The sequence below is a fragment of the Borostomias antarcticus genome (assembly GCF_949987555.1).
Source record: "Borostomias antarcticus genome assembly, chromosome: 10".
Lineage (NCBI taxonomy): Eukaryota > Metazoa > Chordata > Actinopteri > Stomiiformes > Stomiidae > Borostomias > Borostomias antarcticus.
This window is the reverse complement of record NC_140243.1, coordinates 18,979,375-19,106,874: the sequence shown is the minus strand read 5'-3', so window position 1 is coordinate 19,106,874 and position 127,500 is coordinate 18,979,375. Positions and strand designations below refer to the sequence as shown.

Here is a 127,500-nt window from a genome sequence, read left to right as displayed (position 1 = left end):
TATGTAATCGGAAATTAAAGTCTTTAAATCGAAATTATTCATAAATAGTTTAAAGACGATTTAACTATGTAACTAACTAATTTAAATAACCTAGTCTTTCTAAATCTTCAAGTTTTCATAATTTCAATTCGTTCCAACGAACTTTCCACCCTGACACCGTTGATGCAGCCACTCACCATGCTGTCGTAGTGAATGAGCTCCAGCTCATAGTCGGGCAGAATGTCAGTCCTGTTGTTCACTAGGTCCAGGGCCATCTGCGCGGAGGGCCAACATGCCTGTCCGCCCGGCCAACCGCCACTCATGGGGAACAGAGCGCCGATGTACAGTTTCTTCTTGCCTAGGGACGGACATGGCCAGAGGACGAGTAAGGTGAACAGTGCCCGGAGGCACAAAGCACGGCCAGACGCGACTTGGGATACATGTCGCCGACTCTTCTCAAATACCATGATGGTCCAGTAAGTTGAACAGGAGCAATCTCAGCAATGCTGCAGTGGTGTGAAGTTCTTTTGAGAGTAGAATAGCCTAGTGTTCTATTGGATGTTTAGAGTAGCTAGAAGTTGATGCGATATTAGTGTTGAATAAATAGCCGAAAGAATTGAAGTCCATGTAAAATGAGCTCAACACGTTGAGCTCACGTCATATGTTGAAGTTTGTCAGTGAACTAGGCTATTGATTTCGATTAATCATGAGCAGGGATGCGATTCTGTCTTCAGTCTGTAGCACAGATTATATAGTTTTAGGGGCTAGCCTACTTTGTCCGTTTGCTGTTCTTGATCATGAGGGCTTTCAAAGAGCATCCTATTTGGTGAATTGGGCTAGTCAACTATAAATACGATGCCGCCGACGCGAATAGAGGTGACATCCTACTCTCCTATCATTTATGTTCCGGTTCTGGACAGAAACTAGCCTACACTATCCTGTCCTAGAGCAAATAACACAGGTCGAGTATTTTTCCCATCCGATTCTTAATTGAGACTTTTCATAGACTAAAGGCTATGCGAAAATAATGCACCGCTCGAAATCGCAAACAGCACACGGGTGAGAGAAAAAGCGTAGCCTGAATTTTCTGTCACTAATAAGTTAATAATGTGAGTCTATTTTAATAGACATTTAAGCTTTTGAAGATCGTTGAACTCCGCATTCCAAATGACGAAGATGAGGCGTACGCCGCGGAATAAGGCGCGAGAGGTTTACATCCACTGCAGCACTGACCACGAGTGTGTGAATGTGAGCGCGCGCGCGTGTGTGTGTGTGTGTGTGTGTGTGTGTGTGTGTGGGAGGGGGGGCACGAGGAGCTCTGCCTCTGCTGAAATGTGCTAGTCCATCAAAATTTGCTAAAGCTAGAGATAGGCTATTTACTCCCGTGTCTGTGTGTGTGTTTTAATGAGAGAGAGAGAGAGAGAGAGAGAGAGAGAGAAAGAAAGAAAGAAAGAAAGAAAGAAAGAAAGAAAGAAAGAAAGAAAGAAAGAAAGAAAGAAAGAAAGAAAGAAAGAAAGAAAGAAAGAAAGAAAGAAAGAAAGAAAGAAAGAGAGAGAGAAAGAGAACTGGACCCTAGGACCCGAGGCTGCGAAGTTTTAGATATGGATAGGCTTCTCAAATATATAATTTAAATGTGATCCGAACTAGCCTATATAAAATCTGCATGCTCAATTTTGTTTGTGCATTTAACTGCTCCAGCCCTCCATTGAGAGACTATTCATTAATATGATCTTCTCACTATGTTGGCATACCTGCCTTAAGAAGGTTGCATCGATCATTTAATGTGACTGACAGGGAGCCAAAGCCTATGTTTTGGACCACAACTGCAGTAGCCACACAATGCCCCAAGTAGCACATTGGGTGGTAAGTAGACCGAAAGGTCGCTGGTTGAAGACCCGGGCCAGGCATCTTGACAATCATTGTGTACCGTTGTGCCCTTAAGCAAAGTGCTTAGCACTAACTCAAAAACATTGTAACTTGCTTTGGATAAAAGCATCTGCTAAATGACCAAATTGTAGCACATGTTCCATTGCTCTCTTATACAACGCAACCTCTCAATAACAAACAATCGGCCAATCATTCACATCCACGTGTAAGCCTGTTAAAAGCCTCCAGGGGCTCCTGTGAAATCAGCAAAAACCAGTGGACTGCATTAACCCCCTGCTACAGAATGAGTGATGTATAACACTAGCTGTGCTTCTAGAGCTACCTGCTGTTCGAACCTTCTGGCAAGTTTAAAGTCTCCCCAATCTCTATGGCTTTTCAGCAGGCAACGCAGATGGCTCCCTGCCAAATAGAAAGCAATGGCCATAATAGAATTAGAGTTGTAATAGAATTATTATAGATCATTAGTTCTACCCTTCTGCCTGTCTCAACTGCTTGAACGTGGTGGTTTGCTGGCTATAGAGCTACCATTATCATCTCTCTGCAGTGTACCATCAGTACAGCTGCCCTCCTGTCCTGGTAATAAGACCACACAGGTCTGTGAACCTACACCAAAACACCGCAACAATGCTTTTATTGATTAAAGACATTCAGGATTGGATCGTTACCTCGTCCACGCAGCTCAATCAAGACTACAGACATTAGTACAACCCGACCCTGTGATGACATACAGTATAAGAATCTCTCTGTGAAATGTGAGCAGGCAGAGATGGACTGCCCCACTAACAAGTCCCAGGAGACGGAGGTGAGAGCAGCGATCTCCTGCTGGCATTTTGGTCTCCCTCTTTTCCTCCCAGCTCTCTGATCTCACCCTCTGACCTATCCAGCACGGCATCTATTATTCACAGCTGAACTTTATTATGTTGTGCTGTTCGACAGCTCAGCTAATCCTGACACCGACTAGCACGACTGGCTCCGAGGCTGCAGTCCTAGCTCCTCTAGCTATAGGGCACTGGGGACAGATCCCGGTATGGTCAAGGATGCTTACTCTTCATACGGACAAGCACAGGTACATGCTTGAGAGTGCTATGGTACAGTAGCTATGGTGTTTGTGTGCAATCAGTGGACTAGTGACGATCGAAGACGTGGCTATGTATACTCTAAGAGTTAATTTGCTTTATTAAGGTGCTTTATATAGCACCTTGCATGGCAGCTACCGCCATTGGTGTGTGAATGTGTGTGTGAATGGGTGAATGATAGGCCATTGTAAAGCGCTTTGAGTGCCGCTAAGGTGGAAAAGCGCTATATAAGTGCAGTCCATTTACCATTTATTTGTAAAATATATATAATCGGGAACATACAGTTACTGTGTGTATAACCTCTGCGTAACCTTGTCTACACCACCGAGTCCAATAACATGCAGATTTTCTATTGAGGTGAATCTGCTAAGCATTGGGTTTTGGTCACTATAGCAACTATTCTATTTGTTTCCTCACGATAAGACACTGTCTTGTCACCTTTACAAGGGGCTGCATGTCTGTGCTGCTGGCGTCTACTCTAGAGATGAGCCAGGCTTTCCAGATCTCCGCCACTGAAAGTCTGGAGACATCGCCATTGAAAATCGTCGCTAGAACCGATCAGAACCACACACTACATCTCCAATAGGGTGAAGGACCCGCCTTACCCGTAAATGATGTCCTCCAAACAAACTGGAGTGGAGAAACAAAACATTCACTGCCCCATTAGGAAGGACCGCCATAAAGACGTTGGATTGGTTCTGCAATGCAGGTTTTTTTCAATCTCTCAAATTGTTTCCACCCACTTTAAGTGACGAAACCTGGATGGAATGTCTTCAGTCTCTAGTTGAGCGCAACATTTAGAGACGGATTTGTGAGTCTAGAGATGAGCAGAGATCTGGTCCAGTTGAATCTGTCTGTGCTGGCGTCTACTCTAGAGACGAGGAGACATCTGGTTCAGTAGAATCTGTCTGTGCTGGCGTCTACTCTAGAGATGAGGAGACATCTGGTTCAGTAGAATCTGTCTGCTGGCGTCTACTCTAGAGAACAGGAGACATCCGGTTCAGTAGAATCTGTCTGTGCTGGCGTCTACTCTAGAGACCAGGAGACATCTGGTTCAGTAGAATCTGTCTGTGCTGGCGTCTACTCTAGAGACCAGGAGACATCTGGTTCAGTAGAATCTGTCTGTGCTGGCGTCTACTGCAGCGATAAGCAGATGTCTGGTTCAGTTGAATCTGCAGAACATGAGGCCCTGAGATCACAGAGGAGAATGTATATTCTAGGTCAAAACATTTTTTTCTGTATCTTTTGACTGTGGGTGCCCACACAGACACACACACACACACAAACACACACACGCACGCAGACAGACAGACAGGGACTCATTATTAACCTTTCTCCCTCTGCAGAGGCAGCTTGCGGGTGGTGGTTCCATACCGAGTGGAGGGAAGGAGGGAAAGGGGGAGGGAGGGAGGGAGAGTGGGCGGTGTGGAGTGAGTGAGTGAGCGAGAGAAAGTCGCTGGATTTTCACAGAAGATGGGGATTTCTGGGGTGTGCGTGTGTGTGGGGGGGAGGGGGGGGGGGGGGGCGGGGGCGGGAATCAGTGCATCGAAAGTGAGAAGTACTATAGGAGGCATGTCTACTCATGAGTGAGTATTCATTCATTAATATAATAATTTAATTAAAGGAGTAGTAAAGGGAAAATGCATGTTTAGCCCTGTTTTAACGTTACTTATGTTCATATACAATGGTTCAGATCAAAACGTTGACAAAACTAGCACTTTTGAGAAAGTCTGATAATTGCTCTACCACCGTTTTGGTCATACAATGGATGTGGATGGGCACCGTGAAATCATTCATAAAACATGTTAAACACTCAATTTCAAAGACAAGAAACTCACCGAGGTGTTAGTTGGCGTTCTGACATATAATTCGCCATAAAGTAAGATTCTAGTTCATCTGGAAAGGCTTTTAAAAATATTTAGCATAGAACTATTTAGTCGCAGCACATACGTGTGTAAACTTCCGCAAACTAGGTAGCCTAGCAACATAAACAATAACAATAGCTACCGTAAGTAGTTCCGCTTCCTGAATCCCCTCTGCGGATTGATCTACACATCTACAACGGTCCCGTCAATACAAGTCAATGGATTTCATAAAATGATCAATAAAACCCTACAGGATTCATACTTTGCGGCGAATTTGATGTCAGAACACCAACAGACACCAATTACCCCCTCGGTGAGCTTCTTGTCTTTGAAATCGAGAGTTTAACATGTTTTTGAAAGATTTTTCAAGGTGCACACCCACATCCATTGTATGACCAAACCGGTGGTAGAGCAATTATCAGACTTTCTCAAAAGTGCTAGTTTTGTCAATGTTTTGATCTGAACCATTGTATATGATCATTAGTAACCTTAAAACAGGGCTAAACATGCATTTTCCCTTTACTACTCCTTTAATTGCCAAAAGAATTTAATCGGTTCCTGTCAATATTATGCATTCGAAAAGTCAACTGAGTTGTGAAATTTGGGGGGGTTCGGGCATGTAAGAACAGTTGATTGAAAGTTAAGATATTTTATTCTGGCAATTAATAATTATGTTGGTGTCTATAGTGGGTACTGTTTCCAGTACCAGGCAGGAAAGCATAGTCTTTCAAAAATGAGTAACCATCACCCCCTTGTGTTCTTTTGAGACATTGCACCATTTTAACACCGCCTTCATCACTCACAGTCAACCGGGAAACAGACATTGGGTATAAATTAGCTGAGAAATCATCTTTTTTTTCTTCATGATAGACAGTCAGATATGAGACAGATTACATCCTCAATTGAAATCAGAAGTTGAATACAGAGTTGCTGTTGCTATGGCTGCAGGCATAATGCAAATCTCTTACCTGTATAGTTTTTGTCGTCTTTGAAAGCAAAAAGAAGAGGACAGAAGTTGATTAGTAAACAGCAACAGAAAAAGACATACTTCCTTGTCAGTATGCCTATACATTTGCTGTACAATACTGGCCTCACTAGATGGCAACATGCACCAATGCCGTTTCAGACAATATGTTATTTATTGTAGATATGTAAGTACCGTAGGTATAGTTTTACATGGAAGATTCCTAATCTTAATTGAGTTAAAACCATTGTGTCAGAACACATAAAAAAGTGTACTTTTATACAAAGTACTGATCTGAGTTATATTATGTCAGCTACTTGTATTTGTCATAAGTAGATTCCATGAAACAGTGTTTACTCACGGATGCAGGATGGTTTGGGGGAGTCCCACTTGCCCAGCTTGGTGCAGTGGGTCATATTCCTGCCCTCCAGGATGAAACCAGCATTGCAGCTGTAGTGGAGCACGCTGCCCTCTACTGGTGGCCCTGGGGGTTTCACTGTCTCCCGGCCGTTCTCCAGGGAAGTCCGAGCACGAGGGCACAGCATTACTGGGGGAGGGTGTTGAAAGAAGACTTTTTTTCAGTGGTGTAGCTGGTTAGAACAGTGGTTGGGAGTAAGGACTCGATTTTGAGACCCAGCGTGAGCAAAAAGTAGGGTTCCTTACAAAATTGACACAGAAAAGGTCCCAAAGTATCATCAGCATACATTGTAACAATGCGGTACTGAAAGGGCGACAAGGGGGAACTATCAGGGCTTTAGATTACAGCCTACAAACCCTGTACAGCCTGCATACCATACATGTCCTGTAATGACTTTTCCAGTGCAATCAACACCATCTCACCCCTCTGGCTTGTAGAGAAGCCCCCAGCCACGCAGGTAGACCATGACATGATGGCCTGGATCACAGATTACCTCACCAGTACGTCCGGCTGCAGGGCTGCCTGTCTGATGTGGTGATGAGCAACATTGGTGCCCCCCCCAAGGAACCATAATGTCACCTTTCCTGTTCACGCTCTAAACCTCCGACTTCAGCCACAACTCTGGAACGTGCCATCTCCAGAAGTTCTCGGATGACTCCTCTATCGTGGGCTGCATCACCCAACTGCGTCCAAGACCCAACCTTCTGGCTGATGATTTTAGGTTATCCTGAAGAATTTGGAGGTAATCCTCCTTCTTCATTATTCCATTGACTCTCTGTGAAGCACCAGTTCCCTTGGCAGCAAAATAGGCCCAGAGCAGAATACTACAGTACCGCCACCATGCTTGACGGTAGGCATGGTGTTCTTGGGGTTAAAGGCCTCACCTGCTCTCCTCCAAACATATTTCTGGTCATTGTGACCAAACAGCTCCATTTTTGTTTCGTCTGACCACAGAACTTTCCTCCACAGATCACAGAACTTTCTTTGTCCATGTGATCAGCAGCAAACTTCAGTTGAGCCTTAAGGTGCCTCTTCTGGAGAAGGGCTTTCTTCTGGCACGGCAGCCTCTCAGCCCATGGCGATGGAAAACATGCTTGACTGTGGACACTGACACCTGTGTTCCAGCTGCTTCTAATTCATTGCAGACCTGTTTTTTGGTGGCTTGACCATCCTGACCAATTTTCTCTCAGCAGCAGGTGATAGCTTGCGTTTTCTTCCTGGTCATGGCAGTGACACAACTGTGCCATGCACTTTGTTTGCAATTGTTTGCACTGTTGATCTTGGGACCTGTAGCTGCTTTGAAAAAGTCAATGCTTTTTCAGATCCATGCTGAGCTCCTTTGACTTCCTCACTGTAGTGTTCGTGGCTGAGTCTAATGATTGTATCAAATGAGCTCTATTTAAATAGGCTCAGGGAAGTCATCAGCTGTAGTCAATCACAATCACTCACAAGAAGTTAAGAGGCCATGCCACAAAGCTAATTTGATTGACACAACTTACGCTACATCGCCACAATTGATAATTCATGTTGCTGTATGTATATTTTTGACCAAGCAGATTTGGTCACATTTTCAGTAGATCTATAATAAATTCATAAAAGAACCAAAATTCATGAATGTTTTTTGTAAAAAGAATAAAAGAACAAAAAAAAGAAGTATGTGCTCTGATCCCAGTGATCAGTGAAGTAATAGTTCTAAACCGTAAGCCAGTCTATAACCCAGACTATAACTCAGTCTATATTTAACCCAGTCTATAACCCAGACTATAACACTGCGCTCACACGCTTGCGTTTGATGTGTGTCCGTCAACGTATGGCAGAAGGCGTGTCTGCCGCACGCAACAACAACCAATCACATTGTCCGAAACTGCGCTCGCAACAGCCAATAGATTATCTGAACCTGCTAGCGCGCACTATTTTGAAAACCCACACGGCTTTTCATTTAGTGCTGTCATGGATGCTAATCTGGTCGAACGTGTGGCGATCGTCTATGCATTGTGGTTGAGGCAACGTGAACGTGGTGCCCGCAGGTTTGGGTACATCCTATCCTGCAAACAAACAGCGATTGTCCTCCATCTTGGTATCGAAAAATGTGAAATTCCCGCCTTGCGATTACGTCTTTCTCCGTCAAGACATCTGATTGGTCGGCAGCTCCAGCAACGCATCTGAAAGTTTAACATTTCTCAACTTTCGACGCTAGCAACGCAACGCACCGGGACAACAACGGAATCAGAATGCCATTCGGCTGCAGCCATTGAAAGTGAATGGCATCCGTCAATGTTGGCGCATCAAACGCAAGCGTGTGAGCGGCCCGTAACGCAGTCTATATTTAACCCAGTCTATAACCCAGACTATAACCCAGTCTATATTTAACCCAGTCTATAAACCAGACTATAACCCCCAGTCTATAACCCAAAATGGTGGCAGAGATGGTAATATCCAGTACTGTATTTCAGGAACTTTAAGGATGAAGAGAGAAAATGGAAACAGCAAATGAGCCAGCGATTTACTTACGACATCTGCTGTGCTGTGTGATGTCTGTCCATGTTCCGTTGGGGAGGCACTTCCTGACTTTGGGCCCCACTATAACCTTGTTGCCCCGACAGATGTACTCAATCTCATAGTCCGTCGGAAGGATCCGGACACTCCGGATCTGCAGGCCAGAAGACAGAGAGGTGGGGGGATGAGAGAGAGAAGGAGAGAGAGAGAAAGAGGGAGAGAGAGAGATGGAGAGAGGTGGAGAGACAGAGAAGGAGGCAGATGGAGAGAGGAAGATGGAGAGAGCGAAATTGATGTGAATACATAGCATTTGTCACATACTTGTGGGAGCTGAACAGAATGTTATATTAGATCTGTTATATTAGACCTGTTTCTAGAACTAGAACCCATGGTCTGCAGATGACCATGCTAGAAACCAAGATGAGCCGGCATTGTTACTGTATATCTTCAAGGTTAGCATTAGGATTAGTAACTGAAATCACTAGCTTCTGTGGTTCTGTGGTTAGAAAGACACACCGCTGTCCTTCCAGAAGATCATGGGCCACTTTATCTCCGGACCTGACCGTCGATGGACCCTCTGTCCATGTCTGTGTTCCTCTCCCATCCATATTAAAGCATGGGTCACACTTTACAATAAGGGTCACAAAAAACATTAGCTAACTGTTAACTAATGCTTATTTAGGGTTAGGTTAGGTTACTAATGTTAATTAATACCTTAGTTAAGGTTAGGGTTAGGGTTAGGTGAGTTAACCTTAGTTAACACAAATAACATAAATAAATGGTTAATAGAGACATTAGTTAACTGTTACTTAATGCTTAATAATGCATTAACTAATGCTTATTAATGTACCCTTATTGTAAAGTGTTATCAAAGTATGGTTTACACAAAACCGTACTGTATGCACAGTATGTGGATATCAAGTCAGTATTCGCTCCTGCTATGTAAAAAGGGTGCGGCTGGAGATATTTTGAAGGTGCATGGTGGTCGACGGACATGTACAGTACCTGTTCCTGTGTCAGACCCCTGTAGCGAATCCCTCCATCCCTGGGGGGACGAATGATGGCACAGCCTGAAAAAAAACAAAAAACAGGATGAGAACAGAGAATTGTGATGATGATGGACGATGGAACATGGCCACCCAGATCCAGTATCCCTGCGGAGGACATTACAGCTCTATCATGTCACGGCTTCATACAACACCTTCCTCTGCGCACACAGCAAGATTGAATTACTCCCCATTTAGGTCATTTAGCAATCGCTATGGAATAACTTCAAACCATTAACTCACACACAGACATAAACACACACACACACACATACACACGCACAAACAAATTACCTCCAGCTGTTGAATTATGTATGGGCACAACGAGAGCTGGAAGAGCATACAGTATTATCAGAAACAATAGCTGTGCCATCACTGGATCTGGAGAGAGAGAGAGAGAGAGAGAGAGAGAGAGAGAGGGAGGGAGGGAGAGAGAGAGGGGTGGATGGATGAGAGAGGAAGAGAGGGTAGTCAGAAATAACCTTCATACCGTGTGCACATAATTGTGGTTCTGTGTAGTGCCGTTGAGTGTGGTGCTGGCAACACAATAAAGTGGTTGGTTTTATTCAAATTAGAACTAGGCCTTGTGTTGTAAATGGCTCATTATAGGCCAGACACCTGCTAAACATATCACATAGTCAGTCTGTCAGTCAGTCATTTAGCCTTTAGCATGTATAGTACGCTACATATAGTATAGTATTTCAATGAACATGTATCATGCAGAGACTGTTCACCACAGAAGGTCTCTATCAGGGACTACCACTGCATAAAGTAAACATTTCATGAGCTCTCCTCACAGTGGAGTGGTGTAGTTCAACACATCCCCTCCTGTAGCAGTACAGCGCCTCTAGTGGTCAAGCACGGCCATGCCGGTGGAGTTTAAATATAGCCGCTCATTTGCTGCATTCAATAATGAACGCAGCTTCATCACGTTGTTACGGGCGATGAGGGAGAGGAGTGTGGCAACAAAGCAGCACGGGACAGATGGTGGGGAGGAGGATGAAAGACACAAACACGCTGCTGACTTTATCAGCATTACACAGAGCTATTTTTAGAGTACTATCAAGAGTATGCAGGAGCTAGACAATAGTGTGTGTGCATGTGCGTGTGTGTATGTGTGCGTGTGTGTGTGCGGAAGAGAAGTGGAGACTGGAAGAGAAAGAGGGACAACGCAGCCACACAGAGAGATAAAAGAAGCAAAGTCAGTCAGTGTGAATGGAGCGTAGCCTAGATCAGACGGCGTGGACACGTAACTTGCCCGTAACAAGCGGAGTAGATGCGTTGCGAGTAGCCAATTTCAGCACCATGGACAGTAGGCTACAACTGTCCTGACAATGGCCACGCTGGTCTGACTCAATAAAAAAGCATACAGTTTAGTAAAGTAACTGCAAATATTAGACATGTGGGACTACCACTCATTTCAGTACAATATTATTCGAATATAGATACTCGATTGTGAGCATCATGTATAAAGCCGATTGGACAAGTCTCGTTCATTTATAAGTCAGTGACGGCTGACGGAACAGTAACACGCGCATCGGCCTATAGGCCTGCTCTGAGAAATAGCCTATGTTATCCCTTCAAAAAGCGCAAACCCAAACCCACTGGTAAAATAAACATACAGGCTTCAATAGTTTGCACGTGAAATGGGCCTGTTTGTGTCTTCCAAAGGTTTCCCAGTGGGGGTCGTAGTGAGGGTGCCACCCACCGTATGCTGCCGGTATTAGCTGGTCCTTGTTGGCACCGAGATATTTTAACATAGGCTATAGGTTGACACGGGAATCCGTGATGGCCTGTCGAGGAGGGCTGACCGTGCGTAGACCACATCTGATCAATTCCGATTAGAGAAATTCCAGTTAGCCGATCATTTTAGTTCTGTCATAGCCTACATTTAGGCCATGAGCAGAATACATAGGCTAGGCCTATATGATCGAAATGTGAAATTCAAACGCAATTATATCCATGTTTATCCAAGACGGGCTGTGTAGTTTCTAATAGACTAACTGAAAGACAACTGCCCGTTGAAAATGCTTTCATTTCAAATGCACCACATTATCGCCGGTAACAGCCTATCTTGAAAGATCATTCAAATCCATTAAATCGCATTCGTTACCCACAGTCATGCTGCTGAATGATAGATTGTAGGCTAGTATGTATCAGACTACTTACAAATACTTTCGGTGAGCTCAATCAAGATGACAGTAGGCTTATGTCCGTCCGGTGCGTCTCGTTTGGGAATACACAAATGTCGGATTATTTGGTCAAGTGTGCTTCCTTGCGAATTATATGGCTATATAGTTATGGCTATAAATGTTGACATCGCTCCGCCATGCATATACAAAACAAACCTATTGCATCTGTTTCAATTTAGTATGGGGACGGCTGAGAAAGCAAAAATGTTTATATAAATATACATCCACTATATACAAACGCTTCCCCGTGAACGACGAAACACGGATTTCTCACACTCATCCTCCTTCCCTCTCTCTTTCCCTACAATCTCCTGCAAACTCACGACGTCATGATGTGGACGTACAGTACGTAACAGCCCCTTTCTCACGCATACATTCATCTTCACCAGACGTACGCTCAGGTCTTGGCCCAACCACCGGGACATTATCATCACATAATACATCGATCAGGAGCTTTAACTTTAAAACATGATAAGCTTAGAGACTTATCCCTGATAATTACATCAAGGCGACACGATCCAGATGAAGGTTGAGTGATGGAAGGAATATGCACTATTGACAGTGACTGTTCCACGTTAAGCCTGTAAGCCTATTAGGGCTTAGGTCAACGAAGCACGTTTTTCTACAACTGCCTATTTCAGCACCAGCAGCCTTCCTTTCCTTCTTACTCTAGTAGGAGAGGGGCAGTGCAGTGAGGAACCGACTGGTCTTCCTCGCGACATCTATTCAGAGCACCAGACCTCCTTCGTATTTATATCACTGCTGAATAATTGAAGCATGGTGATAAAACATGACGTCTCCCCTCCGTTTTTCTACACATTATGCAGATAATTCTAAATTCTAATTCTAAATCTGATCTCGCGAGGTTCCAAAACTGAATAAATAAACATGATTTCAATCAAATGCCAATTGACTATTTATAGAGTATATTTTATTGATTTATCTTGATGATACTGCATGAACATGTCAACAGCAAATTACTAGCTGAATGACACTACACAACTACACCTCTATCGAGAAGATGGTGCAGTAAGGAGGGTACAGAGGGAATGAGATATGGGGAGAGGTAGAGAGAGAGAGAGAAGGGCATCGAAAGTGGTGAGGTAGACAGAGAGAGAGAGAGAGAGAGAGAGGTTTAGAGTGTGGTGAAGTGGAGAGAAGTAGGGTGGTGGAGAGGTACGGTAGAGAGAAGCAGAGAGAGGTGGAGAGATGGAGAGGGGTAGAGAGGCAGAGAGAGGGGTAGAGAGGCAGAGAGAGGCAGAGAGTGCAACAGCACAGTTGGAGATAAACAGAAAACAGTTAAGTTATTCAGATTTAAATAATTGGTTTCTCAAATAAACTACACAACTGTACATTTCATTATTTCCAGCATAGTAGATACACTCATGTACAAATCACTTGATTTTTTTTGTCATGCACTTTGGCCAATCAAAGCACACGCTGTACCATATAAAAACAAAGAAAGCATTAGAAAACAAAAACAGCATACAGAAAGTCAATCTGTTCCAAGTCTCAGTAATATAACTCTAGGATAATTCACAATAAAATAATTATAATTTAGGGCAAACATCCTTCTTGGGGATATTAACACTATAATCTCACAAGTCATGGGGCTGAACCCCTTGTGGTGAGATGAAATAGGCTACTATAGTTTCAGTGATGTCACTGAAGAGTTGACTATGGTGACTATGGAGATCTCACATGTGCCTTGTTAGGCACACCTCGAACTAATCAAGGAAGTCCAATCAGGAAATACAATGTGGGTTTGCTTCTTTTCTTTCTTTTTTTTTTACAAAAAGTATTGTAAACCATATCAAAACCAGGAAGTGATGGAAATGGGGTTGAGTCGTTTAAGAACAAAAAACAAACAAACATGATATTCCAGCTTGACGATTTGAGCGATCTGATCACACAGCCCTGGATACTTCACATGTATTATACAAGTCTAAATAAATAATCTGGAGTGCATGCGGTCATTGTTTTCAGTAGTCAGTATTGAGCCTGCGTGTGTATGTAGTGTCTTGGGACCCTGTTCAATTAAACCTGGTAACGTTTCATTCTTCTTGTGCAGCAAAAATGCATACTTGACGAAACACAAAAATAAGGAAAATCAATGGCAACTGAAACAGGCTTTATGACTGCACATGAAGACATTTTCTTTCTTTTTTTCGACAAAATCTGGACCACCCAGTTACCAGGTGCGATTGTAGACGGCCTAAATGTTCCTTTGTGCAGCATGAACTACATCTCCCAGGATTTCTTACACCCAGAATAAGAGAAGTACACTATTTGCAGCTAATCTCAGAGGCCTGTTAAGTAAAGAAGCTCCAGTAGTACCCTAACAGTACACAAAACCTCAGTCTGTGCTTCTTGAGTATCATACACACTTGTATTTTACTTCCGATCGTTTCATATTAGATCAGATTTTCATTCTCTTATAGTTTTGTTTTTACCACTATATGGTGAAACTGACTAACTTTTTTCTCATCATTTCATCTTTTCTCACTTGCGTGGATGAGCTAGGATATCACAAACTGAAGCTCCGGTGGTGCTGCTTGAGAAACTGCTGTTGGCGTTCTTTCGCTTGGGTTTCTGTCTGCCTGTCCCTCCCGCCGGCCCCGCCCCTCTCCTTCTCCCCCTCCTCGGTCACGCTGCCCACGTCGCTGAAGTCCCCGAGGTGTTCCACCGAGTCACATTTCTCCAGGTCGGAGGCGATGGTCTGCAGGCTGAAGACGGAGAGCGAATCCGACCCCGCCCGCTCCCCTCCGTTCTCCGTCTCGTTCTCTCTCTCCCTGTACTTCTCCACCAGCTCGCTCGTTTTATCCTCCCTTCCACTCCCGTCCACCGCATCCCTCTCCGCCGTTTCCCCCCCGCACGCTCCTCCCTCCGCCACTGTCACGCTGTCTGACTCCGCCCCCACAGGCGGGCTCCGCCCACCGCAGGTTGAGGTTTTGACTCCGTTGGCTTGGTCACGCCCCCTCTGAGCGTGAATGTGCTCGCTGATTTGCTCCAGGTTGCGCAGGGCGACGGAGTAGCAGCCTTTCACCTTCGACACCTTCTCCTCCAGCTGCATCACTTTGGTTTTGTGTTCCTGAGGCGATACAGACCCAAAAGAGAGATTTACAGTAGAGAAAGATTTAACAGTGTTACAGTAAGACCTCACTTTACCTGCAGGTGTTGCATGGGGGGACATAACCATGTTGAACCAACTCAGTTCATGTGTGATTGGCAATTAGGGTACGTTAAAATAGCTGGACGTGAACATAAAAACCAGCGATATACAACATGTACCTCCAGTATGTAGTTGAACTGGGCCTTGAGCTCAAAGTAAGGCTTGGATTTGAAGATGACCCTCTTGAGGGATTTCTGCAGGGTCTGGACCCGGGCCTCGGCCTCCTGGCAGGCGTGCGTGACGCGCATGTGCTCCCGCTCGCTACGCAGCCTCTCCTCCTCCGCCTCGTTCACCTAAATCAAATCAGATCAAACTTAATTTGTATAGCACATTTCATACACAAAGGCAACACAATGCGCTTTATAGAGAGCAATGGGAGGGTGGGCATAGAAAGCACACAAACACACAGTCAGTCACAACAGTCATGGGCTGTTTGCGCAATCCGAGACAACATCGCGTTACACAATTGCCAGCCTACATCAGCAGCAGCGGTTTCAGACACACACACGCGCCCACGCACGCACACGCACACACACGTATAGACGTATAGTTTCTATGGGTTCCTGTGTGATTAAACCTGCCGGGATGTGACTTAGTCAAGGAGTGCCTGCTACCTTGGAGGTGGCGTGGTTGAGCATCTCCTGCCAGGTGGGGTCCAGGGTGTTCTTGCCGTCGGCCAGCAGGCCCTGCTCCGCCACGTACACCATCTCCCTGGCGGCCGTGTGCATGGAGACGGCCCGCTCGTAGCTCAGCGCAGCCTTCTGCGTCTCCTGCTGGGCCTGGGGGACAAACGGCCAATCAGATGCGGCGACGCAACGGGGGGGGCATGGCCCGACTAGACAACTGATCATCTGAAGGACCACCCAACGAATCACGATAGAGAGGAAGGTGGGAACACTGACTGAATTCTTTCTGGTTAACTATGAATTAATGTCACAATAACAATTCCTTTGACTTTCTAGCAGTGAGGTAGGTTGCTTTTTATAAGGCCATGTAGCTGCAGGTTTCATTGGACAGACATACTAGATTATTATACCTCTTTGGCAAGTCTGCGAGACTCATAGTAGGGCCTGGCTTTCTCTATACAGGTACCAAGCTGAGAGATGTGGGCATTCAGCTTCCTTGCAGAGTCTGTGAGGATCTTCCTGTACCCGGATCTGGCATCCTAAAGTAAAAAAAACAACAATAATAATAATAATAATGATGCTAATAATACAAGATTTCAGATTTAATTGTACACTGTATTTCTTTAACCAATCACAATTGTCTTGGGGAGAAGTTTGAATAGTAAACTTTTTCCATTACCAGTGGGCAAACAAGTAAATACATTCCTATTAGACAGCAAATGTTGTAAACACATTCTTTGTATATCTTTCCAATCATCCACCGAAAAAAACAAGCAGGCCTGCTTTATTGTACAATCCAAATCTTTGTCAACACTTGCGTGTAGGTTGCGAGCTTGTTGTTGTTGTTGTTGTTGTTTCATGGAGTGAAGAGGACATGCAGATAGCAGAAGGGGAGGTGAGAATCTCCCGTTGTCACTGATTTGTTGTGATCTATTGTATTTTATTTATTTTTTACTCTGTGACATCGCAAATGAGGGCTTGGTCACCCTCAATGTATTTTCATGCATGCATGCATGCATGCATGCATGAATGAATGAATGAATGAATGAATGAATGAATGAATGAATGAATAACGCAGGGAGATTCGTCTGCCTCCTAATGACGAGGCTCATCTCCAAAACCAACATCCGGTGAGTCAGACTAGGTCTAGAGTGACAAGGTTCACACTTACTTAATGGACATATTTACTTATGAACAGCTTATGCTTGGACAGTCTAGGCATGTTTACTGCTACACTCTTCTCTTGTACAGTAGAACCTCAGAGATCCAAGAAGTCCGGTCAACCGAACAGGTGTCAAAACTGGAAGTAGCTGTCAAATTGAACATTTGACTGTATCATGACAAAATGGCTAGCACAAAATGCAAGTGTAGTTGGTTATTTGATTGCAATTTCAATGTTTTCCGATATGTTATAGAGGGTATTTATCTATTTATTCTGAGTGTAAACTAAATAAATATTCTATTTTTTCAATTTGGTGTATTTTAAGTTAAGAACATTTCAGAGGTCCGAAGGACCCACATTCACGATGGGTTCAAATCTCTGAGGTCCTGCTGCTGTGATCATTGAATTTCCACTTTGGGATCAAAGAAGATATGATTGGGTGTGTGATACACTTACATCCAACTGGAGTTCAAGTCTATTAATCTCTGCACTGGCTTCATTGAGATGCTCCAACTCTTCCTGCAAAACAGAGGATTTGAGTTGCTTTCATTAGTCCGTGGCAGCGTCATAAATTAGCTCTTGGTACAACTGTGGATAATTCCTCAACCTGGATTTTCACAGATTATGGCATTATGATATCAACTGCAGTTTACAATCGAGTAGTTTAAACAGTCAGCAATCAAGTGATGACTTCACATCATAACATTGCTTATTGATGATTGCACGATGCGCCAAGAATAAATCAGATTGCAAAAGCATTGAAGCTAAGCTTATTCAAAGTCCTACATTCAACACTAGGTCCATTTTAACACCCGACATTTGCTCACTTGAATTCTGGGGTCTAATTCTTCGTCATAGGGAGGACTGTGTAGTTCACCCTCTTCGGTCTTCTGTTCTCCCTCACAAGTGTCTGCTGTTCCTTCGTCTTTGCCAGAAGGCTCACCACCACCCTTCATCTTAGCATCTACTCCAGGGATTTCTTCCCTCCATTCCCCGACGGCGGGGTCCCCGGAGCCGGCGGGGCTCTCGCGCAAGTCTCCTGGCTCCATTCCAGGCCAGGAATAAGCACTTTTGGCTAACGTTATAGAGCTAAGTTAGCTAGCTGCCCAACCTGGCAATCGGTGCCTCGCTTAGCAGTTATATTCTCCTATGTCCAGGCAGCAAAATATAACTAGCTAACTTAGTTAGTTGATAACGGCACATATAGGAATACAATTGTTTGGCATGACAACTAAGGTTAGCTAATCGTAGCTAGTGCTAGCTATCTAGCCACAAACCTAGACTAACGTGAGCAAGTAGCTAATGCTAGCGTTAGCACCAATTCAAATGACATTCAAAACGGGGGATACTGCAAGTGACATCTGTTAAATTTAAATCTGATCTGAGGTATACCGCTGTGTTTTCTCATCATCCGTAGGCTCTCCTCCATCTCTCCAGTCCCCCACCGCCTGACAAGCAGGCTGGCTTCCCAGTTCCCACACTAACAAAAGGTAAACAGACGGAGCGCGCTATGGGCCTACGCGCGTGGCCTCTTGCGGCTACCGTAGCTTTATGCAGTAAATCCGAGTAAATTGTTTTCAAATATTTCTTTGGCTCCCTGATTCAAAATAGATCATTACGTAATTGTAAATACACCAACAAGGACCCACGCACCAATTTAGCAGACAGGTGAATGGTAACGTTTATTAAATCTGTACATAATTTGTGATAAGTAACGTTATAGAATTTACACTACAAAAACGAAAGTGAACTCTTTGGACGTTAAGGATATGTGCTACACTATTGTAACCAGTTAAAATTATTTCCACAATACAATAATTGGTCAAATGCCTGGTTATTAGGATTAATAAAAAACAAGTGTGCATTAAGTATATTTAGGACAACATGAGATTACCACCACCAATCACACCACAAAAGGACAGGTGTACCCATTATGACACATTTTAACAGATAGGGCCCCACAATTGCATAATATACTGAACTTATGTATTTTTTTATAATTTCAATTGCATTAAATACATGAATGTCATGTGCATGATTTGCAAATATAAAAATAAATATCTGTATAATGAAATATGTGTCGCCATACCTTCCCATCCCCAAAAAAATATTGAAAAAATAGACCTTTTGAAATCATGAGAGACCTGAGAATTTAGGGTTGGATATCCTACCCCAGAAATGGAAGAGATCTCAGATATTCTGATATAGCACAAAGGTTTCTGTATGCCTACAATCTAGCTTCATGCTAGGTGCAAAAATACACTTCTAGTACCATAATCTTTGGTCTGAAACAGTCTCTTCAGTTTCACACGTAAAGTCAGATTACACTCTCTACACCCCATTCTGGCTCTTTATTACTTTTATCAACTCCAGCTCGTGTCATAATGACTCCATCCAGGAGGTGGCGCCAAGTAGATTCTTCTCCCCTTAGACAAGAAACTGACCACACCTCTATATCCTGCCCTTGGTACACCTGACTTTAGGTCCTCCATGATGCCCAGATTTTGGGCAAATAATTTGAAACTGTCCTTGCTACTGTACTGCAGACGGAAGGGGCCTGGTCCAGTCAGCTGGCCCTGCCTCACCTCCTCATATTTCACCAGAGGTGCAGTGTAAACCTCCTTCTCAAACACCTCCTTATACTTCTTCTCCTCCAAATATGTGAGGTCCAGTTTGGTGAAAGGCACAAATTCTGAGTTCAGCTTTATGTAGCGTAGGTACCGGTCGTAGAACTGGCCCAGGCTCACACCCTTCCGACCAAAGGTGAAAGTTCGGGAGATTTCTGGGCGGATGCAAGCTCGTTCTCTCCGCTGCTCAGGCTGCCGCATCCAATCATCCCAGAATGCACTGGGCCACTTGGGCTCCAGCTCTAACCACAGTTCCCTAAGCAGCATCCAGCCCAGCCCAGGGAAGAAATCTGTCCTGTACAGGAGGTCTGCTTTGCCAGGGTCCACATAGCCATCTCGACCGTTGTCATTCCAGGCAGACACACACCACAGAGATGGGTCAGACTTCAGGAACGGGTGTAGGGCTCTGAAGTAATCAAAGAAATCAGGTGCCACCTAAAGTAAAATAAAAAATAAATAAAAAATCACAGAGAACTGCACAAATACCTATGTCATTGTAAGAAAGATGTCATTGTATGAAAGATTGTAAGAAAGATTCAACATTGTAAGAAAGATTCAACATTTCAATGCTGATAAAAAAAAAGTTCTGTTTTACAGAACTTTTTTTTTATCAGCATTGAAATGTTGAATCTTTCTTACAATGACATGTCATTGTGTACTGTGTTATAAAATTCAGTACTGTGTTATAAAATTCAGTAAGTTAGGGTACAGGCTGGTAATTACCTCCAAATCATCCTCCACAATAACCACAGTGGAATAGGACAGGACTTTGAACACTTGGTTCAGTGCCCAGCGGTAGTGTCTAGAGATCTTGTAGTATCCCTGAAACTTCCTGTGTTCTGGTCTCATGGGAATATCCTTACGATCTGGTTGCTTTAGGCGAGTCACCAGACTTCCATAAGAAGCAATCACCTCTGCAGTCTCAGCATGTCCACAGTCCTGGCTGACTATAATGGGATGAAGTTCAGCTGAGGGACGGTACTCAAAGAGCTTGTCCAGGCAGCGTTTAACGGTGACCCGGTCACAGGAAAGCACCAAAATAGGAATGACAACTTGAGGAGAGCCATCTTTATCAACATTTTCCTGCTGTGGCCCCCACAGTGATTGGTGGCTTTGTATCTGAAGGAGGATGTTTCTCTGCACTTCAAGCTCTGATTCAAATGCATCGACCATACGGAAAACATCCTCCGCTATATCAGAGCCACCTGCTGCTGGGCCTCCACCCAGCTCCCTCTCCTCTCTACCCCGTGAGCCTAGCTGGCCGGAGGGGGGACGCCCCCAGAGAATAAGAACCAGTATGGCATTCCAGGTGACAAATAGGAAAGCACCACACAGAATGAGAGAGCCTCTCTTACGGAGCATGGCCCAACAACTCAAACCGTGCCAGATAGACAAGGTTTGAACAAAAATAGTGAACTCAAAGAGAACATGGAGAGTGGGGATTCTGTGACAAGAAGCTTAACAGATGCATGGGACCATTTTCAGGTATTTACTGCAGCTACAAAAACATTCTGCCAATCAGAATGAGTGTAACCGCGTGTCAAAAAATACCAATAAAACGTATACTGTGTAGGAAAAACTGAAGGAAAGCGAAATTCATATTAAACAAATAGTAAAAGCAGACAGCTTGTGTCAATGTGCCTTCCTCTTCAATCTGAAATAAAAACAGAAAAGCACAAATCTCAACATTGTCTCCATATTCAAACGCAGATCCCTAGTAAAGGAGTAACTTAGCTCAGATACGGCTAGCTAGCTAATCGATTTATCACCTGTAGCTACACGTCGTGCCCGCAAAAGAAACTTAAACTAGCTTTATCTCTGAACAAATCCGATTAAGAACGGTTGCAGACTGATTTACGTCTGCTACAAATTATTGGCTAAGTTAGCTTTAGTGTGGGTGAAGTCTAAAAAGCAAAACGTTAGCAAGTAGCTAGTTAATCACTGATAGAAATTAGCTCTCCGTTACCTTACCTCCTTGCACGAGCATTTCGTTCCTTTTTTGGCCATTGTCTTCGATGACAACACATAAACATGACCGAGGTAGGCGAAGGTGCAAAGATAACACGCCGTGCGTTCCTTTACTTTTCCGATAAAAGCAACTTAATTTCGTTAGTTTTGTCTTTGCCTTGCTTTGAGCAGCGTGAATCTAGCCCATGCGCATAACACACGTTCACAGGAAGTTCCGCCCTAATTATAAGGAACATTCAGATATTAATCACAACTTTTGAGGTGTGGCTTTTTATTTGAGAAAAGGTAATGCCTAAATACTTGAATGCAATTTGGTCCTAACTCGGTGAAATCAGTTGTAGCCTTTATTCCAAGAGGTAGCCTACATAATTGAATTGAATAAAATATAAATACAGCAGCAAATCGAATCATCAAGTTTGCGGACACCACTGTGATAGGCCTGACCTCCCCCAATGACTCATCTGAATCGACCTTCCTACGGGAGCTGCAGACCTAGTAACTTGACCCTAAAGCTAACTTGACTAGCAAGACATGGAAGATGATTGTGGACTTCAGGAGAGGAGGGAAAAAATACCCATCTACTTTCTGAGGTTCCTGTGGAGATGGGGCATGAGGACACTTGTGAACTTCTACCGCAGCATCATCGAAACTCTCGATTCGAGAGTATCCTGACTGGATGCATCAATCAGCCTGGTATGACAACACCGCCGCCCACGACAGGCATGCCATCCAGATACAGGCTACTGCAGTTGCTCTAAAAGACTGTGCCCATATCAGTCGACTACATTCCAAAGAAGACAAGGGGAAGATTAATATAAAACATCAGTAGTGCAGAATTTATGTAATTCAGAACAAAACAGCTGGAATCATTAGGCCTAGATGAAAAATATAAGTAGCCTAGGCCCTAGTACCCTTCAAAACATTTCAGGTAAGCATCAGTCATGTTATTGACAACAAAAAATCATCATCATCATCATCATCAACAACAACATGGTTCATTCTTATAAGGCAACCTGGCACCACTATACAAGAGGAATAGCAAATCAATGTTAATCAAATATTAATCAAATCATTATTAACTAATTATGAGTGCCAATACAGTAGAAAACAGCAGGACCCTAACAAATGGAGCATCACTTTGCAAGGGTTATATTTATGTGATACCCTGTAAATTAAATGGGTTGCATATACACACAGTCATGACCTCAGCAATTTACCTGTAGCCTAATTATTATCATGAAAACAAGTTATTTTTAAGGATTACTCTAGACCTCCGTGACTAGGCAGGCTAGGTACGTTATTATGGCCAGGCTACTACTGTATAGCGGTATGAAAGTGATGCAACATTCCTTTCAGACTATTTCAGACTACCACAGGATAAATATACCTAAGAAGTATTATCTTCTTTTTTTTCAGTGACTCTTCCGAAGTCAATAAGTAGTCTGTCAGTGGATGGGGGCTGACTGCGAGTCAGAACACATCACCCTCTACCCAGCAAGCCAAATACACCTTTTACCAACTAATTATTTGGTTACACCCTTGGTGAAGCACATTCGTTGGAGCCAAAAGGCATGCCCCATAGGCAATAGGACAGTGATTAATAGGACTGATGACCATCAATGATGAGAGGGCCTACCTGGAGGAGGTGAGGCTCCTGATCCAGTGGTGTCAGGAAAACTACCTCAGTCTGAACCATGGATGTATTACTGAACCCTCCTCCGCAGCCAGAAGCTCCTCTGCTGATGTGCATTCAGACCCGTCAATACAAATTACCACTAGGTGGCGACAAAGCTCCAGCCTTTTTCTTTTACATTTTGTATGGGGGGTGTTCACGGAAGCTTTGACTGGACATCCATGCTGGACACTGATAAAATCATACCTCCATGGGACAAATACACTGTCGCTGGGAATCTATGCGCTATTCCAAAATGTGACACAACCTTACTTGTTTGTGCTATTTATTTTAACTTGACTGGTTTTGATTCGGTCATCTCTCGTTTCCTATTGGAGAAACGTTTTATCACGTGACATGGAAGCATAGTTTACCAGTTTGTAACGTTCCAAACTGATAATTTTAGATCTTTGACAAACCCACAAGCAATGTAATTTGTGTTTTTAAATGCTAATTATGCTACTTGCTGGATTTCACATTTTGAAGCAAAGTGGTGTAACCCTGAACACTCGCTACATGGCTAAGAACGACCCCCTCTCTCCGCACGGTTTAGTGGTATCGCTTCTCGGCCTTTTGGCTAAGATCAAGTGTAGTATCTGTTCTTATCAGTTTAATATCTGATACGTCCCCTACCCGGGGACCATATATTAAATTGATTTTTGGAATAGGGAGATGGAATAGGGGCTTGCTCCGTCCACTCCACGCATCGACCTGGTATTGCAGTACCTCCAGGAACGGTGCACTTCCCCCTGGGAAAATTATATTGTTGAAAGGATGATATGGAAAAGATAAGCTTTGTAATTCACGTTTGTAATTAATTAAATCTACAGACCGAGAGAGAGACTACGGTTCTTTCTGACACTGGAATACACTGTTATGTTTTATTGTTCCTTATTCATTAACATGGCATAGCCTACTCCTGATTGACTTGAATGGACCCATACGGTAGCCTGCTGATTTATTGACTTTGTTGCATAGGCTCATTTTGTATCTTAACTTGTATATTTGGTGTACATATTGTAATTAGTCCCTGAATGTGCCTTTTTTGATGTCCAACCTGGGATTGTAAAAATTGCTTTATTTTTTTTTTGTACATCTTGCATACAGTATGTTCTTCTTCTTCTTCTTCTTCTTCTTCTTCTTCCTAGGAAGTCTGACTTCTCATGCATGAAAAATCACCAAACTTTGCACATAGGTCCAGTCATATGACAGAGGTCCTCAACTGGCATTGTGGGCCAATAGTCTGGGCTGAGTTTCCCAGAGGCATCGTAGCGCTACGTTCATCGTAGCGCTATGATGAACGCCATAGCTTACGATGAACGAAGCGCCACGATGCCTCTGGGAAACTCAGCCCCTGATCTGTGAAAATCCAATGATTTTCACAGATTTAGAAATATCAAAAACTGAGCCCACGTTTTACTGTAAACAGTAGGCTACTGTTACAGCTACTGCACATTCTTGCTCAATAAATAAAAATGTTCATGCCATGGTAGATGAAGTGTGAGATTTTTCAGAATTTAATCTCAAAAAATGAATTTGACAGTATTTTGAAGTTTGTCCTCATTTTGTCTCCTCAAACTACTGCTGTTCATAGAGGAAAAAATACACTACCCACAATCCTATAGTGGAACAGCAATGTATCCACCAACGTTGTTGTAGGACTACATCCGACCAAATTGATTGATTGGCTACTGATTGAGCACAGCCGCAGTTACTCTGCAATTAGGAAGACAAGCCAAAAAATGTTTCAAACCCCAGCCAGTTTGTCACTCATGAAGATGATAAATAGATACATATATACATACATGAAGGCTGCCACATATCTCGTGTGATTAGAGAACGTTATTTTGTAGAAGACGTTCTTAAGATCCTAAGAAGTTTTATAAGAAGATCAAGTGAAGGCCAAACTGCCAGCTTCTCACTTGACTCAAGAAGAACATGACCTTCCGTTGGTATCTATGTTTGTGACTTCAAGTCCCTGGTGATGCAGAATAAACACTCAGGCTTCTCCGGCCCCAGGCGTTGTACTGTTTGTATTTCAGACACATGATTTTAAAGATATTTTTTAAGTTAAGTTTTAAATAATTCGGGTTTGGGCAGAGACCCTCATGTATTTGTCATTTGTCTCCTTCCTCTTCACAACGCCCGGCTCTGACCCAGTGCTGCGCAGCAGCTAGAAGTAGGTACCTTTGTTATACCCAAGCAAAAGTTGGGACAAAAGTTATTCAAATTTTTCAATATTTTAGATGCAGTATGTCACCCATTTTCTATATATTAACACGATTATGCCACAGTGCTGTGCACTTCAGAGCTCAATAGCTCCCTTCAATACTTTGCCACACAAATAGGCCTATGTCTGGTAAAAAAAAAAGGGTAAGAGTTGAGTGATTTAATATTATACTATTTATCTTTATGTTAAATTGATTACGTCGGGACACCAAATTTACACATCTTGTCTTTGACCCTAGTACATGCCTATAACCAGTCAGTGTATTGTAAATTTTAGCACATGCTGTGTCAGAGTTCAGGTGTATGTTTATTTTGCCAACTGGGTGGGTCGTCAATTTCCACTATAACTCTTCCCTGTGGATTCCCCGAAAATGCTGTGAAGCATGAATGGTGCTGTTTGTCTACCACCAGAGAGCATGTAGTGATAAAACAGAATGTAAATAGATTTAGTGAATCATATGGGTTGATAGTGAGAGATTATCTTCAATGCAACTACGGTGCTTTGATAAAGACATGGAATTTTCCACCAGATAAAATCTTTTCAGAAATCACACCAGGAAATGGCACTGGTAGGAATTTCTTATTTTCCGACAAATCATTGTTGGGCACAAAACATATTGAACTATGTTTTCACACTTCATAACTTCATCCTGTCAAAATAATGGAAACTATTTCAATCTATTCATGTTTGTGTCCATTTGTATCTCATCAACGTACTTTCATTAGAGGAAGGAAATACTATTATGAAACAGATGAAAGGAATTTTTATTATATAGAAATATATCATTAATATATGTGCTCTCTATATACTGTACACATTTATATATTCATATACACAAGTAATACAAATGAAAAGTTAAAAACCTAAGCTTGAAATTTCCACTGTATATAGTGATAGATGTTTTTGTCAAGATCCTGCAGATTCTTCATGGCATAGTTCAGTGCATTTACAGTACATCTTATCAGAAAATTCAAATTCATTTATCCTCAGACAACATGTACATACCTGTCCCATTCACATTCATGGTAAGTTTTTCTCAATTGTGTTCTTCAGAATTTCAGGAAGGGGGATCACAAGGTGATTGATGGGAATCTCTCTTCCCATTCAACTCATGAGACCGAATTCAGTTCCAGAAAACTTTCTTTTTCGTTTTCTTATTCACCATATTGCCACAGCATTTCAATGGTACAGAACCAAGTTCAAAATGTCCCAGTGCTTTCAGTGTTATCGTTGTCTGGATACCTACTTCCTCATGTCTGTTTGACAGAGTGAGGGAGATGAGATAAGAACCTTTAAGGGTCACTGATAATCATGCATTCATCGACCCTCTTCCCAATGCATCTGAGCGACTCTTCCCCCTCTGGCCACACCTCCATCTTCCTGTCCTTCCACCCCTCTTTCCTCTCAGGGCCCTTGATACTCGGAGGAATCCGGCCCCCCCGAAAGATGTCTTGGTGGGTCTCCTGTCCCGGGCAGTGATTGGCTGCTGTTCCCAGGAGGGGGTCTGATCATCACGTTGGGTATGACCACGAAGGCCAGGATGCCCACCAGCATCAGCGAGACGGTGATGGCGATGATGGCCGCCACCACGGTGTAATAGCACTGGTCAGAGTGGAACAGCCGGCGCAGACGACCTCTGACCCTGTTGGGCGGGCGGCCCACGTCTACGATGGTCGCCGGGGTGATGCCCTGCTCCAAGGTGCCCAGCTGGAGGTCTTCACCGCCCGCAGGGTGTCCCTCCTGCTTCTTAGGGGGTAGAGTGAGCTTGTGCTTGGCATGGCCAGCGGTTCCAGGAGGGGGCTTCTTCAGCATCAGCTTGCCTTTGTTGCGCTTGAAGCGGACGGACTGCGCCCTCTGCATCTCTGGAGGGAGCTTGCGGAAGATGTCCTGGTTGTTGCCCAGGTGGGGCAGGTCTCGGCCGTGGGGAAGCTCCGTGATGTCGCGGCACACAGGGCAGGACAGGGACTTGAGTTCGGGGGAGGTGACGTTGATGCGAGCCAGGCACTCCAGGCAGAAGGTGTGGCCGCAGGAGAGCAGCTTGGGCGTCTTGAAGATGTTGTCGTAGGAGCAGAAGCACACCACGCACTCCGTGTCGTCCACATCGTCCTCAGGGGCCTTGGGGCCCTGGCGTCCGCTCTCGCCCTCCCTCACCACGCGTCTCCGGCCCTCTTCGCTCCTCCCGCGGGTCCGCCTCTCCACGCGCTCCCCTCTCCTCCCACGCTCCCTCCTCTCCGAGTCGGAGCTCCTGGACCTCCTGGCTTTGACGGGCTTCTCCTTCTTCCCCTGCTCCTGGCTGCTGCTGGGCCTGTGGTCTGGTCGGGGTTTGACGTTGGTCGGCCATTTTACGTTTGCCCCGTGGCCGCCGCCGTCCTGGGGTCCGTCACGCCTCCCTCGGTCCCACTCGTCACTCATGGCGACGTCGGGCAGGCGGAGCTCCTGTAACCGCTGGGTCAGACGGAGACTGACACCTGCCTCTCCAAGGGACTGTTGAGGAATGTCGATTTTAGTCAAGGTTAGACAGGTTCCTGTCAGAAAGCCAGTGAAAAAGGAGGCGCTTTAGGAGGGTGGCTCCTGAGAAAACACTTTATTGACTTAAGCGACTTAATGCTAATGCCATGTATTGACCAAGCTTCTTCGTTTACTTAGCAGGCATGTGGTAATTTTGAGATGATAAAGGGAACCGTTTATTTGCTATATAGGCTTCCCTGTTCTACAGACATCTACAAACACGTTTATGGGGCCTTAGATAACTGGAGGTATGTGAGGTACATTTTAACTTATTGATCTGGTTTGTGATTTAACAGTATTGGCTATCCTGACATGTAAAGCTGATACTATGCAGCCTTTGGCTGCTGTTAGCTATTAAACATTCCAGCTTGACTATGCATGCACAGTTGATCTTTAATATCACCAGGTCACATTCTATTTCCTTTTTATACTGACATGTCAATTATCACATTTGGCACCATTTTAGAATTTTCAGAGAAAATAGCAAGGTAAATATTTAGCCAAGTGAAGGTTCCTTCATATTGTATGTTGAAGACAGGTTTTCTCACTATTGCAATAATGTAATGAGTGTCATCATACACACTGACCTACCGAGGTTTAAGGCTAGATCAGTCTGTCAAAGATAGTCCAGTTCCCCAGTGAGCTCATAGATCCACTCAGAAACTCCCCAGTGAGTCACCAACGAGCCAGCTAGACTTCAAACCCTCAGTCGTCTCATCTCCTTCTGTTCACCCACTCTTCTTGTGTGCAGGCTTGCACACATCTGCTCCTTCCCTCCACTTTGTCTGTCTATTTGTGGCTCTTCACCGTTTCTTTTCCTGATACCCCCCCCCTCCCCCCTAGCCTGCAGTCTCGTCCTCCCTCCCTCCCTCTCTCTGGTCTGACCAGTTGGACCAGTGTGGCATTAGAACTACTGCCTCAGTTTGCATGTCTGGAATGTGTGGGTAAACTCATTCTGTTATCTGCTGAGGTGTATGTGTACCGGAGCGTGTGTGTGTGTTTGCGTGTGTGTGTGCATACATACGGTATCTCATGGCGGTGGAAGTGTTATGAATAGGGATGTAGAGGAGGGTGAACCTAAGTAAACTCAGTTCACCCACCTCTTTAAAGCGAGGCTGAGACTTTTACTCACCTATTTTCGGATCAAGTGTATTAATTACTGCACTCAACAGTTTACCCACCTCTGTATTTACCACGACACCCCTGGTTATGAAGGCGCCACTGTCAGAGAACGATAGCAGCAACAATAGGACTTGCATTCATATTAAACATGTATTCAAATCTCCCCTTGCTGTATTTGCTAGCATTCATATATTGAACATGTTGTGTAAACTCAAATGTGTCCTCTGTCCCTGCACACCTGGTTTAGAATTGAAATAATACTTGTCAATACTCGCTCACTATGTTGCTTATGTGTTTCCTTCTATGGTATAGGACAGAGATCGTTTGGATGGAAAGTTCCACTGTACTGTTGGGACAAGGGGACCAAACTGTCAACAATGTAAATCACAAGATGCATACCTGTCATACCTGGGCTGGTCCGCTCTGCATGGCTCGGGGCTTTCCAATCCAACAAGCTACAGTACAACTGTTACCTAAAATAGACACGTTCAGCTAGAAGGATGTAGCTTTCGTGATTCATATAATACTTCTGTTAAATGTATTTGAATTCAATTCTAGATCCTTCCACCAAAATTTCAAGTCCAACTCTGCATGCTAGAGGTGTTCAGTTCAATTTCATTAATCGAAATGGAACTAATTCCAATGTTCTGACACCAACACACTGAAAGACACCGAACAGCACCATCCTTAATAATTAACTGACTTCCTCCTTGATGAAGTCTTCCTCAGAGAGGAAGACAGGAAGTACATGTACACAGACAGTATGGTGGTCTCACTGAGGGAGGATTCAATTCTTGCTCGGTCTGCCTGGACAAAACCTGGAATCCTAGTTTCTCAGCACTTAAACATGCCCATTGATGGCCATTCAAATGAGCCTGACCCCGGTGTAGTATATTAATAGACCAGACTGTCAATGAAGTTCCTCATGAAAATCAAATGGAGAAGTAGGCCAATTCTGTCATGCAGCTAATGAATAATGTTATCCATGACCGTGTTAAGTTACTGATCAAACAGTTACGGACACTCCCAGAAAAGCACACGCACACAAAGTCACAGTGACGGTACAAATGTGCCTGAAAACATTTATTACCGTAGAAAAATAAAGGCGTGGGAAGGAGCTACACTCAAGTCAAAATACATTTTAATGATCACTCTTTTCAGTGTAATAGAGACTGCCATTTGTATTGTGTATTTACAGTGTGATGTGTGACAGGTGTGATTAACAATGACATGTAAAAAATAATAATAATAAAAAAAAAGATTAAAAAGTAGGGCAAGCAAACAACCCCCCTTTGCAGGTCATTCAAGAGCGCTGATAGACAGAGCAATAGTCTCTGCTTGTTTTGTTTACACCAACCCAGAAGTTCCTATTGCTTCGGCGATGCAGGAAACTCCAGTTTCAAGTGCATGACACTTCCTGGCTGTTGAATCTGGCCTCACTCCTATTGGTGCTTTGTGATTAAGCCCATCCGCATTAGCCTTTTGGACACTTCCTGTTTGACCGTGTTGCATTCCTGGGTTCCTGCTGCTGCAGCAGTCCCCTACCTCTCCGGCGGTCGAGCTGTCCCGTCGGGTGGCTGCGAGGGTCCGGCCGGCGGTCCGGTGACCCGCGGTCCTGAGCCCAGCGCTCCGGTCAGCCCAGCTCCTCCTTGGCCTTGCCCTGCTTACGGGGCATCTTCTTACTGCTGCCGTCCTCCAGCTCCTTGTTCTTGTAATAGTGGGGAGCCACCTCCAGCAGCCAGCCACTGTCTATCTCTATCACCTGAGAGAGAGAGAGAGAGAGAGGGGGGGGGGGAGGGAGAGAAAGAGAGAGGGAGAGAGAGGGAGAGAGAGAAAGAGAGAGGGAGAAAGAGAGAGAGGGAGAGAAAGAGAGAGAGGGAGAGAGAGTTAAGCACAAAGCACACAGCATTTCGTGTCAGGCTGGGTTGTAGAAATTGCACCACAACAGCTTGGAAAACAAAACAGATTTAATGCCCCCTGGTAGAAGTCGTGGCGCGGACAGCCTTTTTTTTCCTTCATTTGACGCTTGTCATGTGCTTTGTGCTTTTGGTTTCACCTACACCACAACCGGTGTTGCTAGCGGCGGTGCAGACGGACCTGTCTCATGAACTCCTTGGTGGTGAAGACCAGCTCGTGGTAGATGAGCCAGCGGGGCTGCTCCTCAAACAGGGAGCTGTTGGGGTGGACGTACACCGTCTGCTGGTGCTTCACCGTCTTGTAGCCACCTTTGCTCAGGCGAGCCGTGTGGTAGAAGTAGCCTGCGGTCACCGCCTGAGGGGGAGGGGGAGAGAGGGGAGGGTGGACAGAGAGAGGGAGAGAGAGAGAGAAAATGAAAGAGTGTGGCAGGTGGAGAGAGAGAGAGTGTGTGGCGGATGGAGAGGGAGTCGGAGGTGAAGAGAGTGTGGCAGGTGGAGAGGGGGAGAGAGATAAGAGAGCAAGAAAGAGTGGTGGATGGAGAGGATGAGAGGGGGAGTCGGAGGTGGAGAGAGAGTGTGGCAGGTGGAGAGAGAGAGAGTGGCAGGAGGCTTTATCAGTTTCACTGTTGGATAGGGTTTGATGACGTGATGTGTACAGCACAGGACCCACCTAGATGCTTATCAGCTCTGCAATGTGGATCTGACCTCGTTTCAAACGCAAGTGCTCCGAACGGAGCACCTGTCAGTAGATAAGGGTGTGACCCCACCGTCTAAAAGGGTCCATTCAGGAGCCCAGATTGTGTGAAGTGCATGGTGATAGATGTGCTAGAGCAGTGGCAACTAGCTTAGCCAGAGTCCTTTAGACAACCCATTCACAGATATAACTTGGCCTAAGTGGTTTCAATTGTGTATCCGATCACGAGATCGGTCCCTGGTCAGTTTCACTCAGACACAGATGGATACCATAGCTGCGAAGTGGTTTCAGTCAGTTCACGTTCACACACTCACACTCACACTCACACACCTTGCGTATGGGCACCATGTCTCCCTGGCAGCTGCACACCTCCACCTCGATGCGGTCCATCAGCCCCTCCAGCTGCTCACGCACGTCCCTGGCGCGCTTCATGGAGCGGAACTGGATGAAGTTCTCATAGCACCACTGGGTGGAGTAGCCACTCTCCACCCACTGACAGGCAGACAGACAGGCAGACAGACAGGCAGACAGGCAGGCAGGGAGGGAGACAGGCAGCCAGACAGACAGGCAGGCAGACAGGCAGACAGCCAGACAGGCAGGCAGGCAGGCAGGCAGGCAGGCAGGCAGGCAGGCAGGCAGGCAGACAAGAGACAGACAGACAGACAGACAGACAGACAGACAGACAGACAGACAGACAGACAGACAGGCAGGCAGGCAGGCAGGCAGGCAGGCAGGCAGACAGACAGGGACAGGCACACACACACACACGCACAGGGTCAGTGTCAATCAGGAGGTCCAAACAGAACCAGCCCACTACTTCCTTCTCAACTTCAATCAAACAGATGGAAACTAACTGATCTATGAGATCACTGATAATCTAAAAGAAGGTTTGATCAAGGTAGGTCAGTAGGTACTTTATTGCAAAATAGCTAGCTATAATAAATAAGATACCATTGAATCTTTGAGAGGCGTTAACAGGAATGGGCGTATCTCTCAATTACCTCAAAAGAGGGTTGAGATAAGAGGAGAGTTGACCTCTGACCTGTGTGTAGACGTTGAGCAGCACCATGTGGTCGCCCCCCGGCACCACGAAGTTCATCCTGGCGTTGTCGGCGTGGACCACCTTATCTTTGGGCCGGTAGAAGATGGAGTTGTTGACCGACAGCATGGCCGCTATGGTCAGCACCTCCTCCGAACACTTATACCTACAGAGAAGGAGGGAGTGGAAGAGTGGTGTGGGGAGAGAGAGAGAGAGAGAGAGACAGAGAGGATAGAGTGAGAGAGATGAGTGAAGAGAGAGAGAGAAAGAGTGACAGAGAAAGGAGAGAGTGAGAGATAGAGTGAGAGAGAAAGGAGAGAGACAGAGTGAGAGAGAGAGGAGAGAGAGAGAGAGAGAGAGAGAGGAGAGAGAATAGGGAGATAAAATAGGTGGGTGGGAGAGGGGTTAGGTAATATAAAAGCCCATAACATTCCCAGACAACTGGTGCCAGCGCTAGCGTGGCCATGGAGACCTACTGTTCCGAGGCCAGGATCATCTTGCTGAGCATGGGGTCCACCGGCAGCTCCGCCATCCTGCGGCCCATCTAAAACACCAGACAAGACAGGGGTCAGGGGTCATATACCGGACAATACGCATATCATATAACATCCCTGTTCAAGTACCCCGCCTCCACAATTTCTACATTGGGGAAAGCAATATGTTAACACCAGACCAAGGAGGGTAAGAATAGAGGAAAGGAAAGGAAGGAAGGAAGGAAGGAAGGAAGGAAGAAAGGGAAGGAAGGAAGGAAGGAAGGAAGGAAGGAAGGAAGGAAGGAAGGAAGGAAGGAAGGAAGGAAGGAAGGAAGGAAGGAAGGAAGGAAGAAAGGGAAGGAAGGAAGGAAGGGGTAAGCATAGAGGAAAGGGAGGAAGGATGGAAGGAAAGGAAGGAAGGAAGGATGCAAGGAAGGGAGAAAGGAAGGAAGGAAGCACTATTTCAGTATTGGAAACAGGCCCGTGGTACCTTGGTGAGCTCCCCCAGGTGGTTTAGAGCGCCCAGGGCGTAGAGCTGCTCCAGAGCCAGCACCAGGGTCTCATGAGGGGGCGGGTCCATGAAGTCAAAGTGGATGAGGTCATTGATGCCTATGATTGAGAGATAGAGAGCGTCATTAGAAATTAAAAGTATATTTATGTTATATTTTCACTTATATCTTTGCGAGATTTTAGCATACACACATAGCAAGCATTCACAGAAACCTTAGAATCGTGACTTTCCTATTTGAGCTCTGGCGAAAACATGTTTTTTAATTAGGTTAGACAAAAAGTAAACCTTGTATTTTATTCTCTGCCAGCCCCCTCCTACCTGGCCACTTCTACTGATATGATAAATGGCTGCTAGCACCTTTATTCTGATTTGCAAGAATATTTAGAAATCCTTACATAACCAAGACCTTGATGAACAACTTTCATATTGACAAAACAATTAGTCACTGTAGTTTAGCATGTGTTTTGAAAACATTTGTGGAGGCACAAATAATTCCTCTTTATAACTTAAATGTTAGTCGATCTATTTAAAAGCTTCATATGATACTGACCAAACTATTGATGGCATATAAGTAGCAGTGATTGTCCTTCAGATAAAAATGTCAATCACTTTGGAGTAAGCACACAGAAGCAACCTCACCATACAAGAACAGGATGCCATAAAATGGCTGTCAGACAACAACAGCGTGATTGTTGGCAGCTGATAAAGGAGGAGCTGCTGAGTCATGGGGAGAGAGAAGTATGAGCTGGAGGCCGACAGAGTTCAGACAATTCCATAACACACAGTACTGCTCTCCACTACCCTCCAGGCCCTAGGGAAAGTTGAACCATTGTAAACATCGTATGGAAGAGAAGTGGATTTCTAAACATGAACGTGACTTTCTCTTTCCCGCCTTCCTCAGGTTGGCTGTTTTTTACGTTACCAAAGGTGCACCAGGACGCCATCAACCCCCCCCCCCCCAGGCCCATTATCAGTAGCAACGGCACCATCTCAGAGCCAGGGTCCAAGTATGTTCACCATCATATCAAGCCTTTTGTGTCCAAACTACCCTCTTTTCTTCAAGACACCACCCACACACTCAGTCATTTATCAGACCGTCCAGAGGTGGGCTCATGTTATATGGTGACCATATACGAGTAGCCTTGAGAGAAACGTGGTTCTCGGGCCTTGTGGCCTATAGGGCAGGAGCCGTTCTCTTGATTCTGTAGCGTGAGGCAGCTTGATGTACAAGTACACCCCCTGGACATGACGCTAGGGACCTTATATAGCATGTACATAATCCATCCACACCCATATCTATCTTTATTACCCTTATTCTATACTGTATATAAATAGTACTTATTGTGTAATTTGTAACTTGTAAATTATTAATTTGAGTATTGGAGTCTGTTACTGAGCATAATCTTAAGAGTCGGCAGCCAGATTTCACATGACTGTACACCGTATGTTACATGTGACAGATAAAGAAATCTTGACCATGGATGCGGAATCATTATACACCAATACTGTACATCATGAAGGGATCTTCATCTTAGGCCAGAGGAAACGATGCCCCTGACTTTCTTGTCCAACTGACGGAGTGGACTTTAAACAATAATGTTTTCCTCTTTCAGAACAAACTACCTGCAACAACCTGTACCTGGGACTGTGGAAGGAGAACTTCATGCTCAGCTCTGCAAACCCCTTTTATGATGAGATTAAACGGTATGGAACGTATACTGATGACATTCTATTGCTGTTTTCTGGGTCAGAAGAGGAACTGTTACAGTTCCACAAGTATGTCAACTCTCTCAGTGAGACTCTAAGACTGAGCATTGATTACCGAGCACAGACCGCCACACCATCCTGAGAGTGACAGCTTCCACCCTTCCAGCCTGATCATAAACATACCTTTTGGACAGTTCCAAAGACTGTGCGTGTTTTTATGCAGTGCATTAGTCATTTAATAAAGGCTTTTTAACCTTTTCTACAATACAAGTGTCTTGGTTTCAGCCTTTTTGGTAAGTCTGTGTTAAGTTGATGAAATTTAGATGAATATTAGAAAACACCAAAATCACAAAGCTGCTGAATTCAGCCCACACCTTAGTGACTACGGACTACAGCTTTCAATAGTAATATTGTGGCCATCAAGCACACAAGGTAGCCCGAAATGTATGTTTTTACATGTTGTGTCTCACATTATTCCCCCATGGGAATAAAACCAAGTGCCGGGTTCATTACCCAGACTCTTGAGGAGCAGAACTACATTTCCCAGGTTGGTCCTCTGGATCTCGGGCACCGTGGTTTCCTCCATCTCGTGTTTGAACGCCCACGCCGTGTAGAGACGGAAACACTTCCCAGCAGCCACTCTGCCCGCCCTGCCCGCTCTCTGATTGGCCGAGGCCTGGTGCGGGTCCACAAAAAACACAAGACATTGGGTCAGCCAAAAGAAAACCACTAAATCAATTTAAAACCATTAGACCAGGCATTCCCAGTGAGATGGGCCTCCCCCGGGGGCCCCCAAAGAAATTCAGGGGAGGCGCGGAGGGATGGTTAGAAAAAAAAGAAAAAAAATTGAAATGTATTTTTGAAATGTCTGGTTTTTATCAATTAAACGTGATTTTAAAGGTCAGAAAATCGAAATAAATAATGGGAGAGATGTATACTAAATTTCTGGATAGTGCAGAGAGAGCATCCCCCCCCCAGGCATGAATGTATTGTGCGAAAACGTCATAACATTAACTAGCAACAGGTGCCACCGAGGTAACTTAGCTGTGTAACGTTATGGGCTAGCTAACGCTGCCTTGCAAAATGGACAAATTTGAGGGGTTGGGGGGGCGCGGGTGTGTCACTGTTTTCAGAGGGGAGTCCCACAGTTTGGGAACCCATGCATTAGACAAACAGGCGACAGTACTAAATTCCGTTCTGTTACCCGTGAGCAAGGCGTGACGATCAGAGACTCCATCCCAGTGCGGGCGTTGTAGCTCTTCTGCTTGCAGAAGCCGGGGTCGATGACGTAGATGATCCCATCTATGGTCAGAGACGTCTCTGCAATGTTGGTAGCCACCACCACCTAGACACACACATACCGACGGGACACAAAGCCAAGTAAAATCAATCAATCAGTCAATCGTGCATATTTGTCATAGGCACATGTCACGGGTACCATATACAATGAGATGCTTATCTGCTCCCAACGTTGGGCTTGAACCTACGACCCTGAGATGAAGAGCGCCATAGTACTGAGTAGACAGAGTTAGCCGGGCAGCTGTGTGTGTGTGTGTGCGTGTGTAGTATGCAATACACATTGTTCCATATTACATAACCCATGGGGTGATGGTGAGCAGTCCTTTCCTCTGACATGTTGAAGAGAGGAATGTGCAGAATGAGATCTAATATGATAAAATATTAAAGCAGCAGCATGTACTTTGTTGCTCCAATGACAACAGTTACATAACTACAGTGGCACGTAGCTCAGGAGGTAGAGCAGCTATCTGGGGATCACAAGGTCCCCGGTTCGATCCCAGCCTCCGGAGTGTTCCGAAGTGTCCTTGAGCAAGACACTGAACCCCAAAATCCTAGTCCTAATCCTAGTCACAGCAAGAAGGTCTCCGGGCCTTTCTGTGCGGAGTTTGCGTGTTCTTCCCGTGTTTGCAAGGGTTTCCCCCATAAAGAACCCAATATGGAGAACAGAACAGAGATACTGTCTGTCCCTGGCGAAGACGGACAGGAGCACTTGGTTGGCCCCCGGGCGCGTCCCCTGCACGCTGCCTACTGTCTGCTCCCGGCTGCCCTTGGGGGAAGGATGGTGGGATGGGTGAATGGGTGAAATGTCATCGGTGGACACTTCTGTCTCTGTGTGTGTGCCTCATCACCGTGTGCTGTGCAAAATCCACCATATGACAATAAAAGTTGTTTGGTTCTTGTTTTGTTTTTAACCCTTATTATAATCATATTATAACCCAAAGTAAACACAGTGCTGGTTTTATGGCACCACAGCACCCCCTAGTGGCAGAGACTGGAATGAGGACGGGAGGAGCTCGGACCTTGCGAGCTCCAGGGGGAGTGGGGTTGAAGATCTTGGCCTGCATGTCCGAGGGCAGGTTGGCGTAGATGGGAAGGACCAGGAGCTCAGAGATCTTGGAGCCCAGGCGCCTGCACCTCTCCTGCAGCAGCTCGCAACAGGCCTCAATCTCCTCCTGCACAGAGAGAGAGAGAGAGAGAGAGAGAGAGAGGATGGGAGAGAGGGAGAGAGAGAAAGACAGAGAACGAGAGAGATAGAGACAAGTAAGGTTTGACAGAAATGTGCCATTACTTTGTGCTCTGACAAAAAAAAACAACATGGGACCAAATAAAGCTATTTATATGGGACCATCTCTACTGTGGAGCACCTGTCCAGTGAGGAAGACCAGCACGTCCCCGGGAGACTGAGTGACGTGGATCTGAAGCACCGACACAACGCAGGCCTCCAGATAGTCTGCTTCAGGAGCCTGGGGAGGGAGAGAGGGAGAGGGAGGGAGGGAGAGAGAGAGAGAGAGGGAGGGGGAGGGAGAGAGAGAGGGAGAGAGAGAGGGGGGGGGAAAGAGAGAGGGGGGGGAGGTAGGGGGAGGGAGAGAGAGAGAGAGAGAGAGAGAGAGAGGGAGAGAGAGGGAGAGAGAGGGAGGGAGGGAGAGGGAGAGAGGGAGAGAGAGAGGGGGAGGGAGAGAGAGGGAGAGAGAGGGAGGGAGATAGAGAGAGAGAGAGGGAGGGAGAGAGAGAGAGAGGGAGGGAGGGGGGAGAGAGAGAGAGGGAGAGAGAGAGATAGAGAGAGAGGGAGAGCGTTAAGCCCAAAGCACACAGCAAGGGGGTGAAGGTGACATGTTGTGGAAATCACCCCCAAAAAATGGAACAAATTCTTTTTGATCCAGGTCTGTGATGCGCTCACAAACACCTTGATATTGTATCTAGGGGTGTAATACTACATGTGATGACAGCACCTTGTTGCCCTACCAGTCCTGTGCTTCGTATCTTAAATGGTACATAATGAACAGAGGGGTAAACCGTGCCTTGGTGTAGTAGATGTCTACAGGGAACCTCCGGCCGGGGATCCTGAAGACCGGCGCCTCGTCGAAGAAGCAGGAGAAGCGCTCCGTGTCCAGGGTGGCGCTGGCCACCAGCACCTTCAGGTCGGGCCGGAACCGGGCGATGTCCTTGATCAGGCCGAACAGGATGTCGGTGTGCAGCGTGCGCTCGTGGGCCTCGTCGATGATGATCACGCTGACGGGGGGGGGGGTGGAAACACGAGGCTGAGTATCAGTTTGATTATGTTATTTTTTACTGAGCTCAACAATCTATTAAAGCCAGGTTTTAAAATGTCTGTCTCGTTAGTCTCTCCATAGGATTTCAAGATATTCAATGTTGAAAACAGCAGTTTTATAGCATTCAATGTCTTAATGTGTGTTAAGAGCACAATCAAGATAAGATACAAATTTACAAGATACGCAAAAAATACAAAATACAAAGATAAAAATATACAAGAGTGCAAAAAAGCATCAACAAAAAAATTAACCCCAGGAAGAGGAGGTAGTACTGGTAGCTGGCTAGGTCAGAAGAGCCTGAGGTAGTACCTGTAGCTGGCCAGGTCAGAGGTCAGAGGAGGTAGTACCTGTAGCTGGCCAGGTCAGAGGAGGTAGTACCTGTAGCTGGCCAGGTCAGAGGAGGTAGTACCTGTAGCTGGCCAGGTCAGAGGAGGTAGTACCTGTAGCTGGCCAGGTCAGGCTCTGTGAGGAACTCCCGGAGCAGCATGCCGTCTGTCATGTACTTGAGCACCGTCCTCTCTGAGGTGCAGTCCTCAAATCGGATACTGTAGCCCACCTGAGGAGCAAGACACTCGTTAGACCCTCTTTCCTCCAACATATAGGCCTGGGCCTTATGCTATAGAGAGAGAGGGAGAGAGAGAGAGAGAGGGAGAGAGAGATAGGGAGAAAGAGAGAGAGCGAGAGCGCGTGTGAGAGAGAGAGGATCATGTGCCATAATCACCTCATTTCCCAGCTTGACGCCGACTTCCTGTGCGACTCTGGCGGCGACGGACATGGCTGCCACCCTACGCGGCTGAGTACAGCCGATCTTCATCCCTCCCTCGTTGTAACCCTGGAAGGCAGAGCCAGGTAGACAGTGAACACCAGCATACGCAGGGTTAAAAACACAGCCAGGTGCAGCACTGAACGTCTAAAGGGTTCTGCACACGGCCCCAACCAACACCAACCAACACCAACATTCTAAAGTTGGCAGTTGTTGTTAGAATGTTGGGAGTTTAAATTTCAGCTGCAAAATGCATCCAACCGACACCAGCAACAGTCACCAACAAACATGGCGCACCAATCCAACATTGGTGTTGGTTGGTGTTGGTAGGTGTTGGTTGGGGCAGTGTGCATATACCTTAATAACGCATACCATGGTAAATGAGATGTGCCGAGTTGCCGTTCAACCCGTACAGACTGAGACCGAACGAAAATGAGCCCGAGCAGAGGAGCGGACTCACGTCTTCCATGAGGTACTGTGGGATCTGGGTGGTCTTGCCGGAGCCCGTCTCCCCCTCGATGACCAGAATCTGGTGCTCCCTGATGGCGGAGAGCAGGTCTTGTCTGTAGGGGAACACCGGCAGACTGCGCCGCACTTCCTGGAGGGACTGTCTCTGCACCTCTGCCTGGGACAGGGCCGAAGCGCTGTCCTCCTGCACAAACACACACACGCAAACACACACACAAACACATACACACACACAAACACATGAAGCATGCATGCACACATACTGATACTGGCATATTCTCTCTGGCATATTCTGTAGTGATAACAGAGCAGGTGAGTTGGCTCCACCAAGAAACCAAAATGGACTCCAAATTATTGTCTGTACTGTTTTGTTGCTATACCTCTCTTCCCTTCATACGACTGTACTGTACTGTTCTGTACCTGAGTGTATAAAAAGTATAAACGCACCTTCTCTGACAGGGTTCCTTTCATAGTGACGGCACTGCTGACAAAGTTGATCATCTCGTCCTCCTCCAGGATGAGCTGGTACTTCTCCCTCTCCTCCTTCATCCCTCGCTCCCTCTCCTTCTTGGCCCCGAAGCTGAGGGAGGCGGTCTTCAGACGCTCCTCCTCCCAGCGGCCCTGTTCTCCTCCCACCTCCATCGGGACGTCCAGCTCCAGCTCCATGTCCCTCTGAGGCACCGTCTGGAGAGAGGGAGAGAGGGGGAGGGGAGAGGGAGAGAGGGGGAGGGGGGGAGAGGGAGGGGGGGAGAGGGAGAGAGAGAGAAAGAGAGAGAGAAAGAGTAAGAGAGAGAGAAAGAGAGACGGAGAGAGAGAAAGAGAGAAAGAAAAGGAGAGAGAAAGAGAGATTCAAACGGGAGTGTAAAAGAGATAGAGAGATCGAGAGAGAGAGAAATAGAGAGATAGAGAGAGATGGAAGTGTAAGAGAGATAGAGAGAGAGATCGAGAGATAGAGAGAAATAGAGAGAGATGGGAGTGTAAGAGAGATAGAGAGAGAGATGGAGAGAAATAGAGAGATAGAGAGATTGGAGTATAAGAGAGATAGAGAGGGGTGATCAAACGATCAAACACTCCACCGAGCACTGATGACCCGATTTCCATTTTGAACGACAAAGCCAGCGTCCAGACCCGCGTCCTCCGAACGCGCCGTCTCTCCTCCTACCTTACTCCTCTTCTCCTCCGGCATGTAGTATCTGTTCTTCCGCTCCTCCTTCTCCCGGGCTCCGGCCGTCTTGTAGTCCTTGGCCAGGTCTCGGATGGTGCGCTTGTAGTCCAACTCCTTCCTCTCCCTGTCCGTCAGGTTGTCGTTGGAGAAGAGGTACTCGTCGTCGGCGATCTCCGCCTCCAGGTCCTCCAGCTTCTCCGCCTCCCTCTTCTGCAGGTACTCGTAGCGAGACTTCTTCCTCAGCTCCGGGAGCTTGGAGGGGGAGGAGGAGAACGTGTGGAGATGAACAACGAAATGCTTGTGTGAAGATACGGAGCGTTGTGAACGAAGACTATGGCGGTCAGGACAGAACGATGCTCTTATCTTTTGGCCAAGTGACGAAAGAGATGTACGTCTTAAGGTCTTGAACTTAAATGAACAGCAACAAAAACGACATAAGATTTAAAAAGATGAAAACAACAATAGAACATTGTTAGGTTTAGTCCAGTCAAGACTGATGTGTGAGGTGATTTCGCGCTAATAATTCTAATAGTTTAAACGACTAGTATTTCCTAACCGACTAGCAAAAGCTGCGCCGTACATTCGTTTGACCGACTATCCTTGCACATCCCTAATACAAACATTAGCCAAGAGAAGAGATCGCTTAAATTCAAAGAGTTATGTTTCTTGATTCAATATTTAATGTAGTTTGAAAACACTTACAATTTTCTTCTGATCCTCCTCGGCCATCTTCAGTCTTTTCTGAGCCTCCTCATAAGCCTGTTGAACAGATCAGATCAAATACATCAGTTAGTTAAAAAAAACATATAAAAGTACGCTAAATATTTAATCAAACGACTCATTTCTAAGCCCACCTTTTTGTCTGTCCTCTCCATGATGTTGCGCGTCTTGTCCTTGTCCTTCAGCTTGACGCGTTCGGCGAAGGCGTCCCTCTCCTCCAAATCCTGCAGTCTCTCCCTCTCCTCCTTCTCCCACTCTTCCTCCTCTTCTTCTTCATCACCTTTACTGTTTGTCTTCCGGTCACCAAGGTTCAGGTTACTCCTACTACCAACACAAAGAACATACACTGAGGTCAAAGAACGAAGACCCTTAAAGCAATTTTGGTGTACAGTAAAAAAAAAATTTTTTTTTCATCACAATATATATGAATATAACCCAATATATATATGAATATAACCCAATATGATAGAGTCATAGAGTCCTGCCATATTGGGTTATATTCAAGAAAAGCTTTGTACCTGGGCACTTCCAATAGACTACCCAAAGTAAGACACTGGAGCACTCATAACATCTGAACATTTATTACAGAAGAGTGTTTTTCGACCTGGGTACTTCCTCGGAGTTGGAAGTACCCAGGTAGTCTATTGCAGCAGTCCCCAAACGTTTTTGCACCACGGACCGGTTTCATATTGACAATATTTCGCAGACTATCCAAATTGTGTGTAATATTTAACGGCATCTGTTCCGTCATTCTTTTATTTCCCATTGAGCTTACTTGTAAATCGCTTGCTTGCCTATTTTGGATGCATGGCAGAGGTGTGACAGACATCAATCACTCAAGTCACGCAGTGACACTGGCTCCCTGTGGGTTTTGGTCAAGCGTGGGAGTTTTGAGTAGGTGATAAAATGTCAAAAAGACAGTCAAATTTATTTCATTTCTTCTAATCCAGTTGGAACTCTAAGCGCTGGCCAAAGTCATTTCGGCGGAACAGAGTCGACAGCACAGGTAGCAACGGCATTGCCATTATGGATGTATTAAAAGAAAAATGACGACTGTACCTCAGAGTCTCACCCTCACTAGACGAGTCGCTCTCCTCTTTCTTCTGTCTGAGGTGCTTCCGTTTGTTGCCTTTGTCTTTCTCTCTGCTCTTCTGCTTCCCCTTCTCCTTCTCTCTCACGGCCTCCTCCTCGCTCGCGCTGTCCTCCAGCAAGGTGTACGTGCGATTCTTCCTCTCCATCTCCATGACCTGCCGCTCGATGGCTCGGGCTGGCTTCTCAACCGCTTGCTTACGAGGAATCTGGATCGCAATGATGAAATGGTAACACTTTACAATAAGGGTACATTAATACGCATTAGTTAATGCATTATTAAGCATTAAGTAACAGTTAACTAATGTCTCTATTAACCATTTACTAATGTTATTTATGTTAACTAAGGTTAACTCACCTAACCCTAACCCTAACCTTAACTAAGGTATTAATTAACATTAGTAACCTAACCTAACCCTAAAAAAGCATTAGTTAACAGTTAACTAATGTTTTTTGTGACCCTTATTGTAAAATGTGACCGATTAAATAACGGAAGCTATTATTGAGTGAACTTGGCATTTCTACTGAGCGTGTGCAAGAAGCAGACCATCTTACCTTATCATAGAGTTCATGTGCAAAGGCAATGACTCTCTGGTTGATGTCGATGGTGCCCGTCTGCTGAAGGCGGGCCACAAAGTCCTGAGGACCGGAGGATTTCCTGGCAGAGCCGATCATGAATTGGGCGACATATCTGTCACTCAAGCCGAGGATGTCATGGAGACTATCGCTCACCCACTGCTCTAGATTGGCCATCTTCACCTAATGAACAGATAGACAAGTCGTTTTCAAGCAACTGGTAATGAGAGTGAGAATGCAAATATTGCAGTAGATTCACACTCATTTTCAAAGTCAGTATCCAGCTAATGTTAATAACAAAATCAAAGACAATAGGCCATAATCATTTATCTTTGGTATCGAGATAGCTAACGTTAGTCCACCAATACTTTTGATAGTTGGTTAGGTGCTTCATTCCGCCTGTTCAAGAGACAGAACCCTCGGAAAGCGACCTGGCCAGACCGTCTCCCCCTCCATGCTTAAGTACTGTGCTGATCAGCTTTCCCCGGTGTACACTGACATCTTCAACACCTCACTAGAGACATACCATGTTCCAGCCTGCTTCAAGATCTCCACCATCACCCCCGTCCCCAAGAAAGCAAGGATCATTGGCCTCAACGACTACAGATCCATCGCCCTGACTTCTGTAGCAGGTTTTAGTCCTAGTATGTGTAAACCATGTACATGGCGAAATAAACTATCTTGAATCATTAGCTAGCACAAGTTAGCTACTTAACCACACATGCCACTACATATCAAGCTAACGTTAGTTTGATATTTCAGAAGCCTTTCAGACATTGACTTATATCATACATCGTTTGAAACTAGCTTGCTCGCTAGCAAAATGATTTACGTTTGAGTCTAGCAAAACAATGAGCAGCAGTAACGTCAGCTAAACGCCAGTTACAACTAGCTTAGCACTAGCTAGCCAGCCAGCCAGCCAAGCAGCTATCTGGCAGAATACCTGCCTTATAACGTTACTGAAAAATATAATAACCCGTTTAACTATAACGCCATGTTACAGTCACATCCTTCATTACTAGCTAACGTTACGTGTAATTATTTTTTTTCCATTATTATTAGCCAATATCTTACATGTGAAAGAACCAAAACATGCAGTTCCCAGGGCACAGTGAAGAACGGAAGCGGACACCAATACCATAGAAGAAGTGAGTTCACTAAGTGCTGTGCGAGTCTGCCCCCTAGTGGTCAAGTCCCAACAACCATCTCATTAAAATACACTCAACAGGTGGAGGCTACCACGTGTGATTTCTATCTCTGGCCACGAACAGTGTTTACTTTGATAGACTACTCTCTGTGTGACAATCCGTGGATACAATTTAAATCCTTGCCATATGCATGTGCTAGTTGAATAGCCTAATGGTTTGCTCATCCGTGAAAGTAGACTATCTTAGTCCAAAAATATGCTGGACTGTAACCAAAATATCAACGTTTGGTGAGTGGCCAATGAATGACTGACCTCAATAATAGTATAGGCCTACATGCATGATGAGAATAATCGAGAAACTAATCCAGACGTCTACGCCATAGATGAAGACATCATTGTCGACCAGCACAGTCTGTACCCCGACGAGGAAGGAGGAAGTGTATTCCGTGACGTTAATAACAGTTGCCTATAAAAGATACGAGCCTACGGGCCACTAGATACGATTGTCTACAAAGATCTCCCGTTATGTTGCCTATAATAATTTATTGGGGAATTTAGCGTGAATTTACATAATGTAATCCGGATATTCCTCATTGTTTATCATGACAATTGAAACACGTGAAAAGATGAGGGCATCGTGGGATACAAACCTGCTGCTGGTGTGTGTGCTCTGCGGCTGTCCGTGTGGGATTTTCCTGGCCAGCACGGAGCGGTACAAGCCCGTTATTATAGTGCACGGTCTGTTTGATGGCCCTAAGCAATTCATGGAGTTGACTCGTTTTATAACTAAGGTAAGTTTCTATATAGAAAAAATATGCTATTTATAAATGGAGGCTTATGTAAACATGTGACGTATTATAAATATAATATAGTTCTATAACATTGCAGACCAGCCTTTGTGTAAATTGAAGATGTTTTTGATCTGGAACACTGTATTTCCCACTGTTAATCTGCTCTTAATAAGAATGCAAAAAAACACATCTCTGAACTGAAACCTGCTCTATGGCAACAGGGTTTCACGACGAAATCAAATAAGTTAATTTTGTGAAGCTATCGATTTCAATTCCTAAATTACTTTCTATTCCTCTAAAAGCTTGAAGTATAGCCTCCCCACAAGTAACCTGATCACAAGGAGGGAGACACTGTTCGTTAGTAGTAGCTACACGGACTACCTATATTATCATTCGTCACTTAGGATAAAAACGTCAGCTAAATGACTAATGTAATGTACTTGCATGTCATGATGATAAGAGATAACAGCTTACACTGTGCGTCTGTATTTTGTATCCAGTATGAATATTGCAACAATTTCTATTGATGCTCCATTCCTTTGGCAGGCCCACCCAGGAACCAATGTGTCAGTGATTGACCTTTATGATGACTTTAACAGTCTTAAGCCACTGTGGGAGCAGGTGAAGGGCTTCAAAGAACTCATCTACCCCATCATACAAGAAGCGCAGAATGGTGTCCATCTTATCTGCTTCTCACAAGGTCTCAAATGCATGCACTACCCACACACCTACAGCATAATTTACTTCTTTCTCCATCTCTTACATGCATACACAAACTTTTCCCTTTTCTCCATTACTCTGTGATGTGTGATGGATTTATACGCACAATAAGTTAGACATCCATTACAGAATAACTAAGAAAAGGGAAGTGTATTTATATATACAGTATGTATTAATAGGAACCCAGTCTAGAGGACATAGAGGTTGTTTATTTCTGGATTACTGTTGCTCTGTTTTTTCTCAGGCGGTCTGGTGTGTCGAGGACTTCTTTCCATCCTCCCTGACCACAATGTCCAGTCCTTCATCTCCCTCTCTTCCCCCCAGGCTGGGCAGTATGGAGGTCAGCCATGCCACGCCCTGTCCCCCCAAAGCAACACAATGCATTTAGCTAACAAATTTCAATACAACAAAGATTTAGTATCGTATAGTGTTGAATAGTGTACAATAGTTGCAAAATGTGCTTTGCAAAACCATATCTGCGAGAAAAAGCTCTGTCTTGGTTTGCTTTTCCTCCTACAGACACAAGCTATCTGAGGTGGGTTTTTCCGGTGCGCCTGAAGAGGAACGTATTTCATTTGTGCTATAGTGTTTTTGGACAGAAAATATCTATCTGCAACTTCTGGAAGGGTAAGACCACGAGACAATGGGACAGCTGTATGTTAAAGAGGAACTGTTATTTTTTCGGTCCAACCACACTATAAAGAGCTTTTTGTAATGTATTTGCCCTCTACAGAGTGAGGGGGGCGGAGGGGTTTCTATACTTGCAGAACTAGTCTCCTAACCTGACGCGCCAGATGGTTTGCTTTACATAACCATCTGGGAACTGTCCATTGGAAAGTGTTTGGTAAAGGACAGGCTCTTGAAAAAAAATACTTGCCAGCTGATTGGATGAACTATCTGTCTATCACCGTCTATCACGTACTAACTTCAACTGCTCCTCGCTGTCATCACACCTAAACCCACCCAGCGTAGCTGTTTGTATATCAAATTCCTCAGAGCAGAACAGTTTTATGATCTGGCACAAACGGATCTCTATGAAGAGTATTCAGATTGATTTGTGAGAGAAACAGAATGTGAGCTCACAAAATCAGGATGGTCTCTTCAGACTACTACAGTAGTCTCCTGTCTTGATGTCAGAAATCAGAATCTTATCTTTATTGCCAGGTATCGTTTTCACATGCTAGGAATTTGCTTATGTCTGTTGGTGCATAACAGTAAACAAAGGGACAGGACCAGACAGTGCAAGAATGTGCTTGTGTTTTGGTTTTCTCTCCCCAGACCCCCATCATCAGGGGCGCTTCCTGAACAGCAGCATATTCCTGCCTCTAATTAATGGTGAAAGACCTCACAGTAAAATGGAAGGTAAACAAAGTGTTGACATAAAAATGATTGGACAAACTAAAACCTGAGTCGTTGTTGACCTCTTGATACGAGAGAATGGATTTGTCTGTCTTTCTTGTCTGTCTGTCTGTCTCCTGTCGTCAGTCTGGAGGGAGAACATCCTGAGGATCCGGAAGCTGGTGCTGATTGGAGGTCCAGATGATGGTGTTGTCATGCCATGGCAGTCCAGGTATGGATGGTTCCTCTCTGTCTTACAGTATATGTAGGCCTACTTCTATTGTAAAGTCACTCTGATAATCATGTTCCTAAAAGGCTCCACTTGGTGGCAGCATAATGAATCCTGATATCTGCACTGCATACTTAACTCTCACTCACTCACTCACTCACTCACTCACTCACTCACTCACTCACTCACTCACTCACTCACTCACTCACTCACTCACTCACTCACTCACTCTCATGTCTCATCAGTTTCTTTGGATTCTATGACGGCAATGAAACTGTTGTGGAGATGAAGAAGCAGGATGTGAGACACGTTCCTTCCTAAATTTTCATTGATAATGCAAGTTAGAAAATGCTGGGTTACTGACTGTACTCTTCGTTTTGACAGTTTTATGTGAAGGACACGTTCGGTTTGAAGACACTGGACACACGCGGAGACCTGACTGTGTGCGTGTTCTCTGGAGTGCAGCACACTAGCTGGCATTCAAATCAGACAGTGTTTAGTGACTGCATTGAGAAATGGCTCACCTGACTGCACACACACACACGCGAGCACACACACACACACACACACACACACACACACACACACACACACACACACACACACACAATGAAGTGCATAATTCTGATTCTTGTCTAATTTTACATACAGTATTATATGTGAATTGTTTATCATGAACAGTTGTCAATGTATTTTTGTACTTTAAACAGTATTTTGGGGAAATTGCTGCTCGCTACTGTTACTTTCTTCCAGCAATTTTCTCTTCAAGTGTATTCCAGTGATCACAATGAATGATATCTCTACCTAATCTAACTGAATGTGTTTATTGGATTGAATTTACTCACACACATCTAATTATCAATAATACGATTTTAATATTTTTTATTTTAACATTGTATTGAGAGATCAAAATTGATTTGTATGCAAGAGGGCGATGAAGTCCAAAAGCAATATTCTATGAATAGTCTACGATATAAAAATTATGAATTAGTCTATGTTACTTTATTTGGCTGTATGTTATATGTTGTGTATACATCTTTAAAAGCGCCAATGAAGAGTGCGCTCAACGGACTGCTGACACTCTGCATAACAGGTATGACCAGTGACGTCACTAAGGTAGCACATTGCCCGTCTCCGGTGTTGCGGTGCGGTCGGTGAAGTTCCTGGTTGTCAACGTAAGAAACTTTTATGAAATCTTCCACAATGTTGCCACTGTGGCATGCTGTGCTGTATCTTATACACGATGATATATGTATGATTAGTCAGAATTTAAAACGCAAAGTAAAAGTCATTCGTGGAGGGTTTTTGGATGTTGAAGTTTGTTTTCAAGATTACCCAGCGTATCGGTTCAGAGAGCGCAGTCAGATTTAACGAACAGAGATCAAAGTAGGCAAATCAAGGTGCTCACTCGTAGCATAGTGGATATGGTTTAGTAAGCTGTTATCGAGAAAGAAATTGAACCATTAAAATTTGTTTGGGACGTCGAAACACTCAGCTTGTGTGGCTCAAGTTGTCGGATCGAAATGTCTAACCTCTGCCGCTTAAAATAGGACTGTGCTACAGGTCATCAGCCATCGACTGTAGTAGGCTACAGAAATCTGCGACTGAAATATCGAGGGATAGACGAGGGGAACAAAATGACAGCGGCGCAATAGGCAGACGAGGATTTGTGGAGAGGCTTGAATGTCCCTGAGTCACTCATTCATGCGTTGACAGTCTGTGCAAATTACTGTCAGCGTGTCTGAAGGTCGACGTGTAGGCTACCGCCCTCGTTTCCTACTGTAAACACGCTCACAGATGTGCCACTAGAAACCAGACTAGCTGTCCAAAACACGAGATGGAAACACTGACAGACACAGCATAGATAGGGTGAAACTCGTCTGAGCAGATAGCTGAAATAAACAGACCATAAACTCCAGGCCAAATGTGAAGCCAGTTTTGACTTGATGCTCACTGCCAGGAAGTGCAACCAACAGGCCTAAATTCTGAACTTGCTTAGGAATTAAGCTGATGACTTAAGCGCATTCATACTAGATCATTGGACCTAAACTGTGTTTTATTATCCAGTTTTCCAGAGCTTTCTTTTTACGCCGGGAGGACGGGCCCTTCTGTCCACAATGTCCTCCAAAGGCAAAATGGAGTGTTGCCGGGTGTGCGGGGGTGCCCTCCAGGGTAACCAGCGGCGCTGGCTCTATGGGGGGCAGAACAAGAAGGCTGGTGGTCCACCACAGACTCCAGCAGAGCCAGGCAGCAGAGGAAGCCTGTCTAGGTCGTCTCAAAGCAGCCCCTGGGGTGTGTGCATGGTTTATTGTACTTTCATAAGATCCAAAACAGGTCCCATAGCAAATATACTAGTGTGGGGTTTTGAGAGAAGCACTGTTTTGAAAACAGCGTGCGTCTGTGCACTAATCCATACTGTTTCTCCTACTTTGCAGGTAGTACTATGTCCCTCGGGTCCTCGGTTTCCCTCTCCAAATCCCAAAGCCTGTTCTCCCCCTCTAAAGGAATGGACGTGCTCTCTGTGCTGACACACATATTGGGGCAGTCCGTACCAAGAGGAAGCGGACAGGGGGAGTTTGTGTGCAGCAAATGCGTGTCGGTCTTAGAGAGAGTGTTCAAATTCGACTCGGTGATAGCCAGAGTGAGGGTGCTGTCGTCCGAGCAGCTGCAGAAGTTGACCCAGGAGAGGGATAAGATCAGGCAGTGGGTACGCCACGTGTACTGCCAACGCCACCCGCAGGATTTCCGGACGAAGGGCAACGCCAGCGAGGAGGACGGGGAGAAAGAGGGGTACCGAGACATGCTGAAGGAGAACATGGCCCTGTCAGAGTTCGAGTGCTGGTCTGAGAAGTGGGACGGGTGTCCGTATTTCAGGAGAACAGGGAAGAGATGCCAGAAAGGTAAAGAGTGCGAGGGCTGTAATTCTCTGAGAGTGTCCGATTCAGATTACGAGTCTGTTTGCGGAGTCCCCCGTCGCCTACCCTTCCTGCCCTTCTCCCCATTGGCCCTCTCACGAGACAAATCCCGGAGCATGCCTCTTGATTGGTCGGCGGTGCCGTCAATCACTTCCAGGCCGTCATCTTCACTGTCCAGCTCCAGCGTGTCCTTACGCGCGCCCTCTCGCACAGAGTCCGTCCAATCCCTGGACTCTCTGGACGGCAACGATCCGTTCGATTGGCCAGGCGATCGGCTGACACTCGGCCTGGGGAGTGTGCTCAGCGAGCTGAAGGGGATCGAGGGAAAGCCCGTCAGTTCACCATCAGGGAGCAGAATCCCGGTTCTGGACAGGAAGGAGGGGAGATTTGCAGGAGAGGCCAGAGAGGTGACGTCACCTGGTGTCACAAGGGCTCTGACTTTTGGAGAGGGGGAGAACCAGGAGAACGGGGGATACGAGCTGGATGGAGAGACCAGCGATGTTCTGACTGAACTGAGAGATGAGTTCATTCCCTTCCATAGAGAGGTGAGTTATGGGTTGTAGCAGCAACTCCAAACTCAACACACTGGAAGATGATAATGAAGAGCTGATAGCCACGGAATGTCTGTATATGTGCATAGTGGACTGCTATAGGTTATCCATGATCTGACGGGGGTACTGCAAGCCCCATGGTAGACAGTAGGTGTTTCAGCAATGTGCTTCTTTTCAACCGGTGTTTTTCATAAATCACTGTATTCCAGAGAACAACAGGTAGAATGCACCTGGCAGTCAGGCAGTTGAGAGGACAGCTGGATCAAGCTGTGGCCCGTATCAAGACCCTGGAGGCGGAGCTGAAACATGGACCCAAACCAACAGCCCATTGTGATGTCAACGGATCAGAGGATTGGGACACAGTAAGCAGTGTGTGTGGTTTGTGATTGTGACGGGTGCAGTGAACCAATTTCTTTTTAAAAAGGTACCCGTTTAGACATGAGTTGTAATTTCATGGAATTTCAAGTCATGCAAGTTTGAATGTCAGGATAATTATTAGATGAGATTTTCACCCTAGATGTGCACTCTTTGACATCTAGCTTTATCTATCGAGCTAGCTTTGCTCACTCGGTACGTGCGTTGTGTTCGTGCCAACCATAAAATAAAGTTGCAACAACCTTAACACATCCTCTACAGAAGACCATCTCATATTGTGTTAAGGCTGTTGCAACTTTATTTTATGGTTGGCACGAACACAACGCAGAGTCAAGACCAAAACACCAAAAGCCAACAGTGCAATCAACTGTAATGGCCTAAGTATAGTCCCAACCCCTGCCCTGTGCATGTGCACACACACACACACACACACACACAGAGGACATACAAACATCCACAGAGTCACATGTCCGAGTTCAGGCTGTAAATATTGTGTTGACTCAAGGTGTGTTGAGCTTTATCACCGCGCAAGGGTGTGTCCTTTTACCTTCATTCAGGTACTCTTTTATATTCACTCACTCACACACACACACACACACACACACACACACACACACACACACACACACACACACCTCTCATTGTGGAATCTGTGTTTGCCCAGGGCTCAGAAGGTATCATTAGCCGACTTCTCAGCTGCTCTGACCCCCCCCCCCCCGGTTCTCTCTTGCTCTGTCGTTCTCTTTTCCTCCCACACTCCTTCCACAAAACACCGAGACAAGTTCTCCACAAGTTATGCTGGGAGAACATGTATACTGTGTAACTACTTTATGTAAAGCATATTGGCCTTTGAATTATGCCCCGTTTGTGTAGAAAAATTCAATGACCTGCATTTGACTGTAATAGGAAGAGATTTTCATTGCCGAAGTAAAGCTGGTGGGTGAGGGCCTGGTTATACCACATTAGTGAGGTAGTTTTGGGGTCGACAGGTCACTTGACAAATCCACAATGGTCTTTGAAGATTTTACCCTAATGGGCAATCTTCTAGGAATGTGACCTGAGCTCGGCTTAAATCAGTCTGTAGAAAAAGATGGATAGTTTGCATACTACATGACACCACATCCCTGACCAGATCCCAGTGTTGGTACTTGTGCCTGTGTGTATTTTTTTTTAAATGCAGCTGCCACAGAAGGAAGGTGGGAACTTGCTACTGCAGGGAATGGGCCACTCTCTGCACAGCCGAGAGCGAGTGATCCAGGTGAGTGAGGCTTATGAGAGGAGACTAAGTCCAGCCATGCAGACATACAGGGGGCTCCTCCCGGGCAGGAGACCGACTCGGACGTCAGTGGAATGTTGTTGGTCATCATCATAATTCACTGTAAGCCCTGGAGATGGTAGACCTGACTAATGATATGTGATGAAGAACATTGTTAGAGTTTGATTTGTTTTGTGTGGTTTATCACAAAGCCAAACAATGTACCGGGAGAATAAACGTCTTTCTCAGCTCATTATGAACTCTTTGACTTGAAATGATGACTGTTTTTCACTTTAGTCTTTAGTGTCAGCAGGTTCAATATTTACCATCGACTGAACAAATTTGTGTGTGTGTGTGGTGTGTGTGTGTGCGTGCGTGCGTGTATCATATCAGCTCCTTTCCCAAGCTAACTACATGTATTTGAGACAAACATGCGGCGTATATTTGATCTCCTGTCCTACTCAGGAGTGCTTGGGTCTGATCAGGAAGCTGTGTGTGGAGGTGGGGACAGGACCTGAGCAGGCAGACACTCTGACTAACAAACTGACTGATCATCTCAAAGACATTCTCTCTGACAATAAAGTAAGAGACATAGACTTGTTATCTTTCATATATGCAGTTAACTCTTTATATCAGTACATTGCCTCTTTTAATAATAATAATAACAATAAATAATAATAAAATTAATAATAAAAATAGTACAATTCAGAAATTCTGTGTTTTATGTGGTTGTCTTATGTGGGTGTTTTTTTGTTGCCCAACCCTAGCGAGCCCTAGAGTCTTTGAGGTCAGAGGTGAGTGAGGGGGAGAAGAGGATGGAGAGGGAGATCGAGGCCCTTAGGAAGGCTGGGAGAGACCGTGAGGCAGACCTCAACACCCTCAACACTGTTCTCCAGTGTAACCAGGACATCATCAATGTGAGTCCAGTTCACACACACACACACGTTTCCGTATTACCAGTCCAGATATAATGCAGGTCCTGTTTTATTAATAAACCCACACAATTCAGCTCTTGGAGCACACTCTCACTCACTCGCAAACACAAAAGGTGACATTGTGCTGCATGTCCTATAAAGGCTCATTCAGTCAGAGGTGTCGCTAAGGAGCCCGTTTCTCCCCGACCCTAGGAGCTGCGAGTGGAGCTGGGAGAGAGGGAGCAAGCGTGGAAGGAGGTGCAGAAGGAGAGGGAGGTGTGGAGACAGAGGGACCAGGCCCTGACGGCAGTCCTCCAGGAGAAGGAAGCTCTCCTCCACTGCCTGAAGGAGGCGCTAGAGGGCTGCCAGAAACATGTGCAGGTAAGAGAATTCTCTTGTTCATAGGCTCAGTTCCAATTGTTGCAGTTGAATGATAGACGGAACATTCCAGACCTAAGCTGCTGGCCTACTGTTGATCTCAGTACAAACATTGTGACTATAGTCTTTATTTGTACGGCCAATTGTGCTACTGAAAATGTAAATATGTTTTATGTTCAGTGTTGTTTTCTGGCTAGTACTACAGGCTCAAATCCTTCAGCATTTAAATCTATACAAATATTTACTTCATTACAGTGATGGGAAATGCTGATGTTTTCTCCAACTTTTTTTTTTTTTCCCCCTCCAGGCTTTGTCAGACTCTGTGATTGGCCACAGTGTGGAAGGTGGCGGAGCCGAGGGGTCTCTGACCAGTCAGGTACGAGAGACGGAGACCCTGTTCGCAGCCTGGCAGAAGGGTAGAGAGGAGCAGAGCGCCACCTTGTGTCTTGAGGTCACCAAGCTCACCACTGCCCTGCAGGACTACCAGGCCATGGTGCAGGTGAGGGAACGTGACTCATTTCATTTCTTTCACGCTGTAGTTCAGTGGAAGTTGAAGGAAGAGATGACACCACTTGAAAATATTGAGATGTCCTGAAGTAAATGCCAGAAAGTATTCACAACCCATCACTTTTTCCACATTCATTTCCACATCAAGTTTTTTCATTTTTCTTCGCAAAAAACTACACACAATAGTCCATAATGACAAAGTGAAAACAGGTTTTTAGACATTTTTGCAAATGTATTAAAGCTAAAATATCACATGTACATACATATTCACTCCCTTTGCTTTGACACTCAAAATTGAGCTCAGTTGCATCCTGTTTCCACTGATCATCATGAGATGTTTCTACAACTTGATTAGAGTCCACCTGTGGTAAATTCAATTGATTGGGCGTGATTTGGAAAGGCACATAACCTGTCTATAAAAGGTCCCATAGTTGACGGTGTATGTCAGAGCAGAAACCATGCCATGAAGTCAAAGGAATTGTCCGTAGACCTCCCAGGATTGTGTTGAGGCACAGATCTGGGGACGGGTATTGAAAAATGTCTGCAGCATTGAAGGTCCTGAAGAGCACAGTGGTCTCCATCATTCATAAATCGAAGAAGTTTGTAACCACCAGGATTCTTCCTAGAGCTGGCCCGCCCGGCCAAACTGAGCAATTGGGAGAGATGGACCTTGGGTCAGGGATGAGACCAAGAACCAGCTGGTCACTCTGACAGAGCTCCATAGTTCCCATGTGGAGATGGTACAACCTTCCTCTACAGCACTCCACCAATCAGGTCTTCATGGTAGAGTGGCCAGACGGAAGCCTCTCCTCAGTAAAATGCACACAACAGCCTGCTTGGAGTTGCCAAAAGGCACTTAAAGGACTCTCAGACCATGAGAAGCAATATTCTCTGGTCTGATGAAACCAAGATTTAACTCTTTGGCTTGAATACCAAGTGTCATCTCTGGAGGAAACCAGGCACCACTCATCACCTGGCCAATACCATCCCTACGGTGAAGCATGGTGGTGGCAGCATCATGCTGTGGGGATGTTTTTCATCTGAACTGGGTGAAAGATGAATGCAGCAATGTACAGAGAGATCCTTGATGAAAACCTGCTCCAGAGCGCTCTGGAACTCAGACTGGAAGGTTCACGTTCCAACAGGACAACGACTCTAAACACACAGCCAAGATAACAAAGGGGTGGCTTCAGGACAAGTCTGTGAATGTCCTTAAGTGGCCCAGCCAGAGCCCGGACTTGTTTCATCTCTGGAGAGACCTGAAAATAACTGTGCACAGACGCTCCCCATCCAACCTGATGTAGCTTGAGAGGATCTGCAGAGAACAATGGGAGGAACTGCCCAAAAACAAGTGGCCAAGCTGGCAGCGTCATACCCAAGAAGACTTGAGGCTGTAATTGCTTCCAAAGGTGCTTCAACAAAATACTAAGTTATGGGTATGAATACTTATGTAATAGTGGATTAACAAGTGTTGGCAAGTTAATAAATGTCCATATTTTTCTAAAAGCCTGTTTTCGCTTTGTCATTAAAGGTTATTGTGTGTAGATTTGAGAGAAAAAACAATCTATTTTATAATAAGTCTTTTGAATAAGTCAGTAACGTAACAATATTCAGAAAAAGTTAATACATTCTGCATGCACTGTATTGCACGGCATTCCTTTTGATAAACCACACAGTCAGCCTATCCTCGTTATCCAAACGTTTTTAGTACAGGTTGTTTTGTATCTAGCCCATTTGTGACAGGTGTAAAACCCGTTGTTCTTTCGGTCTCGCTGTCGTCTTTACCTCAGGGGCAACAGGAGAACCACAGCCAGGCCATGTCCTCGATGTCGGAGCATCTCCGAGACACACGGAGGGAGTTGAGGGAGAGGGAGAAGGAGAAGAAGGAGGTGGAGAGAGCCTGGCTGAATGAGAGGGGGGACCGGGAGAGGGAGGAGAGGAAACTGAGAGACGGCCTGGGGAAGAGGGACAAACTCATTGAGGTATGATGTAGACTGGGGAATTTTTGCGCATGTGGTAACAATATTGTAATGCATAACCTAAGCTGGCCCCATGAAATGTGCCTAAACGCTGGTACAAGGAGTTGGTTTGCTATCAGTAACACTATACAGTGTTAATAGACAGTTATTGTAATGAATAATGTAAGGTAAGGTAAGTAGCCTTGAGATCCAATGGTTCTCGTGCCTAGTGACCCATAGGGCAGGAGAGTGAGGCAGCTTGATGTACCCCCCCTGGACATGATGCTAGTATGTCGCGGGACTTACCCCCACCAATTCTTGATGCTGAGTGCCAAGCAGGGAGGCATTGGGTGCTATTTTTAATCATCATAATAGTACTAATGTAATGACATGTAATGTTAGCAGAACTGTGGCAATCAAATTCATTCCCTTCTTTCCTCAGCAAGTCCTCCTGGACTCTGAGGAACGAGACCATCTCCTCAAAGAGCTGCAGCAGAACCTTCTGAACAAGTTTGAACAGATGACTGCTGTCAAACACACCTTGTGAGGGAGGAATGAGAGAAAGTGTGAATAAAAGTAGTATGCACTTTTAATGCACATTGAGAGTAGAATGGACTTGCACTTTTTGCACCACAGGAAGTTGACACTGTGGTTGATCTCATTCTTTATTTAAACACTTGTTCCATTCTAGCTTGCAGATTGCTCTCCATTCTAGCTTGCAAGTTACAGAGGTAAACATGCTTTTTTTTTTATCTGACATTGTCCAATATAAAATTAGTAGTTCATCTGCTGAAGTTGTATTGTGTTGTATTGTGTATGTTTCAGTTGTGACATTCCTCTCTCAGTAAAAGCTAGTGATCAGTCACTAGGGCAATATCAATTAGAAAACCATATTATTCGGGGAATGGATAAAAAGGTCTATATTACATAACTGCTCATTGAACATGTATAATTGATTTAATTTAAACCTGAACGATTTTTTTTTTTGATTTTTTTTTTTACTTTAGGACTGTAAAAACTGGGATATCAATTCCATTTGTCAGTGGATTGGTTTGTATTCATGTCTGAATGGCATACCAAATACTGCCATTTTTTTGTTCCATTCACATAACCCCAGTTGCTCTTTCATGTTACTTTTCATTGTTTTTCTCTAGTTTTTATTTTAACGTCATTGCAGTCCAGGCCAGTACTTTGTGCAATCATTGTCAAATGGGAATGCATGAACCAAAAATAATTTATTTAAATTCTGAATTTGTGGTTGAGTAGCCTACAATTCAACTGTGCCTTTGCAGAATGATCTTTTGCTAAGCCTATTGGAAAGGGTTTCTATTTTTCTTTTCAATGTTTGTTTCTTTTGCTGTTATTGTACATTTGGGTATTGGTGCCATATCTTCATTTTAATTCAAGAGAAATAAAAGCTCTGATCAAACTATTACAGATGGACTCGTTCGCATCATTGCTATGGGCGATCAGTTTTGGTATCTGTTGGCTTGCCTACCTATGCATCTCGTATTGATCTCTGTGCATTCCACACATGGAACATGATACCTGCCCGCGCGCCTCTACGCATTTCGTATCAATGATATGAATCGAGATGACCTGCTAGCAACCTTCTGACCTCCTGTGCGATTCTACTCAGCTGATTTACATTGATTTTCCTCGAAATAAATCAGCTGATTCATGCTGTATCGGATGGCTTGTCTCTCATATCTCTAGGCTATAGATTCCACACGGGAACATGACCTCGACATATTAGACGGCAGAAAACTCAGCCTGACGTTCTACTCTCCACTTACTGTCCAATCACAACCCGGGCACGAGTTTCTGGTTACTTCAGGAACTGTTGCCTTGGAAACGAAACACTTTCAATGTTTGGACACCCGGAGGAAAACCGTATCTTGCTGTCGTTTTTCCTTTTCTTTAAATAAGGTGCGTTTCGGTAAGCACGGAATTGAGGAAAATTGCCGTTGGGAAGATGCCAGTTCAGTCAGTCCCTCTCGGTGCTGTGATAATAGGACCGCAGTCCTGGCGAGACGATACGGTGCGCAGGATCCGGCGCGCGGAACACTTGGTGCGGAAAGCTCATCCTGGACGCTCGTGCAGCCATCTCCGGAGCTGTAGCGCCGTTGCGTTTGCCCCAAAGCGCACAGGCACGGTGACTGACCATGAGGATGGCGCTGCCTTGTGCACGACCAGACCCCAAACCACAGGGACTATGGTGAGAGTTAACGCCATAGGGAAGTTATGCATCCTACAGACATTTGTAGTCTACTTCGACCTGTAACTGTTTATTATTATTATTATTTATTATTAATAATTATTCTGTCAATATCAGTCATGTATTTCTTAATCTTTACTTCTAGTTCCCCCACACAACCAATCCCACATTTGCGGCCCCGTTCCCTCCTCCCTGCTTACGAGAGCAGTGTGCGGAGGCCAGTGTAGGGCAGGCAGGTGAGTACATGCGCAATGTGAGAGAGGTGGAGGGGCAGCTACGCAGACAGGCGGGCAGGGTGACACAGGAGGGCGTCAAGCTGGAGAGGGAGAGGGGACACCTGGAGAGAATGCTCCGGAGCCTGCGGTGCGACATGCAGGTCAACAGGCAAAGTGTGGAGAGCAGGACCATGAGGCCAGCTGCTACTGAAACAGTGAGAGAAAACCTGACAAACTTATGCTTTGCAAAATGTAGGCTATGCTGTGCATGTAACGTGAACATGCTGGGTTTGAAAAGTGATTATTATTGCCTAACATTGTCATGTGCAAACCAGGTGTTCTTGCTGTGCGTCTGGGCTCAAAATAATCACATTGAACCCAATAGTACAGCAAAAGCACTTGTTTTTCACAAGACTACACAGTATGTTTGTGATGATTATTGTGTCTCCATAGGACAGAGATGGAGCAGATCACCTACTGGAGTATGAGAGGAGAGAGCTGACTGGGCTGAAACAGGAACTGGAGGGCACACTGAAAAACACACTGACGCAACTGCAGGTGAAAAGTGTGTCACGTATAGGGATGAGACGGTATACCGTAAAACCGTGAACCGCGGTATAAAATGTCCACGGTATTAGAACCGTGACATTCCCTGTGTTTACGGTATTACGTTTACGGTATTACACAATAACGCGCTGCTGAAACTTCACATTTCAAGTTGCTTGCAACAGTTAATTTTGTAATTTAATATAAGCTTGCTATTAATAAACTGAGCTTAATTACAATAGTGTGTATTTTCCATCATGTGTTGCACTGTAGTTCCTTAAAAGTAAAATACTTGTTTTTTTATGTGTGTTGGGGAGGTGAAATGCTGTATACCGTGAAATACCGCAAACCATACCGTGTAACTAGATACCGTACCGTACCCTAATGCAAAAATCCATACCGTCTCATCCCTAGTCAGGTAAAGGCTCGGCATGGGATGTTCCAGTCTTATCTCTTGTCAATCGGCCTTTGAAGTAGCTGCTGTAGCAGCGATAAAATCAACAGAGACGTTCAATTCACTTCGCTTTCTGTTAAATACAGAAATATAAGCACCGATTCCCCCTCCCTCAAATCTAGACTTTGGGCCAGTGTAGTAGGCAGCTGTTGGAGTGTGCCAGTGAGAGGTCTCGTGTGCTGGAGCTCCTTCCACACAGTGCATCTCTCTCTGGAGGACGGGCCACTCCTTCTCAGGCCTTGGTCAAACCTGACCCTGTCGGACCCTTCACTCCAGGTATACACTGTCAATGTTGAGCTGTACTGTCTGTACTGTTCAGTACCACTGGTGCTCAGTACATTGTGAGGCATCTAGCACCTTGCGGGCAGTTTCACAATGCTGTGTTCCTATAGTCAATTCATGGTAACCAAGTCATTTTGACAAAAAGGTATTAGATATGTTTCTTTGCAATTCATTACTAACACACACAAGTACCAGGTGTTTTATGTTATGTTTACCACATGTAAAGTAGCCAATGTTATAAATGTTAATTCTACTTTTTCCCCTGGTCTCAGATTGTAAGCAGGTCCTGGAGTCGTCCACTCTGGCCGTGAGCCAGTCCCAGCAGCTGAGGGACAGCATCAGGCAGATGCTCACCAGCGCCATCGTCAGGCAGAGGGCTGCACATTGCACTGTAAACGAGGGTCTGGTGAAGAAAATTGCAGAGACGATCACTCTGAAGGTACCATGCTGCTACGGCTAGCTTACGTAGCTTGTTACCCGTTCGCACGTTGCGACACCCGAACCTCACGTCCCCTCTTGTCACTCTCTTGCGCAGCAAAACCTCACTCTGATGTCCGCGGCCACCAGACAGGCCGTGTTTCGCAAACAGAGGCAGCTCAACACCATTCGCCACAGTCACGACAGAGCACTGGTCAGTGTGCCGCCAGTGTGTTACGGTGACCTTGATCTGTTGTCGTTGTATAGGCTCTTTGCACAAGCTCCACTACTTCCTGAAATTCTACAGGCATCCTTATTTCCTTTCCTATACTATTGGATGGAAGTGATTAATCAGGTGTGCGGCACACCTGATCACATCTGATTAATCACTTCCATCCAATGGTATAGGACAGGAAATAAATATGCCTGTAGAATTTCAGGAAGTAGTGGAGCTTGTGCAAAGAGCCTATTAGCCAATTGCGCAACTCCAGTAGTTCCTGAATTTAGACATGCTTCTTTATTTCCTGTCCTACACTATTGAATGAAGTGATTAATCAGGTGTGCCTGACTGCAGCACAATGATCAGGCAAACCTGGATAATCATTTCATCCAATAGTGTGAGACAGGAATTTCAGGAAGTACTGGAGTTGTGCATATAGTGAATTGACCCACCGATGTCGTCATCATCTCTCTGCGTTCTCCTGTCTGTTGTCCAGGGCCCAGAGTACACTGGGGACCTGCTGTCCAGAGAGAAACTCAACAGGCCTCTAGTGCAAGTCTACCAGAGACATCCTGGTACTCAGTTACCTGAGGCTTCCTACCTCATACAGGTGACTATTGACTTTCACATTCACACACATTTTTCTAATATAGTGAATATCTTCTGGCACATGCTTTTATATAGTGATATTCATTGGATAGGGATACCATTCAAACACTGACACCAGAGTCAGCTGCGCTGTACCATCATGCTTTAGAGAGATTTAGAGCACACACTATATACAGTATGTGGCTCATTCAGAGATTGTACTCACATTAGGGGTGGGCGATATAGACTAATATCACAATATTTTGCACTCTCCGGGTGGTATCAATATGATATCACGATATGTGAGAAATTATGGATCATATTTTAGTAGCCCTTCTCATGCGAGTGCGCACAAACAGAATGTGCAACAGATCAGATGATCTTGATGCCTGTTTCTTTGATTAACAATACAATTAAAAATAAATTAAAATTACATCTTTACTGCAATGCAGCTTTTAAAACCAGGAAAAGACGACACTCATACCACATTACGATACCCATCTCACAGCGGTATCGATATATTTGTCGATATTATTACCTAGCGAAGTCAGTCACACTAACCGAGCCTGGGTTTGCGCGCTCCCCAGGGCAGCGCCGTGCTGGGGAGACGCCTGCTCTCCTCCAGGGAGGAACTGGCCAGGCTGCAGGGCACCTGCGTCCAGCTGCTGGACAACCTCCAGGGGAAGAGGGCGGCCGCCCAGGTAGACTCTGCTGTGGTCCGGATGAGACGTCGGAAGGTCGACCAGCGCGCTATGCCCACTTTCCTCCAGCAGGAGGTGTATTGAGGCCCATGTGTGTTGCGTGTCTTATCTGCAGAGAATAATAATCATGATGTGAAGTGGTAGATAGTTGAATGTACCATTACGTTCTGAGCATGGAGATGACAGTGATATATATCAAACTCATGAGCTGATAGCAGTATATATAATAAAAGTATTATCAAATGGTTTGTAAACAATTATTCATGTTCAGTAAATATATATATTGTAATTGTTTTATTTGATGTGTGATGTGACGTTTATTTGATGTGTGCATTGTTCACTCGGTGACGCTGTAAATAAGGTGCATGCACCTCAGTGTCCTTTTGAGTTTAAATAAAGGTTTGAATTAACATCCACAGGACCACAGTGACTGTGACAACATTTGTGGTCAGAGTTATCCCCAAAATAACTAAAGGCATACTCCAAAACTCTTCCACCAGGCCTAGCTGTGTACATGGCATAGTGGAGCATAACCATTGATGCAGCAGGTAATAAGGTGTTATTCATAGAGGATAACTGCTATACAGCCATTTAATCAATCCTACACTACAGTACATCAAATATGCACTTTTTGTGTAGCAGAGGACATGTTGCCATGTGTAGCCTTCTGAGACAAAATCTGGAGTGAAACATTCTGCAACATGAGTTTTTTTTTGTTGTCTAAATCCTGATCTGTAGCCAGTGCCTTATCACACGTGCAGAACTGTGAGCAGGGTTTTCTTGTTTTGTTTTTTCTCCATCCATCCTCTTGTAGAAATCATCTTACAGTACCTACTTAAAACTGTATCATGTATCAACACCATTTAAAATGCAACTTTAAGGACTCATCATTGATTGTATCAGCATAAACAATTTTCTGTACTCTTTCTAACCCGCTTCACCTGCGAACACATCTTTCATATATACTTTTCTGGGAGACCCAGTGTTCTCTCTGTCACTCGTCCCATTTACCCTCCGAGTCATAAGACTGCGTGTCACTTGACAGTCCTCCCTCCAAACTGCAGGTCTTTCGTTAAGACATAAGTGATGATTTAATAAACGTTTCTGACTCTCCGTCATTGGGACAGCTTGGAGAGAACACGCCTGTGTGCACAAATTGACACATACAGACTGTATAAAAAATATTTCAGTATAGACTTTCTACTGTGCAGATCATATTAAAATCAAGTTCTTCCATTCCGGACCCTAGAACAATCACCACATTTTGTTCCACAGCAGAGAAGCGACGTATGATCGGAGGGTTCATGTTCTAATTGAATCAGATGTGTTAGGGTGGGGAGATGTCTGCAGATAATCAAGATAATATCAAGGAAAAGAGTAGGTGTATCTTCACATCTCCGCAGCTGGTGCCCGAGGGTTCAAAACAGCTAGACAGACTGGGGCAGCAGCCAAACGGATTACTAGGAAGCCATAAGGAAGACGTCCTTTAAGATAATGCAAGCCATACCATTATAGACAAAAAAAAAGAAAGGACTTGATGAGCTGCAGAGGTGTAGAAGGAATACAGAGCGTTTCTATTTTTGCGTGGAGTGGAATTCTAACATGTCTCAGATTCTTGGACTTCTGCTTTTCCTGTGCTTGCTTCCACCTGTGGGTAAGTGAAAGACTAAGACTTTAAGAATGTGGTGCAATATAAAATGTGTATGTGTGTGTGCGCATGCATGTCAGTGTGTGGTTGTGTGTGTATGTGCCTTATCCTATGAAGTCCTAGAACTGTATATTCTGCTAAAATTCTTTGCCCACTGATAACATTCCATTATTATCTCTGGATAATAATTACAATATGGTTTAATTCATACAGTAATTGTCCAACTCTTACAATCAAAAACTTTTTTTTATTTAAACAAATGCAATTGATGATCCCAAATGGAATAAATTACTTTATTATTTTTTTCTTTCAGTTCCCCTGTTTTGTTACAACTGTGTATTCCCTGCTATCTCCCCCATGAGCTGCATCAGATACCCCACTAAGTGCCTCCCTGGGCAGGAATGTCTGTCCAGCAGAGCCGTTGGCAAGCGAGGTAAGAGCTGCAGTTTAGAATCGAGTAATGTAGGCTATCGATATCGAAACTCAATAATGATAGAATGATCTGGACATAGGAAGATATGCATTTTTGTTGTTAGTAGGCTACAGCAAAGCCAGCTTTACATATATTTAAATTTTTGGAGTATGTTAACGGATGTGCATCATGGTGACAATACCGTATTTGACGACATCTGGATTATTTGTGTGAGTGCAACCACTCTAATCTATGTCTATATGTGTCCACTGATTTGTAGGGGACTTCAGCGTAACCCTGTATGAGAAGAGCTGTGTCTTATCCTCCCTCTGTGGTCTGACGGGTCAGAAGTTTGCCATGGGACTCAATTTCAGCTTCATCAACGAGTGCTGTGACACCAACCTGTGTAACAGAGCTGGACACAACTCTGCCCCCTACTGGATGGGTTCTGTCCTTTCACTCCTCCTCTCCTCGCTCTCACTGTGGTGATTGTCTGTAGCCTACATATGACCCTGCTTGCAAAAAATAAAGGCATTGGAGTACAAAAACATACATGTACTTACATTGCACTTCTAGGGGTCTACCCTTGAATATGGCGGCAACTGGCCTCAGAGGGTGCTTTTTAACAACTGGTCGGGGACTACAGCTGGAAATGAGCCGAGTAGGCTAAAGCTGCCCCATTTACTGTATTGCACAGTTACTTATGGGGACTGTCCACGAAATAATAAACTAAACTTTGTATTAATCTTAGTAGAGTAAAATGTTTGGGATGATTATTATTATGATGGATGTGTCTTGGTCTTAGATCAATCATAGGTTACAGTGTGTTGCAGTCAATATAACAGGAACTAAACATAAGATAACTTTCTGTAATTGCAGTATATTGAAAGTCATAGGAGCATTAATCTTTTTTCCCTACAAGAGAACATGTTCTTTATTACTATGTATAGTTAAGTAACTCACACAAATGGATTTTGCTTATTAATAGGTGAAATAACACCACTTAGGCTATTATTACTTCTGTGCATATAGTTAACAATAGGCCTATCCGGATAGACCTTGAGAAAAGTTTATGGATGGTTTTGATATAATTAAAATGTATTTATTGCACTTCTAGCTTTTGGTAGACTATTTGTTGAGTGATGAAATTACACCATTGGTCGGATTAATTTATGCAGATTTATGCAAATTTGCTACAATTTCTCAGAACCATACATGATCCTGCCATATAGGTCTTGACCTAGGCTTGTTATCTGCTTGTTATCATAGAAGCAAGATTCAAGATTACTTTTTGTCACGTGTAATGTACGGTGTAGGATAGACTACGCTATGCCACGCAGTTTTCTTCCAAAAGTTTTCTCAAACCTACAACTGCAGGGAAACCGAGATGAGGACGGAGCAGCTGAATCGCAAATTGTGTGGACCAATTAGGCAACATCATCAACAGGTGACACTGACCGGACCACGTGATACTGACAGTATTGCAAAGTGATGCATGGTCGTCAGTGGTGCTTGGTAGCCTAGCTACTGTGTGCAACGCTTGTCGCGCGAAATAGTGAAGCAAAAGAAGTGTCACGATTTGCCTTAAAGTTATGGGCATGATTAAACTTTTCAATTGTGCCGCTTTGACACTGGTGTCTCTTCTGGGGGCTTCCGGTGTAAGCTCGAACGAACGTAGGTCCCTGACGGTAACAACGGGGACGAAGACGAGGGATACAGACCAACACAAAGAAGCCAAGACATCGTCATACTTACAACTCCCGGTGTTTCAGCACTCAAGGCTTCCTATAGTGAACATGGACCATTTTTCTCCAGTCAGCGGGACTGGACACGAACAGTTACCGGATAAGGTTAGAGACGTTTTGCTCGCGGTTGCTACAACGCCTACCTCTGCCTCTACCGTTCCAAATCAACTAGTAATAACATCGTGCGATATGAACAAGATGCGCGTGCAGGTAAAGACGGTCATTTTGGGCTCAGGTGGGTCGACGTCACAAATCACCCTCGGAACATGTAAAGCCAATAAATCCACGGAAGATTCCCTTTATTTTGAATATGAACTCGGTATGTGCGGGAGCAAACGCAGGGTAAGTTTTGTCAGGTTTAGCTATTTAGGGGCGTGACTATTCTCACGGCGGCCGTAAGAATAACTGGCACGTCTATTCTTAAGGCACTCTAACCAACGAATACCCAAATATAAGGTATGTCTAAAATGCTTGAAATTTGTACAAAAAGACGCCGTAAGAATAGCCACTTCCTTATTTAGGCTTCTGTACATAGGATCAGATTTTTTTCCATGTGGATTTTTACAAAGGTGACATGCTTGCCCTATGAAACAGATGGTGAACAATCGTGTGGCATACTCCAATATACTAAAGTATGACCCACCAAATCTCCCAAGTCCAATAAGACGAACTGTACCGTTCACTTTGCTCATCGTCTGTCACTTCAACAGGTGGTTATAGCTTATCATATTTTGCCTTCAGTTCGATGGATAGAATATTAAATTATTTACCAGCACAAAATGTGACGTAACATTCAAAAAATTGATAAAAGTTGAACTGGACGCAGTAGGCTTAACTTACCGTATTGTTTTCCAGGTATTACTATTCTTACAAAATTGGCTACATACCAACGATTCAGATGCACAAGGTCTTTAAACCAATGAAGAACAGTGCAAACTTCATGCTCAGTCCACGCAATGGTAAGTTTAAAATGCCACTCTTAAAATAGTCTTTGTTCAGCGGCCTACATGCATGCTTTCTTTCAGACAAGTGGGAGAGGCTTGCCCCAGATGATGGTTATGTGCTGGGGGGGCCCATGTACTTCGAGGCCGAAGCACCATCCACATCCAGAGGCGGTCGGCTCTATGTTCACGCCTGCCATGTGACCGTCAAGCGGTCTCACAAGTCTACACCTCAGCTCTCAGTCATTGAGAATTTTGGGTAATTTTGAGCCCTATGTAGCCCTACGCTAATTTCCTCCATATCCACAGTTGTCGCTGGACACGCTGCTATCTATGGGCCTGTAGCCTCAATGGACCTCTAGCCTCACATTTATTTCTCTATTCAGGTGCATGGTTGAGAGCAAAACCAGCGGCTCTAGATTCATCCCTTCCTCCCAAAAGAGAGTGGTGAGATTCACTGTGGATGCCTTCATGTTTGAGGGAATGACAGGACAGGTATGATCAGTGAAAAACTGTAAAAACAAAAATAAACACAAAAAATTAGTGTAGCTCTCTGTTTGACTGAGATTAAGAGCTTCACAGCCTAAAGCACCATTACAAGCCTCTTGTCAATCACCCACAGCGACTTCACATGCACTGCTCCATGTCGGTGGGAAGTTCAGACCCTTCTCCAACCGCCAAGGCCTGCAACTACGACAGATGGGCAGGAAGGTAAACTGGGGTGGTATGGAAGTCCCTTGGAAGAAACCGTGTTGATCACAACAAAGGGGGGTTGGGCTTTAATGCTGCCCTTGACAGGATTTAACACGAGTTCGGTCTGATCAGGTGGGTGGAGCTGTATGGACCTGCCTCTGTGTGTTCATGTTGCGACTCCGCCACGTGCAGCTTTGATGCTTCCTCTGGTCAGTATTGTCAGTGGTAAAATGTTATTTAATTCCCCCACCAGTGGTGAAGATTTACAGTTTACTGTAGTTAAAAGGGAATATGACCTTTGCTTTTTGAGTCAATCAATGTCTTTCAGTCCTTCATACTCTGGTGTGGGATGTTGCCATTGTGTACTCTTTTTTTTTTAATGCTCTTTAGCTGCCAAGATGGTCACCAGCAGGCCTTGGTCAGTGAAATACAGTGTCAAGCCTACTAGTCCCGCTACAGATGTGATGCCAACGACACAGCCTGAAGAGAAAGATGTGGGGAAGGTTGGGAATGTGGCAGAAGTGAAGTTGGAAGGGCCCCAGAGGGAGGTGAAGAAGTTGGAAGGGCCTCGGAGGGAGGTGAAGAAGTTGGAAGGGCCTCAGAGGGAGGTGAAGAAGTTGGAAGAGCCTCAGGGGGAGGTGAAGAAGTTGGAAGGGCCCCAGAGGGAGGTGAAGAAGTTGGAAGGGCCTCAGAGGGAGGTGAAGAAGTTGGAAGGGCCTCAGGGGGAGGTGAAGAAGTTGGAAGGTCCCCAGAGGGAGGTGAAGAAGTTGGAAGGGCCTCAGAGTGAGGTGAAGAAGTCGGAAGGGCCTCAGAGGGAGGTGAAGAAGTTGGAAGGGCCCCAGAGGGAGGTGAAGAAGTTGGAAGGGCCCCAGAGGGAGGTGAAGAAGTTGGAAGGGCCTCAGAGGGAGGTGAAGAAGTTGGAAGGGCCCCAGAGGGAGGTGAAGAAGTTGTTAGAGCCTCAGGGGGATGTGAAGAAGTTGGAAGGGCCTTGGGGAGGTGTGAAGGAAGTGAAGAAGCTGGAAGGGCCTCGGCGAGGTGTGAAGAAGTTGGAAGGGCCTCTGGGAGGTGTGAAGCAGGTGGAGGTTGAGACTGGGGGAAGGCCTGTGAAGGGCTTTGCTGTTGTGGAAGAGGAGCAGGTCTCTGAACCACGCAGAACATTTGAGGAATTCTTTGGACTGAACAAGTAAACGAGTGTCATGACTTCACAATATATTCCTGTTTGCTTTCAATGCATTCCTTATTTCCCCCAACATCCAATTCAAACTAGTAAAAACCTTTGAAAACATTTTGTTGCTCTTTGCTTATTGAAGTGTCTCACTTACGAGTTTGAGAATAATTGTAGTTTGAGAGACAGATTCAAATACATGTTCAAACATATGTATACATGTTTATTGGCATTATTACATACTGTAGGTAAATGGTTTATTGCTACAATGTTATGAAATGTTCTGTACAGTTAAACAAACATTGGGTCAATGAATATGATACTTGAGATATTTAACAGACAGGCAAAAGGAAAGTTTTTTTTTTTTTTTGCTACTTCAAGACATCTCATGATGACTGGCCGCTTGGAACCTTAAACGCTGCTATTACACAATTGAGAAGAAAAAAAACTTGGGTGTCTGCACAAGCAAGTCACAGCTTTCAATCATCAAGTCCTTGTTTGAGTAATTAAAAAGGGTGAATGTCCTTGAGATGCATCTTTACATGGTTTTCCCTCCCATTTCCTTAGCCGTTCCCTTCTTATTACGTTCTGGTACTTCCCAACCGAACAGAAACGCTGCCGTGTCCATTGAGATCACATCAGAGAGAATTCAGACCAGGCGCATCTTGGGTTGGACTTCATATCACTCTTGTACTCGGATGCACTCAACCAGAGGTCGCTTTCATGAAAGCGCTGTGCACAAAGATAATTTCCGCACATTCTTCAACAATGCTTTTTTGAGTGCTACACACACAACCAGGCGTGGCGTGAGAGATGCCTGGACAGTTCTCAGTAGTATGTGCTTAGGTGGGGGTGAGTCCCTGGGTGTCGCGGCATGGCGGCCCCTGGATACATGGGGCCGTTCGTTGAGTTCCAGTACGTCGATGGGGGCCCGAAAAAGTTCCCCGGCGACACAGGCATAGGAGTGGAATGACTGCCCATGAAGTTCATTTTCGGCTGGTGGCTGTGATAGGACTGGACATAGGGCACCTCAGCCTGGTACTTGACGATGTTGGCCTCCCCGGCGTGGCTCTGATGCGCCTGCGAGATGCCCTGGAAGTCGAACTTGTAGGCGTACCGCTTGCCGTGCACCTTGGTCATGATGTTCTTGTCGTAGTAGTAGCGCAGCGCGCGGCTCAGCTTGTCGTAGTTCATGTTGGGCTTGCTCTTGCGCTCGCCCCAGCGCTTGGCCACCTCGTCCGGGTCGGTCATCTTGAATTCGCCGTTGGTGCCCTCCCAGGTGATGATGGTGGCGTTGCCGCTGTCGGTCAGCAGCTCCAGCAGAAACTGCCACAGCTGGATTTGACCAGAGCCTTGGGAGGGGGAAGACGGAACAGAGATGGTGAGGAGACTGATGGAGTCTAAAATGAAGAACGCTGACTAGGGAAATAGACGGTTCGAGACTTCATGGTTGTAAAACAGGCACTTGTGCTTGACAAAGATACTTTGAGATATTTTTTAGCCCTATAGACAGCCATGTTACAATAGCTTAAAACACATCTCAAACAGTGGTGATGATTGACACCTTTTAGCATTTCAAGCATGTAGCTAGGTTTCTTCTGCAAATGTGACCTTTTCACTGCGCCATGGAGAGGGTGAGAGATCAGACGAGCCAGTAACCTACCCACAGGCCTGTGAGCGCTGGGGTCTGGCACCCTGTATGAACTGTGTTTGGCTGTTCGGTTCTTGGGATGGAGGGACTGGCCTTCTGTTAAGAGACAGTGGGGCAAACAGGGTCATTCTGGTGGTCAGTGGGAAGCAGCCTAAAATTTTGGGGGAATGGTTTAACTAATTATGTAAACTTGAGGTGAATTTGATGTCTTATTTTTTTTTTTAGGAATACCTCAGCCCCCACTCTCAGTGTGTGTTCATATAGTATGTCACCAAAGCAGTCGAGTGTAAAGGCCACATTTGCCACTTCTGGTTTGCTTTTTTGGACTGTGGTTCTCACCTGGGTTGGCTAGTCGACTGCTGATGGGTCCTAAAGCTTGGTATGGGTCTGCAGGGAAATTAAATATTGAATATCTTAGATGGAGAGTGTTGTAATATGACACTACAGGTCAAAGTTAAAGCTTACACAATTGCAACATTCCATTTATTTCAGAGTATATTCCATTCGTCTCTGGTAGGACCTCTGGTAGGAATAGAAATGCTCACCTTGCTGAATTCTTGGCGGAGGTTCTGTGACTCTGGTACTGTGTTGGTGTTCCATTGGAGAACCTAAATAAAGGGAATCGTTATCAGGACAAACTGTCTACCGCCATGTAATTTAATATTATACTAGATGCACATGTTAAAGCCAGCATGACATCAGCATGAACATCATGATGTATTGATGATGTTATGACTGTATGTATAGTTTTACATGGTTGCGCATGTTGTTGGTCATCATACCCTTTGGCACAGGAGTCATGGCATTGGGTGGCCAGCTGTTCCTCCTGCCTATCTCCTCATAGTTGCTCTCTGCTCAAAAAGAGAAAGAACCAAAAATGTTACCAGACATCAGAGAGGCAGAGTGGCTTTGAAGAGGACAGGCCAGCCATGACAGGAAGGAAACCCATAAATGGAGACCAAAAAGTAGAGATATTAAACAAAGGAGTGCTGAAGATGATCCAGGAGGCCTTGCAGTGAGTGTCCTTTTGTCCTGGCTACCTCTGTTACCACAAGATTGTCAATTGTGTCCCAAAGAGGGACCCTTACCCCCCATTTCCTGCACCGGTGCAGCTGTTTCCTGTTTAAAACTTGCTGTTGAGTTCAACTCGTCAAAAAGTCCTCAACTAGCGGCTGTGTTCAGCCCGTTAACACTACAGCTCTTGAAACCATGTAATCTGGTATTGCAAGTCAACGATTCATTTCTGATTCCTTAAATCAGTCAAGCCACGATAATAAAATGCTTGAATGGGTCATTCCTGACAAGTTTTTGTTACATTGATTCCCATGAAAATGATTCCCATAACAATCCTTGACTAAGCATGAACATTCCTATCATCAGTTGTGTAGTGAATGGATTGAGCACAAGCTGCCCTTTGTATTGAGAGCAAGTTCAGTTTCTTACCTGCTTTGACCTGAAGTCGGGGCTGCTGTGGTGTGGTATTGGTGGGGGCTGTTGCATAGGAGAACGTAGGGCTACCTAAAAGGAAGGGAAATACTCAGATCAAACATTGACAAATTCTGTGGAATTACACACGTCGCTAGGGTGCTAAAGCACTCTTGCCATCAAATACGAATTGTGAACTATGAGGTGGATCAGCCAGGCTGGAATCAGCAGTCCTCTATCGAGTCTTACTCTGCCGGAGGTAATTGAGGTGTGAGAGGAGGATGTCTGTGTTGTAGGCAGATGTGAGGCGCATCATGTCCTCCTTGGACATCTTGCAGAGGGCCTTTCCATCCAGCGTGTGGAAGAGCATGATATCCACCTCCTCCAGGCCGTACTCCTTGATGGCCCAGTCCAACCACTGGCGCACGTGGTCCTGAGTCCACACCTCAGGGTCTGGGACCGGAAAGAGCAGGATTAGGAGGAGAGGGAGGACAGTCGGGATGGGGGGTGGGGGATCGGGCAAGTGTTCGGTTGACTCTGATCTATGTTTTTTTTATGTGCAGTGCTCAGAGACAGTGGCACATTTCCGATAACCACGGACAGGAGTTTTTAGACACCTAAATACCACACCCTTTAGTCCTCATTGTCCTTGTTTAAACTGTGTAAAACAAATTGTGTGATGCAATATCCGTGTATTATGGCCACTATAATAGCTTGGCTTGTGTTGCTCACTGGCTAACCACGTAGTCTAGATCAACTGAATGAATTTGTATGGATACACCACGCCTACTGTATCTTACCATGATGTAATAATCTAGCCAGAGGCTCCTTGCTCCCTAGACTGACTCCTAGGGGCTCCTTGCTCCCTAGACTGACTCATTGACTGGATTCCATTTCTGAAACGTGCTCCCTGGCCACACAATGCTCTAATAATTACTCACCCTTGCAGTTGGGAACTAGACAGGTGAATGTAACATGGCCCCTGGCTTATTGTATGGTGGGAGTCAGGTGCCATGGTGGTTTCTTCAGTTGGTTAGGGAGATTCAAGTGAGCTAAGACACCATTTACAACCGTGATTGATTCACTGAGTGTAGGCTATATTTGCACAAAACATATAATAATGGTATAACCAACTGTGAATTAATTCAGTCATGTCTCCTTTAGACTTTATCAAAAGACTCTTGACTAGTTCTGGGAACCTAGTTAGCGATTTGGGCCCTGATAATTGTTGTTGTTGAGCAATGAGGAAGACGATCTCATCAGCACATCACACAAATGTACTCCCTCCTCTGAAAAGCTCCCTGTACCCATCATGTACTGTATATGACTCGTGGAGTATTGTATGGCAAGCTATTAATGTACCTTAGTGTACAACCAGCGTCCGAGTCTAGACAGTAACTTACCTTGTTACCAACCTTGTTTTTTTTTTTTAAAACCTTTGACCTATGTAGTAGAGAATTTTTCTCGATGTGCCCCACAGTTAAGAGTCACCAGCACAGCGTTCTCTACAGCTACATACACTATACCACTTCCTGCACAAGTGCTAAAAGTAGACAGCTGAGGTTGGCTTTGGTCTACATTTCTAGGAATTCTCAAAACTGCCACCATTTAGCTCTACTTTTATCATCTCAATTAGTCCAGCATTCAGATTAATTTATATAATTGCGTTGAGATGTGTGAAAAAGACTGGGAGAAGACATGGAAGAATAGAATCGGCTGTTTAGAGGGCACCTCACCTGCAGGCACTATGACCCTCTTCTCCTCTGTGGCACTGTTTGGCGGGGTGGCAGTCAGGGGGCTGCTGCGTGGCTCTGGGTAGGAGGCCTGGTAGCCCATCTGGCTCCCATCATTACTGCTCATATGTCTGGAGCGCTTGGTAACACTGCAGTCCACGGGGGACTCACGACTACCCAGAAAGAAGGGGAGGAGAGTGAGATTCCGGGACAATAGCCGTAATATGAAGGAATACGGTTATTAATCTGTAATACGAGGTATTGGGGATATGATTCACCCACGACCTTGATCACCCTTGACTCACCTGGTCCCATTGACGTGTTCTCTCTTCCCAGGGTTCTGCACTCCTGGCCCCGCCCACTCCGGCTCAGTGGGCTCGGGGCTGTGGTCCGTGGCCTGGCTGAACCCTCCGGGTGATGTCAGCTCCCCCTTCATGTGCATGCTGGGAGCGGCGGGGAAGGGCGGCTCGAAAATGGACTGGTCCTCGCTCACCACGGACAGCGCTTCCTGTCAGGAGGGGAGCCAGACAGGGGAGTCAGCCGTTACCGTAAAGGGTGTGTGATGTGTGACGGGCGGTGATGGCGGTTTAGGAGCTGCCCCTGCCCGTGCCAACATTTTCCACACTTTACAGGTTCAGTGGAACACGCGTCACGCTTTGATTCCAAACGAGTTTTGATTCACTTGATTCATTTAAATGTCTGTGATGACAATGGCAGAGCAATGCTCCGATGAAATGTCGTGAGACTGTGGCGTGACATGTGCAACGCCACGCAACGGCTTGCTCAGTAATCTAATTTGCAGTGATAATTTGTTGAGGTTGAAGAGATTAGCTCGGTGAAGTCTGATTAAGATTTGAAAGACTCTTTGTGCCGCTTCCTTTGTTTATCAGTGAACAAAAGGCCTCGAGCTCCACACCATCTCAAGGTGGCACTGACCCCAGTGTGTGGGTGTGTGTCTGAGCGAGAGGCCGGGTGTTGTGTCTATATAGTGGGTAAAGGGTAAGGATCGGCCCCGTCGTTCAGTCTATGTGCGAGTAAGTGTGTTTGTGAGAGTGTTAGTGTGTAGCTCTAAGTGGGTCTAAGTGTGTGTTTGTTTAGAGGAGTTTGGTATTGTCTTTGCAGCTTGTACGTCAGTGCTGTGCTTTTTCGGTGGCCCCACAGGAAACCTGGCCCCCATGTGCAGCGAAACCTTTTGGCACAGGCCAAGGGATAGGAAACAGAGGGGGGGGGGCACAATGTAAAAACCTGGGTCGTTCTAAAGCTGGAAAACAACCCATGGGCTGGAGGAGGGTGGGCATTGACCAGAAACAAGAATGCAGCCTTGATTGAAGTTCTAAGTGCCGCAGTTACCTCGTGTGTTATTTTAGCTCAATTGTTACCTGAGAATCATAAAGTAAGTCTATGCATGGCACAAAGTTTGGTATTTCCTCCAATGGCAGCGCAGTACTGGGGTTGGGTATCTTGAGGAGTGTTGAGCTATAGCAACATTAGCCCAAATGGCGGTGTGTGTGTCACACTCATTCTGCCGGTACACTCTAAAACAGAAGAGCGCTATAGAATCCTTTGTTACACCAGAAGAACCCGCAGAAAAAATATTCTTTAAATAATCCATTACAGTTCTGTAAGAGTCTATATAAAACCTATTCCTGGTCTGTAAAAATATATAGAATCAATTTCTATAGAACCCATTTCAGGTCTGTAAGAATCTACTGTATATAGAATCCTTTTCAGATCAGAAAAAAAACATGTAGGGTTCCAAATAGCACTTTAAAGAGCTGGGGGTAAGGAGGATCTCCCAACAGTATGAGGCCTCTTGTCTCTCTCTCCTCTTCCAATTTCAACTGTCTCACTCTCTTTCTCTGTCTCTGTCCTCCATCTCTCCTTCTCTGGCCTTCTCTTTCTCTCCTCTGTGTATATCTCTCTCCGTTCTCTCCTCTGTCTATCTCTCTCCCCGTTCTCTCCTCTGTGTATCTCTCCCCGTTCTCTGCAGACTGCAGGGTGGACCTGACTTCAGGGAGAAGTGAAACACCAGGGTGAGAGAACAGGATTAGGGTTAGAGGCTTGGCGGCAAAGACCGATTCTCATTCCTCCAAATGCATAAAATCGGACCAAAACCATACTTTTGAATGTAAAGTGTAGTCGTTATCGTCTGAATCATTAATACTTATTCTGCATTGGGCTCAGCCATTGGTCAATGACCTGTTCTTGCGTTCTACAACTACACGATATCGTGGTCCCGCTCTTTTTTTCTCTCTTCCTAGTTCACTTTTTTTCTCTCTATCTCTCTCTCTCTTCTCTCTCTTTCTTGTTTGCAAACTGACACAAATATACCCAGTGTGGCCTCACCACCAATGCCGCAACTGACTTCCTGTTCAATGAGTTTCGTAGCAGGCCTGGTTGCCGAGGGACACACTCACACAACACTTTAAAAAAAACATTGCCAGCACATATGATCAGAAGACTTCTAGGCTACAAGTTATTCTCTGGTGAAAGCATAATTGTTGATTTAAAGACTTAATATTCTTTTAAACTCAATGTATTAGGCCTAGGCCTAGCCTATGTAGGTCTAGATTTGGATGAAAGACCATTCTTGATTACATGTTGAGAATGGTGAACCAACAACATACTGCAGCAGGCAAACGCATAGGCTAATGTTTGAAGTATCCAAGTGTTACCAAGTTCAATTGTTCGTAGGCACTGTGTAGTGCTGGGTATATGGCAGAGTATGCCTACTTCTTTGTCCATGGATGCACAATATACCCGTTTCCTTAACCACAGCTGATGTAAAAACTAACATTTCTGCAATTTAGCAATTAGAGTATACCCACTTCTTTAGTCATCACTACACCCCTGTAGTCTATCACTCCTCAGTATACCGCCCACCGGTGCTATCGAAGCACTAGCTTTTCGGTGGCATATGTATCTGGCTAAAGTGGTGTTCACAAAAGGTGGTTATGTATGGGTTGTCAGAGGACAAGTGATCAAACCTGGCATGGGCAAGTGAGGGTGGAAGCAATACTGATGAGCTGATGCAGTGACACCTGTAACCCAAGCGTCCCTCTACATTTGCTGGTGGTTAGGCCTACCACATCAGATAGTCATCTTATGAATCAGCTCCTGAGGGTGGAGCTCGCACGGTTAAACGGAATGGTAACAATGGTGACACATTTTCTGTCCACCCAGTTAACCAACAAGAAACGTGTGTTCGCAACACAGAGCGGGTCCTCTGAATTCACAACTCAAACACCTTGCAAAACAATATTGTGTAGGTCTAGTCCTCTTGTTTCTCCTTCATCTCTTACCTTGATTGAGATTGCCCATACAAACTGCATTTAATTGTTAGTTCACATGTTGTATTACATGCACTTCTGTATATTCATTGCACATGTGTAGTTTATTTACATTACGAATTTCGTGTTTGACCTGTCTTCTGTAGCCTATGATTAGGTGTGATGGTCCATGTCAGATGGCCCTTGGTCAGAGATAAGCTTGAGATAGTCTTGTGTCAGTTATACAGCTAAAAATATGTTTGTATTCATCTAAACTATGGATACCACTGGTCATCCATAATGGTCCAAAATTATCAGCATTTTGCGGAATTTTGACATCACATGCAAATTGACCAACTGTGCCAAACAACATGCTTCAGTGCTAGGCAAGAGAAAGCAGAAGTAGAGAGTTCAGCCGTGCTGATTTTGCAAAGGCCTGAGCAGCTGCTGCGCCTTAAACTGCAGAACATGTGTGGTTTTCACAAGTTCTGATGGCGACATCATGGCCTCTAGAAGCATGGAGGCACACAGTTGTAACGACATGAAGATCCTAGCCTATGGCTATGTTGTTAACAGGCATACTTTGGACATTGAATTCCAGCACTTGACTGGAGTTAAATGCACAATGCATTTATTCACATTTAAAAAATGCATTGCCTCGGTACACCGAGTGACTAGATTCTGTTTTGCAAGTCTTTGTTGCCTTTAGTTCGTGTTGAGGGAGCGGAAGTGTGTGCGGGAAGTCTGAGGTTTGAGACAGGAAGCCTGTTGAGTTCTGATAACGACACCTGACATGCGCTCCCGTTTGCAACTATAAATTATTCTTTAAATAACTTATACAACGGCATTCCCTGGGATAAGCCAATATAATTTAATGAATAAAATATTGATTCACATTATACGTTGTTTGTGTGACTGGATTTAATTAAAAATGAACGCAAAATAATCGAACCAGCAACCCAATAGTGTTAAATTTGTAAACGTTTTTTCACTGAACTCGTAGGCCTATAAAGTTGAAACAGGCTAACAGGCTACACACCTGTGTATAAATGTTGAAAACTTTTGATGTCAACAGTCCAGTGGTTTTTTTCTGTAATGTTGACCGATAGCGATTAACAACACTCCATAGGCCTACTTCAGATTTGATACTGATTCTAGGTTTGCAGTCAGTGCAATTGCCTATTGAGGCTCTGAATTAGGACACTGTAGGCCTGGGGCAATATAGAATTATTCGTAACGTTTGATTGTCCTTGTTTCAGTTTATATGAGGTAGGGTATTATGCTTTAGCCATTTAGACCAATGCATCCATCTGAAACACTTCAGATTTGATGCTGATTCTATAGATCTGCAGTGTAGCCTAATTGCCGATTGATGCTCTGAAATAGGACGGTAGTATTTGTAGGCTAGAAGTATTCGTAACATGTGATTGACCTCATTGGCTAGGCCTATATATTTGAGATCAATGTAATCAAAAAGGTAATCGGCTGTTCGAACTTTTCCTTGATAATGCTATGGTTGGTATGAGGATCTACAAAAGACTGTCTGCCTTCTTGTTTTGTTTTTTTGCAGTGATAATTCGTTTATGCATCGGTGTGCCATTTGGTGATTGTTCTTCAGGCCCAATCTTTCGTTCATATAATATTGTTGGTCTGTTTTTTTATGTGGATAATTAATTTCATTCAGATGTGGCAATACGTATCTTTAAATAGAATAGAATAGGCCTACCAGTCATCTCAGAGAATTCAATCCACTTTGGAGAGTGACCTCGTATCCAAAGCTCCATGGCGCCAGAACCACCTGCCTCGCGCGCACCATTGTCCATTTCTGATAATTCTGATGAATCATGTGCAAATGTATATTGTCCTGATTTAACTCTCCATGTGATATGCCATCAACAGTCTGAACCAGCTTTTAATCGCACTCCAATAAAGCAGTTATAACTCTGAATAAACGAAATAATTAAAATGGCTCACGCGTAGGCTATAGGCTATCCTGGACAGCATTTAGTTTTTATGGCTACTGACTGAAGATGCAGTGGTTACTTGTGTTATTAAAGAGCCGACATACAACCACGAACGGGAAGGAAGAGGAAATTTTGTACAAGAAGGAAAGAGTGGGGACCTCGCATCACAGCCTTGCCTCTCTCACTTAGCAAACAGAGACTTGCTAACCGACTTAGTGGGTGGCTGCGTATCATTTTCAGAGGTGACATTAAAACCAGATCAAAAGCCTACCTTTATCGTACAGTCCATTGCAAGAGTCTCTCAGTCGTTGTTTCTCATTTAGTCGTTTTTCTATGTTATCTTATTAGTTTGGATAACCTCACAGAATCGCATCAATCCATGCACAGGCGCATTCACTCTATGGCGCAAACCATTGCAACTATTGTCGCTCAGACCATAACCGGATGGCTTTTTTTTCTCTCTCGCTCTCTCTAAATTGGGAAGTGAAGTCATTCTAACGACGCAGTGAGTTTGGGTCCCTGCTGGTGGAACGAAGTTGTTCGTTTAGTTCCAAGAAAAATGTACTAACGGGTTTCTTCTGATAGATAATAATCTACAATAGACTAATCTAGGCAATTGGAGCAGACTCATCCAGAATTGTACATTCGTTTTCATCACTTTTCATTAAACTTTTGCAGCACTTGTAATATAGGCTTTATGCTTTTTATGTTTCAGAGAAAATATATGTATTTGCCTAGAGCTTAGTCTGTGATGCAGGCATGCTGTCTTATCGTTAAATGGGCCTAAGTAGCCCAGTCTATCGACATTAGACAACATATAGGCCAATTAATTCGTTCTGATAGTAATCGTGAAAGAAATGTTCAGCCTCAAACTAAATGCATAGCCTAGTCTGCTTTGTAATTGGAGTAGCGTCACCATATTAACGCGGTGTGTCGCGTAGTCCTTTTGCAGAGCTCCAAATTTAACTCCGGAAATTGCACCTCCAGTTTAAAATCTCTGAGAGCAAACTTGCACTCCGAAAGAGAATGTCATCACAAAAGTAGCTGTAATATAACATATAGGCCTTAAACGGGCATACAACAAGTCGACATATTGTGCAGGACCTGCTGCATGAATGTTAAATTAATTGATAATTATATAAATTTGCTATATAGGTCTATAGTTTGCATGATAAACAGGCATCTGTATGTAGCCTAAATAATGTTTTTCAGGCTTGCAATAACACTAAAGCAGAACAAATTTGAGATGGCAAATAGCAGCTTATTTTCCTATTCTGACCCAGACATAAAGTGTTCTTTATTGATTGTAAGCTGCTCTGCCTATTAGGATAAACAATATCTGTTCACCACACGGTCAGATATCAGATTTTTGATTGCACAGGCTGTCATATTGGCCTTAATATGCTACCATTGCCATAGCCTACTGGATTTCGTTTCCTTATAATTTTGTGGTATTTGGATTTGTAGTATGGGCAATGTTATCTGTAAATAGGTTCAGTTGTTTTTGATTGTTATCAACAGATCAGCAAAGTTGTGTAACCGGAGCACCGGTGTGTCCTTCTTTGGAGACCGGGGGTCCCAATCACGACTCGTGTCTCCCACACCGTGCACGATGTGGGAGCTCACTTTTCCAGATGTAGGCTAGGCCTATTTTTTTCTCTCTGCCGGAGGAAAATGACATGGCTGTTTGTTTATATAAGGCCCTTGCGCCAGTCTTATCTACTCAGACCACTCACGCCGTGATTTCAGAGTTCTTCAGCAAGTAGTTTTACGGGCTATTGTTCTGTCGAATGGCTTCCAAAGATATGGCCACGGCCTCCCACCTCATTAGAAACCGACTTGCAAGTTCTGATTTCAAAAGCACTACTTCGTCCCATCTAAATGACGGCATATGAGTTTAGGCTATACATGACATGGTCAAACAATTCTTTGAAATATGAGATTATTTGTGGCAGGCTGTGGATATGATTTATATCCAATATTCTCATTTTATTTAAAAGAAATAGTAACCACTATTGGTCTGATGGCTGTAGGCCCTTGAGGCCCAAATATATGTGGGAGTGCGCCAGCGCGGAATAGCGTAAAAAGATTAGTCATAACTGAAATTAGGACTATATGAAAGATTCTTATGAATGGATATATGGTTGCCAAATCTCTTTTCGTGAGTCGTGGTAGACGTCACGCCTCGTTAAACAGCCGTTTTGGCCACAGTGGTCACGAAGCGAGAGGGTGCATTCCTTTGCGTTGTGGAACTGGCACGCCCCTCATAAGATCCGCTGCTTTATAACGGGCCTAGAGCGGCGTAGAAAGACTACCTCTGAACTCCAAGTGGAAGCAACAGTTCTCGAGAAAGATGTACTGGGACAACATTCATAAAACGAGCGATGGAAACATAGACACTAAAGACTCTATAAAGGTAGGAGACTGTGTGAATTGAATGTTGTGAATTTATGCAGCATAAGAAATGGGATATTGTAGTAGACTATAGCCTACTTTTATTGTTATAAAATTAAATGAGAGCATTTGCATATTGTAAGGGCATTAACATTGGAAAAAATTAACAGATGGAGATGTACCAAGCTGGATATTACACAGAAGACTTCCGAACCCAAGAAGTTCCTGCTGGTTTTGACTTTGCATCTTACGGTAAGCCAGATGTTTCAATTGGATTGGAACGTATATGATCTGTTGAATTATAGAGTGAAATCTTTCCAAGCCAGCCAGCTAGTTCTGCTGACACAATACCACTAGTCCAGCAGTATACGGTTTACAAAAAATATTATCTATACCATCATTATCCCTCGGCTACAGCTTTTTTTTCTCATTTAAAAATAAATAAAATCTCCATAATCAACCTTCCAGTCATGTTGACGGTGGCTCAGAACAGTTGAAGGACAAAGGAAATGTTTTGCAAATTTAGTATCTCAACACCCCTGTCAAAAATAATGAGACCTTGACATCTATGTCTCTTCCCCAAATCAGGGGCTGTGTCAGGAAAATTGTGTGTGTGTGTGTGTGTGTGTGTGTGTGTGTGTGTGTGTGTGTGTGTGTGTGTGTGTGTGTGTGTGTGTGTGTTGGAAGATGGGGTTAAAGATACTCCCTGCATTTTGCTCCCTCTCATTTTCCCCCTAATCCTTTCCTCCAGACTTCCTCCTCCAACAGATTTAGAGCCCCTGTCCTCTCCCCTTCATCACTATTCTGTCACACTCCCCTCGCTCGCGTTTCCTACTCCTCTTCCTCTTCCACCCCGTTTCCTCCTCGCCCTTCATTGAACTAAATCTGGGGGTGGGCTGGCTGAGCTCCGTGTGCTGCTGAATCTGCTGTAAACAAAGATCTATTAAGGTCGATTCTCCATTGTTAGATTGTCTGTGATCAACTTTGATTTCCTTGCAACAAAATCATTACAATCCAAATCCATTTCTAAACCTTTCAATTTTCCCCACACATTTTCCATCATGTTTCATTAACGCAACTGCTGTTCTGTCCTTTGGGCTTCGCTTTTCCAGCCGCTGTCCTGGCTACCATTTCCTACTGCCCTAATGCACATTGCCCATCTAACCCATCCTCTCTTGTATCTGTCACCTCCAGACTACGGTGGTGAAGACCTGTCTTTTCTGTTAGACAGTAAAGGACCTGGGCAACAGCAGTACCCTGAGAGCTATGGAGAGCCACAGAAAGCCTCCCGCCTGTACGACGTTAAAGGTAAACTCCCAGAAACATTTCAGCACACTAGCTTGGCTTCATTATCAATAAATGTTATTCAGTCAACATTTGATATAGGTATTACATTATCCCCTTTGTGTTCTTCAGCGAGCTCCAGTGACTCGGTCCTGTTCAACCTGGATTCATACCCAGAGTTCAACTGTTGGGCGTCAAGTGTGTGTGGTAGGTACAAGTCTTCCAGCGTGATCACTTTTCAGTTTTCTAACATGTCAACAATGATTATCAAAATCATCTCATGTCCTGATGTATAGTAGTTTGGAATTACCAGATGTATAACATGCTCAATAAGGTAATATAACTGAGCACTTTCTTATCTAGATGGGGTGACTATGGACCATTCCACCCAGACCTACCACAGTCTGGTGCCCCAGAGCGGACAGTTCAGCCCAGGCATGGAGGATGCCAGCAGCCCCTTCTTGCCTGGTAAAGGAGCCAACCACAGAGGGACCCCCAACCTAGACCACCTGGGTAAGCCCAGACATCGAAATATTTATGCTGAAAAATGATCATTCATGTGACCCACTCAGGCCCATGTGGAGAAATGTGTCAAAGGGGTAACTGGAGGGCAATCTTAAGCTGACAATGTTTCTGTCCATCTACACAGGTGAGGTAGACCAGAGCTATACGCACACCTCCGGTGAGCCGTACGACTCGGGAGCACAGAGAAGGTCGTCCTCGTTCTGGCCTGACTACCCGTCTCCCAGCTACCCAGCCCCCCTGCCTCACCCAGCCCCCTCCTCATGTCCCTCAAACCCCGGACCCCAGTCCACAGAGCAATACTGCCCCCGTGTGGCCAAGCGCAAAAGTATACATTCCCAGAGGCCAGAGGAAGAGGGCCAGATGGTGGGAATGTCAGCTTATCCAGGTGAGACTTGTTTCTGATCACTTATCACAACATTTTGTAGTTTTAAGTGATGCAATGTTCTTCCTTTGGGGAATGTGTTGTGTTTTGGGTATGTGATATTTGTGTAGATATCTGAAGTTTATTAAGACTGAAAGTGTGAATTTTCTGTCTCTGTTCAGGATCAGGGCCTATCCTATTGTGGCAGTTCTTACTGGAGCTTCTCCTCGACTCTGCCTGCCGAACTTTCATCTCCTGGACTGGCGATGGCTGGGAGTTCAAGATGTCTGACCCAACAGAGGTGAGTTTGGCACTGGTTTACACAATAGAATGGGATTTTTTATTTTATTTCGAACCATTTTGTTTTGTCAAAGTGGAAAAACAACTCAAACCAAGATGGGCAGGTTTGGTCCGCTGCCATATCAGGTTTATCTATGCATCATCTTCTGTGGATCTGGCGTCGTTTCTGATCGCTGTGCCTGTTTCAATCAAGGTGGCCAAACGCTGGGGCCAGTGCAAGAACAAGCCCAAGATGAACTACGAGAAGCTGAGCCGTGGGCTGCGCTACTATTACCACAAGAACATCATCCACAAGACCGCGGGGAAGCGCTACGTCTACCGCTTTGTCTGCGACGTGCAGGGCATGCTGGGTAAGACTGCACAGGAGGTCCTAGCCAGCCTGAACATTTTACCCACAGGCACAGAGTCCTCTTGGCAGTGCCCGGTTGGACCTGCAGCATCACCAGAGCAGAGCAATGAAACATGGGCATCGCAGTAGCATGACAATGTTGCAGCACTGCATGCTCTTATTGGTGCTGTTGGTTGTGTGTTATGACCACATCAGTGCCGAGTATCCCTCTCTCCCCATGGCCACTGACTCTAAAACCTCTTATTGAATCAATTATCAATGCGGTGTTGAATGCCTTGACTGGTGTGATACTGGTTGCTGATGTGAAGTTGGACACATGTTTTGGTCTGCTCTTCTCATCCTGTCCCATAATAAACTAGTGGGGGCAGGTAATTTACGTTAAGCACTAAGGATAATAAGAGTCTATCGTTTAATTTTGCTGTATCGGAATCACTGGAATATTCATGTTTCCTCTGTTTGACTTGACCTTTGATATCGAGAATATAGTTTGTAAGTGGATAAAAAAAACAACCCAAAACAAATACATACATATCCTACCTCTTAAATTAGTAGTGTGATGAAGTAAAGAGGGTCAATGTCCACTCTGTTCAATGTAATGATTTTGCCCATTTCTTTCAGTATGATAAAAATGGAGGTGAAATGTGATGATGCTTGTAAATAAACTGTACATAAGTGTAACTTGCATTTTTAAGTTTTTTTCCCCCTCTCATACATGTTATTGTGGGATAAGGTAGGTAGGTAGTATTTTATTGATCTCCGAGGGGGAATTAGTGTTACAATACAAATTTAAATTCAAATTTACAGTAGATATACAATATACACAAATCCAAATATACAAGAAGGGGAACAAAAAATAAATAAGTATAAACCGTAGATTGCCTAGACAATCAATCAATCAATCAAAGCTTTATTTGTGAAAATCAGTGAAAACTTTATCAGTGTTTAACCTTTATTTATGCAAAATTATCTTTTTCGCAAGGGATCACTGCATACAAAGTTCAAACATGTCCAGGTTGTGCAAAATTCAAGTATCAAGATATCAAGAAGATGTCAAGTAAGTAGGTAAGTGTCCTGTCCAAGAGCCTTCTTTAGATTCTAATCGGTAATTTGATGTATGTTGTCTCCTCCCTCAGGTGTAGACTAGGGAGGAATGCAACAGCTTGCATACTAACACTAGATGGAACCAACCGTGCTCAAAAGAACTATCAGGACAACAACAAATGTAGGCTACCTTTTAAAGAAAATGATTTAATGTCAGGCGATAAATAATAATAGTGCTATTTCCACAGGTGGACTTTATAGGTGGATGATTAGTAATCAGACTGATGGATCATATACACCTGGGGGGAGACAGAGAGAGACAAAACAGACAGGGACATAAGGTAACACAGTTCATATATATACATATATGATATAGGCTATAACATTTTAGAAGTATTTTATTTTGAAATGCACATCAGAACGTCCTTTAACTTTATGAATCAAACTATAGTTTTAGTTGACTCTACTGTAACCTAAATGAAGTCCTAAATGAGAGCGACAGCGGCAACCCAGTGATCTGCTGAAAAAAAAACGCTTTACCGGTATAACGCGAGTGGACGCGCAAAAGGAAATAAAGGCTACATCGCTTGACTGATTTCCGGAGTGTCGGCTGGCTTGACCGCAGTGGGAAATTGAATAGGCTATTCAACTAAATATCCAATTGGAATATCCAACTTCACCACGGTGTAGATGACGGTGATGGCGGTGGTGACCCCAGTTGAGTAGCCTATGTTTAGGCTACTGTTCAGGAAACAATGTGTGTTTTGTCAAACTTAAATAAATAGAATCTAATAAAATAAACAAAAGTAGGGAGGGTAATTTAAACCTTTAGAAAACGAATAAATTGCCGAATGTTTGCCATGATTTTCTGATATAGTCCTATACGTGGTTTAACATATGGAGCAGAAATGGGGATTGGAATATGGGGTGTATTTAGGCGCCATTGTAACGCCCTGTCTGAACTAGAAACATCTGGAGCCCATACCTCGGAAGAAGCTAGAAGTTGTGTAACCCTGGATAATTATTGTATTTCATTATTTGGTAGTGTTGTCTATCATTGATTATTTACTACATTTGTATTTTCATTATTTTGTGAGTTTGTATTTTATTATTTTGGATAGAGTTACATCCACACTTATTCCCCTTCGGGATATGTTAGTTCCTACAGTAGAGAGCCCCCTGGGGACTTGAATTGGGGGTACACACCTGTTAGGCGGTAGAGAAGAACGTGTTCTCAGGTCTGAGCGTTTTGGCTATGTTGTAGGACTGCCGTATCTGCCGTATCCATTAATAAAGAACTGGGTGTTTAACCCTAACCCTTTGTAGCCCTGTATAATTCCCTTCAACGCCCCAGGAGACAGCCTACTCCGGCCCACGGGATTGCACATCCACACCTAGCTGCCCAACCTCAGCCTTTGCCGGAGCCTGTCTCTAATCCCGGTCCTTGCCCCTCTCTGTCCCCGGGATTTTCTGATTGTGCCGAGGTGCCCCCCCCTGCCCCTGTGCTGCCTAGAGCTACCCGGGGTGGTCGTGTGGTGAGGACACCCTCCAGGTTCAGGGATTTTGTTACTTAATGGGTGATAACTGTATGGACTGTTCATATGTCCTCCACATTACGGGTTGTTTTTCCCATACATGCTTTTTCAGTATTTTCATGATGGTTGTTTTCTTTATTCATTTTTGCTCATGTTTATGGGGTTTAGGAGGTGATGGTGTTTGTGGTCAATTAGAGTTATGTTATATGTTTGTTTCCTGCGTACTGCACTACCTGGATCATTACCTTGTTTCAGTCTTGTGTATTTATTTATTTTCTCTGTGACTTTGAGTACAACTCTCTAGAACTTATGGTTCCTGAAACGAGGACGTTTCTTTTTGTAGCCGGGGAAGACTGTAACCCTGGATAATTATTGTATTTCATTATTTGGTAGTGTTGTCTATCATTGATTATTTACTACATTTGTATTTTCATTATTTTGTGAGTTTGTATTTTATTATTTTGGATAGAGTTACATCCACACTTATTCCCCTTCGGGATATGTTAGTTCCTACAGTAGAGAGCCCCCTGGGGACTTGAATTGGGGGTACACACCTGTTAGGCGGTAGAGAAGAACGTGTTCTCAGGTCTGAGCGTTTTGGCTATGTTGTAGGACTGCCGTATCTGCCGTATCCATTAATAAAGAACTGGGTGTTTAACCCTAACCCTTTGTAGCCCTGTATAATTCCCTTCAACGCCCCAGGAGACTCGGAGAGTAAGCTACTCGATTTTTAGGGCTACAGTTGCAAGGTCCAACAAAAAGTCAATAAACGCAGCAGATTCTGCGGGTTTTACAAAAGCTGCCGCCAGATAAGTCTTTTATTGAATCAAACTTTAATAGGCTATATGAATATGGCAGCAAAAACCGCCAGACAAGCACTGATTCGAATGCTCGAAAATTTAGGAAAGGATTGCTTCAAGAAGTTCAAAACGCAATTGTGCGACCGTAGAGCGGAGCCCCGTGTTCGACGGGCAGCCGTCGAGAATGCTGATGAAATGGATGTAGCAGACGTTCTTGTGCGAACCTTCACCGAAACAAAGGCTCTCGAAGTGGCGATGGAGGTCCTGAAGGATATCGATTGCAACGAAGACGCACTGGAGCTTGAGAAAATCTTGAAATGTAGGCTAAGTTGAGCATTAGTCCATATAAAGTGCCTTAGACCAAAGTTCTATAAAATGAGTCAAAAAGTCTTTCAAACGTTAAGTCCGTTGGGCATGTTTTACTGCTTGCCTTACACATTAAACATTTGCATTTTGTCTTAAAATTACATTAGGCCAGGCCTAGACTAGTCTATAGTCTACGTAAATAGGCTCTAACGTAGCCTATAGTCCTATATGAAAAACTTAGTTTCACTTCCGATTGAACATGTGACCCAGCCTAGGCTACGCCAATTTATGCTAAACCTTTCGATAAGGCCACAAGCGAAAGGCAAACGTTCATTGTCATAACATGATTAGTAATGTCCAGAACTGTTAATTGATTTAGTCATAACCTTTTTTTATGTGATTTTTTTTCAGCACAATTCACGAATGGCGGAGCGGGCCAGGGGGCAAAGTACATGGTTGGAGGTATTTATGATGGGGATTACCATTGAAAATAACTGACTGTAGACAGTACATCATCTGCATATTAAATACATTTGATTTTCTATTCCCGCACCACCTCTAATATTCAAAAGCATCCTCACTGAATAACCTTTACACACACATGCACACACGCACACGCACACACACACGCACACAGAGGCTACTATAAACTCACTTTAGCCTATTCACTTCAGAAGATACGCAGTGTTGATTTCACAGATGGCAATTCTGTGTTGATTAATGTAAAATTACTTCCCTCTCTCCCATCTACCTCAGACAAACACTTTGTGGACTTCCACCGGAGGGCCCTTATAGACAGAGTACGCACCTTGGCACCCATCTTGGATGAACTCGTGGAAAAAAACGTTATTAGTGACGAGGTCTACTGTGATGTGAGGGCTAAGCCAACACCCCAGGAGAAGATGAGGGCGCTCTTCGATACAGCCTTAACTGCATGTGGCCTTAAAGGCAAAGATATTTTCTATGAGATCCTTTTGAAAAAGGAGCATTACCTTATTAAAGACCTAAAGGGAGAATAAGGGGAAGTTGATAATCAACTTATGATATGGATCTTTGCTTATGTCTTTTTAATTGAATGAATGCTAGGCTATATTTGATTAAATCAAGGAATAAAGCATATAGCCTATATATATATATATATATTCAAGTAGGAAGGAGTCACCGCGACACAAGGCTGGTAATTCCGTACTTTTATTAATTAAAAGAAACGAACAACGCGTTTCGCCTATGGCTTCATCAGGTTCGTGCTGAGAGAAGAACACAGGTGCTGTTTTTCTTTCTCTGCAGATATTCCTTTGTTAGAAGAGAGACAGGGACACTTCTTCCCTGCTCACCACCCACCCTCCAGACATAGGTTATTGGCAGAGGTTATTGGTACAGACTATGCTGTCACTCCAGTCACTTTTTGGTCCTTATGATGATGATGTCCGGTATAGGAAATCAAGGAAAATTACTGTGATTGTGAATAAGGGTGGCTGTTTCTAGTATACTGTATGAATGTTAATCACTTATGGCGTGATTAACATGGTGATGTATTATGAATATTGTGTGTAGTATTACTTGTTTGTTAATTAATTGGCTGATTGCTGTGGCCATCCAGATGGTGTTCGGCTGATTGGACCGACCACACCCAGATCATCTTTTTTTAAAAGCACCTGTGTTCTTCTCTCAGCACGAACCTGATGAAGCCATAGGCGAAACGCGTTGTTCGTTTCTTTTAATTAATAAAAGTACGGAATTACCAGCCTTGTGTCGCGGTGACTCCTTCCTACTTGAATTATCGGATTATCCTGATTTCACCTGCACCAAGGACTGAGCGAGCTGTGCACGGGGCACCCACGTCTAATATATATATATATATTTATATATATATATATATGTTTTAAACTTTTTATTACTTTCTATAGCCTAAAGTATATTTTACTAGAAATTTTAAGGAGGCCATGTATTTCTGTAGCTTGGTGACCCATCCTGAATGCCATTTTGTTGCACTATATTCATTAAGAATAAGTGGGATGAGTGATTTAAGAATGGGTTGCCAGGCTACAGTAGATCTATATTCTTGTCACATAAAGGGATGAAAACAACTCTGTTCTGGGATCAGGTGTAGGCTACTGTATGTATGCATGCATGTACTGTATAGGTATTTCATTTTATAAAGGTGTAATCTTTGCACAATGTCTGTATAGGATACCTTTTTTTATTTTTAAACCTGTGTCTTGTGGGAAAATGATACAATAATTGGTCAAATAAAAAAGTAGGCTATGTTGCCTATAACATTTGACATGAGCCTATATCCTCTGTAGTGAATTCAGTCATCTTGATCTTGTTAAAACGGTTTTTAATGTTCCAGAGAATTTTAATGGTTGATTTTAGGACTTGAAATTCCTGTTTGGCAGCCTAGATGTCAGCCTAGATTAAAGGAATTCCCCTAGGGATTGTTAAATTATCCAACTCAACCACTTGAAAAACCTGCAGTAAGTGAGACATTCCACAGGAGTGGTGGTCAAGTTTTGAGGTTTAAAATAAAATAAGAACATTTACATTAGTTTTCCAAAATTTTGTGCACATATAACTACCATTTGTCCGATATAGTGTATATTTGTGTAATTTGTAATTATTTGTAGCCTAATTGCTTTAGAGCACATCATGGAGCCTGTGGTAACATTTCATTGTACACATTGTACATTGAATCTGAATATTTGATGATAGTAGGCTACAGTTGACTATAATTGCACATTTTAGATGTCCCCCCAAATTCCTTCTCACTCCTTAAAAATGCCACTAGACCAAAACAGTGGAGAATCTTTGATAAAGGGAAAATGATGTGTCAATATTTCAGTTTTGGGGGTGTTGTTTTTCATTTGCATTATCGGATCTGTAGCAATAGGATTGTTGTTCCTTTGTACTCCAGGGAGCAATGAGAGTGTGACAGAGACCACAAGTAACGCTGGCTAAATCTGAGTTTAATGTGAAGAGTTAAAGCCACAAGTAAGCAAGTCCATATTCTGTATAGTTTAGGAAGAACAGATGATGGCAGGTTTTTAATTTCCTAATGTAGCCTTCCAGTTGATCGTAGCTCTGCAGCTCTGGATTACTGATTGATTGAAAACCTTTATTTTAAGAACATATCGTGGTGCTGATCTACTGTTACAGGAAGATATCTGCTGAGCAGGAAACACGGGTCTTTCTCTGTCATGGAGAGAGATCCCATGATCAGGATTGCAAAGCCAGGGATATGTGCTATTTAGATGCAAAAAAAGTACTTTTAATTAAAAGGTGGGGGGCTGCAAATTAAGCCACCTCGGAGAAAAGACTGTCATCTTTCGAAAGCGGTTTTTATTTCGAAGAGTAACGATGATTCTGTAGGCCTATGAAGTGCAGATGGACAAAAGTGAATGGGGCAATGAAGGGTTCCTGACAGGGCAGTAGCCTATGGATATAGCCCAGACTACCACCCTGGACCAGGGCAGCCAGTTTAAAACTTTAGAAAACAAATGAATGGACGAATATGATTTGCTGATGTGATGTAAGGCTATGTGTTTTAAATAACTCTTTTAATCTGTTTTATTGTTGACAAATTTCATGGGTAGCCTAATCAAAGATTTGAAGGAGGAGCATACAGGCATTTATTAGGTGCAGGTAAAAAAAGACTGATGTTTCGAATCACATCTTCATCAGAGTCAGTGAAAACAAAGGCTGGGTGGTACTAATAGCTTCTGGGTTGATCACCTGGGCAGGTGAGTATGGAGGGGCAGTGCATTCAATCAGCCAATGACTCTATTCCACCAATTAAGTGGCTGATCTCAGAGAAGCCAGTCCACAAGAAGGCAAAAAAAGTAAACACTCAATATATACAAGAAAAACACTATAAAAACATAGGAGAGAGGGCATATCTATCAAAAGTCAATAGGACAAAGTCTATCCATACTGTCAATACAATAAGCCTTAGTCTAACACCGTAGACAGAGCATAGAACAAAAGATTCACATGGGACCAGTACAATAGGTTGAGGGCATGTCTGGGGTGAATGTACGTAAAACAGTCAAAAGCCTAACAAAAAGAGAGCAACACCAAGTCTCTGTAGGTGGACTAAATGTAAAGGGGCTCATGCCTAAAAAGGGTGTGTGTGTGTGTGTGGGGGGGGGGGGGCTAGGTGGGTAAACAGGCAGTGTACAGCTGGTTATAAGAACCATGAGAGGCTGAGCTCCCCGTTGAGTCCAGAAGGCTCTAATGTATTGAGTGTGTGGATCCAAAAAGCTTCTCTGCACAGGTGGGGGGGTGTTTAGATGTTGCCACTGAGACACAGAGACTTTTTCTACACCCCAGAATCAGCCTAATCAAGGATTTATTTGCAACCAGGTGTTTTATCTTCACTTGTATCCACCAGGTCAAGAGAATCAAAATAGGAAATCTCTTCTTTTATGATCAAAGATAACAATGAGACACTATTACTGTCTTTTTTAGAGATTAGAGAGAGATTCAAATTTTACATGTCTCAGTGTTGTGTGAAATGCATACAATAAGCATATAGGCCTACCTGTATTATGATTCCCTATGTAATGTAGGCTAACTGTAGTTCAGGACAGAGCTAGCTACGTAAACAAACTCAACTTTAATAACTATTACTATTATCCAACTGTATTATCTCTCAGATAAGGTTCGTTCAGGTAGAGGTGTTTTCAGGGGATATCGTTCAGATATCTTGTAGAATAGGGGAGGAAGACTAGTACTACTCAGTCAGTCTCTGAGAGTGTTTTAATAGTGTAAGCATTTACATTATTGACCAGAGACTGACTTATGCACACCCCTTAAAATAAAGTGTTACTATTTCTCCTTGTGTTTCTGGATTTCCTTGTGTACCTGTTTTGGATTATTTGTGGATTAAACCTCACTGAACCTGCTCCACCTGCCTCTGTGCACTTGGGTCCTACAGTACACCCCCTGACAGAAGAGATACACAACACAGATATATTGAGATAAAAATTCTCTGGATACAATGAATAGGCTACTCTAGTAATTGGAGTCGCTCATCTACTATGGCACATAGAAACAGGTTAGTTGAAAGAAGCAATGGATTACAGTACTGTACATGGAAAAACAAATTCAGTGGAATGCCCCTTTAATGCATTGCAGCTTGAAGGTAGGCTGGTCTCTCAGAGGCCCGGGAAGAGGTAAAACCTCTTCACCAGAGTGTATCTGTCCAGGGACGGCATCTGTCTGTGGAAATCTTCAAAGCGTCTCCTAACCTTTGTGGTTAAAACAATAAGAGAGGTTAGTTTGATGTGCTGACCGTGTCATTGAGTTATAAAAACAGATATTCCTTAGGAACATCAAGCTTTATTTGCCTTTTTAAATCTCGTGACCAAAATGCACATTGCATTGACAATTAATTGAAGCTGTGATCTAGGCCTACTGTCTCTGGTCAGTTATTTTCAAAAGATAATTTGTATCATAAAATCTAAAGTTGAATGTATCCCTTTCACAAAACGTTCCGAGGATCGCCTACTTCCTCCCATCGCGTACTTTGCACCTGAGGCTTCGTCCGCCCCGTCATTATTGGATTCAGCTGAGAAAGGGTTAACTACATCGCTTAGGCCTATTAGGACATTACTAATCATGTTATGACAAAATTAACGTTGCCTTGTTTAGCACATATTGGCATGCTAAGTAGTCTAACAACATACAGTATAGCACACAATCTTAGATCGAAAGTGAAAGCTAGGTTTTTCATACAGGCCTACTGTAATTTTAAGACAAAATTCGTATTTATGTGTAAGCCTAATAAATGCAGTAGCCTGTCCAGTAGACTTAACATTTGACAGACTTCACATTCTAATTTAGGCCTACTAGAATGTTGGCATATAATGCACTTTATTATGGACACAATTATGACTGTAATGCTCAACTTACATTTTAAGATATTTTCAAGCTCCTGTGCTTGTTCGGTGCAATCGATCACCTTCAAGACCTCTATCGCCACTTCGAGAGCCCCTTTTTCGGTGAATTTTGACACAAGGACGTCTGCTACATCCATTACATCTGCATCTTCCACATCTGCCAGTCGAATACGGGGCTCCTTTCTACGGTCGCACAAGTTCTTTATAAACTTCTTGAAGTTTTTCTTTCCTAAACCTTCGAGCACATCAATCATTAATCGCTTGTTGGTTTTTGCTGCCATATTCAATCAAAGTCGTTGCAACAAAGAGCATATAATGATAATTGTGGGCTATGCCTTTGGTAGTAGGCCTATACTGTAGCCTACGCCTATAGATTCCGCAGGTGCAGTCTAATTCCGCGATAGCAGAACTAGTATTTCCAGTTTAGAAAGCGGGAGGTCTAACCTGATGCGCCAGGTGGTTTGCGTCGCATAATCATCTTGGAACTCTCCGTTGGAAACTGTTTGGAAAGGGGCAGGCACTTTCAAAAATAGTACTTGGCTGGTGATTGGACTAACCATCACCTGTTGTGTATTTAGAAGAAGTCTTCACATGTATTTAGAAGTTTTAAGGAGTCTACACATGCATTAGAATAAACTACACATGTATTAGAAATAAACTATATTCTCAATGATAGACGATTCAACACTGAAAAAGCAGAGCCCTGTGTGTGTAAATCAGAAACTTAAGGCCTCGGCTGTCACAGAGTAAAGCACAGGACAGACTAAGCACACCAGCCAGACTAGGATGTTAAGGTAGTGACAGAGTAGACTAAGGATACCAGACAAGGATGCTAAGGTAGTGCGTAAGATTGACCATAGGGACTAGGAAGTGAAGGACCATATGACATGTATAAATTAGGACTTGATTAGTGGACAGAGGATATTAAAACTAAAGTTTGTAATAATGAATCATTGAGGAGTGGACAATGGATGAGTAACAGCTGTCTCAGAAAGGGAGCTCATATAAGGTGTAATCAAATTTAATTAAACATCAGAAAGCTAAAAATAATAGTAGACCTACAGTATATGCTTAGGAAAAAACCCAAGCTATTGGACAGAAGGCACTGCCCTAACTTTTAATAAACTGAACCATAAATCTGAAAGCCACCAATGACAACTGCTAGAAACAGAGATTATAAGACTTGTATGTGAAAAGAGCGTCTTTAGTCTCTGCAGGTCACTCACTGAGATTGTGTATTTGCTCTTGTGGAATTAAACAGCTTCTGTTGATCTCCTCTGGACTTTCTTCATTACTTAATTTGATTGTTCTGATAAAGTGTTCCAAGAATAGTTTAAGACAAAATCTAAGACACACTGTCTATCATGCGCCAACTTCAACTGCTCCTCGTTGTCATCACACCTAAACCCACCCAAAATAGATGAATGTATTTCAAATTCCTCAGAACCAACGCTAATTGGTGAGATCGTTTTCTGTTCTTGCACAAACATATCTCTATGGAGAGTATGCTGAATGATTTGCGAGAGAAACAGAATTGAGCTTGTGATCCATAGTGGGTATATATCCATATACATATCCTTGTGATTTCAACTCGCCTGTCACTGGCTCCCTGGAGGAATTTAGCCTGGCTGCAATAACGTTATCGCGAACGGAATGAATACTATCTACTATCAAACAAAACATGTTCAGCTATAATTAACCTGTTAAAACTAAGATGCCTGGATAAAAAAATTATGTCTCCAATGGATATATTTGACAAAAACAGGTTAATATGCAAGCCGGTTTTCATTTCATTGCATTTCACATAAACGTGAACTTGTTCGTGGACGCGCGTAGGACAGAAAAGCACAACTGCGCAAGTACAAAAGTCACCGGAAATAGCCAAATGACTACAAATTTAGCCAAGATGGCGCGGTTCAATAGGGCTTCACTTTAGATTTCGAATCCTGGGGGCTTGGGGTATAGCCCAAATCCCAGTGATTTTCAGGGCATTCTGATGTGGCATTTCAAAATAAAGGCCCTCTAAACTGTCCTATAAAACCTACTGTTTCCTGCCATTTCAGATTAGGATTAAAAGGAGACCGCCCATAATGCCTCAACACTTCCACTTCAGAGTACTAGTAGACCACTCCAGGGTGTCACCCAGTGATTTACCATCGTCCTTATTTTCAAGATAGTCTTCTTCAACTGCCATACAACTCTGCATAGAGGACAACGCCCCATCTGGTCGGAAATCCTCGAAACTACCTCGAAAAATAATGACGATGCCACAAAAAACAGCTAAAAAGATCACTTAGCGGTAGCGCCGAGCTTTCAAAACCCATAGTTTGTTAGAATAGGCGTTTCTGCTTTGGTGAGTGGCTTCAAAATGTTTATTTGATACTTTTAAATATGAGCGCCAAGCGCCGCCAATTGGCGAATATTTAAAAGTCAAAATTTCCTATGTTGGTAGAAAGGACTGTGGTAGCAGATGCTATGTCTTCAGCGCACTCACAGTTCCTGAGAAGGCCTAGGCAGTAATAAACTAATGACAAGACTTATCCCCAAAACATCCGGTGAGTCAGACTCCTTCCCCAAATTCTGTTACTTCTTCACTACTGATTGTCTGGGGGTTAGATAAGGGCTTCTTCCCCAAATTCTGTGTTCCCACACCACTGGGGCTCACCCATGAGGGTTAGATGATAAGCAACCACATTTGATGAAGAAGAAGCACAACTTTTGTAACTTCCTGCTAAACTTTAGGATGAGGATTCATAGAAAAAGAGAGATTGCAACATGTCAGAGACTGACTGCACTGTAAACCAATTGCAGTGTCAATTGTGAGTATTGATTGGACGTGTGGTTTTTGTCCAAGTACATGTAAATATTTGTCTGGAAGACTGCCACTCTACACTAGGTCCTCAGACAGAGCAGGGGGGCTCACTTTTGGGTCTTGAGGGCTTTGCGGGCCTCCCGTGCTTCATGCTCAGCAGATATCTTCCTGTAACAATAGATCAGCACCAGAGCTGCAGAACTACAATCAGCACATAGCCTACATCATGATCTCCGCAATCACTGCTGTCAGCTCCCGATTGGCTGGGGATGAACCAATAGGAAGTATACATTAGGAAATTAAAGAAAGTGCCATAGGCACATGCCAGGAATACATAAGTATTGACTCAGAGGAGCACAACTTTGAAGACCATCAGAAATTCTAATTCTAAATACATGGAGTCTTAAACGAACTGCAATTTATTGCTCTGCATTGAGTGACACTACATGGAAACATTAATGATCCATGTGAGAAGGGAGCAGAAAGATCTAATAGTTTGGGCGCTAGCCTACCATATATGACTGAAATGAAAGTAGGCCTATTGTTGCTTACCTTAAGCCCCTACAGTATTGTAGCCAATTTTTAGTTTGATATTCTTCACTTTTCTTTCAGCACTATGCTTTTTCTCCATCATGGCCAAGAGGTTGACCAGCTACCTCACAACCAACAGCTACATCGACAGCAGCTGTCAGAAGGCCGGCGTGCCTGGATTCCCAGGAGTATGGAGCACTCAGCCGTGATTTGGGAGCAAATCCAGAGGGCAAGGAGAGAGAAGAGGGACCTGCATGTCGTGTGGCTGGACTTTGCCATTTACGCATATGGGTCCGTCCCTCACCAATTGATCAACTTCGCCTTGGATTTCTTCCACACCCCTGACTGCATCAAAGACCTGGTGGCCAAGTACTTTGCAGACCTGCAGATGTGCTGTGCCCATCAGGACTTCACCACAGGCTGGCAGCAGCTTGAAGTGGACATAGCAATGGGATGTTCAATCTCTCCGATCCTGTTCATCGCAGCCTTCGAGATCATCCTCATAGGGGCAAGGAAAATGGTCGGAGGAGTGAAACTGCCATCTGGTCAAAGGTTACCACCGCTGAGAGACTACATGGACGACGTCACCACCCTCCTCCAGACAGCAGCATGCACAACGAGACTGCTGAAGAGGATTGACGAACTCGTAGGCTGGGCGAGGATGAAGATCAAACCGTCCAAGTCGCGAAGCCTGTCTCTCAGGAAAGGGGTCAGAAACGATCACACCATCTTCACCACAGGGGGAGAGGAGATCCCGTTGCTGTCAAAATAACCCATCCGCAGCCTGGGGCGATCTTACACAAAAGAGCTCTCTGACAAGCAGGTGGGAGAGTCGGTGAGGAAGCAGCTTGCAGACGGCCTGGCCAGGATCCATCAGAGCCAGCTCCCTGGCAAGTACAAGGTATGGTGCTACCAGCACATACTCTACCATCGGGTGATGTGGCCTCTGAAGCTGAGTGAGGTCCCTTCCTCAAGCAAGCTGGACGGGCTGGCACACTCCTACATCAGGAAGTGGCTGGGACTGCCAAGATGCCTCTCAGATGTGGGCCTCTTCGGTCGGAACACACTTCAACTGCCGCTACACTCCATCAGCTTGGGATACAAGCAGGAAAAGGGTGGTCCTGGCCTTGAGAAAATCCTCCGACCATCTGGTCAGGTCAGCGGGTACCCAAGTAAGAACAGGAAGGAGGTGGAAAGCAGAGGAAGAGGTAGACCAAGCAATCGGCAGGCTGAAGCACCACAAGGTGGTTGGCAGAGTCCAAGTGGGTCGAGCAGGTCTTGGCAGGAGTGAGACCCCCCTCTTCTGGTCAAAGGCCTCCAAGCAGGAGAGAAAAGCCATGGTGGCGACGGAAGTGGCAAGGGCAGAGCAGGAACGCTATACCATCAAAGCGGTATCTCAGAGCCGGCAGGGGGGTTGGTCTTCATGGGAAGGTGTCATGGAAAGGCCGATGTCATGGCCCGACCTGTGGAAGATCCCTCAAGCCAGGATCAGCCTCCTGATCCGAGCAACCTACAACACCTTACCTTGTCCCCGAAACCTCCACCTATGGTTTGGCGCTGAAGAGATCTGCCCCCTTTGCAACACCAGCAACGTTAGCCTCCAGCACATCCTGTCAGGCTGCAAGATAGCTTTGTCCCAAGGTCACTACAGATGGCGGCATGATGCCGCCCTGAAGAAGCTGGCAGAGGTGGCCGAGTCGTGCAGACGGGAAGCAAACAGCCGGCCGGCTGCCCCAGCAAGACACACCATCCAGTTTGCAAGGGCTGGCGAGAACATCAATGCCCCTCGTCCATCAAACATGGGAAGGCTCCTCTCACCCGGCAATGATTGGAGCATGAAAGCCGATATTGGAAAGAAGCTACAGTTCCCCAGGGAGATCGCTGAAACATCTCTACGGCCAGACATGGTGCTATGGTCCATGGCTTGCAAGACGGTCCTCCTGGTGGAGCTCACTGTGCCATGGGAGGAGGGTCTGGAGGCTGTGCACGAGCGGAAAGGGCAAAGTATTCAGACCTGGCGGCAGAGTGCAGGGAGGCTGGCTGGAAAGCCACAATATATCCTGTAGAAGTGGGGTGCAGGGGCTTTGTTGGCTCCTCAACCTCTTGCCTGCTCCGAGACCTGGGGTGCACAGATGCTGGCCATCGGAGAGCGGTGAAGAAGCTGGCAGAGGAGACCGAGAAAGGCAGCTTCTGGTTGTGGCTGCGGAGGAAGGATAGGAGCTGGGGGCCGAGTAGCACCAGGGGGTGGCAGGGAGAAACCCGAGCCATCGCTCCGCCACCGGTATGTACTGGGGTTAAAGGAGCGAAACATCAATGACCGGTGGTCCCCAGCTGATGACCCATCTAGGCCCACAAAGGTGTTCAGGGTACACCTGCGTACCAAAGGCACCGGAGGAGGTAGGTCAGGCAGAAATGTCTGGCAGGAAGACCACCAAACCTGTATTTTCAACTTAGTCACTTGTTTGATGCTTTTAGTCACTTGCCTAAGTGGTTCCGTGGAGTGATGGGATGTAGCCTACTTACTTGTTTGAGCTATTTCTCAGTTACCTGATGTAGCATGAAATTGTAAAATGTTTGTGTGTCAGTTTTCCAGCTGTAAGGGAGGGTTTCCTGCTGATGTCCTGCTGGCGACCTATAAAAGGTGCCAGGTTTGTCGGTTTGGGAGTCAGTTGGGCAATGATGTAAGGGCTGTTGCCTGCTGCTGCTGTTGTTTACTAATAAACACCACCTCGGGCTGCAATGGACCTCGATCTCCTGCCTCCCCACTGAATCCTCCAACCGCAGTATTGGTCATCCAACAGCCTCTAAATCTTTTCAAAAGACGATGATGATCGATGTGACTGTATTGGACAACTAATTAAAGACAAAACAAGCTTCTTTAATATAGTTCAGCTGATATAAAATGACATCAGCCTACACATAGGATTAAATAGCCTATTTAAACTTTCAGAAATCGCCAAAACGGTTTCACCTGCCTGTTAGCTGGGGTGTGACCTGCTTTCGATGATAGACCTCCCCTAGCCTCGTGAGACTATACTGATTTTGCGAGCTCAATTCTGTTTCTCTCGCAAATCAGTCTGGATACTCTCCATAGAGATCCATTTGTGCAAGATCAGAAAATGATCTCACCAATTAGCGTTGGTTCTGAGGAGTTTGAAATACATACATCTATTTTGGGTGGGTTTAGGTGTGATGACAACGAGGAGCAGTTGAAGTTGGCGCGTGATAGTGTCATAGATTTTGTCTTAAACTATTCTTGGAACTCTTTGTCAGAACAATCAAATTAAGTAATGAAGAAACTCAGGAGTCCAGAGGAGATCAACAGAGGCTGTTTATTTCCACAAGAGCAAATACACAGTCTCAGTGAGTGACGTGCAGAGACTAAAGATGTTCTTTTCACATCTTATAATCTCTGTTTATACAACGGTTAGTTCTGGTTCTTGATTCTGATTGGCTGGAAGCCGTGTTAAAATACTTTGTAACACACACCTGGGACCGCATATCATTCTATTTTTAGTATTAACGCGCCTCCTATTTGATCCAATGCATTGTAGTTGTTGTTGTTGCTTGGCAAACCTTTTGTTAGGGGAACTATTTTGCTCGGCGGAATTGAGGGAATGATGCTTCGTTTTGAATAAATGTTAATATTTTACATTGCTGTGTGTTTATTTTACACTAATAGCTGTAGTAACCGTTGTATAAAAGCAATAAACCAATCGAGGCCGTGTGTTATAGTGATTTTATAACAGCTAGGGGGGTTTTAGGCACTCCACTTCGCGCCCCCTAGCTGTTATAAAATCTCTATAACACACGGCCTCGTGGTTTATTGCTTAATTCTATAGCAGTTGTCACTGGTGGCTTTCAGATTTATGGTTCAGTTTATGAAAAGTTAGGGCAGTGCCTTCTGTCCAATTGCTTTGGGGTTTTTCATAAGCATATACTGTAGGTCTACTATTATTTTTTAGCTTTCTGATGTTTAATAAATTTACTCATCCACTGTTACTCATCCACTCTTCAATGATTCATTATTACAGACTTTAGTTTTAATATCCTCTGTCCACTTATCAAGTCCTAATTTATGCATGTCATATGGTCCCTCACTTCCTAGTCCCTATGGTCAATCTTACGCACTACCTTAGCATCCTTGTCTGGTATCCTTAGTCTACTCTGTCACTACCTTAACATCCTAGTCTGGCTGGTATCCTTAGTCTGTCCTGTGCTTTACTCTGTGAAAACCGAGGCCTTTAGCTTCTGATTTACACACAAAGGGCTTGCTTTGTCTGTCAGTGTGTAAATCAGTCTGTGTTCGTCTATCATTGAGATGCACAGAGTGAATGTAGTTTATTTCTAATACATGTGTAGTTTATTCTAATGCATGTCTAGACTACTTAAAACGTCTTAATACATGTGAACACTACTTCTAAGTTCTAAATACACAACAGGTGATGGTTCGTCCAATCACCAGCCAAGTACTATTTTTGAAAGTGCCTGCCCCTTTCCAAACAGTTTCCAACGGAGAGTTCCAAGATGGTTAGTCAAGCAAACCACCTGGCGCGTCAGGCTAGACCGCCCCCTTTTTTTCTGGAAATACTAGTTCTGCTATCGCGGAAGCCGACTGCAACTAAGGAATTTAGAGGCGTAGGTACTACCAAAGTAATAGCCCACCATTATCATTATATGCTCTTTGTTACAACGACTTTGATTGAATATGGCAGCAAAAACCAACAAGCGATTAATGATTGATGTGCTCGAAGGTTTAGGAAAGAAAAACTTCAAGAAGTTTATCAAGAACTTGTGCGACCGTAGAAAGGAGCCCCGTATTCGACTGGCAGATGTGGAAGATGCAGATGAAATGGATGTAGCAGACGTCCTTGTGTCAAAATTCACCGAAAAAGGTGCTCTCGAAGTGGCGATAGAGGTCTTGAAAGTGATCGATTGCACCGAAGAAGCACAGGACCTTGAAAATATCTTAAAATGTAAGTTGAGCATTACAGTCATAATTGTGTCCATAATTAAGTGCATTATATGCCAACATTCTAAATTAGAATGTGGAGTCTGTCAAATGTTAAGTCTACTGGACAGGCTACTGCATTTATTAGGCTTACATATAAAAAAAAACTAATTTTGTCTTAAAATTACAGTAGGCCTGTATGAAAAACCTAACTTTCACTTTTGATCTAACATTGTGTGCTATATGTTGTTAGCTTACTTTGCATGCCAATATGTGCTAAACAAGGCAACGTTCATTTTGTCATAACATGATTAGTAATGTCCTAATAGGCCTAAGCGATGTAGTTAACCCTTTCTCAGCTGAATTCAAGAATGACGGGGCGGACGAAGCCTCAGGTGCAAAGTACGCGATGGGAGGAAGTAGGCGATCCTCGAACGTTTTGCGGAGGGGCTACATTCAACTTTAGATTTTATGATACAAATTATCTTTGGAAAATAACTGACCATAGAGAGTAGATCACTGCTTCAATGAAAGTTTTCCCTTTATTCAAAAAGGGAAATGCATTTTGCAATTGTCAATTCAATGTGCATTTTGGTCATACAATTTTAAAATGCATTTTGGAATTGTCAATTCAATATGCAAAGTGACATTGCAATCCTCAATTCACTTTAAATTATTTTGATTAAAAATTAGAATGAAAGTTCAATCAATTTTTGGCCTCTATAATCAAATGGTAATGTTCAAAACAGCTCCCCAGTCTATTACATTCACATTTGCTTCTACTTTTCTACATCACTGTAGAAACCCTGACGTCATTTCTGACCAGAATCTCTATAGATAAACATGTTTATTCTATGATCCAATCCTATTTTTATCATCTCAGATTTTTTTTATATATAAGATCATTTCTATCTGCAAAAAAATCTGGAAATTGTTATTCATGCTTTTGAATTTAATTATTATTATTGTTGTTATTATTATTATTATTATTAGTAGTAGTAGTAGTAGTAGTAGTAGTAGTAGTAGTAGTAGTAGTAGTAGTATTATTACTTGTCACCACGCAGGCAATCTGAAGACCCACCTCTACTCTGCCTTTGATTGGCTAGCTTTGATCCTAACCTAAAACCAGTCTAACCAACAAAGGCATGGAGCACCAGCCAATCAGAGGAAGAGTAGGGCGGGATAATCTCTCAAACTCTTGGGAGAAATGTGGCGTTGTCATTACTCCTTTAGCTGCTACAACTCTCTGAAACATTAAAACAGCTCTCTGTCTGTGTTGTGTGCAGCACTACGACTCCCTCAGCAGCAGGATCTACCTGCAGCCGCCCCGCCCACTCAACAGGCTCCGCCCACCCATCAGGTTCCAGCACAGCAGGAGCCGACACGCCCAGTGTCGTCTGTGCTCATCCACAGCACAGCAGAGTTCAAGGCGGACATACTTCAGAGGAAGGGAGATCAGGTTGGAAAGCTCACAGATCATGACTGGCGGTGGATGAACATATTGAATGGTTGCAGTGTGGTTTTGGAGTCAGATACTGGTCGTCACCAAAATAGAGATAGTATACAAACCTTCAGACTGTAGATTTGCTGTTTCACTGTTTGGGACATTGTCATTACATTGTACCTGTAACACACACAGGTTAAGTGGCACCATTTTAAAGGGCACCGCACATGCTAAATCAATTTTGTAATGTGTTTATCATATACCTATATTTCTATATAAACATATTTCTCTTGCCCTGGAAGCTCCACCCTTCAACAAGCCATTCGGATTTCCAATGTTTTCCGCGTTGTTACTGATGTTTTGGTGACGTAGATCGAGGAACATTATCATAGTCCTGCCCAGGTTCCTGCCCGGCCCTAGCGGCCAGGTTTGCTTCCGCTTTCAACGCTTTCAATTATGCTGCATCGCTGCTCTGTTTTCGGCTGCAAAAATCCACACGTATCGCTACATCATGTCCCAACTCTCCGTAAAGAAATTGGCACCCCTCCCCCGCCCTGCCCCGCCCCCTCCATCTCATTGGTCAACGGGGCTTTCACAGGAATCCATTCAGACAGATGAAATAAGATAGCTCAGGGGAGAAATGTGAGTTTTTTCTGCATAGGACATTAAAATTCACTTTTCTGAGACCCCAGAAACCGATTTTAGGTAGGTAAAAACAGCATATGCGGTGCCCTTTAAGTCACTGACCACCTACATGGGTTACATTGGTTGTCCTCTGCTCTGTCAGATGTACCTGCCGATGGAACAATCTGAGCGGACGCGCCTGGCCCTGCTGATCACCAACATGGAGTTTGATGACGAGTCTATGCGGAGGCGAGGGGCTGAGAAGGATGAGGAGAACATGGAGAGGCTGCTCACAGGTCTGGGGTACGAGGTGGTCAAACACAGGAACCTCTCTGCACAGGTAATGCTGTAGGCTACTTGGCCACACTGAGGGAAAGACATGCTTAGATAGATAATGACTACAATGCCCCCTGACAATTTATCCCCCTCCACAAAAAACCTCTCCATGCTCCATAGATCCGCTCCATAGACAGGTTATTGTGTGAAGTGACTTCAGAATAAATGCGTGGTCCTGGAGTTAAAGACTAACTCAGGGTACCCCCCCTCCAGGCGATGGAGGAAGCTGTGAAAGCGTTCTCTCAACGCCAGGAGCACCGCAGGGCGGACAGCACCTTCGTGGTCATCATGTCCCACGGGAAACGGGGAGAGATTTTGGGCGTCCACTGGAACGAGGCCAACCCTAAAGCGGACGTGTTTCGAATTGACAACATCTTCACCTGCCTGAACACGGCAAACTGCAAAGCCCTCATGGACAAACCCAAGGTTGTCATCATCCAGGCCTGTCAGGGAGGTGAGAAACTCAGCTTCTATGTCTTCATATTAGTTCCTGTTCATTCCTGGAATTGTGTTTATCTTTTTAAAACAGTGCGTAGGTTATACAGTAGCATGAAACAGGAGGTTGATCTGCATATCAGTATTCATAGTGCTAATTTTTCTCTTCTTCCTTCGGGGCTTTGCATATAGTACGGGGCCCTGATATAGAAATAACCCAGTGAAGATGGTTTCCATTACATTTCAGACAAAGATGGGTCGGTGTTTGTGAGTGACGGGCCTTCTGGGCCTTCTGATGCGGCGTCGGTGCCTGGACCATATCTGGGCCTGGAGGACGACTCCATCAGGAGACACAAGGAAAAGGACTTCGCTCCCTTGCTGTCCTGCACCCCAGGTGTCGTTAGCACACAAGCACATAGATACAGTACAACCCATCTATAAGTCATCTGAGCCATCTTTGTCTTCGTGGAAATTGATTTGTAAGGAATAGTAAACATACATATTAGACACAATGTTAAATAAAGTCGGTGTTACAAATAAATAAAGAAAGAAAGAAAGAAAGAAAGAAAGAAAGAAAAAAAGAAAGAAAGAAAGAAAGAAAGAAAGAAAGAAAGAAAGAAAGAAAGAAAGAAAGAAAGAAAGAAAGAAAGAAAGAAAGAAAGGAGCTGGCCCCATCTTATTCATCCTATTTCCTTTCATTCTTAATATGTGTACTGAGTTTGTGTATCCGAGTCTGTATGAACATATCCATTTGTAATGTTATGCCTTGTGGATCTTATGTGGCAAACCATTTTCCCCATGGGGACAATAAAGACCTTTCTACCTCTTCTCCAGATACCGTGTCCTACAGACATCCAGAGAATGGTTCCTTAATGATCCAGTACATCGTGGAGACATTCAACACTTATGCCTGTGATAAACATATTGATGATCTGTTCATGAGGGTAAGTAGTGCATCTGGATAATGCTTGATGTTCCTAAGGAATATCTGTTTTTATAACTCAATGACACGGTCAGCACATCAAACTAACCTCTCTTATTGTTTTAACCACAAAGGTTAGGAGACGCTTTGAAGATTTCCACAGACAGATGCCGTCCCTGGACAGATACACTCTGGTGAAGAGGTTTTACCTCTTCCCGGGCCTCTGAGAGACCAGCCTACCTTCAAGCTGCAATGCATTAAAGGGGCATTCCACTGAATTTGTTTTTCCATGTACTGTAATCCATTGCTTTTTTCAACTAACCTGTTTCTATGTGCCATAGTAAATGAGAGACTGCAATAACTAGAGTAGCCTATTCATTTTATCCAGAGAATTTTTCTCAATATATCTGTGTTGTGTATCTCTTCTGTCAGGGGGTGTACTGTAGGACCCAAGTGCACAGAGGCAGGTGGAGCAGGTTCAGTGAGGTTTAATCCACAAATAATCCAAAACAGGTACACAAGGAAATCCAGAAACACAAGGAGAAACAGTAACACTTTATTTAAGTGGTGTGCATAAGACTGACATGACAATGTCATGACATTAAGTGGTGTGCATAGGACTGACATGACACTTTTTATGTGCACGTGCGTGAGGCAAAATGCGCAAATGCAAATCATGCACAACAGGACTTAATTAGTTGTCCAACACAGTCACATCAATCATGTACTTTTAGAGGCTGTTTTAGAGGCTGTTGGATGACCAATACTGCGGTTGGAGGATTCAGTGGGGAGGCAGGAGATCGAGGTCCATTGCAGCCCGAGTTGGCATTTATTTACAGTAAACAACAGCAGCAAGCAACAGCCCTTACATCACTGCCCAACTGACTCCCAAACCGACAAACCTGGCACCTTTTATAGGTCGCCAGCAGGACATCAGCAAGAAGCCCTCCCTTATAGGGGGAAAACTGACACACAAAATTTTTACAATTTCATGCTACATCAGGTAACTGAGAAATAGCTCAAACAAGTAAGTAGGCTACATCTCATCACTCCACGGAACCACTTAGGCAAGTGACTAAAAGCATCAAACAAGTGACTAAAAGCATAGTGCTGAAAGCAAAGTGAAGAATAGCAAACTAAAATTAGGCTACTAGATGACCCACATTGAACCTGATATTCCTCAAATGAATAACACAATGACTCAAATGTTGTAGGCATGTGCCTATTGATGCATACATAACTAACTCAATTAACCACTGTTGGTGTGGCATGTAAATTAAGAATCATGGTGATTCATTTGTTTTATAAAAAATGACAAATACCAGGTGTGACCACCCATAGCTCACTATCACCCGGGGAAAAATGCACCGGTACACAGCATCAAAAAGCTAACTGGTAGTGGCTATCAAAGGACAGCAAGGTTACACAAATTTAGGCTACAATAGACACAAAATATGAAATGGCGCCTGATGCGCGTTGCCCAGTTGGCCCCCACTTATAGGGAGTTCGTGCACTACGCCCCCCATGTCAATAGAGCTCCAATATGTAGGCCTACAGTTATTCGCCTACTACGTGTTTATACAACTATACACATATAAAGCTGAAATTGTATAGGAAAATGATATGGCACCAAAACTAGTAACCTATTGCATCACTTAAGAACGAGATGTGTCTTTTAAAATTATAAATGTAATCCAGCTAACCAGATACTGTCAAGATTAAGAGTGTAGCCTATATCGAGTGTTTTTGTCAAACTGAAAATAACATCGAATCAAATAAAACTGAATAAAATAAACAAAGTCTTATCAGGGGTCAAATTTAAACCTTTAGAAAACGAATGAATGGTCGAATATTATTTTATTGTAGCCTCTGCTTATGTCGTTTAATCAGAATTTACCCAGGTAGGTTTTTCACACATAGGTCTACGCCTATACGAGGAATTTGCTTTGGAATGTTGGTGCATAACACTAAATAGACAACAGTATAGAGCAGTAGAGTGTAGCTAGTTGAGCTGTTATAAATAAGACAGTCCTACATAGGATACACTATTTGTATTTTCAGAAATCGCCCAAACCTGCCTATAGATTATGTTGTCTGGGGTGTAGCCTATTCCAGTGCGATTAGACCTCCCCCTTTATGTACTGGAAATACGGGTGCAGGCTATCGCGGAAGAAGACTACAACTTTGGAAAGTAGGCTACAGACTAACGCCCAATAGCCTACTACGACTGATTGAATATGGCAGGAAAAACCATAAAGCGCAACATTACTGATGTGCTCGAAGGTTTAGGAAAGAACCGTTTCAAGAAGTTTGTAAAGAACTTGTGCGACCGTAGACAGGAGCCCCGTATTCGACTGGGAGACGTGGAAGATAAAGACGCGATGGATGTAGCAGACGTCCTTGTGTCAAAATTCACCGAAAAAGGGGCTCTCGAAGTGGCGATAGAGATCATGAAGCTGATCGATTGCCGCGACGAAGCACAGGAGCTTGAAGAATTTCTTAAATGTAAGTTTAGAGCATTAGAGCATTACAGACATAATTAAGTGCCTCATAGGTCAAAGTTTTAGTAGACTAAATTTAAATGTCAAGTCTTTCAAATGTTAAGTCTATTGGACAGGCTACTGCATTAGGCTTATACATGGCTTTCCCCTTTTCCCCCTTTTTTATGCAATTTGTCTTAAAAATTGGCTACATGAGGCCTGTTTAGGCTATATGTATGCTAAAAACTAGGCCCTATATGGAAAAATCGAGCTTTCACTTTCGAACATGTGTAGCCTAGCCCAGTTACTTTGCAATGCCAATACGTCCTAAACGTAGTTACTTTTGCATGCCAATGCGTGCTAAACGTTTTGATAAGGCCACAAGGGAAAGGCAAACGTTCATTTTGTCATAACATGATTAGTAGCCTACATGTCCAGACCCGCTAATTGATTTAACCCTTTCTCAGCTGAATCCAAGAATGCCGGGGCGGGTGCGTGCGTTGCTGCTGCAATCGTGGGAGGTACGCGAACGTTTTATGGAAGGGCTGCATTCAACTTTCGAATGTATTAGGCTACAAATTATCTATTAAAAATAATATTAGACCACACAAACATATATATATATATATATATATATATATATAATTACATTCCCCTTTTCTCTGTCACGGACTTTTCCCTCCCATCACTAATATTCAAAAGTATAATCCTCATTGGATAAAGTGGTTAATTAATTCACGCATAGATGGAGTAAAGAAAGGCTTGCAGAGGTCCGGATGAGTCATCTTAATTATCTTTTAATGTGAGCCTATATAACGCATCGATATCATTCTGCTGCAGACAGACGGAGCGTCCCCAGGCCAGATCAGGACAGACCCTGGCTTGCAATTCAACCACACCCCGTAACAGCTCAAATCATATTGGTTAATCCAATATGGTCACAATTCATGCGCTTCTTTTCATATAGGCATGGCTGTTTCCACACTTACTATTTTACTTGAGAGACCTAAGGCATTTTCTGACCTAAGGCATGTTCAACCCCGTCGTGATCTAAACACATTCCTAAGGTGGTGGTATTAGACACTCGAGCCACTTGAATGTACCCATACAGGCTATTCTCGACACAGCAGGCTAGCTTCTATTAGAACAATTATTAAAATATAGGCTACTACAATAACCTTCTACATACACGCACACTAACAGACACACACACACACACTTTCATTAACTCACCGCGGATTCATTGAAAATTAGCATTTTGTCTTAAATTAGGCTACAGTAGGCCTACCAACTAGTCTCCATGCTATAGCCTACTAGCCTATAGGATTATGTATACATAATAACTAGGCCCCATATGAAAAACCTGCTACAATGTTAACATGTGTAGCCTATTTTACATGCCTGGCTAACAGTGCTAAACGTGTTGATAAGGCCACAAGGGAAAGGCAAACGTTCAATCATAACATGATTAGTAATGTCCATGATTAGTAATGTCCAGAACTGCTTGATATAGTCGTAACTCGTAACCTTATGATCTTTTCTCAGCACAACCCAAGAATGTGGGAGCGGGCCCGGGCATTGCCCCTGGAGCAAACCAGTACATGGTGGGAGGTAGGCTATAGGAGAATGTTTTATGGAAGTCGATTTTATGATACAAATGATATATTTGATATATTTCATCAATTTTCTCTGTCACAGGCTGTTCTCTTCCGCTCTTCTTCAAAAGCATTACTCAATCAATCCCTAATTAAATAACCTTTACACACATACGCACACACACACACACGCACGCACACACCTCAGTCAGTCAGTCAGTCAGTCAGTCAGTCAGTCAGTCAGTCAGTCACTCACTCACTCACTCACTCACTCACTCACTCACTCACTCACTCACTCACTCAAACCAGCAAGGGGAGGAGTCAGAGGATAGTTGATACAACAGATGACAATTCTGTGTTGAATAAATGTAAAATTACTTTCTCTTCCATCTCATCTAACTCAGGCAAACACTTTGTGGACCTCCACCGAAAGGTCCTTATAAAGAGAATACGCACGGTGCCACCCATCTTGGATGAACTCGTGGACAAGAGCGCTATTACTGAAGAAGCCTACAGTGATGTGAAGGCTGAGAAAACATCCCAGGATAAGATGAGGGTGCTCTTCGATACAGCCTTCACCACAAATAGAGTCAAAGATATTTTCTATGACATTCTTATGGAAAACGAGCCATTCCTTATGGCAGAGCTAAAGGGAGAATAAAGGGGAAGTGGATCATCATAGTGAGTTCTGATTCTTTAGTTTTATATAATATGTAGGCCTAAGGAATAAAACCTATAGCCTACAATGAATTATTATTTTTTCGTTATATTACTTTCAGTATATATATTTTTTTTTTTACATATTTTTTTAAGGAGGCTGTGTATTTCTGTAGCTTGGTGACCCATCCTGAATGCCATTTCGTTGCACTATATTAATTGAGAATAATGGAAGTGGGATGAGTGATTTAAGAATGGGTTGCCAGGCTACACGTAGATCTATATTCTTGTCACATCAAGGGATGAAAACAACTCTGTTCTGGGATCAGGTGTAGGCTACTGTATGTATGCATGCATGTAGGCTACTGTATAGGTATGTCATTTTATAAAGGTATAATCATTGCACAATGTCTGTAGTATATGTTTTTTCTTGTGGAAACATAATACAATAATTCATCAAATAAAAAAGTAGGCTATTTTGTCTTCTTTGTTGTCGTCTGTAACCTTTGACATGAGCCTATATCCTCGAGGGGAATTCAGTCGTCTTGATCTTGTTTAGACAGGTTTGAATGTTCAAGAGAATTTTAGTTGAGCATTTTATGACTTGAAATTCCTGTTAGGCAGCCTAGCTGTCAGCCTAGATTAAAGGAATTTATCCTCAGGTAGTAACTTCTGTAAGTATCCATCTCATCTCAAACCTGCAGTAGTCTACAAGTGAATTTTTTTACAGAAGTGTGGGTGAATATTTGAGGTTTAAAACAGCCTAAAGATTTACATTAGATTGTTCCTAAACTTTCTGCACATACAGTATCATAACTGTAGGCTTCCATGTTTCAGATATCTGATGATGGTACAGTTGACTATTATTGCATATTTTACTGTAGATTACCCCCAAAATTCACATTCACTCCCAAAATGCAACCAAAACATTGGAAAACCTGTGATAAAGGGGAAAAAAGGGGGAGGTAATTTTCATATGTATCTGATTTGTAATAGATTATGAGTATGCACAGCATTCTCTGGTTTCTATGTCTTGGGGACCCTACCAAAAGCTTTTCATTTAGCTTCTTTGGGGTCTCCCATTCATGTTCTTTTTACAGAGCACTGTATTCAACAGAAACCTTTATGTTCTTTCATTTGTAGTATATTTTTATACTGTATTATACTATATTATATCAATACATTTGTATTACTCTCATGTAGTAATCAATTTATTAAGAATAATGAATAAACTTCACTTTAGGTAGAACTGTGTTATTATACGTAGTTTAACAGGTTAGTGACAACATATGTTCTGTCCTAAAGTAAACATTCCTTTGTCCCTGAGTCAATAAAGATAACACCTCTGAAGAAGAAGTCAGTTAGCCTACAGTTGTAACATGATCCCAGGAAGCCCCGTGTCCGAGGAAGGGGGGCAAGAGCTCAGCTGATACAAAGACCAGTTGACACCTTGACCATTCAGAAATTAGTTGAACCATTTGTGACTATGTTTATATTCCTTGTATGCAAATTTGTTTGTCATGTGATATTTGGCCTGAAGCCAGGACATATAAGCTGGCCACCTCGTGAAAGAACTTTAGTATTGCCGAAGATTTGACCCCGTGTGAAAGGCTTGCTCAATAAATTGATGATTTGATGATTTTGGCCTCCTTGAAGTTCTGTTTCACAAGAAGAAGATGCATCCAAAATACACTACACATTGAAACATGAAAAAAGAAAATCTGAATCTGATATCCTATTAGGATTGGAACCAAGGCATCATATGAAATCAGTTATGGCAATTTGTAGTCTTCATGGAGGGTGTTCCAGGCAAAGGGGGCAACATATTTAAAAGCTTTTTCCCCAGCTCAGTTGGAACACGTGGAATAGACAGCTGTAGAAATCCTTGGGCGCGCATGTAGGTTCCAATGGCCTTGGCCTGATATATGTACACAAGTAAAAGGAGCAGACCAAGGAGAGTTAAAGTTCAACCAATGGGGACACCTGCGTACATACAGAGATGGCCAATCAGATTTTGCGTACAGGGTACAATGATGGGCAAGAGGTTTACAACCAGTAACAAATCGACATATTTCATTCCACGCCCCACCCTGCACTCTGGACTCACACCCGTAGGCTACCTCGTTTACTCCCTGCCCTGCCCCTGACAACGACTTGAGTGAGCACTTGGACTTGGTCCCTGGTCCACTGACGAGGCTGCCCACTGCTTCTAGCAACCACTGGAGGATGGGAAAATGCAGAGGACTAATTCCACCGGCGACCCCTGAAGTTGCATGCATGTGTGTGTGTGTGTGTGTGTGTTGTGTTCTGAATCACCACTCACGTGTGTGTGTGCTTGTGTGTGTTACAACTGTGTGGATACTAAAGATCCCTTGTGGTCCTGTGATTATTATGATTATTACTATTATTAATGCTATTATTATTCATTATATGTTATAAACACAAAGCAAATGATCACTATAATTAGGAACAACTTATAAAGTGGGAAATGTAGGCTTACAAAAATATGTGTTCAAATCCTTTTACATGACCAAAAAATATAATAAAAATAAAAATAATAAAAGTATGAACATTTCTTTTGTTAGTGGGAAGTGTCACATTTAACCACCATGTTACTCCTTTAAGACGATTTACCAATTCCGTAGTTTTGATTTTTCTATGATCAAAGGGAATTAAAAACCAGACAATGGGAGACACTCATATGACAGAACACATGTATACCATGCCATTCCAGTCTAAGAGTGAACTATTATCAAAACCCGAGAGGCTATATGGATTCTGTCCCTCCCGTTACACTAATTTTACAGAATAGGCTCAATCTGAGACGGTTCAGGTTTCAGCGAGCGGGGGCAGGGTCATGCACACAGCTCAGGTCCCTGGACTGGAGGTAGTTGGTCCACCCAGGGTAGGTGGCGGGGATTACACCAACGGTACAGCTTGGTAAACCAAACAATATTTTGTATGTGAATCGGCACAGGTCCATGTCTTTAATCAATTCCATAGGTAGCCTCCGTTTATTATTGATGTATTCTATTGATGCACAGTGTATGTATGATGGCACAATCTGATATTGTCGTGTTGGACAAATTCCTGGAGCATCATAAAAATGTTGTTCCAGGACCATCACTGCAATGGACCAATCACATTGTTGTGATGTCATAGCTAAAAATTCCCCCCCCCAAAAAGCGGGAAGAGAAAGTTGGAGAAAGCACTTGCCAGTGGCAACTAACTCGAAGGTAATTATTAGTATTTTTGTTATTTTATTATAATGTGATTGTCTGAGATTGAGTATGTATGTATTCTTGTTACATATAAACAAAAACAAATGTTTGACCGTGGCTTTTGTGAGACATTTTTATGTTTTTCCAAATCGGTTTTGTGTCGAAAAGATAGCTACAGTAGCTAGTTCATGTTAGCCTAGCTAGATGGCCAACTTGCAGATGTTTTCTGTAGCAAGCTACATAAGCACATTAGTGATGTATTTGCCATTAATTTAAATAACAAATAAGTTCCTTAAAAACCTTTTGATCTATGTTAAAAATGTTTAAGTTGAAATGTGCAAATAAAAGTTATGCAGCTAAAATATGTAAAAAAAATTGAGTTGAAGCACTGACAGGCCTCGGTTTTCGACGGTCGGGATGGCTGCTCGTCCGCCGTTCCTAGGTCTGCCAGCTCGACGCAAAGCAAAGAGGGAACTGGAGGTGCGTGTCGACAACAAACGCCTGGAGGTCCAGCAAGCTCCGAAGTACCTCGGTGTGCGTCTGGACCGGACCCTGACCTTCAGACAACATCTAGAAGAAGTCAAGGCCAAAGTTACATCTAGGGTTGCGCTGATCCGCCGCCTTGCGGGTATAACCTGGGGTGCATCCGCTAAGACTCTGTGAATATCGACCCAAGCTCTGGTCTTCTCTGCAGCGGAATACTGCGCCCCAGTCTGGTGCAGAAGCCCTCATACAAGCAAAGTTGACGTGACTATAAACAGTGCCCTCCGAATAATTACTGGATGCCTGAAGCCTACCCCAGTGTCCCTCTTGCCAGTCCTCGCGGGAATAGCCCCGGCCGGCCTCCGACGGGAGGCTGCCACCCTCGCCCTGGCCAGGAAAGCAAAAAGATATGAGTGGCACATCCTGCACAACACCACAACAACAGCGGCTCCTCCAAACAGACTCAAATCCCGCCACCCCTACAACAAGGCAGCGCAAGAGATGCTCAATTCCATCTCTGAGGACATCTCCAGAGATGCTTGGCTGGCAGCAGCTTGGAAGCAGGAGTGGCAGTCAGCAGGGCCCTCCCGCGTCCATTACTACATCTGGGACCCAGGAGGTGGCGCCATAGGAGGAGACGACCTACCACGCCGGCAATGGACCACACTGAACCGCCTGCGAACTGGGGTTGGTCGTTTTAAAACATCGATGAAGAAGTGGGGCCTGGCAGACAGTGCGGCATGCGAGTGCGGTGACCCTGAACAGACAGCCGAACATATAATCACCACTTGCCCCTTGTACAGACCACCCTCGGAAGCCAGCCTGATTGACCTAGGACCCGAGATGTTGGCATGGCTACACGACACCGAGTTGGACCTCTGACGTTACACGAAAGAAGATGTAAAAAAATATATATATATTTTATATTATTATATTTTAATATATATAATATATATATATATATATACACACACATTGTGGCACCCTCCCTGCCGTGGGTGGGCGTGAGGCTGCCACAGGGCCACAAACCGCTGCCGCAACGGCACTCCGACTGGCCCCAGAGACCTGGAAACCCCGCTGGGCAGTTCAGCACCATGAACCCAGCACCTTGGACAGCGCTTATCTGGCCGCAGCACTGACGACCGGAGCAGAACCCAGGATCCCCGCAGCCCGGCTGAGTGATCCACTGGGGACAGGAGTCAGCCCGGCTGGCCCAAAGTTTTTGTTGCTAGTTTTTCCTCTGATTTTTGACTTAAATAAATGCGCCCAGGCGCTAACCTGCCCATTGACTGGACCTCCCTTCTCTACTGTACTCGGGTCTCACTCACAGTGTCCCACAACATATACATACATATACACATATATATATCGTATCGTGTATATATATATATATATATATATATATATATGCATCTCCCTTTGCTCCTGTAAATCAATTAAAACAGTTAGAGACACAGTGGCTAGTGATAATAGAATTAAATTCAGTATAGGAGGGTAGAGCTTCCAACTAAGGTGCTTTGGAGGGCATTCCAGGAATTTGGACCATCATAAGAAAAAGTAGTCTTCCCAAGTTCACAAGTCGAGCTCGGGGAACTCTAAGAGGCATTAAAGGACAATGCTAGTTTTTGACAACCTGGACCTTATTTACGACATATTATAAGACGTTTGACTCACCGAGATCACTTTGGTGTAGTTCGGAGGCATGTAGAAGAAACGAAATAGCTTCCTCACTTGCTCCAGCACGCATGCGCACAGCGCGCAATCGTTGCTCCAGCACGCTCTGCGCATGCGTGCTGGAGCAAGTGAGGAAGCTATTTCGTGTCTAAAGATCATATTACAGAGGCATGTTAAAAACCACAACAGGCCTATGCTCTATGTAAGCACAACTAGCGATTCATAAAGACAGATTGATGAAAACAACCGTTTCGCGGCAGAAAATAGATTTTTAGAAACTGGATTCTAAGTGCCCCGACCACCGCCATTACATGGATATACTGGCTCGCGCTGGATTTTAAATTTCTTCTACATGCCTCCGAACTACACCAAAGTGATCTCGGTGAGTCAAACGTCTTATAATATGTCGTAAATAAGGTCCAGGTTATCAAAAACGAGCATTGTCCTTTAAGTCATTGGAACGAGTATTATGATGTCCAATATTCCTTTCCAGTAAAGATGTGATGTAGGGAGGTTGCTTACCAACTAGTAGGGCTGGGAGTCCGAACTTCGGGATTCGAATATAATTCGAATATTGACAGAAATACTGGTATTCGAACGAATATTAGGCAGCCCTTAATATTCGAACCTGTAAGTTTTGTAAATGTGTTGGCTAGCAAACGTTGCTTTTGATTCAGATTCAGAGGGTTTTTCACGACTGGTGAAGTTGCAATCGCGAGCTCATTAGCAAGGCTATTGGACACCTGGGCTCCTGTAGGAGGTGACGTTAGTTAGCACTTAGTTAGCAGCACAATGGCCTCGCAAACGCCCACAACCACGCTGGAGGAGAACGAAATCTATACCCCTGGACTGGGTTGCACCAGTTTGTCTTATCTTGTGACTAAACCCAAGCATTTAGTCACGCCTAAACACTGACTAAACTCTTAGTTGCTACTAGTTAGTCGCATATTAGTTGGTGTCTAATTTCGGTTGCACCACGGCAATTTAGGCGTTGTCTTAACTAGTAACTACTAACTAGTTACTAAAAAATAGTCGTTGTACTGTGATGGCAGGATCCAAATAGCCAATCGGTAAGCAAGTAAAAATGTAAACAAGGAGGTTGATCGCCCTTACCAAGGAGCTTGGGCCGTGTCCGAATGTCCATATTACATACTACATACTGCAACTCGCCTACTACATGCGATTTAGTACATACCTGTACTACTCCACGAAAACATGTTTAGTATGCGAGATAAATGTAGCATGCTTCACGAGTCATCCAGTGAAAGCGACGGGCTCCGGCTCGCATATGCGATTCATGTTAAACTTACAACAATATTGAGCTAGCCAGGCATTTGAGTTGGTCATCCAACACAGGCTCGATCCTCACCTTTCTGTATAATCCCAACTGTTAAATGGATGTGATAATAGTCCACAAAATATTCTTCCCTTGCCTCGTTTAGCACCAGCTGCAACACTCCTCCAAATTCATTATCTCCGTTAGCAAGGCTAACGTTGCACTCGGTAGCTTGTGCTTATTATTATTATTATTATTATTGGGGTTGGTGCTTGTGCAGTGGAGGGGTTCTTTTGGGGGAGTTAGCCGTTGGATTGTTATGCTTAAATTATCCTAGCCAGCTAGTTCCCAAGCTTGTTTGATAACCTTTGATTCAGACATAACGTAGGCTGCCTGGTACAGTCCACTGACCAGTTGCTGGTTAACTATGAGGCAGGATCCAAGCCGACCGTTGCATCCCCCCAACCCGCAACGGAGGGTTATCAACTCGGCTGGGACTCCCCCTCTCATCGCTAACCAGCAACTGAGCCAATTGAGCTAAAGGTGGTTAGCTAGCTCGATCGTGAAATTACTCAAACTTATTAAATATGACACCAATAAGCACACCGGTGCCAATAGTTAGCTTAATCTTGATATAACTAAGACATCTGCTAAAAAAATTTTTTTTTCCACCGACAGATTTAGCTACAATGTTTCAGCCCACCTTCGTCCTAATAGCAGAGTTGAAGACGCTACTTCCTCGCACTAGTCATCACTTACACCACCTCCCAGGGTGGTGTACATATTTAGTTGTTACTAGGAACTAGTCGTGAGTGTTGCAACCAATTTAAATTTAGTAGTGACCAAATCTCGAGTTAGTCACCACTTAGGCTTGTCACCACTTAGTAATGACTGGTGCAACCGGCTCCTGGTTGACGAGGGTTGTCGAGTCTTACATACTGCAGCCAGATAGCCCATAATGGCAAGTTCTGATTTAGCCTAGGCTACATGTTTGATTAATGGGATATACATCCTACTACCTTTATTTATCTTTTATTTGTCTTTCAGTACCTTGCCTGACTGGCTTATTTTTATTTATTTTAGTCAAACAGTGAAAACCTACTGTTCAAGCCAGGGTCTGACATAAATTAAAAGAACGGTTGTTGACAAAGACTTGTATTTGCTTCTGAAAACATCATTGCTTATCGATATTGCCTATGATACAATGCCCACTAGTGGACAGAATGTGCACAACTTTATTTTAATACCTAGGTAGGTCTTTCTGTAAGAATTTAATGGTAAAAATATTATTAATAATAATTCGAATATATTCGAATATTATTATTAATAAATAAACGAACTTAGAATATGATTTTGGGGCAAAAGTCCCAGCCCTACCAACTAGGGCTTTAAAAATGAACTGAAACCAATGTTTGTTGCGCCTTTCGTTAAGCGAAGACCAGTCAACTTATCATATAAGATACAGTGGTGAGTGTCATATTTATCATCAGTGATAAATCTAAGAGCAGAGTGATAGACAGAGTTTAAAGGCTTAACTACATTTCCCAGCGTTCTCTTGGAGGCAGCAGGCCAGCAGCACGTCATGTCCTGAAGCAGGTATGTTTATGTTCGAATGTTGTTCCTTATAACGTGGTGTGTCACCTTATGTGAGGCGTATGTCCAACGTCAAGGACCACACTTCGTTTTTTGTGCACTATTTTGACTTTGTTTCATGGATGTATTAATAGTTTTGTTTACGTTATTATAACTACGTTAGCTACCGCAAATTCACGCTAACATTAGCTGATAGGACGCTAGTTACCCAACTAGCTAGGCTCTAGCTCACTTCATCAGTCAGTCACTGACGGGGGTCAATGGAGTTACGTTAGCCATGAAACTGCCAGCTAGCTACCTAAATATGTCAACAGGTCGCTAGCTATTGTTTGCCCGCTAACCCGAGACTTGGCATATGAATAGTAGCTATACTTGGCAATATACAGTGCATTAGTTTGCTAATAGCTACGCTACCGTTTGCTACTCAAGACTACAGAAGCTAGACTCTAGCTTTTAGCTAGGCATAGCTACACTTAGCGGTCAAACTGCCTGCAAGCAGTACCTACTGAGCAGTGGATACAGAAGTAAACACGTAATGGAAAATAGCGCTTATTCAGTCCTGTTGCAGTCCTGTGCGATGTTCATTTTAAACTTTCATTTGAAATCTTGTCAATAAAGTACTAGTAATATTACTTAATGTGTGTGCCTTTCCATCAAAGTATGCAGCCATGTTTGTCTGTGTGATGCTGCAGGTTGAAACCGCTGCCCCACCACTAGCAGTGGCAGACATGAGTGGAGCCATTCAGCTATTGGTCCTCCGCAGGGACGTCCGTGACCGTGCCGCCCTGCTCCCATGGGCCTACCAGCTCCTGCCACTCCGTACGCTGAGGTCGGGCCCCGCCATCAGCCGCGGCCTCCGGGAGAGCTACCGACTGCTGCAGCTCCCAGAGGAGGAGGAGAGCAGCGCTGCCCAGGTGAAGGAAGCCTACCTGCGCATGGCCAAGCTCTACCACCCGGACTCGGGCGCCGCCACGGCCGACGCCGCGCTGTTTGCCCGGGTCGAGGAAGCGTACCGCGCCGTTCTGGCGCACAGTAGCCGGGCCCAGGGCAGCGGAGGAGGGAAGGAGGAGGAGGAGCCGATGAAAGGCGTGGCTCCACAGCACCGGCACTACCTCAGCTATGAGGGCGTGGGCTCGGGCACGCCCAGCCAGCGCGAGCGGCGGTACCGGCAGTTCCGCGTGGACCGGGCGACGGAGCAGGTGCTCGACTACCGTCAAAGGGAACACGAGAGGACAGCGGCCGCGGAGGGGGCGATGGTGGAGAGCGACGTGCGCAAGCGTAGCCGGCAGGTCAAGATCACCCAGGCGGTGGAGAGGCTGGTCGAGGACCTCATCCAGGAGTCCATGGCCCGCGGTGACTTCCGCAACCTCAGCGGCTCGGGGAAGCCCCTCAGCAAGTTCGAACACAACCCCTACGCCGACCCCGTGACCCACAACCTCAACCGCATCCTCATAGACAACGGCTACCAGCCGCCCTGGATCGCCACACAGCGCGACATCCGCGAGACCGCCGCCAGGCTCCGCGACAGGCTGCTGGAAGGGAGGGCCAGGCTGGGCGACCCCATGACCCCGAGGGAGCGCGCCCAGTGGCAGCAGCTTTGCGACTCTGTCGGGGAGGAGCTGTTGAAGCTCAATAAAATGGTGGACGACTTTAACCTGATCGTGCCCATGCTCGCCAGACAGATGGTCCACTTCAGCCTGGAACGAGAGATGGATCGGGCTGAAAAGGCTGCCTGCCAGCATAGAGAGGAGAGAGAGAGGGAAAGAGAGAGGAGGCGGGAGGAGAGAAAGAGGACTAGAACTTCCACGCCTCAAGAGACTAGGCTAGGCCTACTATCATGGATACAGAATCTACTGAAATGAATACGCATTGATATCATGGATATGTGGGATTGGGAGTGGTTTTAAACTTTATTTATAGTCCCCTTAATTCAAGTGTATCAACATAATTCAGACACTCAACACAGCTGCTCATTTGATGCTCAATCGGTATAAGAGACTAACATTTATATCGAGTTTGTCATTAAATGAACAATTGCCATTTGAACATGATTTCTTTAGTATTTCTTTACGCAAATTAGGGTTGCACGGTATACCGGTACCAGTATAGTACCACGGTACTAGAGTTTTGAAAACGGTACTATACCAGCATTTAAAAACAAACGGTACTTTTATATATTTTTTCTATGCAGACAAATTGGTAAATTGGAGCCTGTCTCTTTAAGCACGGCGAGCTCAGCGAGTGTGACGTAGTTGCAGAGGCAGAGCCGCCTCCCCCTCCCACTCGCATGCGGAGGAGGAGAGACAGAAAGGAGAAGTCGCGTATTACACAGACAGAGCGGGTTGAAAAGACAATACAGAGAGATGGCAACTGAAGAAAAGCCCGTACTCTTGGAGAAAATGGGGGCCCGAAGTACGGTATGGAAGTATTTCGGGTTCAAACCCAACGATAAGGGCGAGCCACTGAACCCAGATGCACCGCAGTGCAAGCGCTGCTACAAAGTGTGCCTCGCTAAAGGAGGCAACACTTCGAACTTATCGAAACATTTGAAGGACAACCACGCGGACTTGTTCCGCGACTTCAATAAAGAAAGACAGGTGATAACTTTGTTCACCAGTTCACTGCACTGTCATGTCAATGAAAGAAGTACAGAGCCTCTCCCAGCCCCGTAGTAAACCTAATGCAGCCTACATACAGAGTTAAAACATGTCCATGGTTAATCAATGCAATTTAAAAAAAAATATACAAAAATTCTTAAAATATTTAAATAAATTCCACAGACTAGAATATAACTTTAATATATTTTTATGTATTTTAATATTATTTAATGTTTCATATATATTATAAAGCATTAAGGCAATTAATTATATGAAACAATTATTATTATATTGAAACACACTTTTGTAAAACATTCCATTAGCCTACAATATCTAATCCTATCCTACAGGACTGTCTCAGAAAATTAGAATATTGTGATAAAGTTCTTTTTTTTTCTGTAATGCAATTTAAAAAAAACAAAAATGTCATATATTCTGGATTCATTACAAATCAACTGAAATATTGCAAGCCTTTTATTATTTTAATATTGCTGATTATAGCTTACAGTTTAAGATTAAGATTCCCAGAATATTCTAATTTTCTGAGATAGGATATTTGAGTTTTCTTAAGCTGTAAGCCATGATCAGCAATATTAAAATAATAAAAGGCTTGCAATATTTCAGTTGATTTGTAATGAATCCAGAATGTATGACATTTTTGTTTTTGTAATTGCATTACAGAAAATCACAATATTCTAATTTTCTGAGACAGTCCTGTAGATGATAGAATGAGCCTCAATTTATTTTTCTATTCCATTTAATGTCTTTCTTTTCCGTTTAATGTGGCCTATAGTTTCAAAACACAAACCTTTTGAACAATGAAACAAGTAAAATGAAGCAATGGCATACAAATTAAAATGACCATGTTAATTAAAATACTGTACCCCCTCCCTCCCCCAATTACAGAAGTCTAGTGCTGCCGGCTCAGAGAGGGTGACACCACCCACTCAGAAGCAACCTACTCTCCAAGATGTCTTTCAACAGCATATTAAGTACCCAAAGGACAGCAAAGATGCTAAAAGGCTCAACAGGGCAGTTGCAGAGTATATCTGTATGGATCAAGTGCCAATATATTCAGTAGAGAAAGCTGGGTTCAGAAACCTTGTACATAATTTGGACAAAAAGTATGACCTCCCGTCAAGGAATTTTTTCATGTATAATGAAATTCCCAAGATATATGACGAGACAAGGTCTATGATCAGTGCACAGCTAGCAGCAAAGCCTTTCTTTGCCTGCACTACAGACCTCTGGACGAGCAGAACTGCAAGTGCATACATGGCTGTAACACTCCAGTATATTACAGAAGCCTGGAAAATGGAGTCCTGGTGCCTAGGATGCTCTGCATTGCAGTCTGACCACACAGCTGAAAGTCTGAAGGAAGCCCTGGAAGATATTGTAACAGAGTCATGGGGGTTGGATATGACCAAAATGTCTGGTATCACAACAGATAATGCTTCTAATAACCGCAAGGCGTTTGCTGACTTCAGCTGGATACCCTGCTTTGGCCACAACCTGGATTTGGCTGTCAAGAAAGCCATAGCGACAGATCGCGTGGCTAGCTCTCTGTCCCGACTCCGGAAGACCATCTCTGCCTTCTCCAGGTCCAATAAGATGACAAGAATGCTGAAAGAGAAACAGGCCTCTTTAAAGCTACCACAGCATAAACTAATTCATGATGAGCCCACCCGCTGGGGTTCCACCTATGACATGGTGGAACGATTCTGTGAGCAGCAACAAGCCGTCTCTGCAGTTCTGGCGGATGATAGAAAGAAGTGGCACCTGATGCCCAAAGACTCAGACATGACAACTCTGGAAACGGTAAGGGATGTCTTGGCTCCACTCAGTGAATTCACAGATGCCCTAAGTGGAGAGAAAGAAGCAACTCTCTCATCAGTCCTGCCACTCATATGGAAGATAAGAGCCTGCCTGGAAGATGAGGAAGGTGACAGTCCACTGACGCGGGAAATGAAGCACAATAGTAAAGAAGACTTTGAAAAGAGATATGATGAGTACAATCTGAAGATGACACTAAACATCGCCACATTCCTAGATCCAAGATTTAAAAATATGTTTGTTACTATGGAAGAAGAAGTTAAGAGAGAACTTCTCCTAAAAGTTGACACAGTTCATCTTCCTAGGGAGCCCAGCCAGAAACAAGACGAGTCAGTGGATGACGCAGCAGGAGCATCTACATCAAAGAAGAAGAGAAGTGACCTAAAGAGTTTGCTCTGCAGTATCACCTCAGAAAAGAAGGGGGCAGATACTAGACAGGATTCTGCCACACCCATGACAACACCCAGTGATAAACTAGAAGGAGAGATGACTGATTATAGACAATTAAGAGAAATCAGCCCTGCAGAGGACCCCCTGGTATGGTGGAAGCAACACCAGGTAGAGCTGCCCATCTTAGCTCAGTTTGCAAGACAGTATCTGTGTATTCCAGCATCAAGCTGTGCATCTGAACGTGTCTTCAGCACATCTGGGAATATCTGCAGTCCAAGGCGTTCTAGACTGACCGAGGAAAATGTAGACATTCTTGTTTTCTTGGCTAGGAACCTGAAAAAAGAAAAACAGTGATAGCCCGCCAGCCACCCTAGGAGGAGTTTTTGCTGCTACAGTATTTTATTTTACATGGTGACTTTAATTTGAATGGCATTGCTTTATTTTACTTGTTCTCACTGTTTTAAAGGTTTGAAAATTTTAATATCCCATGCCAATTATTTATTTTATTCATCGTTGTTATTGTTCCCAAAGTCTGGTTTAAAATAAAGGAAAATGTTGACATTTGAGAGTGTTCCACCTTTTTACAAAAAGTATCGAAAAGTATCGAAAAGTATCGAAATACATATTGGTATCGGTATCGAAACAGAAATTTGGTATCGTGACAACCCTAACGCAAATACTGTGCGAGTGTCCGGACTTTGTAACAAACACAGTTGATCAGATAGGATGGCAGTAATCCAGTTACACAGCAATCTTTATGTCAGGTGTGTAAGCTGTCAGCTGATTATCTCTATCTTGCTGTGATGGAGAAACTGGTTTCTATGACTGAGGACAGATTTTACTGTGATGCAACTGACTTTTATGGAAACCACTGTTGCAACACACTGTTGTGGAACGGGATGACACAGAAATCTACAAATGTTATATATTTCCCATGTGTCAATAAAACCTATAATATATCTTGTAATAGCATGTTTCCTAACTCTTATGATAAGCAGTTGATAACTTTGATCTGTTGATCCATAGAGCTCCTGGTTTGCTGTCCATTCACATCTAATCTGGGAGTTGCTCCAACGCTGCAGGGTTGCAGATGACGACGGGGTCCCTGTTGTTATCTCCATGGCGTGGGACAGCCCCGTGCACAGCCTGACTGACTGCCCTTGGGGTAGTACAGGCCTTGGTCCAGTCGTGGGCGATGTACTGATGATAGGGGTCGTTAGAGCTCTCAAGCTTCTTAGAGCGGATATAACTGAGCATTATTCCAAACGTAAAAAAACTGAACATCCCCACCATCAGCAGAATGTACACCATACCCTCACCCTGGGCCCTGAGCACACCCATTGGGAGCACTGCCTGCTGGGTAGTGTAGTTCTGAGGGAACGCTGGGCCTGCTGTCTCCACTGTTCCATTCCAGCAGTGCTGCAGAAAGGAGAGCAGGAGAGACTGCAGCTCTGTGCTGTTGAAGTGCAGCATTCCTGACCTCTGCTGGTGGCAGAGGGAACTGCAACCAGGAAAATAGGCTTGTTAGAACTGTCTGAATTGACATAACATACCAATACAGGTGCATCTCAGAAAATCTGAATATTGTGGAAAAAGTCCATTATTTTCCGTAATTTAATTCAAACAGGGAAAAATCCATTACACAAAGTGAAATATTTCAAGCCTTTTTTGGTTTAATCTTTCTGATTGTACAGTATGTTCAGCAGGTTGATTTATACACAATACTTGGTGGGGGCTCCTTTTCCACAAATTACTGCATCAACGTGGATCAGCCTTGAAATATTTCACTACATGTGTAATGAATCTATAATATATGAAGGTTTCACTTTTTGAATTAAATTATGGAAAATAATGAACTTTCCACAATATTCAAATTTTCTGAGATGCACCTGTAGATGAAACCTGTACACACACAACAAAGCTCATCTGCTGTATGCCCCCGCACCTCCACACACATACACAAACCGTAGTACCCCAGGCCTCACCTCTTTCTCTGAGGATAAAATACCTTTGACTCAAAGTACCTCCTTTTCTGTTGACCTTCAAGAGAGAGAAGGGAGTAAATCTCTTATTCCTGTGATATAAATTGGTGACGCTTTAATTTGTCTCAGGATAAAATAATATTAAGTGTAGAAAATGTATGAATATGAAGAAATAATGTTACCTTCAGTGGATCAAGTATATCAAACAACAATAAGCGATGATTACTCCTGGTATCGTGTAAAAGGCTTGTAGTCACTGTGTCCAGGTACTGTTGGTCTCTTACTAACAGGGAGGTGGTGCCCACTGTACTACACTTACACTCTAATACACACACACTAAGTCTGATGTCTCTCACACATAGTAAACACAGAATCTCACACTCGCACACACATGCATATTACTATTATTCTCTTAAACCACTCTCCAATCCCTACCTCCCCCTCTCTCTCTCTCTCTCTCTCTCTCTCACCCTCTCTCTCCCTCTCTCTCTCTCTCTCTCTCTCTCTCACACACACACACACACGCACACACACACACACACACACACGCAAACACACACAGGCATATACAGGGACAGAGTGACAGCAAGCAGTATGTTGAGCATGTCAACACATTTAATGAAACAGAGGCCAAGGTCAGTGTCAGCAGGGTAGAGCTGCTGTGTGGTTTATTTTCACGACCGCAGGGTTGCATGGTTCTTCAATGGTTTATTCATGGCCATTTCACTATAGAGCAAGATGTTCTTATAACCACCAATCAGTCTCTCATGTCATATTAGTAAGTGTGTCCCCTGGTTAGTACAGAGCTGGTCAGTCTGCTGGTTGTGATGGAGGAGCTACTGTCAGCCTGTAGCAGGAGAACAATGCTGTATTCAGGGCACAGGGAGAGACCACAGGACTGCTCAGACAAGCTTAAGTTACAGATTCACCTCCAAATGTCTTTCTCTCTGTCCTCTAATGCACAATGTGTGTGTGTGTGTGTGTGTGTGTGTGTGTTTTGATACTTTGAGACTGCTTGAGACATTAATGAGCAACAAGAAGACTTATTGAAGATACAAATACTATTGTATATTAAGACTTGAATATGTGGATACCTTAAAGACTTACTGATTATTATTGAAATATATTCATTAATGCAGATGGAAATATGTCTACTCTAAGCACCATATTTCTACATACAGCTATTATACAGCTATACTGTATGTAGCTCTCTAGAACAGCAAAGTACTGTGCTTATACAAGCAGAGCTGGCCACCTGCTGGTAAGAGGTTTGAATTGTTTTTAAGCAACCTTTGAACAACCTATACTTTTAAACCTATACTGTATATACAACACTTACTCTGTCTGAAAGTCGTGCAGCCTATGCAGACATATGATACAATTGGATAGGATGAACTTTATTTTAGTTTGAGTCATGAACTGCAACTATATTACATAGGGAATCAATACAGGTAGTATACTGAATGCATTTCACACAATGCTGAGACATTGAAAAAATGCAATCTCTGAAGATAGTAATAGAGTTTCAAGGTTATATCTTTGCTTGAAACAGGAGATTTCCACTTTTGGTTCTTTTGACCTGGTGGGTACAAGAGAAGTGAAGATAAAACACCTGGTCACAAATACATCCTTGATTAACTTGTCAACAATAAAACAGAAAAAAGTTATTAAAAAGCTTTTTTTCTTTAATTAGTTGCCCAATACAGTCACATCTACAATCATGTACTATAATAAGATTTAGAGGTGCATGGGAAGATACCAAAGTACTCACCAAGATGAGAGTTACTCCAGATGTACCCCATCA

General features: G+C 44.0%; 17 protein-coding genes across 17 annotated transcripts in view; 9 read left to right on the top strand and 8 right to left on the bottom strand.

Annotated features, from left to right (window-relative positions):
* Window positions 1-317, bottom strand: part of gabbr1a (gamma-aminobutyric acid (GABA) B receptor, 1a) — a gene marked incomplete at its 3' end in the record, with an annotated part of 31,944 nt that extends 31,627 nt beyond the window's left edge. Inside the window, exon 1 of the mRNA XM_084444208.1 lies at window positions 177-317. Within this exon, the coding sequence (XP_084300334.1) occupies window positions 177-302 (126 nt within the window). The 5' untranslated portion in view covers window positions 303-317. The remainder of the gene's footprint in view (window positions 1-176) is intronic.
* A 13,693-nt stretch (window positions 318-14,010) lies between these two features.
* sh3bp5la (SH3-binding domain protein 5-like, a) lies at window positions 14,011-18,331 on the bottom strand. The gene is made up of 7 exons (XM_084444177.1): window positions 18,276-18,331; window positions 17,711-17,958; window positions 17,340-17,402; window positions 16,132-16,260; window positions 15,710-15,874; window positions 15,215-15,388; window positions 14,011-15,014 (listed from the first exon to the last, which is right to left on the bottom strand). Exons 1-7 carry the CDS (start codon window positions 18,310-18,312, stop codon window positions 14,451-14,453), a joined length of 1,380 nt encoding a protein of 459 aa, XP_084300303.1. The 5' UTR covers window positions 18,313-18,331; the 3' UTR covers window positions 14,011-14,450.
* A 364-nt stretch (window positions 18,332-18,695) lies between these two features.
* Window positions 18,696-21,620, bottom strand: mgat1a (alpha-1,3-mannosyl-glycoprotein 2-beta-N-acetylglucosaminyltransferase a). The gene is made up of 3 exons (XM_084445101.1): window positions 21,482-21,620; window positions 20,234-21,164; window positions 18,696-19,945 (listed from the first exon to the last, which is right to left on the bottom strand). The coding sequence occupies exons 2-3, from the start codon at window positions 20,870-20,872 to the stop codon at window positions 19,247-19,249; spliced, it is 1,338 nt and encodes a 445-aa protein (XP_084301227.1). The 5' UTR covers window positions 20,873-21,164; window positions 21,482-21,620; the 3' UTR covers window positions 18,696-19,246.
* Window positions 21,621-26,784: 5,164 nt separating this feature from the next.
* On the bottom strand, window positions 26,785-29,439 carry rnf183 (ring finger protein 183; the record flags this gene model as incomplete). Its single annotated transcript, XM_084444572.1, has 2 exons — window positions 26,785-27,864; window positions 29,419-29,439. The coding sequence occupies 2 exons, from the start codon at window positions 29,437-29,439 to the stop codon at window positions 26,785-26,787; spliced, it is 1,101 nt and encodes a 366-aa protein (XP_084300698.1).
* A 747-nt stretch (window positions 29,440-30,186) lies between these two features.
* On the bottom strand, window positions 30,187-44,809 carry dhx16 (DEAH (Asp-Glu-Ala-His) box polypeptide 16). Its single transcript, XM_084444774.1, has 21 exons — window positions 44,775-44,809; window positions 43,680-43,883; window positions 43,095-43,333; window positions 42,170-42,359; window positions 42,018-42,074; window positions 41,313-41,567; window positions 40,598-40,834; window positions 40,143-40,334; window positions 39,641-39,751; window positions 39,360-39,475; window positions 38,668-38,878; window positions 38,014-38,112; window positions 37,669-37,821; window positions 36,555-36,695; window positions 35,864-36,026; window positions 33,623-33,741; window positions 33,136-33,203; window positions 32,663-32,825; window positions 31,951-32,112; window positions 31,108-31,281; window positions 30,187-30,772 (listed from the first exon to the last, which is right to left on the bottom strand). The coding sequence occupies exons 2-21, from the start codon at window positions 43,875-43,877 to the stop codon at window positions 30,644-30,646; spliced, it is 3,177 nt and encodes a 1,058-aa protein (XP_084300900.1). The 5' UTR covers window positions 43,878-43,883; window positions 44,775-44,809; the 3' UTR covers window positions 30,187-30,643.
* A 372-nt stretch (window positions 44,810-45,181) lies between these two features.
* Window positions 45,182-48,453, top strand: LOC311314234 (lysosomal thioesterase PPT2-A-like; the record flags this gene model as incomplete). Its single annotated transcript, XM_084444571.1, has 8 exons — window positions 45,182-45,286; window positions 45,474-45,638; window positions 46,185-46,338; window positions 46,603-46,698; window positions 47,637-47,720; window positions 47,844-47,928; window positions 48,171-48,225; window positions 48,310-48,453. 8 exons carry the CDS (start codon window positions 45,182-45,184, stop codon window positions 48,451-48,453), a joined length of 888 nt encoding a protein of 295 aa, XP_084300697.1.
* Window positions 48,454-49,065: 612 nt separating this feature from the next.
* On the top strand, window positions 49,066-58,159 carry LOC311314592 (uncharacterized protein). Its single transcript, XM_084445016.1, has 11 exons — window positions 49,066-49,100; window positions 49,993-50,217; window positions 50,361-51,385; window positions 51,601-51,753; window positions 52,947-53,024; window positions 53,487-53,603; window positions 53,789-53,938; window positions 54,149-54,316; window positions 54,621-54,812; window positions 56,611-56,802; window positions 57,221-58,159. Exons 2-11 carry the CDS (start codon window positions 50,043-50,045, stop codon window positions 57,323-57,325), a joined length of 2,355 nt encoding a protein of 784 aa, XP_084301142.1. The 5' UTR covers window positions 49,066-49,100; window positions 49,993-50,042; the 3' UTR covers window positions 57,326-58,159.
* Window positions 58,160-58,753: 594 nt separating this feature from the next.
* Window positions 58,754-62,503, top strand: tektl1 (tektin like 1; the record flags this gene model as incomplete). The annotated part of the gene is made up of 8 exons (XM_084444569.1): window positions 58,754-58,996; window positions 59,142-59,426; window positions 59,665-59,769; window positions 60,334-60,487; window positions 60,766-60,932; window positions 61,029-61,124; window positions 61,627-61,740; window positions 62,306-62,503. 8 exons carry the CDS (start codon window positions 58,754-58,756, stop codon window positions 62,501-62,503), a joined length of 1,362 nt encoding a protein of 453 aa, XP_084300695.1.
* Window positions 62,504-64,021: 1,518 nt separating this feature from the next.
* On the top strand, window positions 64,022-64,968 carry LOC311314231 (uncharacterized protein; the record flags this gene model as incomplete). Its single annotated transcript, XM_084444568.1, has 3 exons — window positions 64,022-64,073; window positions 64,381-64,500; window positions 64,760-64,968. 3 exons carry the CDS (start codon window positions 64,022-64,024, stop codon window positions 64,966-64,968), a joined length of 381 nt encoding a protein of 126 aa, XP_084300694.1.
* A 4,512-nt stretch (window positions 64,969-69,480) lies between these two features.
* On the bottom strand, window positions 69,481-79,476 carry fli1rs (Fli-1 proto-oncogene, ETS transcription factor-related sequence). The gene is made up of 10 exons (XM_084445035.1): window positions 79,337-79,476; window positions 74,138-74,340; window positions 73,836-74,005; window positions 72,349-72,552; window positions 72,118-72,192; window positions 71,457-71,525; window positions 71,220-71,282; window positions 71,014-71,061; window positions 70,687-70,770; window positions 69,481-70,375 (listed from the first exon to the last, which is right to left on the bottom strand). The coding sequence occupies exons 1-10, from the start codon at window positions 79,352-79,354 to the stop codon at window positions 69,852-69,854; spliced, it is 1,458 nt and encodes a 485-aa protein (XP_084301161.1). The 5' UTR covers window positions 79,355-79,476; the 3' UTR covers window positions 69,481-69,851.
* A 1,955-nt stretch (window positions 79,477-81,431) lies between these two features.
* etsrp (ETS1-related protein) lies at window positions 81,432-85,417 on the top strand (the record flags this gene model as incomplete). Its single annotated transcript, XM_084444567.1, has 9 exons — window positions 81,432-81,481; window positions 81,630-81,711; window positions 82,654-82,767; window positions 82,876-82,950; window positions 83,107-83,256; window positions 83,393-83,653; window positions 83,812-83,930; window positions 84,123-84,353; window positions 85,412-85,417. Exons 2-9 carry the CDS (start codon window positions 81,630-81,632, stop codon window positions 85,415-85,417), a joined length of 1,038 nt encoding a protein of 345 aa, XP_084300693.1. The 5' UTR covers window positions 81,432-81,481.
* A 2,300-nt stretch (window positions 85,418-87,717) lies between these two features.
* pycard (PYD and CARD domain containing) lies at window positions 87,718-89,070 on the top strand. The gene is made up of 3 exons (XM_084445017.1): window positions 87,718-87,973; window positions 88,372-88,422; window positions 88,717-89,070. Exons 1-3 carry the CDS (start codon window positions 87,742-87,744, stop codon window positions 88,977-88,979), a joined length of 546 nt encoding a protein of 181 aa, XP_084301143.1. The 5' UTR covers window positions 87,718-87,741; the 3' UTR covers window positions 88,980-89,070.
* Window positions 89,071-102,050: 12,980 nt separating this feature from the next.
* Window positions 102,051-106,189, top strand: caspa (caspase a). The gene is made up of 7 exons (XM_084444008.1): window positions 102,051-102,179; window positions 103,441-103,613; window positions 104,386-104,562; window positions 104,772-105,012; window positions 105,241-105,387; window positions 105,828-105,937; window positions 106,050-106,189. The coding sequence occupies exons 1-7, from the start codon at window positions 102,056-102,058 to the stop codon at window positions 106,140-106,142; spliced, it is 1,065 nt and encodes a 354-aa protein (XP_084300134.1). The 5' UTR covers window positions 102,051-102,055; the 3' UTR covers window positions 106,143-106,189.
* Window positions 106,190-118,871: 12,682 nt separating this feature from the next.
* dnajc28 (DnaJ (Hsp40) homolog, subfamily C, member 28) lies at window positions 118,872-120,940 on the top strand. The gene is made up of 2 exons (XM_084444064.1): window positions 118,872-118,897; window positions 119,587-120,940. The coding sequence occupies exon 2, from the start codon at window positions 119,623-119,625 to the stop codon at window positions 120,754-120,756; it is 1,134 nt and encodes a 377-aa protein (XP_084300190.1). The 5' UTR covers window positions 118,872-118,897; window positions 119,587-119,622; the 3' UTR covers window positions 120,757-120,940.
* A 127-nt stretch (window positions 120,941-121,067) lies between these two features.
* Window positions 121,068-124,328, top strand: LOC311314472 (E3 SUMO-protein ligase ZBED1-like). Its single transcript, XM_084444840.1, has 2 exons — window positions 121,068-121,491; window positions 122,398-124,328. Exons 1-2 carry the CDS (start codon window positions 121,258-121,260, stop codon window positions 124,066-124,068), a joined length of 1,905 nt encoding a protein of 634 aa, XP_084300966.1. The 5' UTR covers window positions 121,068-121,257; the 3' UTR covers window positions 124,069-124,328.
* A 439-nt stretch (window positions 124,329-124,767) lies between these two features.
* LOC311314229 (potassium voltage-gated channel subfamily E member 1-like) lies at window positions 124,768-125,187 on the bottom strand (the record flags this gene model as incomplete). The annotated part of the gene is made up of 1 exon (XM_084444566.1): window positions 124,768-125,187. One exon carries the CDS (start codon window positions 125,185-125,187, stop codon window positions 124,768-124,770), a length of 420 nt encoding a protein of 139 aa, XP_084300692.1.
* Window positions 125,188-127,478: 2,291 nt separating this feature from the next.
* LOC311314228 (sodium channel regulatory subunit beta-1) overlaps window positions 127,479-127,500 on the bottom strand; it is a gene marked incomplete at both ends in the record, with an annotated part of 8,003 nt that continues 7,981 nt past the window's right edge. Inside the window, one exon of the mRNA XM_084444565.1 lies at window positions 127,479-127,500. This exon is cut by the window's right edge and continues 24 nt beyond it. Within this exon, the coding sequence (XP_084300691.1) occupies window positions 127,479-127,500 (22 nt within the window).

Bases quoted from the DNA above. Each gene is read 5' to 3' on its own strand.
- fli1rs (XM_084445035.1), bottom strand. The intron at 72,553-73,835 runs GTGAGGTGCCCT...TTCCGGTCCCAG, and splicing joins GAGGGTCATAGTGCCTGCAG to ACCCTGAGGTGTGGACTCAG. The intron at 70,376-70,686 runs GTAGGTTACTGG...CCCCCTCCCAAG, and splicing joins CAGCGCTCACAGGCCTGTGG to GCTCTGGTCAAATCCAGCTG.
- dnajc28 (XM_084444064.1), top strand. From the start codon at position 119,623: ATGAGTGGAGCCATTCAGCTATTGGTCCTCCGCAGGGACGTCCGTGAC.
- sh3bp5la (XM_084444177.1), bottom strand. From the start codon at position 18,312: ATGGAGGAGAGCCTACGGATGATGAGAAAACACAGCG. The intron at 15,389-15,709 runs GTAGCAGGCACT...GATTTGATTTAG, and splicing joins TCAACCACGCCACCTCCAAG to GTGAACGAGGCGGAGGAGGA. The intron at 15,015-15,214 runs GTACATGTTGTA...GTATCGCCTCAG, and splicing joins AGTTCAACTACATACTGGAG to GAACACAAAACCAAAGTGAT.
- caspa (XM_084444008.1), top strand. From the start codon at position 102,056: ATGGATGTAGCAGACGTCCTTGTGTCAAAATTCACCGAAAAAGGTGCT. The intron at 103,614-104,385 runs GTTGGAAAGCTC...CTGCTCTGTCAG, and splicing joins TTCAGAGGAAGGGAGATCAG to ATGTACCTGCCGATGGAACA. The intron at 104,563-104,771 runs GTAATGCTGTAG...CCCCCCCTCCAG, and splicing joins ACAGGAACCTCTCTGCACAG to GCGATGGAGGAAGCTGTGAA.
- LOC311314472 (XM_084444840.1), top strand. From the start codon at position 121,258: ATGGCAACTGAAGAAAAGCCCGTACTCTTGGAGAAAATGGGGGCCCGA. The intron at 121,492-122,397 runs GTGATAACTTTG...CCCCAATTACAG, and splicing joins ACTTCAATAAAGAAAGACAG to AAGTCTAGTGCTGCCGGCTC.
- mgat1a (XM_084445101.1), bottom strand. From the start codon at position 20,872: ATGCTCCGTAAGAGAGGCTCTCTCATTCTGTGTGGTGCTTTCCTATTT. The intron at 19,946-20,233 runs GTAATTACCAGC...ATTTTACTTTAG, and splicing joins TTGTGGAGGATGATTTGGAG to GTGGCACCTGATTTCTTTGA.
- LOC311314592 (XM_084445016.1), top strand. From the start codon at position 50,043: ATGTCCTCCAAAGGCAAAATGGAGTGTTGCCGGGTGTGCGGGGGTGCC. The intron at 50,218-50,360 runs GTGTGTGCATGG...CCTACTTTGCAG, and splicing joins GTCTCAAAGCAGCCCCTGGG to GTAGTACTATGTCCCTCGGG. The intron at 54,317-54,620 runs GTAAGAGAATTC...TTCCCCCTCCAG, and splicing joins GCTGCCAGAAACATGTGCAG to GCTTTGTCAGACTCTGTGAT.
- dhx16 (XM_084444774.1), bottom strand. From the start codon at position 43,877: ATGGCCAATCTAGAGCAGTGGGTGAGCGATAGTCTCCATGACATCCTC. The intron at 39,476-39,640 runs GTGATTATGGCA...CTTGCTCCTCAG, and splicing joins GCGTCAAGCTGGGAAATGAG to GTGGGCTACAGTATCCGATT. The intron at 31,282-31,950 runs GTGTGTGAGTGT...CCTCCCCCTCAG, and splicing joins ACATGGTGCCCATACGCAAG to GCGGTGACCGCAGGCTACTT.
- pycard (XM_084445017.1), top strand. From the start codon at position 87,742: ATGCTCGAAAATTTAGGAAAGGATTGCTTCAAGAAGTTCAAAACGCAA. The intron at 87,974-88,371 runs GTAGGCTAAGTT...ATTTTTTTTCAG, and splicing joins GCTTGAGAAAATCTTGAAAT to CACAATTCACGAATGGCGGA. The intron at 88,423-88,716 runs GTATTTATGATG...CATCTACCTCAG, and splicing joins GGCAAAGTACATGGTTGGAG to ACAAACACTTTGTGGACTTC.